At 32.5% G+C, this 144,179-nt stretch overlaps 12 protein-coding genes and 4 long non-coding RNA genes across 33 annotated transcripts; 11 read left to right on the plus strand and 5 right to left on the minus strand.

Moving 5' to 3' along the window:
* Nucleotides 1-1,486: 1,486 nt before the first annotated feature.
* LOC100867364 (uncharacterized) lies at nucleotides 1,487-7,337 on the plus strand. The gene is made up of 3 exons (XM_003694461.4): nucleotides 1,487-2,035; nucleotides 3,137-3,315; nucleotides 4,706-7,337. The coding sequence occupies exons 1-3, from the start codon at nucleotides 1,955-1,957 to the stop codon at nucleotides 4,848-4,850; spliced, it is 405 nt and encodes a 134-aa protein (XP_003694509.1). The 5' UTR covers nucleotides 1,487-1,954; the 3' UTR covers nucleotides 4,851-7,337.
* A 1,474-nt stretch (nucleotides 7,338-8,811) lies between these two features.
* On the minus strand, nucleotides 8,812-24,724 carry Sin3A (SIN3 transcription regulator family member A). Of its 7 annotated transcripts, none has more exons than XM_086914447.1 (18): nucleotides 23,725-24,724; nucleotides 21,519-21,811; nucleotides 20,765-20,938; nucleotides 20,382-20,534; nucleotides 19,961-20,292; nucleotides 19,634-19,871; nucleotides 19,315-19,569; nucleotides 18,837-19,238; nucleotides 18,301-18,752; nucleotides 17,732-18,206; nucleotides 17,398-17,644; nucleotides 16,925-17,296; nucleotides 16,681-16,850; nucleotides 16,397-16,591; nucleotides 15,904-16,113; nucleotides 10,352-10,503; nucleotides 10,006-10,216; nucleotides 8,812-9,916 (listed from the first exon to the last, which is right to left on the minus strand). In XM_086914447.1, the coding sequence occupies exons 2-18, from the start codon at nucleotides 21,789-21,791 to the stop codon at nucleotides 9,665-9,667; spliced, it is 4,563 nt and encodes a 1,520-aa protein (XP_086770573.1). In that variant the 5' UTR covers nucleotides 21,792-21,811; nucleotides 23,725-24,724; the 3' UTR covers nucleotides 8,812-9,664. The 7 variants fall into 7 exon arrangements, 3 of the variants coding, with proteins under 3 accessions (XP_086770573.1, XP_086770572.1, XP_086770574.1); XM_086914446.1 differs by having other exon boundaries at nucleotides 15,835-16,113; XR_015294193.1 differs by lacking the exons at nucleotides 8,812-9,916; nucleotides 10,006-10,216; nucleotides 10,352-10,503 and adding exons at nucleotides 13,188-13,419; nucleotides 13,610-13,808; nucleotides 13,874-14,022 and having other exon boundaries at nucleotides 15,835-16,113.
* Nucleotides 21,403-22,369, plus strand: LOC147656559 (uncharacterized). The gene is made up of 2 exons (XR_015294198.1): nucleotides 21,403-21,869; nucleotides 22,157-22,369. It is a non-coding gene; the product is annotated as an uncharacterized LOC147656559 (long non-coding RNA).
* Nucleotides 24,725-25,925: 1,201 nt separating the features above from the next.
* Nucleotides 25,926-28,663, plus strand: LOC100872771 (mitochondrial tRNA-specific 2-thiouridylase 1). 5 transcript variants are annotated; one of them, XM_086914453.1, is made up of 8 exons: nucleotides 25,926-26,289; nucleotides 26,750-26,947; nucleotides 27,025-27,190; nucleotides 27,256-27,440; nucleotides 27,533-27,759; nucleotides 27,832-27,999; nucleotides 28,143-28,370; nucleotides 28,446-28,663. In XM_086914453.1, the coding sequence occupies exons 2-8, from the start codon at nucleotides 26,872-26,874 to the stop codon at nucleotides 28,584-28,586; spliced, it is 1,191 nt and encodes a 396-aa protein (XP_086770579.1). In that variant the 5' UTR covers nucleotides 25,926-26,289; nucleotides 26,750-26,871; the 3' UTR covers nucleotides 28,587-28,663. The 5 variants fall into 5 exon arrangements, with proteins under 5 accessions (XP_086770579.1, XP_086770580.1, XP_086770583.1 ...); XM_086914454.1 differs by having other exon boundaries at nucleotides 25,978-26,289; nucleotides 26,856-26,947; XM_086914457.1 differs by having other exon boundaries at nucleotides 26,229-26,365; nucleotides 26,856-26,947.
* A 193-nt stretch (nucleotides 28,664-28,856) lies between these two features.
* LOC100867052 (neprilysin-4) lies at nucleotides 28,857-36,197 on the plus strand. 3 transcript variants are annotated; one of them, XM_031917053.2, is made up of 16 exons: nucleotides 28,857-29,138; nucleotides 30,062-30,173; nucleotides 30,271-30,467; nucleotides 30,954-31,099; nucleotides 32,043-32,194; nucleotides 32,336-32,589; nucleotides 32,671-32,928; nucleotides 33,011-33,213; nucleotides 33,392-33,571; nucleotides 33,647-33,858; nucleotides 33,955-34,177; nucleotides 34,245-34,421; nucleotides 34,513-34,675; nucleotides 34,825-35,034; nucleotides 35,104-35,210; nucleotides 35,365-36,197. In XM_031917053.2, the coding sequence occupies exons 1-16, from the start codon at nucleotides 29,033-29,035 to the stop codon at nucleotides 35,638-35,640; spliced, it is 2,976 nt and encodes a 991-aa protein (XP_031772913.2). In that variant the 5' UTR covers nucleotides 28,857-29,032; the 3' UTR covers nucleotides 35,641-36,197. The 3 variants fall into 3 exon arrangements, with proteins under 3 accessions (XP_031772913.2, XP_086770576.1, XP_086770575.1); XM_086914450.1 differs by having other exon boundaries at nucleotides 30,957-31,112; nucleotides 32,062-32,194; XM_086914449.1 differs by lacking the exons at nucleotides 28,857-29,138; nucleotides 30,062-30,173; nucleotides 30,271-30,467; nucleotides 30,954-31,099 and adding an exon at nucleotides 31,297-31,437 and having other exon boundaries at nucleotides 32,652-32,928; nucleotides 32,999-33,213.
* On the minus strand, nucleotides 36,179-45,991 carry dsh (Segment polarity protein dishevelled). Of its 3 annotated transcripts, XM_086914451.1 has the most exons (11): nucleotides 45,464-45,991; nucleotides 44,953-45,022; nucleotides 44,371-44,623; nucleotides 44,051-44,233; nucleotides 43,763-43,973; nucleotides 43,491-43,619; nucleotides 43,195-43,409; nucleotides 42,534-43,025; nucleotides 42,216-42,464; nucleotides 39,224-39,424; nucleotides 36,179-38,592 (listed from the first exon to the last, which is right to left on the minus strand). In XM_086914451.1, exons 1-11 carry the CDS (start codon nucleotides 45,622-45,624, stop codon nucleotides 38,552-38,554), a joined length of 2,205 nt encoding a protein of 734 aa, XP_086770577.1. In that variant the 5' UTR covers nucleotides 45,625-45,991; the 3' UTR covers nucleotides 36,179-38,551. The 3 variants fall into 3 exon arrangements, with proteins under 3 accessions (XP_086770577.1, XP_012343107.1, XP_086770578.1); XM_012487653.3 differs by lacking the exon at nucleotides 39,224-39,424 and having other exon boundaries at nucleotides 37,891-38,592; XM_086914452.1 differs by lacking the exons at nucleotides 36,179-38,592; nucleotides 39,224-39,424 and adding an exon at nucleotides 39,627-40,952.
* On the plus strand, nucleotides 39,247-40,168 carry LOC147656560 (uncharacterized). Its single transcript, XR_015294197.1, has 2 exons — nucleotides 39,247-39,374; nucleotides 39,895-40,168. It is a non-coding gene; the product is annotated as an uncharacterized LOC147656560 (long non-coding RNA).
* On the plus strand, nucleotides 45,711-47,009 carry LOC116414515 (uncharacterized). Its single transcript, XR_004225060.2, has 2 exons — nucleotides 45,711-46,704; nucleotides 46,778-47,009. It is a non-coding gene; the product is annotated as an uncharacterized LOC116414515 (long non-coding RNA).
* On the minus strand, nucleotides 46,475-51,000 carry LOC105735729 (adenosine deaminase). The gene is made up of 4 exons (XM_012487744.3): nucleotides 50,690-51,000; nucleotides 49,031-49,622; nucleotides 47,994-48,317; nucleotides 46,475-47,581 (listed from the first exon to the last, which is right to left on the minus strand). The coding sequence occupies exons 1-4, from the start codon at nucleotides 50,895-50,897 to the stop codon at nucleotides 47,182-47,184; spliced, it is 1,524 nt and encodes a 507-aa protein (XP_012343198.2). The 5' UTR covers nucleotides 50,898-51,000; the 3' UTR covers nucleotides 46,475-47,181.
* On the plus strand, nucleotides 49,522-51,495 carry LOC147656561 (uncharacterized). The gene is made up of 3 exons (XR_015294196.1): nucleotides 49,522-49,653; nucleotides 50,763-50,826; nucleotides 50,937-51,495. It is a non-coding gene; the product is annotated as an uncharacterized LOC147656561 (long non-coding RNA).
* Nucleotides 51,496-53,367: 1,872 nt separating this feature from the next.
* Hydr2 (abhydrolase domain-containing protein 2) lies at nucleotides 53,368-62,104 on the minus strand. Its single transcript, XM_012487718.3, has 7 exons — nucleotides 61,514-62,104; nucleotides 57,322-57,494; nucleotides 56,309-56,476; nucleotides 55,518-55,704; nucleotides 55,216-55,414; nucleotides 54,975-55,125; nucleotides 53,368-54,899 (listed from the first exon to the last, which is right to left on the minus strand). The coding sequence occupies exons 1-7, from the start codon at nucleotides 61,666-61,668 to the stop codon at nucleotides 54,730-54,732; spliced, it is 1,203 nt and encodes a 400-aa protein (XP_012343172.1). The 5' UTR covers nucleotides 61,669-62,104; the 3' UTR covers nucleotides 53,368-54,729.
* Nucleotides 62,105-63,378: 1,274 nt separating this feature from the next.
* Nucleotides 63,379-70,866, plus strand: LOC147656562 (small lysine-rich protein 1). 2 transcript variants are annotated; one of them, XM_086914460.1, is made up of 2 exons: nucleotides 63,379-63,763; nucleotides 70,810-70,866. In XM_086914460.1, the coding sequence occupies exon 1, from the start codon at nucleotides 63,464-63,466 to the stop codon at nucleotides 63,740-63,742; it is 279 nt and encodes a 92-aa protein (XP_086770586.1). In that variant the 5' UTR covers nucleotides 63,379-63,463; the 3' UTR covers nucleotides 63,743-63,763; nucleotides 70,810-70,866. The 2 variants fall into 2 exon arrangements, with proteins under 2 accessions (XP_086770586.1, XP_086770585.1); XM_086914459.1 differs by lacking the exon at nucleotides 70,810-70,866 and adding an exon at nucleotides 68,303-68,404.
* Nucleotides 63,765-68,381, minus strand: SMC5 (structural maintenance of chromosomes 5). Of its 2 annotated transcripts, none has more exons than XM_086914458.1 (14): nucleotides 68,083-68,381; nucleotides 67,677-68,004; nucleotides 67,273-67,611; nucleotides 67,051-67,179; nucleotides 66,769-66,976; nucleotides 66,562-66,690; nucleotides 65,966-66,490; nucleotides 65,720-65,849; nucleotides 65,403-65,649; nucleotides 64,922-65,329; nucleotides 64,608-64,835; nucleotides 64,339-64,518; nucleotides 64,185-64,280; nucleotides 63,765-64,113 (listed from the first exon to the last, which is right to left on the minus strand). In XM_086914458.1, the coding sequence occupies exons 1-14, from the start codon at nucleotides 68,133-68,135 to the stop codon at nucleotides 63,964-63,966; spliced, it is 3,150 nt and encodes a 1,049-aa protein (XP_086770584.1). In that variant the 5' UTR covers nucleotides 68,136-68,381; the 3' UTR covers nucleotides 63,765-63,963. The 2 variants fall into 2 exon arrangements, with proteins under 2 accessions (XP_086770584.1, XP_003694551.1); XM_003694503.3 differs by having other exon boundaries at nucleotides 66,562-66,693.
* On the plus strand, nucleotides 69,581-71,160 carry LOC105735708 (uncharacterized). Its single transcript, XM_031917088.2, has 3 exons — nucleotides 69,581-70,744; nucleotides 70,810-70,896; nucleotides 70,986-71,160. The coding sequence occupies exons 1-3, from the start codon at nucleotides 69,707-69,709 to the stop codon at nucleotides 71,049-71,051; spliced, it is 1,191 nt and encodes a 396-aa protein (XP_031772948.2). The 5' UTR covers nucleotides 69,581-69,706; the 3' UTR covers nucleotides 71,052-71,160.
* A 108-nt stretch (nucleotides 71,161-71,268) lies between these two features.
* LOC105735707 (uncharacterized) lies at nucleotides 71,269-94,091 on the plus strand. Of its 2 annotated transcripts, XR_015294200.1 has the most exons (4): nucleotides 71,269-72,416; nucleotides 72,602-72,688; nucleotides 72,778-72,923; nucleotides 93,986-94,091. XR_015294200.1 is itself a non-coding variant. In XM_012487640.3 (3 exons), the coding sequence occupies exons 1-3, from the start codon at nucleotides 71,400-71,402 to the stop codon at nucleotides 72,847-72,849; spliced, it is 1,176 nt and encodes a 391-aa protein (XP_012343094.2). In that variant the 5' UTR covers nucleotides 71,269-71,399; the 3' UTR covers nucleotides 72,850-73,077. The 2 variants fall into 2 exon arrangements, 1 of the variants encoding a protein (XP_012343094.2); XM_012487640.3 differs by lacking the exon at nucleotides 93,986-94,091 and having other exon boundaries at nucleotides 72,778-73,077.
* On the plus strand, nucleotides 87,501-101,995 carry LOC100867610 (uncharacterized). Its single transcript, XM_031917123.2, has 12 exons — nucleotides 87,501-87,602; nucleotides 93,986-94,091; nucleotides 94,227-94,452; nucleotides 94,657-95,148; nucleotides 95,707-96,616; nucleotides 97,472-97,585; nucleotides 98,154-98,549; nucleotides 98,887-99,233; nucleotides 99,355-99,870; nucleotides 99,946-100,058; nucleotides 100,157-100,364; nucleotides 100,437-101,995. Exons 1-12 carry the CDS (start codon nucleotides 87,516-87,518, stop codon nucleotides 101,005-101,007), a joined length of 4,086 nt encoding a protein of 1,361 aa, XP_031772983.1. The 5' UTR covers nucleotides 87,501-87,515; the 3' UTR covers nucleotides 101,008-101,995.
* The last annotated feature ends 42,184 nt before the right edge of the window (nucleotides 101,996-144,179 follow it).

The following is a 144,179-nucleotide window of genomic DNA, read 5'->3' on the forward strand; positions in this document are numbered from 1 at the left end:
CTTCGATCATCGTGAAGCCACGTCCGACATGCTGATCAATAGGACTATCGTGCTCTCGAAGCCGATCGAAAGCGGTTCGAAGCGGTTTCATCGCGGGGATTTTCAATCGTGGAATTATTAAAAATGACCGTGACTCATATTCGAGAGATGGAATCAATGGGAAATAAGAGGAAACTTTTTTAAATCGGAGATCAATGATTCGAGAAATTCGATTTCGTACAGGAAATTTATCTTGAGAGTTGTCTCGTAATTATAAGCAAAGGAATATGCTTAATCTGGGGGTTTTTTTTTTCTTCTTCCCTTTTTTGGAAATTTGTAATCGAAGAAAATATGATAAAACGTGATAAATTTGTTTCGATGATGGATTTAATTTTTTTCCCGATCGATGGAAAAGATCAAGGTTACATAATCGAGATTAGCCTCGAATCGTACGACTTTTCGTTTCACTAAATTCAATCCGACAGCGCGATGCGTTTGATCTTTTCTTTACGAGTACACAAATGATCTATCGACGTCATCATTTTTCTGGCTTGCAATCAGTGTTTGACTAATGCTTTGCAGTTTAAATGATTAATAGAAACGTACGTTGGAAAATATCTATATTGGAATGAACTAGATATAACTTAAATTCGACTTAACAAAATATTTCAAGTTTTTAAATAAAATATAAATCTAATCTAAATGATATTAAAATTGAAAAAAGAAAAACGAAAACTTAAAAATACTTAAAATAACGGAATACCATGATATATTTTATGATATAATTTCGTATAGTCAGTGAGTAATAAGTTGGTTCAGGTAACAATAAACTCTAAACGATAACCGAAAGCTAAGAACAAGCAAAATATTTTTGCAACGTGACATTCGACTACATGATCGAATCGTTACAACCATTCAGTGAATATGATCCAATAATTCCACAGACATAACAATAAAACGATTTATAATAAAAATTGGCACAACAAGTGTTGACGTAGAAAATTTGTTTACTCAATAGAAAAATAGACCGAGAAATATCGGAAAACAAGTGAAATCGCGAAACCGATCAGAAAAAGTGTCTCACAAATCTCTTCCTAATTCCAGATCCATTAAATCCGACCGACTAGCAAGGATTTAAACTTCACTTTCCACTTAATCCAACTGAAAATAATTTCCGAAACAGAAGAGAGAGTAACATCCCTTCGATTTATCAAATTTTTCAAAATAAAAATCACAAGGAATTTTCTTTCCCAACAATCTCGCACATATGGAAAATCTCCAACTTACGAACTTTCATCGATCGGCATAATCATGAATATCCATCTTTCCACCATTGTCATGTATGCAACGCAAGCACAGCGTGTTTCTTTTTTTCCTCGAAATTGATCAACTGGTAGCTCGAAATTAACCCCATGAAACGATCTTCGAATCGACCGACGAAACAGAAGAAACGCGAACCCCCACTCCGCCAACTCAGCCTATATAAACCCGCGGCATCTCGCAAGTCTCTTCATTCTATACGAGGCGACAGTCTATGTGTACGGTCAGTAGTATCGCGGGTTTGGTACACAACTATCACTGAACGAACAACCAGAGATAGCACGCGTGTATTTTATTAGAATTACGGGAAAATCGGCAAACTCTAGGAAACGCGAATAAAATCGCTTCACGAGAACGACCAGCGTTCCTCGAGCCAACCACAGCCGCGAACCATAACCGCATCCTTTGCTATCTAGTAGTTTGAATCAAGAATCAGTGCGCGGGTCTATCCCGCGTCGAAGTTCGTTTCTCAGAAGATTTATTGCCTAATTCTCGAGAATAGCAGACGTTTCTATTGGGAATTGAAATTGGGAAGGAAAAACGAAAAGGATCTATCAACAGGAAGAAATTTGACACCATCTTCGTTCGTCTTATCAGCGATAGCCTTCACGTGCTTCGTTTTTTGGAAAGAAGAATTGATTATCTACACGACAGGATGAAGCTAGTATTCTTAGTGACTTTGCTGGCGGTTCTGTACACCGTCCAATATTCCAATAGTGCGGCAGTCAGATCGGAGGTAAGATATATATATATATATCAACTGTTTATCATAATCGACACACTTGTTGAAATAAAAATTGATGATCGAGTTGACTTTTTTTTTGATCGAATTTGCATGAATAACTTGGTTTTTTTTTTTTTTTTTTGTATTTCTGATCTGAGCACGAAGAATTCGTATTATATTGAAGAAATTTTACTAATACGTGATATTTGAATCCCGTTTGGGATTTGAAATAATTTCACGTGTACAAGATTTGAATTTATAATAAAATTATAAGAGAAAAATAGGAAATATAATAACAAGAAGGAATTTTATTTAATAAATTCTTTCTAAAAATTAAAGAATACTAAGTCAACTTAAATTGCATGGTTTCTAAAATGATACAAAGTAACAGATATATTATCAAAATTTTGTAACTTATGTCATCAACGATATTTCAAATCGAATATATTATATCAGCCTTTAAAAAAATATATTCATATTTTATATATAAACTATGTAATATTATTGAAAATTTGTAAATCACGAATTTAGCGATACTATATCTTTACATTCATTAAATGGAACTTGAACATTATCGTATGCGATATGATTGCAATTCGTCCGATTCATGATTTCACACTTCAAATACATAACATAACGCGTACAAGACTCGACATTTTTTTTTTTTTTTTTTCAAAATGCGAAATCGATAGCATTGATGATCTTATTGCGTCGATGATTTTATGCGTAATATGTAAAAGATAATCTTTAAAAAAATTTCAATATCTTTCAAAATATTTCTAATGTGTACCAATTATTTTATCAAGTCTGATCTATCACAATATTCTATTCCCTAATCTTTGCGTGCAAAGCAAATATAAATTATTTTCTACTTTTTTTTTTTTTTGGAATTTTTTGAAATTCAAAATTATGTCAATTATATTTCACTTATTCTTACAAATATAAATTATTTTTCTATTATGTGAAATATTTGTGAAATTTCTAACATTTAATACTATATTTCTCTAAATATATTTTTAACTGAATTTTATGCAAAAAAAAAAAATATATATATATATATATATATATATATAAAATTTTTAACATTTGTTGTGTCATTTTTTTTCTTTTCAGGAATTTGCCGAACAATTACGCAGGATTGTTCATGAAATGCATCCCGATAACCTGAGAACGCAAAGAGCAACCGAAAGCGGAAATGACGACCGTCCGAAACGGAATTGTTATGATACACCCTGCGGATGGAATACATACAATCCTGTCACTCGGCGAAGCACGATTTTCATGCCGAATACGTAAGTTAGAATTATGCATGCATAATGATCAAAATAATTATGAGCACCACAGCATAAAGCAAATATTTTTATGAAAATTATATCTGAAATAATTATATATTTCTCTTTTAAATATTATTTTAATTTATCTTTGGATTAAATTTTTATATTTATATTTAAATATTATTATTATATATAAATATGTATTGTATGTAATACAATATGTATATATATTTTTATTATTATGTAATTTAAATAGAATTACGTAATAATTTTACTTCTATTGCATTAATATATGATACATATGTATAATATTGTATAATTATATATAATTTTCATTAATATATTTGCTTATGTTATTTATATTTATAATTGTTTATTTAATATATTAATATATTTACCATTAAATATTTACAAAATATTACGATAAATTAATTATCGAATTAATTAATCGTAAATAATTAGCATTTTTTGTCTATTATTTCTCGTAAATCAGCAAAAACTAACATATTGTAGATGTTAATTGACATCTTTCAATTTTCAAATATAGTTGAGTAAAAATATCAATTAGCATTTTTTACTTCCCAAATATTAATGATTGGAAATATCAAACAGCATCTTTCATTTTTCACATATTGATAGAAATCGATAAGCATATATTTCAAATAATAACAAATAATCATAAATGATAATCATAAATTATATTAATGACAAATCAAATTCATCATCACTGTTATTAAAATCATTATTTGACTAATAATTTTGAATTCCAATGATAAACGATTGATTCCTTGCATTTTACCTGCTTATTTATAATTTTGATAAAAACACATAAGCCTTCTGTTATGACATTCGATACTCGCTGAAATCTGATATTCGGAATGGACTTGGAAGTTCCATACTTATTGCCATTTTTCATTCGTTACTCGAGTTTCATGTAAAATCAAATATGTGACGATTTATTGTGAAAGTCGCTGTTTGAATATAAAAAGTTCATACAACTAATCAAGACATTTTATAAGATCTTAATAATTAATCATGAATAATTATTCGAAAATGAATCATTGTGTTTTGCATAATTTCTAAAAATATCCAGGAACTCAATCTATTTTATATACCAATATATATTATCACGTCAACAATTATAATATAAAGATTATATACTTATGAATGAACTAATATGTAATTTCTTCAAGATAAAAAGGAATGATAAATATTCTTTATCATTTGCCATAATGAATATTTAATCTATTTTGTTATTTTCTTGTATAAATAATAAATGATATACTTGTACAAATTATTATTCAAATTAATATCAAAATAAAATTTGGTAAATTAAAAACTTGACTTTTCTATATCTATATAATATAGATATTTTACAATAAATTGTTTTTTTTTTTTTATGTATTAGATGCAAGTGTCCTGATGAAACGTATAAGTGTGTGCGCACTGGAGAAAATGTATCTATGAGTGCATACGTATATCACTGCCGTCAAAATACGACAGCGGATGACATCGAAGGCGAGACAGCCGAAGATATGGATTATCTTAGTTAAGAAACATGATAAACAAACATACCTGAATGACAAATGCCTTCTCAAACAACCGTGGTCATGGTGGTTATCACCGTCCTTGCTGTCTCATCATTGAACGAAGTGAATTTTCCGTTTTTCAAAAAAACACTTTGACACTCTGTTTAAATATTATGTCAACTATTACACTCGCGTACATAAATCTATAACAAAAAACATGTCACAATATCACAAATTATATATATTAAATAATTTTATGCGGCCTGTCTAAGTGCTATTAATATTTGAACGAACACTGCGGAAACGAAATCAAATATCGGTTCGATATTTAAAATCAAATATGGCCGCGATATAATTCGATATATTTCGATAATCGAAATTAGAGACAAGACAGAATATCGAAAATTTTTTATTCGAAATTTATTAAATTTAGAGCATAAATCAAGAATTAATTGATTGTATTTAAAGATTTTTAACGAATTATTAATATTTATAAATGAATAAGATGAAAATCGAAACAAATTATTTGAACGTATAATATGGGAATATTGGTCTACCAGCGTAAGAATATTAGAATAGATTTTGACTATAAAAAGTATTTATTTATATATATTCTTATATAAAAAGATTCCTGAGATTATTATTTACAATTTTTTCATAGCTTTAGCAAAAAAAGTGTTTTAAAATTATTAATTTTACCTTTAACTACACGAGACGAATGGGTCTTCGAATGATGCACCACCTATGACTGGTAACGAAAGACTGCGTACAAATTTCGCGCTGCTATTAAACAAGTCTCGTGTAGTGGCGCTATTTTCAAATTCGTTTAGTTTGTAAATTATTTCAATTTTCAATTTCGTTAAAAATCGATAAAAAAAAATTATGAATATCGCAGTGTCACGTTAATTTTAATGTAAATCGAGAGTAGAAACGGAAATTAAGTTACTATCGTTCGGAATATACAAGACGCACGGAATATGAAGCCGTAAGTTAATTGCAGTTTTTCTTCAAATTATTCACATAGAAAATTCATCATAAGGTAATTAAGCAATAACTAACATGCATCAATATTTTATGAATTTTAATCATAAGTTTCATTTTACTTTCTCTTGTTATGAAATAGAAGGAAGTATAAAATGAAATCTTTTCAGACCTGATTGATTTTATCAAACTAAATTATCACAAATAAATTCTACTTGTCTCATCAAAAGTATCTAAGTTGTTACTTAAATATGTCAAGAATGAATAAGAATCAGGTCTAAAAAGATTCGAGTTTGTATCAAACTTTAATAAGATTTGAAAATTTGTAATTTTATTCTTAAACTATAGCTCGTTTATTACACTTGAAGTAAGCGAACTATCATTTAAAATTCGAATATTTATCTCAATCATTTTTTTTTTCGATTTTTCATAAAAATATTTTATTGCTAATATAAAATTTATTATTGAAATTTAGAACGAGAAATGTATCTTTCGTTTGAAAAAAAGACAAATGTAAAATTTTTTAATATTTCATTAATAATAATGATGCAATTGAAATATCATTCGACCTTCAAATACGAGTTAGCAATCGATTCTTACAATCGATGACAAACTTCGACGAATGATTCAATACATCGATTTATATTTGAATTTAAAAATATCAATTACATATAAAAATGAATTTATATTTTATCGAAGTTTATCAGCGATTAACATTTAATTATTCTTAAGTTAACATGCACCTTAAGAGTACTCAAGGTGGTGTAAAATTAGCAAGTATAGGTTACAGTATTTTGATAAGGCACGATTCACAATTTTGTACTTAACAGGGAAAATTGTTTTGAATCTTTTTTATATATCATTATCGATTATTTATAGCGTGCAATAGTAATATATAATTGATGGATGAAATACAGTAATTTAATTTACAATCTAATTATATTTCTTTCATCAATTATAATTATCATTCATTCATTATAAATGCCATGTTCGAATTTTTATTCAAAGACCAAAGAGGTTCTTGCCCCAACAATTATTTTTCAACATATTTCACATTTTCATAGATATTACACCGTCTTGCAGTTGCTTTGCAACTATATTGATAGCACAAAACAGAGATGATAAATCATCTTATTCTTTGTTTCCAATTGCATTGCAGTAGATATACATGAAAAGATAAAACAGAAAAATAATTATATAGAACCACTTTTCTACACGTTTATAATATCAAAAATATTATAAAATTTGTTTCAAAATTTAAGAATTTAATAATATGTTAAATTTAATGTGTGCGTTTAATTATTTAGAAAATTTTTATTAGAAAAAATACTTAAACATTACTTAAATGAATTAATAGTTTAGAATATTTTTACTATTTCAAGAAAGCGTGTAGAAAATAGTACAGGCAATGTATTTGTATGCAGTATTTCACTTAATATTTAATACACAGGAAGATTATAAATTATCTATAATTGTACAATGATTATCAATGTTATCATTTTTAATAAAAATAAGTAATGTTGCTGGAAATATTATATTGTATCATTTTATATCCTCCTTTCACCTCATTTCTATCACTTACCTCAATTTTTAATTGTTAATAAATATAGGTGAATTAATTGCGAATTGTCCTGAAAATAATTTAATAAATCAAATAAAACAGCTATAATATTAATGATTTATTAATATTAATAATGATTTGTGCAAAATATATCAACATTAAATTATTATCTCGAGTAATAAAATTGCCTGTACATTCACTTTTGATACATGGACATACACTTTTAAAATTAGCAATTTCTCGATAAAATACACTATCATCATTCATCATCAATAGTCACAAGTAGTCGAGCATCGGAAGACCGCGTCTCTCTTTTCTTTGTTCATCTTTGATAAGATATACAGTTTAATGTACAATAGGGATGAGAGGGTGGGGGGCAGTATTATTGCATAACTGAGTAGTAGCACGGTGTATCTGTATATATATATATATATATATATCTAAATGAATGTAAAGTGGCATTTTTTTGAAAATTAATCAGAAAAATAGAGACGTCAAGACTTCAATTAAATTTATATAATAAGGATAAAAATGTATTCAATTTATATATACATTATTATCCAATACTGATATCCATCAGTATTTTTTAAGTGTTATTTTTTACTTGAATGTCTTGAAAATCACAGAAAATCCATATAATGAAAGCCATTCATTTCTTTTTTTTTTTTGTATTGTTATAAAGATTCATATAGAAATTATGTGCTAATTTTTTTTTTCACCACGCACGAATTTCTAATTCCATCTAATTATTTATTTTTCCTTTTTTGTGAATGTTTCAAATAATGCAAATCTTAAACACTGTAATCGATATTAACAGTATAAAAAATAATTTATAAATGTTTAATGAGTTATAGTTTATATATCATGCGTAGACTTACAAAGTAAAAGAACTAATAAAAAGATATATATTTAATAATAACATAAAATAATATCAATAGCCATATATCTCGTGCGTGATGAGATAATGCCTTTCCCAATGAACACCGCACTCTAATGTTGTCAACAGCTTTGCACTGTACAGGAACACCGCCACATTTAAATATTTTACAGTTTTTATCGAATAGCCTAAAGATCAGGTAAAAAATAAGGCCTAGTTTTTTTTCATTTCATATGTGTATATACGTATATATGTCTTCAATCCACATATATACACATACATATATATATATACAAGCATGTATTTATTTATACATATAATTATATGTATTTAAGAGAATTTAAGAGAACAAAAATTCTAATCAATAAATTCTAATTATATTCGTAAGAAAAATAAGAGAAGTAAGTTATTAAAAACTTCGAATGAAAGATATTTTACATACATGTATATACAATTTATATCATTAAAAAAAAAAGTATACAATTTTGGCCAATTTATTATAACCCAATATTCTGTCACGTTTTAGTTATATATAAATAGAAAGTGTTTAAATAATAGAACATATGTAAATCGAAGTTTTAATAGATTTTTAATTACTAACAATATTTAATGTTTCAATTACAATCGTGTAAGTCTCTCTCTCTATAAAAATAAAATACTTAATAAAATAAAATTGACTGAATCTGCAATACGCTTATAAACGACAATTACATGACGATAGAATATTCTTTCTAAATCTTTTAAGATATTACATAAAGTATCAAAAGTTTTACCGTAACTTTACTCTCTTATGTAAAACCTTACCTGGAAAATCTATATCTAATAATTATATCGGAAAGTATTCGATTTTCGGAAATCGAAATAAACATTACGTTTAGATATCTTATATTACCTGATCACAAGCTTGATCTTTAATACAACTGGAAATATCGCTTGTTACAACTGTTTCTCTTTCTTCTAATATATTCGATTCGATAGTTTATTTAATATTTTAAATTGAAGAGACTCTTTACATTAAACTTTTAGATAAACAACAACAAATCAGCGATATTTCCATTTGCATCAGATTATTTATAACCTGTACAGTTAAAGAATCAAATTTAGTAAAAATTGAATGAATAAGTGTAGTACACAATGTAAAGATGATTCGTTATAGTCTTCGATACTTTCTTTTCTAATGACCATTTTTGCACCTTCTTCGTTCCCGATGAACTTCGTTGGCAAAATAAAACATGCGCCTTGTTGTACGTGCACGCAAAATAGTTCAAGAATCATCTTTAATTTTGCTTTGATAATTTTCTCTTAACTATTAATTTGTTTTAAACAGAAAATATGAATGTGAGATTACCGAAACGAGTTCTCAATAAAGAAATGATAAGAGAGATCTCTCGTGGTAAAGAAATGATAAAAGACATATGATTATACACAGGATTCTGTCAGAAGATCAGGTTGCAAACGTTCCACTCTATAACGATTGTATTGTCTGTAAGGTGATCTTGTTTGGTCATTGTCTGTGATCACTCGTGTCTTATGAGGAATTAAGTTTTCGTAACGTCCCATCAACCAATCTTGACATAATCGATGCTGAACGTCCGCGACGTTTTTAGATGCCCAAGATGCCAACCATTGATGGAATTTTGAATTCAAGTGTTTTGTCACAGCTGGATGACACTGTTGAAAAAGCAAATAAGTAATATCGCAAATATTGAAGATCGTTAATAAATAAAATATATATTTGAGCTTTAATTATATAAACATACCTCTCTGGCACGACTGAATGAATTTTGTTTATATAGGAATGCTTCCTTACTAGCAATATAGAGCATTTGGTAACTATTAGGATTAAATCTGCATTGTGTTTCATCAGAATTGATGATATCAGATGTATCCCCAGAATCTGCTAATCTTAAACTAGGAGGCCGTTTTAAAAGTGCATCTACAGAGTCCAATGATTTTTCCTTATCTGTTGTCCTAAAAAGAGAGAAAAAAAAAAAAAAAAAAAAAGAAAGAAAAAAAGAAAAAAAAATTAAAATATATCTTATAAAAAAATTATTATATAGATTGAATTAGAAAAATTACTATATTATGAATTGAAAAAATACTTACTCTGCACTTTTCTCGGTATGAGGCATGGTATTAGGCATAGATGCCGACATCATTCTCGCAGTTCTTTTCCTCCACTGCCTAACATTACGGTAAAGAAATACAGGCTTACGTCCTGCCAAGATCCTGCCTAAACTCCAACCATTCCCATCCATCTACAACAATCGATTTATGTTAACTTTTTTAACAAGTACACCATGATATGTGAATATAGATTTCTTATGATAATGTTCATTACACTATCGTGGGAAATTACTACTAAGTTCAATATACTTCAGAGCTCTTATTACAGTACAATTACAAAATAATTTATTACAATATTTTACACATTGTACCAAGTTACAAACATTCCTTTTATATATTTTACGCTTTTTTTCAAATAATAATAATAAAAGAATTTAAGTAAAAAAAAAGAAAAAAAAAAATTATAAAACAAACTACGATCAAATATAAAAATAAATAAAAAGTATATTCAAAAATAATGTTCAACTTTTCTACATAAAAACAGAATTTTCATAAGAGTTTTTCACTTATTTAAAAGGAACTTATTTTTTTTGTCCTATCTTTCTTCTTTTCTTTTTCGAAGAAATTATTTGTCATTATGTGATTGTCATTATACACTGACACATTTAATCGCTTACATATATCTGTAAATAATTGTATTCTAGAAATAAAAGTTATTGATTTGAAAAAACATGGATAGGTAAAAGGATATTTTTTAAAGAATATAATAAAAAAAAAAAATTAATATTTTAATAAGGAGAGGCTTTATGTACGAAAATAATAAACGAAATTCAAACACATTAAAAAATGATATGTTGCAACTTGTTGTTTTACTATTTTTTAACATATTATCGGTACTTCATAAATAATTAATAAGTAAATAACAATTTCTTAATTTAAACAATAATATATTAATTATAAATCATAAATTTTCATTCATAAATTGAATAATTATATATTAGCATATATATTAGCATTTAGTACCAATAATATCTGAAAATAATAAAACAAATTTTTTTTAATAATTTTGCGTGGACAAAATAAGTGAACATAAGATGAAATGAAAAATGAATATTTAAAACAATATTTTTAGTTCAATTTTCGATCTATGTAAGTACATTCATAGACGACGAGTGAACTATTTAAATCGAAAGCACAACAAAAAAGGCGACGTAATTAACATGATTTGGATGAAACTGTTTAACAATTTCAATTTATGACAGTTTTACTATTTTTAAATACAAATGTGTTAGAAAAGAGATATATTACTCTTAATATACATATATTTATCAACGTTTAATATTCAAAACACACATGACATAATATTGAAATGATAAAGCAGAATAAATCGAAGCTAAGCGAGAGAAAATATCTAAAATAAAAATTAGATGAGGATAAAAACATAAAAATTTCAACATCTGAATTAAATGTTTGTATGATTACGAAGTATTTAAATATAGTGTTAAAAAATATTTGGTTTACATTGTTTTTTCTCTTGTTTCATTCGTAAAAGCAGAGGCAAAGAATTCTTCTTCTTTTCTTTTCTTTCTTGTTACAAAAAATTAATATTATATCGGAGAATCAAAGTAATAAATTTAGTGGTACAAAATGATGTTAGACAATAATGTTTAAAAGCATTGTTCATGTATTTCAATATCTCTCTTCTATACAATATTATTGTTTATCTATTATTATATGTATATTCATTTCATATACAGATTACAGTTACAAAATATATATATATGTCTTATATATATATAGAGTTTAAAATTCACTGCATAAAGTGAAAACGGAGATATGAGCTTATAACAATCACATAAAATCTGTCTGCACGTACGATCTCATAGTCTCAATGAAACTATATTACAAATGTCACAGTAACGTTTAAATCAGATTATTTGTGGCAATAATTACATATATATAAATATATATATTTAGGTATATACATATATATGTATATATATATATATATGTATATAGTTTAAATTAATTTAAATTTGTGCCACGTTATCTAATAAAAACGTATTGAACCGTTAAATAAACGAAAAATATATATATATATATATACACGTACATAATACGTGTAGTTTTTCTCTCTCTCTCTATATATATAATAGCGCTTAAAATTCCATGATGCAGAGCCTTGTCAGGAAATGCATGTTTTACATTTTGTACAAAATACGAAGATATTATTCAATGAGGAAACAACGTTGCGAACACTGCATCTGAAAATCCACTTGCGTCATAAACGTGTTTCTATAGCTGTACAGAATACTATGGCAAAGAAAACTAAGAAGTAGTACCTGTTATCCATAAAATATACAAAACGTAGATTTTTCTTTATCTCGACGTCAAACAATAAAACTAGCAATCGTCAACAGTGTTTCTTAATGTTGTTTAATTTAAAAAAAGAAGTCCTAAACGACACAAATTAAAAAGCACATTTTCAATTATAAAGTTGGTTAACTCGTTCGTCAAACCTGCGGAGGATACGACATTAAAACCGATACTCTTGGGCTAAAGTTTAATAAGCAACAATTTATATAATTTGTACCGTAAAAAATTATTAACACCTTTGACAGAATTGTGTCATTTGAAAGAGAAGAATGTAGTTACGAGTGAAATTACAAAAAATTTAAAATTGAAGTATCAAACAAAAAAAAAAAAAAAAAGAAAGAAAAGAAAAAAAAAAGAAACAAAAGGAAAAAAAAGAAAAAAATGAAAAAAAAATTAATGGACCTTATCTCAATGCAAAAACCAACAACAACAATCGAGAGAGCTAAAACTGTGAAACCTTTGGCAGATTATTCCAAGTCAATTGAAGGGATATCAACACTTCGTACTGTTACGTTTTAATTAGAGCTATGAATTAATTAAAAGATACAAGTGATTTTCTATTTACATGCTACACCATATAATCTTTGCTTTACTACTTATATATTAATATATATATACACAGCAAAGAATTATCATACACGTGTATTTCACAGTGGCGCAACAGTTAAGCCAGGAACACACTTGGTCCACGCCATTGATAACGCTACTTCCAGTTTTCATTTAAGTTCAAGCTAGAACCAATGCATACTATAATTTTACATATCACACTACTTCTAAGTCGAACAAATTTGATTCGAAGAATGTAATATATAACACGTCGAATCGACAAGTGTTCGTCGTAATTAAAAATCTTTTTAAATAAGGCTGGTATCCTAGCCTAATGTCTAAAAAATATACAATTTCAATGTATCGTTAACATACCCTAATTTAATAGTACGGACGAGAAATTTCCCAAGTTTCTTTCGTTAATTTCCGTAAGGAACCATAACACACAACCTTTGGAAGTGTTTGAAAAATCTTCAAAATGGTATTTTATCGTATTCTGCACCTTTTTTTCCAGCACTGGTTTTCTTTTTTCTTTTCTATTTTCTTTTCTGGACTCAATAGTTACTGCGGCATACTAGAAGTTTCATAGTGACAAATTTAAAGTTGGAACGATCAGAAGATAGAAAAAGCCACGATTACCCTGCACGGCGTGATGTGGCGTGGAAGTAATGTGTTCACGAGTCAATATCCATAATTCCTTCCCAAAGGCTTCACTAATGTTCGAATGTATGATAGCGAAATGATGAAATTTCAGATTTAGATTCAGTAGATGCACACTACCAGTCAACCTATGTTGCGTATCAAAACATATATACAAATTTATATCAAATATTTACATTTCTTTTTTTTAAATTCTATGTCGTTAATAAATTCTAGAAATTATTATCTTATCTAATTTATAATAATAGTACGATGAAAATGAACTAAATATTAAGAATTGACCAATATCAAATGTTATGTTCTTTTTCTCTTTTATGCTAACATTTTACATTCATTTATGGCACTGCTCGGATGATTTTATTTTGTGTATGCCGTGTCCCCTTTTTTTTGCACATTTGTAAAATGCGATCAAATGCCGATTAATATCCTTCATTTCATAACTATAGTTTTGCTCTAATTAGTTAACTTTCTTTTCTCTCTTCTAAGAAACGCGAAGTAGGCAATGGAGACAACACGATGAAACAGCATGTTATTATATGTACGAAAATTTTCCTTGTTTGTTTCGTTGAACCGATTCTTTTTTTTGTGTCAAGTGACAAGTGACAGATTTACAGGAAAACTACGTTTTCAATATAAAAATAAAATAATAAATTTAAAAATACTCTTATCTTTTATAAGCTTTTAAAGCTTTTGTAAATGTATACAATCATCGCTTTTAACATATTTTTATTTCAAATAAAAACAAAAAAAAAAACAAAACAAAAAGAAGTTATTAGATAATCGATTGCAAAATATAAAATATAATTTAAAAAAAATAACAATAACTTGGAATTTTTTGTACGGGATTCTTAATATCGCGCATTTCCTTCCCTTCCCTTATTAAACTATTTTTAATACGAACTATCTTTCAATCCTAAATAAAAATCGCGAATAAAAAAGATACCACCGGATGAAAGAATAAATCGTCTCGTAAATGATTGCATAGACAGACAAGAATTATTCACGGCATAAAAAACGAGGAAGCAAAGCAGTGAATCGTATTCTTTTGAACAGTATTCTTCTGAATGCCTTTGATAAATATTTGCATTTGAAAATTTAAAAAAAATTGCTATTGAGATATCGTTGTTTTATTATGAATCGATATTTAAAATATAGAAATATAATTTATAGTTATGTAATATTTAATGGTGTTGCAACACACCAATAGTAGAATATATAGAATAAAGAATGGGGATTCGCGTTATGCACTATATTCTTTTTTCTATTCTTTCTTTCTTTTTTCTTTACTTAATTTACAGCACCACAATGGACGCACTGAGATGAAAATCATATCTCTCTTATCTCTTTAAACATTATGAAAATAAATATATGACTTTCCATTCTTTTTCTTTCTTTTTTTTTTCTTTTTTCTTTTTTTTTCTTTTTTTTTTTTTTTTTTTTTTTTAAGCATTTAAAAGAATATTAGTTCATTCTGGTTATGTATACAAAGTTCTGCGACTTCTATATAATGACAAGCATGAACCAGTGCTCTGACCCCATTCGCATGATAAAGCATTGGTGATAGCAGATCGTTTATGGCTACATAGCTTCCTCGTATTAGCAAACCGATATTATATGCAGCAATATTCGTTCCTAAAATATTTTCTACTTCTTTTTTTGATATTTTTCTTTAAGGAAGTCAACAAAGATTTTCTTGAAGACCGAATTTGTTTTGGAAAGGCGCCTGATTACGAGATCAAACGTTTCACACACGAATATCTCTGGCATATTTTCATAGTACGATCACACGAAATAATTAGAAGAAAGTAAACTTTCGTTCTTTGGGACACTAGTTGTACACTGAATGGCAACGGTACAACTTCCAATCACAGACATCAAATACGAATGAATGTAAACTTCAACGTTGGCAATGATTATGAAAAGGGATGTGGATCCTATACCTTCTTGCTAGTGTCAGTGTTCTTGCGCTTTCTGCCCCTCCCCCCCCTTGCTGCCTGGTCGTTACTCACAGGATGATTGGTTGTTGGCTCATTGTCTGTTAAGGTAGGGGTGTCTTTCGGGCTAGTCTGACCAGCTGGAGCAGAAAACCTCTCAACATATGTAGACCATTTTTCAGATACAGTAACTCCTTCCCTTTCTCTTTCCCTACAATTGTTGTCCATCGCCTCATCACCTTCCGTATCCAACAATTCCATTGTCATTTTACAGTCTTTTTTATACTGTAACAATAAAAAATTTTACATATGAAATATTCTTCTTTTAATTCATTAAAAAATAACATTTTTTTAATATTTATTTTTTTACATCTATAAATTATATAAATATTAATAATATTGCCAGCTGGAATTAAAAATAAAATATTATTTAAGAATTAAAACTTATTATTATTATAAATTGAATAAAATATTTAATACTCAATAAAAAAATTTATTTTTTAACAATGAATTATAAGAAAATAATATATTATGTGTGAAAAATTAAATTGTTACATTAAATACTTACAATGTATATCTTAAAACAATTCTCGTCCGCCATAGCTTTTTCAGCTTTACGTTGATACGACATTTCTGCACCAAGTCTCATGTACGCTGTAGCACATAAACCACCTGCACCACTACTTTCTTTTGGTTGACGTTGTTCTCGCTGGAATAATTCCATGCATTGCTGACATATAGGATCTGAGACCAAATGCTGCAACTGAGAATTTTATATTTTTATTTTAAAGTTCATTTGGAGTATAAAATTATAATGTAAATGTTTTAAAATACTGATATATATATGCTTACTTGTCTCACGGCATATGTCACAACCTTATCTAACGTAAAAGCGATATATGCGTGAATACCAAACATTTCTCGCAAAGTATCCTCATACGCAGTACTTTCCATATTACCGTCTAAGACATTCTTAACCATATCCAAAAATGCAGGATAATAGTCCTCGATTTCAATTTCATCTGGAAATATATTAAAAATATTAAATTAAAACAAAAATATCTTTTATGTAAATAACATTACGATTTATACTCACTTTTGGGTTTTAATCGTAATGCGACCGCTGTACTCTCCTTGCGTTGTTGTTTGTATCGCGATTCCTCTTCAGCAAGAGCGACAGCTCGATCGTACATTTTTGTTAATCTTTCGCATAAAATATGATGTAACCTTAAAAAAAGGTACCAATTGTTGCTGCCCATGAAAAGCGTGTACGCTTCTTCTGGATCATTCGACATGGCATGAATTGGTACTTTAATATCAGGTTCAGTTTTAATCGATGTGGAAGACGGAATCGGAGATACAGGCGCCTTATTTCTATTCGCTTGAAGACCACCACTCAATGGAGAGATATTCATCGTTGCCGATTGAGAATTACTACATGCTGCTACATTGAGATCTTCTTTCTCATCTGTAATTGCGAATGTGTAAAATAAATTGTTTTGACTATATAAATTCAGCTATAATATTCAGCTATATAATAATATATTTATCAAATTATCAAAATATTACCATCTTCGTCTCGTTCATCATCGCTCAATTCCTGACGTGGATGGAAAAAAAGATCAGGTATAAAATGCTTTAATAAAAGCTTTATTCGTTGCTTGTCTTCCTTGTGGATGGCTGTTTGACGTTTCACATGATGAATAAGAAGATTAGCTGCGTCATCTAGGACAGATTTATCTTTATAAGGTAATACAAGATGTGGACCACTATTATTTTGACCATCCCCGCTGCCATCGTCTACTTGTTCGTGTCTCTACAAAATCAATTATTAAAAAAATTAATTAAATAACAAGAAATATATAAATATTAAAGGAAAAACACAAAAGGAAAAATTACGAACCTCATCATATAATGTTTCAATTTCATTAAATAGACTTTTAGATCTTAAAGCTTTCACATCATTTTGCTTGAAATTGATACCTTGATGATCTAGAGATTTCAAATAGTATTTTTCATTCTGTTCTCTCCAAATTTTATTGAAACCCTTTTGCGCTTCCCGCCATTCTTCTTCTTTACTCTTTAATCGACGAAGAACTACTGGTACTGCTACGACAGGATTTTTCTTAAGACCATCTATAATATCAGCAGCCTTATCACCATATATCCTTTTCAAGGCTCTTTGATGAATTGTAGGAGAACAACCACCCAGACAATCATCTAATTTAAATTTTTGAAGTTCTTCTTGGCTCATTCTACTCATTTTTTTGTGAACACCTTCTAGAACTCTAATCGTTGACGCATTAGTTTCTATCACACCATCTAACTCGAATCGTTCATCCTCGCAACGATAAATGAATTCCTCATACTGAGTTTTCCTAAACATTCCAAACCAACAAAAAATTTTCTATTGTTCGATATTTTATGTAATAAATATTATATATAAAAAATGATTTAAAAAAAAATATATACCTGGATGTTACAAATGTACTATCTTCTGACCAAGTTGGAAATGAAACCCATGTATCGTTAAGAACTTCTTTACACAACTGCGTTCTTCCTGTACACTTTGGTTGAACGTAAGACTTTGGTAATGCGCAATATGATGCCCCTAAGCGCTTGCATGCCGTATAGTCAATTTCCATCGCCAAATCACCTTGCGGTCTCTCCTGATGACTTCGTACAACATTATTTGGTAGCGCCTCAACATTTAAATTGCTACTCGCATTTGTTGTATTGGTATTAGAAGATTCAGGCAAATGGCCTAGGAAATCTTTAAACCAACGCAAAAGTTCAGGAAAACGACCAAGAAATGGCGTTACTAACTGCACCAGCTCAGATTTGGAAACTATTTCTTGATTAAACAAAACCAAACATCTGAGGAAATTTTCATACACTTCTTGAGATCTTAATGCTTTACGAACCTAAAAATATAATAAGAAATATTTTCTTTATGACGTATTTATTTTCTTTTCGTTATTGTTATAAAAATTAAAAATTAAAAATACCTTATCGAAGAAAGCATAATCGTTCAGACTACCATATTTTCCAGCTTCTGCTATGGTAACACATTCACGCATAGATGATACTTTATGCTTTTTTAAAGGAGGTGGACCATGCTGTATATGATGAGAGTTTCCAGCTGTTACCGAAGGTGAAAATGACGGACTTCTTTTTAATTGTCCTGTATTGTGGCCAAGTTTTTGTACACTGTTAATATCTCGTATACCAGATCTATCTCTTTCCCGTTCACGATCTCTATGATCACGAGTTTCTCGTTCTATTGTATTAATACCGCTCGATTCTCGAAGATCTCTCGAAATATTTCCTGAATTATTATAAGGTGCTTTAGGTCCCAATGGTTTTTTAACGATTGTTGTATGATCATTAACTGTAGCAGTCTTGTTACTCTAAAATGTTTTAAAAAAATATATTAATTATTTTCAATCTTTTTTCAATATTCATTTTAACAATATGTCAACTTACCAATGCACTTTGTTGATTAGTGGCATCTGGTAAAAATTGTCCAAATTCAGCGAGTAAATCTTCTTGGTTTTCGAATAATTTAGCAACTTGACTGTAAACTTCTGCTTCTGTTAAATGTTTTGCTCCGCCAGATGCACCAGATCCACTTGTGCCACCCATATGTCCAGATTCTTTTAAATTTCGTTGTTCTTTCTGATAAGTGTGTAGAATTTCTAAAAATCTTTTATATTTATCTGGTTGACCTTGGAATCGATTCTAAAATTAAACAAAATTAGATATCTTCAATATTGTATTTTATATTTTTTAATAGAATACAAACCTTAATTTTGTTAACATAATTAATTGCATGATTAAATTCAACTGGTTGGCTCTGTTGAGTTTGCCCACTGGTCGGAATACCATCTTGTGCTTGACTTAATGCTTGACTCACAGCCTGTGCTTGAGCTGCACTAACATGTGAATTATTGTATGCCTGTACTGGTGGTGGTGAGGGTGCATGTACAGTTAAACTGTTATTCGAAATATTATTTGCCAGCGAATGATGTATATTTCCGGACCTGATTTTAAATAACATATAAAATATTATTTATTAATTTATTCTATAAAAATAATGACGAAAATATATATAGTACTAATAGTATCCTACCCTTGCATTATTTGTAAAACTGGTGGAGCTTTTGCTGGTTGTGTTGGTGGACTTGCAACAGGAGGCGAACCAACATTTACAGTGCAATGATGTTGTGACAAGGTAGCAGTATGTGTTGCTGTTGGACTTGGCATACTAACTGATACTTGAAATGCATATCCTTGTTCATTTGCTTGTACTTCTATTTTATATCCAGGTGGAAGAAAGGTATTAAAACCAACAATAAGTTCAGGATGTCCTTTAAATAAATGGCTCACTCTTGTTATTACTCCTGGTGTATCTATGCTTTGTGACTTAAATTCTTTCATAATATCCAAAAAATCATTATACACCTGAAATTAAACATAAATTTAAACAAAAATTGAAAGTATAATTATCATAAATTTTTTTTCAAAATCAATAATCATCATATTTTATTTACCTGAGGCTGATCACTAAATTTGTACTTTACTTGATCTAAATAAGACAATGCATCTTCTACTTTTAATCTCTGGAATTGTTGAGATCCACTGCCGCTACCTAGGCTACTGCCTGGCGGAGTAGAAGCTAATGGTGCTACATTACTAGAATGAACCTATATAAAATATAATAAAATTTGTAAAGTAATCATTTGTTAGTTAAAAAAATCTATCTTATTAATAATCAAAATTATTATTTTTAATGTTTTCTTTATTAAATTCTATCTTTATATAATTATTATATATTATAATTATAATTATATTGTGAATATAATTATAATTATGAAGATATAATTTATAAGTCTCAATATTTGTAATTTATTATGATTTATTATACAATATGAACCTTATGCCTTATTGTTGGTTGTTGTTGGCTATGAACTTGATTTTGGGTGCCTGGTGCAGGCTGCTGGGAACCCATACTATGATTACTTCCACCACCTATTCCACCATGTAACCCTCCACTAGTGTTTACATTGCTACTACTACATGTAGAAGTAAGTCCTCCAGATCCACTTCCCTGAAAAAATAATTGATAATAATTACACAATTTGCATATCTATTTCTTAAAAACTTGATTATATATATGAACTTAAAATATAGAAAATTTTTTTTGTGTAAAAAAAAAGATTGTATATAATTGATTATTCTTTCATTAATAATAAGAAGCATAAAAATTAATTTCACAAATTTTATTTTATTAAAATTATTAAAATTAATTAATTTTTTTAATTAATTTTGTAACTTTATCAAAAATAAAAATAAAAACAATAATATAATATATTCATGTGAAAAAAATATTTCATCATATAAATTTATTAACGCAATAATTTAAAAAAACATAATAAATTAATATTTAATTTAATTTAGATCACTCTTAAGCAGATTAATCTCATTTTGCATCATTTTACATATTTTTAATACATGAAGAACGATTATGAATGATAAATTTTATACAAGAAAAAATTAAAATACGAAAAAAAAAATCAATTTAAAACAATGGAACAACTAAAAAGATAGTAAAAATTTTTAAAAATGGCAAAATACGTAGTTATTTTTTTACTCACTAATATTATTATTATAATATAGATAACACATACCTTAATAGGGGACGGAGCCGCAGTCGGTACTACAATTGCTCCAGTATATTGCTGTTGAGCTTGGGCAGTTCCAAATTGTATGCTTCCCGGCATTTCTTTCGAAGCAACTGATCGAACTGCTTGGCCAGGTACAACAACGCCTATTCCACTGCTTGAATGGTACTCCAAACCACCTCCTCCGCCACCTAAGCCACTTCCTGCACTCACTGATGAGTGCTTTAATGTTGCTGCTGCTGGTGATGCTACCTCGTCCAGCCCGCGAACACGTTTCATCGCAGATCACATTGGAAATACTACGGATCGAAGAACGATTATTGTTTAGTGACGTTGTAATTCACCAGAAAACTAATCGTATGTTATTTAATGTCGGATTTAATAGAAATAATTATCGTATTCCCATTAAAACTGTCATAAAACGCGACGCACCAACTCTTTCGCGCGTATCGTATGTTTAGCGCGCCACGAACAGACGGAAAAGATGTAGTAGACTTTGAAAGTATTCGGTGGTAGTATTGTTTCGTTTAAGGTGATAAATGACGTGATCGACGATGCATCCGTACTACGCTAGCTAACATCGTGCGTGAATACATTGATACAGTAGAAAAAGCATTCGCTAAATTTCGATGTTTTTCTTCTAGATCGATTTCAATTTACATCGTAGTGTTCGTAATTTTGAAAGCACCGCGCGCTCGAGCACCGTGTGACAGAACTTCCGAAGAATCTAAAACAGCGGGAGTATTTTCCTGTAACTTCGAACAACACAAAACTTTTTCATTATAGAATATAATAAAACATGAAATTCAATAAAGATTTTAATAAATAAAACATTTTATAATAATAACTTAAGAAAATTTTTGGTATTTATGTTAAATTTAACACACGTTGCCTATGTGACCATGTTTAAAATTATTTTTGTACGTTAATATATACAATGACTCGTATATATTAATAAATAGTATATTATTTATAATATATTATTTAATTTTATAATTCAATTTTGAGTAATTCGAAACGATTGTGACTTCAGTTTCTTAGTCAATTTAAAGTTAAAAATAATTGAATTACTCATACTCGCAACTGTTATATATATTGCATAATATTAAATAATTAAAATGCACGTGGTTACATTTTCATGATATTATTTATGATAATATTAGAAAATAAATCATGTGAAAATATAATTGTATCTTCTAAAAAATTAAATCTAAAAGACATATTTAGGTAATATAACCTCACACAAAAAGTGCTATATAAATCATTTAGAATTAAATCTCTAATTTGGAACAAAAGAAATTTTTCTTTCAATAAATATTAACATTTATTATTAATAATAATTATATTTATAAATTATTTCATTTATTAGTTTTGTAATCATTTGTTATTATTGTATATACTATCATATATATTTCTTTTTATTTCATGCTTTTCAATTAATTATCTATTAGATACGTAAAAATTTAATGAATACAATGAGTATAATGAGCGAAAGATAGAATACGTTAGTAATATATTTAATAAAAAGTGAAGATTAATGTTTGATATATTATCTATGTAAAATTTAAATTTCACTATATACACAATAAAAGAAATGTCCCTATAAGATCATTCAATATTACACAAAAATATTTTCTATTGCTATTATATTATTATTATATTCTATACATTGCTTAAATTTATGAACACATTGATTGATTTTTTATAGATAAGCAAAAAACTATAAAACATATATTCTCTTTATAATTACTTTTATACATGAAGTTTTATAAGCGCAACTGCAATTCTTTCAATATTATTTATAATAAGTTTATCAATAATAAAAAAATATCTTTTCATAATTCTCATTTTTTTAGAATGAAAGTAAGAAAAGAATTGTAATAACAAACAAGTAAATAAACAAATTTTAATATGCATTGATCAATATAATATATTGAAAAACATATTAATGTAAATTTCTTGCATGTAATTAAGAACAAAACTATAATATTATTTTAATCCAAATGATTTATAAACCAAGACTTAAATGTATAACACAAAGAAAGTTATACTAAAACTTAAATGTGTGTTATAAAAATAATTATAACCTAATACTTCTATAAGACACAGTCTACATTCACATAGTAGTTTATAATGACCTTGCATGGATATAGAAATGTCAGTGACTTAGAAGAAAGTAAAAATCTTATGAAAATATCAAAGATGTACATACCAATTTCCATTTGAAAAGAAGTTAAACGTCCTTGCACCAGGGAATTTCGAGAGAAGTTATCCAGAAGCAAGTGGTCGAGGTTGAAATCAAGTTGATCGCGAGGAAAGTTTGTGCTGTTCCACGAGAAGATACGAGCGTCGGTGGAGTTTCTTCCTTTGGAAAATTTCGATCGCGGTATCGCGAGGGGAATTTCGCTGGGATAGAAGAGACGAAATAGAGCCGGTAAAGCCAGCTGCACGGACGCGTAGAGCTCGTGCTGCCCGTGCTGCAAAGTCGTCGAAGCGAGGTTTGTCAGTGTTGCACGTTTCCAAACACTTCCCGGCCCTCGACGTTACGCAATATTCCACGTAAATACATAACACATTTTCTCGAGAACTCCAGTGAAAATATTCGTCCTGCGGTGCTCCTTTTACACAGGAGTCACCTCGAGTATTCGTACGCGCACTTAGATACACTGGTTTTCGTCGTATCGGTCTTTTTCAATCGTCCAACTGACTTTCTGCACAAAAGCTTCGGCTCCGTTGTTTTTTCACGACCAAAAAATCGACGAAGCCTTAACGGGCCGGTCGGTCTGGTCTCAGACAGGAATTCACTATGCTTTCTGGGATCTCCCTCTCAAAACCATCGAAATCTTGTTGTGTGAGTGAATAAACTTAGTAAAATGCACATTTTCGCGAGTACTTTGATGAATTACCGCACTTTTTAAAAAAAAAGGCAAATGGAAAAGACATACTCGCACTCTCTCGAGGTACAAGGCAAACTATTGGATTTTGTATGGCAAACAAGGAACTGACTGGTCGTATAGCGGGATGAGGAAAGTGGAGGGGATCGCGCAGGACCGTATTCATCTACTAAGCGTCTCTGTTACCAACCACTCGGGTACCTCCTGCAAAGCGTACGTGCCGCAGACCTCACAAGACTTCTCTTCGAACTTTCATTAATTGTACATCGATTATTCTTCGGTACTTTTTCCACTACTTCCATAAAGATATTCCACTCACTTTAATTAATTTAATATGTCCGGAATCACATGGAATGTAATTGCTACGAAAAATCATTTTTGAATATAATTAACAATGACAATTACAATTGTAAATTTCTTGAAATTTTATTTTTCTACAGTTATCGTTCAATTACGCTTTCTAGTCGTTCAATAACAATTTAAATTTCATAAAATTTTAGAATTGAAATATAAATTTCAATTTGTGTTTTTATATCTGTTATATATTGATACATTTTCAAAAAAATATTGTCGTAATATATACTAGATTGTATATATTATGCGTAGTACGTTAATACTTCAGATATAAAGTGTTTGTTACAAAACAGCTAATATCTATAGATATAAATACATTGAAAAAAAGAGTATACGAATACTCTCGAACAACATACCGCCAAAGTTTCATTCGAGCACTTCTTCACAATATGAACTTTTCATAAGTCACATTAGAAAAAATAGTTAACAACAATAAAACTTCACACTTTGAAACTTCTGTTTGATCAAATACTATTGTGATCTTTAAAGCATATGGAATTTTAATTACGCTATGTAAGAATGGTAATTTAACACAATTAATGGGATATGTATAACTTTTTATAAATTAGGATAATAGCGCGAGACATTTTATGCGAATGCCATACTACGTAAAAAAAAAACATAGCAACCAAATAGCATGATACGTACAAAATCGCGTACACTATTTTTAACAAGATGTTTTCATAATAATTTCATTCCTTTGGTTTCCGGTTAATATACTTTCATCATGTAAATTCAGCTATTGTGATAAATTACACAAGAAAGTTTAAATGAGATATCTTCAGAAAAAGTTGCATCGCGTCCCGATGAAATTGAAGAATTGTAAGGTGCCTAATGTGTTGTAAGTAGATACAGCCCTGAAAATTGTAGCGGCGAAGCCGCCAAGAGGCGCGCGCAATCCACGAAATATCCAAGCGTTTCCCCGCGGCCGACATCTTCGCGCGGCCAACAGCTGTTCCGAAAGGCGAGCGAACTCCCCATCATAATCTGGGTCATGGAAACTGCGCAAAATGGGTTGCACTTGCACCAAAATCGCGCATTTCTTCGAAAACCGGTGTATCGTTTCGAGAATTTCGTCTAATCCAATAGACTGAACTAGCACGCGATACGTTGTTATCCACACTATAAAATGCCATTCGAAATATGCAAGCTCCTACGACCAGCCGTTGCATATCTGTCAACGTGCTTGACTGGTTCTCGACGAGAGAGCCGTGCGTCGATTGGCCAACGATTTTCGGACATCGACCTACGCGCGAGCCTCGAAACGTGCTAATCACAGGAAGTGTACAAACGATATTTCATCAAATATACACTACATGCACGTGAAAAATCACGTTCTATCCTTTATTCAGATTCAATCCCGCAAAATATTTTTCTATCAAACCATTCGATATCGTTTAACACGTCAGGAGCTAAACACAGTCGCTCATTCGTTGCGCACGTAAAACGTAATCAGAAACTATTGAACACGTATATGTAAACCACGTGATAGATTCAGTACTTCTTTAACCTTTATTATTTGTAAATTTGTAAGTTCTTTTCAAAATAATAATATATATTTGTGCACATGTAATCAATATATACACAGTTAAAATTATATGAATGGTTGAGTGGAAATGAAATACAATATATATTATCTTAATTTTATTATACAATCTTCATGTATATTTTTCATCTCATTCTAATATCATTTAACATATCGTATCGATTAAGAAAAGATCTTTGTTTAAAAATTCTCTTTTGTAAAATTTTTTTTATTATATATTATGTAAAAAACCTGTTTTCAATCATTTTTTGATATATTGATTTTTGACATATTATTGTTTCAAAAAATTTTTAATATTAATATAATTATATTATATTTGAAGAAATTAACACATAAATTTATGTTTGATATTATCAATCGTATATTTAAACAAATGTAAACAAAAGTATTTTATTCTGTAAAGAATTATTTTTTATATAATATTTTATGCATCACTTTAATAGATTCCTTAATAATCGAGATAAATTAAGATGATGTAAAATAAAATTGAGAGAAATAAAAAATTAAATAAATTAAAATATTTGAATTATTTAAATATTTATACTATAGTAAAATAAAATTTAAAATGTTTAAAAAAATAATTGTGGGTATATCTGGTGGAGTTGATAGTGCTGTGACAGCTTTTCTCTTAAAAAATAAAGGTAATATAAAAAAATAAAGATTCGAGATTATATATTAATTTACAAAAATAAAATTATTGATATTAATATTTTTAAAGGATATGATGTCACGGGAGTATTTATAAAAAGTTGGGACATTAAAGATGAAACTGGAAAATGTGAAATTGAAGAGGCTAATGAAGATGCAAAATGGATATGCAAGAAATTAGAAATCCCTTTTATTGAAGTCAATTTTGTAAAAGAATATTGGAATAATATTTTTTGGTATGTATACTTTTAAATATTGGTTATATTTTTAAAAATTGATACTTTGTTTATTTAACTTTTAGCTATTTAACAGAGCAATATGAAAATGGATATACACCAAATCCTGATATTTTATGTAATAAGTTTATTAAATTTGACCAATTTTTCAATTTTGCTCGTACGAAACTTCAAGCAGATGCTATTGCAACTGGACATTATGTTAGGACTAGTTTTGGTCCTTATCTTGAATATTTTAAATTAAATACTAGTAAGTATAATTTTCTTCTTATTAATTTTAAATAGTTATTTTAATATATCCAATAATTATTTTAAATCTAATTATTCTAAACATTTTATTAGATGTCAAATTACTTCAAGCACGAGATGTAAGAAAAGACCAAACATTTTTCTTATGTCAAGTACCTCAACAAGCATTAAGATATTTCATGTTTCCTCTTGGAAAATATTTAAAAAGTGATGTTAAAAAGATTGCTCTAGAAATTGGTTTGGATAAAATCGTACAGAAAAAGGAAAGCACAGGAATATGTTTTGTAGGAAAACGAAATTTTCAAAATTTTATATCTGAAGTATGATATAATAAATATAGAAAATTTTACATCAATTAATTTTATATTAACAACAAAATAATATATGTATAGTACATATCTGACAAACCTGGAGATTTTATAGACTTGGATAGTGGTCAGATAGTGGGAAAACATAAAGGCTTTCATCATTGGACTACAGGTCAAAATGTGAAACTTGGAGGCTCCCCAATTGCATACTATATATATAAGAAAGATATTCAATCAAATAATATTATTGTAGTATGTATGAAACAAATTTTATATATATATATATATTTATATATATATAAATAATAATAAATATAATAATAATATATATAAATAATAATAAAATTATTTTTTTTCTAAATTATATGTTCATATGTATTAATATGTATCAATAGGTGGGAGGTACAAATCATCCAGCACTATATTCAGATTTTATAATAACAGAAACTCCTTACTGGATATCATCAGAACCCAGTGAACTTAATAGTTATTATAGAATGTTACATTGCAATTTTTGCTTTCAACATAGAGATGCATTAATATCTTGCATAGTTCACAAAAATTTAAAGAATCAATTAATGATTCATATTAATCGACCTTTAAGATCACTTACAGAAGGACAGGTATGACTTCTTTATGTTTAATTTTTTTTTTATATATAATATTATTTATTTTATAATAATATTCGTTTATTTCAGTTTATAGTTTTATATAAAGGAGAAGAATGTTTAGGTAGCGCTGTAATTTCATTCTGTGGTCCATCGTATTTCTTTCTAGAGCAAGAAATAATGGATTATAATAAATTAAATGAGAAGAAAATCACGAATGTGAGTGTATAATATTTGTTCGTATTTTCTAATGATACAATGTATATTGTAATTTATTGAAAAAAATAAACTATGTTTTAATATTTTAACATAGTTTTTTTAATTGAATATTCCTAATTTAATTTTCTAATTTTTAATTTATACATCTAAATTAAAATCTTTTTTTCTTTTCTCTTTTACAGTAATTTATCATTGATCAATTTTGATCCTTGACTTTTCAAATATAATAACAAATTTATTTTTTGTGCAATTATTAAACAAAAGAAAATCATTTATAGAAGTAATCTGAAATGAGAAGTAAAAGAAATTTTTTCACACATCCATACAGAATCTTTGGTTAATCCATCTCGTTATCGAAAAAATGACGAAATAATATCATTCTAGTGATCAAACCACAGACGTTAGTAATCTCTCTTTAATTCTCTTTTTAAAATATTACACATCAAAACTCGTGAGAAATGATGACCGCTGAAGAAAATGAAATTTATGGCTGTAACATAGTATATTGGAATTTCTTATCAAATCATGAAGATTGTATTAATAGAAAGAAACCACAAATTTACAGTAAGTTAATTCGAAGTTAATATATACTGTAAAAAAAAAAATATATATTCCATAATATTGTTAACATTTTTCATTAAAATATTTTCCATTTCACAAAGTTGTGCAAATTGCAAACAGAGATTCTCCACTCGCAAGTAACGATATCTCGAGTGTCCTTGCGGAAGAAAACTTGAAAACGCGTTTGCATATGGCAATGGTAATTGGCGCGCTACATAACGGATGAAAAATCGGAACTACCTCCTGCTCCGTTAGCCTTTTGAAGTTCCATCTTAAAACGGCAATCAGTATTGGCGATGAGAAAAGACTTAATAACGTTCAGGTCACGTGTAGAATGTAAAACAGCGCGACGCGTTATTGAACGATAACTGCAAGTTATTAGGGTCGATTGACGAGTAACTGGACGTAAGGAGTGCGTAAAATGCCTCTCGCGGTGTGCGTGCACGTATAGAGGACCGTCTCGATTGTTGTTGCCATCGCCATTGGCGTTGACCGCCGACGTTACATATGGAAATTACTCTCGTACGAATGTTGCTAGGACTAATTTGGCTATACGTGCAATGTTACATTAACATTCGTGCCGAGATCAGAGCTGCACAATAGCTTCAGTCTGTTCTCTTCATCACGGGCGCACGGTGTCAATATTCCGAAAACTTCGTTCACTCGATCCTATCGAAATTTTGAAAATTTCTTCTTTTCCATCTCGGTTCGAATGTCTTTTCCTCGAATCGACTAAATGGAAATGTAAAGTATCGTAAAAGAATCAAGAGCACGGTCATTGTGAGTGACTTAAGGATAAATAGATTCGATTTCGTTTGTGATACGCGAGTGATTCGCAAGTGTGATTCATGACTGCGCGATGTGTTACGATGAAATAGAATAGGTAGAATAATCAGATTGAGAAGAAGGGGTCGACTTGCTTTCAGACAAGATGAGAAGCGCGAACAGTTTGGACCAATATAACGACGATGACTTCTTCAGCGGTGGTCCCTGCCCTTCTTGTCGCTTAGCCATTAACAAGGAAACTGGTCGACTCAAGTTCGTAAGATGTTCAAAATTAATTACCGATCGTTAATATAACGAAAAGATCGGAAATAAAATCGGAATATTGGAAATTTTTGTTTTGATATCGCAGGTGGTGCATGGGCGGAAACGATACTTGGCGCTTCCGAGTGAAATTAATGCTCCTGATTCCCGCCGTGTTATTGCCGATCACTATAATTTTCATCGCCCTCTCGAGGTCACAGGTGATTGGCAAAACTCCTTATCATCGTACGCATTTGATCCACGCGACTAAAAGACAGGACGAGAGAACCGAGGAGACTTTTCCGCGTAAGTCTATTGCCAGATATACATAACGATGTGGTCATAAAATGAACTTGATATTAACGACGTCCGGTTCGTTGGTTGCTCGTAGAGATTTGAATAGCAGAATAAAGTGCGAGATACGTGGCGTGATTTATCGATTATTGTCAGAGAAAAATAATTCAAATAACACTCGGAAGATGGTATAGCTAAAATTGTTCTTGAGACTTCTTAGTGTAAGTTGTTTCAAGTTTGCCATTGCAGGTGTTTTCAAATTTAATCGTTTTCCTGCCCTACTATTTTAAATATTTTAAACAGCTTGTTTTAAAATTTCAAAAATATATCGATAATTCTATAAAAGGTATTAAATGTAAGTCAAGAACAGGAAAATGAATATATATATATATAAATCGTAAAATTATGTACGAAATTATGAAGAAATAAATTTTTTGTCAAAATTTTATAAAAATTAATGGAACAAAGAGGAAGTATATTATTCTTAGAAATTGTTAGCAGCGACCAGCCGCAGCGAGATAGAGCGGGTAGAAGAAGAGGAAGAAGATAGAATCCTTATACCTGAAATGAAAACTTACTACGCGCCGATGGAATCTCTACTTTCGCCACGACAGCTTCAACGACGCAAGAGAGACCTGGATGGGGTACATTATCCAAAACAAGCAAATTCAAAGCGATTCTACAATGCGATTCTACAGAACGCTCTAGCTAACTGATACCATTTTTTCTTCCTCCGCTTCTTATTCCTTCTTCGCCCTTTTTCCATTTTTTCCAAAAGAAAAAAAAAAAAAAAAAAAAGAAAAAAAAAGAAAAGAAAAATTACACACATACACATAAAAAAATTAAAAATCATCCTTCCTTCTTGAATCTACGATCGTTAGCTTCGAACAAAACATAGCAACGAACACACACCACAGTGGCCCGTCAATTGGCGAAAAACAATCCCGAAGAATAATTAATTTAGAGTACTTATTACGAAAGGGTAATTATATAATATTAGATTAATTATAAGTAATTATTTTATGGTTGAATATTTTTTCTATAGAGATGTAGGTATATACAAAATATTAATATGTCAAGTAGAAGACTGCAAGGACTTGGCGTCTTTTTACCATGGAGCGCCATTGTGGTCATATTAGAATATACCGAATGAGAATTAGTGGTCAGACGATCGTGTATCGCTGTATTTTTATCAATACATTAAATTTTCTATCTTTTAGATATTTTTGAAGAATATTAATAGAGATGTCTTCGATGGTAAAAACTTTTCAAAAGGAAATGAGCCACTTCGGATAACAAGTGTCGTGCGCAACGACGTTAATTAGAGTTAATCAACATTAAATTAGTGTTACTGGTGTACTGTATAAATATCGATCGCCTCACTACCAATCGTCTCTTTTCGTGCAAGGTCAATTAAATTTGACATATCTTTTATCCCTTGCCAAAATAACTTCGAAATAAAAAAACGCATTATTTATAAAAATACACAATCTATTCATCTTTCAATTTCTATGTTCTCATTTAACTTTTTATTTTAAAAAATAATATCGCAAAAATATTATTTCTGTATCGAATAATCTGATATAGGATCAAGCAATAGAAGTAGACTACAACACTGAAAAATCAAATGATCAAAATTCCGATGAAAATTTGAACAATTTCTTGGATGATTACTACTCTGAGATGGATGCCGATGAGATTAAAGGAAAATCTGATATACAAACTAACGATTATCGAGAGTAATTATCAATTCTCATAAAATATTATAATTGTATTTCATTTTCGTGGTTTCTTTTTAAATTTAAAAACAAAAAACAAAAGAAAACAAATTTCTACCAATGCGATTATTCGAACTTTCTTCAAAAAATTTTCTTTCGCAGATATGGCGAGTACACCCATGACTCTCATAAAAATGAAGAACTACGCTCCAAGTTCTTCAAATACGACAATATTGAAGAACGTTCCCAAGACGAGTCGGACGAGGGCGAACAAGGTGGAAGACATCAAATTTCCATCGATGACTCGGATTCCAGTTTGCCAATTGATGATTATCAACAGGAAGACGATACTCATACGGATTTCCACGCGTTTTGGAAAGGCGAAGGAAACGAGTGGGCCATCAGAGAGGCTCAAGGTACATTTTCGATGTTGTCCTATTAATTACTCTGCGTAATTGCTGCTCATACGCTTTTTAAGAAACAGATATTCGCCGCAGCAAAAATCATGCTCAAGTATATGGACAAGAGTACTGATCCTTGCGAAGATTTCTACCAGTTTGCTTGTGGCAATTGGGCGAGACACAATCCTATCCCTAAAGACAAAGCTGCCTATGATACGTTCGAAATGATTAGAGAATCATTAGATTCTGTGTTGAAAGAACTTCTTGAAGAACCTATATTGAAAGAAGTTATGTTGAATACGGATGATGCTATAGTCAAGGCTAAACATTTGTTTCAAAGTTGTATGAATTACGGTAAATTTTTTTTCAATCGGATATCTTTGTTTATTAATTTTTATTAAATGAATGTCAATTTTAACACGAGACATGTGGCTAGAGATCTTGGAGCAACGCATGGAACGGCCGCTTATACAACTTTTAGATGAACTTGGTGGCTGGCCTATATTGAGACCCAACTGGGATCCAGAAAAATTCGATTGGCTTCTTTTGGTTGCACAATTGAGGCTTTATAATAATGATATCCTTATTTCGGAATGGGTTGCACCAGATATTAAGAACAGCGATCAATATGTTATACAGGTAGAAACTTTGAATCCTTCAAATTTTTTAGATAAGAAATTACTTAATTTTTATAAAGTAGTGACAATCGATATTTTATACAATATTCGAATGTTATATATTTTCTATTATATTTTTTATTGTTATACTTCTATCTTTACTTATTAAAGTATTAAATTTAAGAAAAGTTAAATTACAGTTCGATCAGACATCACTGGGTTTACCTACAAGAGATTATTTTCTTCAGCCATCGAATATGATTTATCTGAAAGCTTACAAAAATTATTTAATAAAAATTTCTACTCTTCTGGGTGCATCTTTGCAGAATGCTACTATGGACGCTGACGAATTAATAGAATTTGAGACGAAACTTGCCAAAGTATGTATAAATTTCAATTCTTCTAATTTTTTTTATCTAGTTTGATTGTTTAGCAATTAACTTTGTATTTCGTAGATCACATCATCTCCTGATGAAAGAAGAAATCTTTCTGAATTATATCAAAGAATGAGTATTGGAGAACTAAGGACTCTGATACCTCAAATTAATTGGCATCGATATTTAACCATCGTTTTAGCTCGACCAACTAATATTTCTGAACCTGTTGTTGTTTATGCGATGCAATATATCCAAGACTTGGTAAATCTTCTTTCAAAAACTAGTCCGCGGTAAGATTTTTTAAATGTGAAATATGATTTAATATGAACTAAACATTGTTTGAAAAATTTAATTTTAAATAATTTTTGTGTATATTTTATTTGCAGAACTATCGCAAATTATCTTCTATGGCGATTCGTTAGACATAGGGTAAATAATCTAGATGATCGATTTCAAGAGGCTAAGCAAAAATTTTATTATATTCTCTTTGGAAGAGAACAAGCACCCCCCAGATGGAAAAATTGTGTAGCACAAGTGAATTCCAATATGGGCATGGCTGTAGGGTCAATGTTCGTGAAGAAATATTTCGACGAAAAGAGCAAAAACGATGTAAGAAAATTTTTTTTTCTCTTTAATTAATTAAATATTTATCAATTTGAAAAATTTTTCTATATAGACATTGTCTATGACTCGAGAGATACAACAGTCATTTAAAGAGCTCTTGAATCAAACTACCTGGATCGATGACGAAACGAAAGAATTGGCCACCGAGAAAGTGAACGCGATGCTGTTAAGAATCGGCTATCCTGATTTCATTTTACAACCTGAATTGTTGAATGAACGTTATAAGGATGTAAGAATAACAAAGTTGATTTTTTTTTTTAGATTAGATAATTGATAGACTCGTTGTTACAAATATATTTAAATATCTGGTCAACTTTTAGATCGTGATCCGTCCAGATAAGTATTTCGAGAATACATTAAATATTTTACAACATTTGACCAGGGTGGAACAGGATCGGCTTGGCAGCCCTGTTAACAAGACCCTCTGGAATACCGCACCAGCAGTGGTCAATGCTTATTACAGTCGTAGCAAGAATAGGATAAGTCAGTATAATTTCTTTAATAAAAACAAAATAAAAAAGAATCTATATATACAATTTTATATTATCATTTTTCTTTTCTTTCAAATATTAAATAAATCAAAAAAAATTACCAATTAATTGATTAATTACTAAATCACTTTCCATCCTCAGTGTTTCCAGCTGGCATACTACAGCCGCCCTTTTATCACAGATATTTTCCACGGTGTTTAAATTACGGTGGAATAGGAGTTGTAATTGGCCACGAAATTACGCATGGCTTCGATGATAAAGGTCGATTATTCGATAAGGATGGTAATCTACACAGATGGTGGAAAGATGAAGCTATTTATGGATTTCATCAACGTGCCCAATGTCTTATCGGTAATCAATGAGATATTGATCTTTTTAGCTTTCTTTTGAACATTGTTCGAATATTATTCAATCTTTTAGACCAATATAGTCATTATATTGTGCCCGAAGTTGGAATGAAGATTGATGGAATGAATACGCAGGGGGAGAATATCGCGGACAATGGTGGCATTAAACAAGCTTTTCGAGTAAGCAATTCCTTTCTAATTCAATCTTTTTTTTTTTTTTTTTTTCTTTTATAATTATATTTAACAAAGAAATTTATGAAAATTCTTCAAGATACTGTTAATAATTATTTTTTATGTTAAAATATTAATATTTCTTATAATAACATCTTTTAAGGCTTACGAAAAATGGTTACGGTTAAACGAAGATGCTGACGAAACTCTGCCCGGTTTGAACGCGACCGGAAAGCAATTGTTCTTTCTCAACTTCGCTCAAGTATGGTGTGGCTCGATGAGACCGGAAGCTACTAGGAATAAATTAAAAACCGCGGTGCATTCACCTGGCAAATTTCGCGTAATCGGTACCTTGTCAAATTCGAAGGATTTCGCGGAAGTATTTCATTGTCCTCTAGGCGCACCTATGAACCCAATTAAGAAATGTTCCGTTTGGTGATGAACAATGTGCTTGTTATTCTGCTAGTTTCATCGTCATATCGATCGTTAGTCGATTTAAATTAATCCGAGCAACATGATTGAAGAAAAAAAGAAGAGTAAAGGAATGGATTGTTCGTTGCTCGATTAAGCGAAGGAATTTACATCACGATGAAAATTTCATCGTTGAAAGAATATTATAAAACGAAACTGTAGTATCGTGCTTTCAATTGTTGTTGATACTATATACGGTTAGCATTAAAATTAATAAAATAAAAATATAGAATGAAGGAAATGAAGAACCGGAGGAAATAATGAAGATAACCATTGTTGAATAATTATAAGTTATCATTTAACGAATAAGGAGCATGCAACGTAATCGAGAAATACGATTCGTATTGCCAAAATATGTTGTGCAGTAATAAAATAATTCTTTTGCGCTACTTAGGTTTGATCTGAAGTATCGCGTAATGGAAAAGCTTCGTAGATGTTGAAAACAGCTGCGCTGTTCAGTTGTGTTAAGAATGAAATTGTAAGACAAATACCAAAGACAATAATAATTTCAGACAATCATAAAAATCTTTACAATCTATTTCCCTGTATATCCACACACTACTACATGTATTGAATTCTTTCGTCGTTCTATTTTAGCTTACACTTCCTGCAGATCTTTACCTGACCTTGCGGAATAATCTGAGCTTCGTGATTATTCGTTATCATCCACGTAATCGTACATACTATGGATACAAACTCGTTTCACGTTATATTATTTTTTCCCCCCCTTTTTCGCAGAAGAAAAAAAGGGGTAGAGAAATTTTTCTCAATATTCATAATCTGGCATACCAATGTCTCGCAATGTTTCCACGAAACACACACACGAAGAAATCGTTTATTCAATTTAGCGAATACGTCGCTCTCTTTCTTTTTTTTTTTAGTATTTCACTTTTTTCTTCTTCCTTTCTTTTTTTCTTTTTTTTTTTTTTTTTTTTTACAAATTTCTTAATCTCACATAATTATAATAAATAGTGTAAAAATCGTTGAACATCGCAAATAGGGTATCGACGACATCGTGTACGTGGTCATAGCTTTAATAAAAAAAGTCCGCAAACATTTGTTTCGCAAAGGGATAAAAAATACAAGGAATGAACTATCTGTCTGTAAATGCGATATCGATTGACTATCTTGTCGCCTTGTACTATGGTACTCTAAGTGACATTAAAATATTTCAGTCAGAATAGCATTCAAATGCATCTCAATGAGTAAACTTTCGATTCATTCGATTCATATTGACTCGTCGAGGTTTACTTCTTTTTTTCTTCCTTTTTTAAAATTCTTATAGTGAGGGAGAAGACTCGTGGTTGCACACGATAATGCAATATTTATCACACTTATTCGTATAAACTTGCACACAAAAAAGGAGAAAAAGGTGTTTCACCAATTATACAATCCTATCTTTACAATTTATTTACGTATTGCCTTCCCTTAACGAGTAATTGATTAAAGTAGTATGGAAAAATAAAATCGTACATACATAATGTTCTCAATTACTTAGTATAAAGCAAATTCAACGAAGCATAGTGGTGTTCATTTAAATTAGAAGAATAATCGTAAAAATATTGTTAATTATATTTTGTATATTCTGTAGTTATTTATTTGAGAATTAACGCGAAAACTCGAATATAATATTTTCATATAAAGTGTTCTGTATTATTTATAATTACAAAAGTTTAAAATTTTATTTTTTCCTTCATTTAAGCGTAAAATTCAAGTGAAACAATAATACTTGCAACATTTGTATAATATGCTTCATACTAATTAATTTTCATAGCATGAATTAACACTTGATTACATACTTGCAGTCATAAGTTGTACTAATAAATCAGGAATTTTGCGAATATCATCTTTTATTACTGACACTTTTTGCTCCTTTACCTCATTTCCTTTCTCTTTTTTCATTTTAATCAATATATGCAAAATCTTCATTCCGATTTTGCATTTCATAAATTTGATGTTTATATACCCGTATAATTAAAAGTACAGCCATATTATGACATGAGAATGAATATTCAAGAAAGAAAAATCTAAAATATGTAAAAAACAAAATTTCAATATTGTAAGTAAAAATTATCAATTCAAAAATTCAAAAATTATTTTTTACATTGATAAAAATAAAATAAAAAAATACATGTCAAATATAATAGAGAATATAGTCATGATTATTTTAAGTTAAGGAAGAAAAAGTAGGACAAGAATATTATCGATAAAACACATATATGGAGTTAAGAAGGATCCTTTTTTTCAATCTACATGCACCCTGCGTTAAAAAAGCACGCTTTTTCGCCATCGTATTTTCTTTTTCTTATACAGGATATCAATATATTTATGAGATACTTTTGATTGGTCGATTCTAGAAACTAAAACAAAAATATTAGTTGAGATTTATTTATTAAGAAGTTTAAGTTTTTATTGGATGAAGCGAAATGTAGATAGATTTCATTCTATCTAATGCAAACTTATAACTTAATAAATGAACTTCAACCGATATTTTTGTATTATCAATTATAATGTCTTTTTTCTTTAGAATTGACTTTCTGAAATCTCATGAATATATTAATATTCTACATAGATTGCATTATACATATTCTCGAATGATATTAAATACCAATGGAAATTCGATGGTCTTAAATCTATTTTCTTCTTTTATGTATAGCCATTACAAATTATATGATAGTTTAGATTCTTTATTTTCTATGACGCTTTATCAAAATTCGTCTATTAAATATATATATAAAATATATATATATATATATGTCTCGCGTTTGCTACTTCCATCCACTTAATTCAAGGTCAAGTGGAAATATACCTTAATTTCCTTTTTTTTTTTTAACTCCTATTACCATTGTTACGTATACATATTGCATTAACAAGTATCTTCACTTGTGCAGAAACTGGTACTCCAAAATGTCTTCTTCATCTGTAAAAGAGAAACGTGAATCTTATGTTTTAAGTCTCAAGAATGTTCATTTTCTAGCTGCACTAAAAGGACATACTATATTTTGGAGGAATATATAGACAATGATATATAACGAAAAAACGATTAAAATAAAGGAATACGATATGTATACAAGATATAAAAAAAATAGTATTTGCCTTGTAAATTTATGCAAGAGTAATTGCAAACTATCGGCAATACAGATACGAGACAATATGTTCTACTATTGCAAATAAACGCATTCGTAGATTTTAATCACAAATACTCGTACGATGCTGTATTTATTTGAACAAGCAGTGGAGTGCAAAAATCTCAAGACAAGTTTAAAGATGCATTGTGTTAATTTTATTGTTAAAATAATCGATAAATATTTTATTCATTAACAGAAACTTAAACTTAAATAAAGAGAAAAATTTAACCGAACGTAACATGAAGCAAGAGAATAGAAATTTAAAGATTAATTAAAATAAAAAGATAAGAAGATTACTTGTAAAACTGTCAGATACAGATAGTTTTCTAATGTTTTAAAGATAATGTTTTGAAAGATAAAGATATACGGAAAGAAAGGAATCAACGATGAGTCACTCGATGTGACAAAATAAAATACACTCACAGATATTGTCTCTGCTATTGTTGTCCAAATCGCTAGTCTGTGTACGAGTTTCCTCGTGCATACGCCGTTCTGCATCAATCGCCAGCGCAGCACAAGGCACAAAAATGACTCGATTACGTCTTTGACATGGTGTAATCCACATGCGCACAACGTAAGTTGCAAAGGAAATTGAGTCATTTGTTAGACAGAAAGCAGCACGTCCTTTTAGAGCGGCACAATAAATAGAAAATAAAATAAACCAAGTTAAAAGTATGTCTGTGAATCACAAAATTTATATTTTCAATTTTTTTTTATAATTTTTTAGAATTTGCATTTCTTATCATTTTTGAAATTCAGATGATGATGAAATTGCGTCATCTTGTAAATATTAATTTTGCATTTCTCAAACATACTGTACAACCTGTCTGCAACATAAAATATGTATATATTTTACAGAATAATATATAATAATTGATACCATAATGATATCGGTAAACCAGTTTTGTAAACTACCTTCTTAAATATCGAATTACATAATTATTTGCAGCAAAATGAAAACGTTCATTGAAATTAATGATTAAATGCCAGTGCGCAATTTTCCAATGAAATCTTTGCTATACAATATATTATGTGCTTTATCAAACTGGTAAGAAATTTTTTGCGATATATAATACCGTTATATTATTCTCTAGAGACAATACATATGTAAAAAGTGGATCTATTTATGGATAATTATAAGATGCCGAAGAAAAAGAAAAGTAAAAAAATTTTAATTGTTATTTTTGGAAAATTGCACGAATGATTAATCAACGAAATTTTCAAACATGGTTCATGTTATATAAAAAACATCAATAATATTCTATAACATATGCTTTATAAATATTAAGAAAGCAATGTAAATAGTTCATGTAAATATAAAAAGTAATAAAATCGATACAAAAAAATAAATCGATAAAAATTTTTAAATTGTTCTTTTTTTTTCTCTCAATATGAAATATTAAAAAAAAACATTGCACCATATTTGAAATTACTCTTATAATGTTATAACGCCAATGCATTTATGTGCATCGAATGCAAATATTTTCTAGCGGCATTTTATAAAAAGAATATTATTTCGATACAACGTGATATACTAAATAAAAATTTATATAATAATAACGCAACGGCAAGACGCAATTAAATGTAACAAATGTTTGTTGAAATTAAATAAGCTTGTGTGTGTGAGATGCAGAAGATAATTCATAATAATTTGTAATAATTCATAAGATAAAATGACATCAATGAACATAAACAAAGAAATGCATACACCTGGGAAGCTTGTATATATAAATTATAAGTCGCAGTTTCTTCAGTATTTTCTAACACTGATAAGATGGCACATTTAATATGAGCATAATTCGATCTATTTACATATTGTCGAACCTGTGATGCAATACCACATAACATAATTGTGAACAATTTTTTTATCATCATCAAATAACTTGAATTAGTAGGAATACAATAAAAATTTGTCCTTTACGCATGGACAATGTTTTTTAAATGATTCACTAACAATTACTCAATATACAATAGTCTTTGTAGTGTATATACTCTTTGTACATATATACGTGTATTTCTTTTTTCCTTTCTTTTAAAGCAAATTATTATTAAAAAATGAATTTGAAAAGCAATAATTAGTGAATCTTTTAATATTTCGAAACAATATCCTCTCGATTTTAAAGAAATAGCTGCCCCATTGTCGTAGACAATCCTAGAACGCAAGCAATGGAAAAATATTAATAAAAATACGTACCTTTTTTTTTTATAAAATAAGTATAATTTACATGCATTACATAGCAAATTGCAATGTTCATTACATAAATTCATCGACATAAATCGTGTTATTTACATGACCATGCTTGTGCTCTACTTCATGTGCGATCGTGCTTTACATCAACAAGTATACCATAATATATTTATAGTAAAGCGTGCAGTATAGTGTATGTATAATAATAATAATGAATTATCGATATTAAATACTGAGTTTCTCGTACATAATAGTTGTACTAGTCTCGTTATTGCTATATATATATATGCTAAACTTCAACACAACAGTTGCATATCTCATGCATAAAATCGGAAATGTACTTGTTCATTCTTTTTTATCTTTTTTCTTTTCTTTAGCTAAGCTTAATAATACGATTTTATATTTACTTTGTATAAGTTGTCTTACATAAAAATTTAATTGTATTTTATGATAATTTTATGATGTACATTACTATGTGTAGATTTTCAAATTTTACTTAAATAAAATCGATTAAATAATAAAGATAGAAGGAATTATAACCAACGGCTACAAAAACTAATAAAAATAAAATTCTAAAAATGATTCATAAAATTTATTATTGGTATGGCATAAAAAATACCTGTTTTACTCTTGTTGAATTTAAATTTTACATTTTGATGCAACTTCTTTGAACCACATTAGTATATACATTTACATGTTACATGCAAATATTTTAATAATTATTTAATAAATTTATATTTATAGAGACGAACTTTGAGGAATAACTGTCAAATACATAATATAAAGTGGAATGCAAAATTGAGACGACACATATAGATAAATTATTAAAAAAATCTCAAATATGAATTATATAAACCTGAAAAATAATAAATTGAATAGGGCAGCGAATAAATACTTTGAAATACAAAATTGGTGTTAAATATATATTATCATCAATATACAATTTTTATTAAGAGATTTTTATTGGAAGATATATTGTGAAAATAGCATTAAAAAAAAGAAAAAGAAAGATAAAGAACATTTTTTATATTAAAAACATTTCTAATATAAATTTTTATTTAATTTGATAAATAAAATGTTTCAAAGTATTCATTCGAAAATATTCAATTATATGCTGCTTTCTTTTCTAAATTTATAACTCATCTATTTACAACACCGGCATCTACATAACATCAACAAAGAATTCACAAGGATTTCCCATCGCAATGCGAAATGACTGTCTACTACCAGATAAGTCTTGTTGGTTCTGTTGATTCCCTGAACCAGTTCCTGTCTGCACAGATTGTTCAGAACCACTGGAACGACTGCGACTACCATTAGATCTCTTTCCATTTGAACCATTTCCATTGCCAGAATTCTTACTTGGCATAGTTGGCACTGATGGAATATGTAATTCAGATTCAGATGCTGAAGAACAGGATTTCAAATCGTGAATAGGTTCTTTGCAAATGTGTTCACTACCTGCACTACTGCCACCTATATAAAATATATTAGTTTAAAATATTGAATTTTTAATTATATTAGTTATATTATTACGCTCCTCACCTGATCCACTATGAACACTTTCTTCTCGGTGATAACCATATACAGTTGGTTCATTAGTGAAATTAAATGGCATTGGACTATAACCAGTTGCAGAATGAGGTGCATATGTTCCTGAATAAGGCATGTCCCAGGCATTCGGCGGAGGTAATGGTCCGACTGTATCGCAATCTAGTTTCATGCTACTCATAGCTGAACACAAATCACCAAATATATAGTAACATTGCTCGGAAAATGTTATCTTATTTACTGTATGCCTAATAAAACCAGCTTTTAGCATAAGAGATGCGTATTTTCTTGCATCGCGTCGATCAATAAATCCTTCTACGTGAGTATTAAGCCAATCCACAACATCTGCTCCAATAAATGCATTTGGTATTATTATTTTAAGCCACATACGATCACGAATTTCCAATCCTGAATCTGGTCGAGCCATCGCTCGCACTATTGTTGGCATATCCGTATTTACCGTAAGATGAAGTTCTTCTAATGGTCCTAATAAAAATAAATTTTTTATGTAATATTTGTTTATTTAATATATCTAAAATTTATTTTAGATATATTATTTATCAAATTATTATATAATATTTGTTTATTTAATATATCTAAAATTTATTTTAGATATATTATTTATCAAATTAATAATGGTTTTTTTTTGACTCACGTTCTGTATCTGGCAGTGTACTTGCAAGACTGCTTGATGTTGATGTTAATGTTGTAGCACTTGGCGGACGTGGAGGAAAACCTTCCCCCCTTATAGCAGCTGTATGTGCTACCCAAGCACCAGGATCTATAGGTCGTACAGGTTCTGTACGTGGTATTGTAAAATAGCCTTTAGGATTAGGATCCCAGCACTTTGCAACAACTAATTTGATTGGTCTGTAATATATATGTAATTCTATTATAATTCATTTTTAATTCATTTAGTAAAATTTCAATATATTATTTTTATAAACATACCCTGGTTTCTGAACTACTTCACGTAGTACTTTAACTGCTTCATCATTAGACATATTTTCAAAATTAATGTCATTTACTTGAAGGATCATGTCACCAGGTTCTATTCTCCCATCTAAAGCAACTGCACCCCTATACATTTGAAATTAATTAAATGAAAAATTTGTTATTATAAATATATTAAAAATATTTTATTGAATACTCTGTTCTAACAATTTATTATACAGAGCTTTATATAAAATATAATCAAAATTTCACTAGAATTTAACACATACCCTTTCATTATTGAACCTACATAAATGCCACCATCTCCACCTTTGTTACTTTGTCCAACAATACTAATTCCAAGGAAATTAACAGTATCCATATTCAATGAAACTGTTATGATGTTTAAGGACATTGTACTGTCTGTGATACTGCTAAAAGATGATGTTCTAGACATAGGTGGCAATCTATGACGCCTTCTTCTCTGTGGTCTACGCCGCTCTAACATTCAAATACATAAAATTCATTTTCCAATTTAAATCTCAGATTTATTTTTTTCTTTTTTAAAATATGTTTACCTAAAGTTGCTCTGTCAACTGTACTACTCATATTGGTATGTCTGCCTGTAGTTGATGTTATACGGCTACTGGCATCATCATCTGATTCTAAAAATGTTGTTGTCTCTAAATCTGAACTTAAAATAGATGCAGTCTCATAACCATGGCCTGATCTGTGCTTTGAATGGCCATTTATACGAAGTCCTAAATAGATAAATAAATAAGAATAACACGAACAAATTTTTAATCTTTATTATTTTTACTATTTTTATCAAAGAATATTTTAAAAGTTATCTTTGAAAAATTAGACATTATGGATTAATTCATAATTAATAACATACCATTATATTTATTATATTTCTCATATTTATCTGAATGATGTCTTGAACTTTTATGTAAATGATGCCCTTGTCGACTACTTGTAATACTTTCAGTTTCAGTTAAAGTGTCATCATGTGACAAAGGAGGTGGACCACGATTTGTATGACCAGGTGTCACATGATCAACACGATCATGTTTTGCTTCACTATGTGCTACTGAATCTGTGCATTGTGAAGCACCATCTGACACATTACTGCCTTCAGCAGAAACCAACTATTTGTAAATAAATTAATTTTTTTTATTAAAAATTTGTATTTCAATAATTCATATTTTATTAAACATTTTTAATAGAAAAAAAAATTTGTCAAAAAATATATGAATCTTTAAAATAATTTTTTTACTTTGATAATATATTAAATTAATTAGATTTCATATGTTTATATTAATAGATTTTTAGAATTAGCTATTGATAATTCTAAAAGTTAACATTATATTTCCATTATACTATTTTTTTGTCAAATTATATATCTATGACTGATATGAATCTTTAAAAAAAATTAAAATATAAAATTTATCAATTAGAATTTATTTAAAAATCTTACCCAAGAAACAACTCGTCCATTAAAACACGGAAGATGGGCATCATCATCTACAATCTCTTCTTTCACCACACTAATGAGCAACAAAATTTTTTAATATATCAATTATTTGACTTAATAAAACTACTCATGTATCTAATTCAATCCACTCATAAAGATTTACAAAAAACTATAATAAATATAATATAGATATAAAAAATAAAATAAAAATATAAAATTAAATACGGTTTATAACAAATTATTTAATATAAAAATATAATATTTTAATTGCATTCACATTGATACTTCAAAAAAAAATAAAAAAAATAAAAAATAATCGTCACAATCAAACTCAAAACAAGAACATTGTCAAAATGTAACTCTATCCCCAAAGCGGATACTGTTTAAATCGCAGGGCATTGACTCGAGTTGAAGATGAAAGATAATGTCTTGCCACGGTAACAATCATTAATCCGAACTATATAAGAATAAAAATGAAACATTCAAGAGACATGTGTATCGGTATGACACTCACCCAAAATCATCGTCCATAGATTTGAAGAAATACTTATAATTCGGTCGATTCAAGACATTTTTGAAGTCGGCGAGAGTGACCCTTTCCGGTGAGATGGTAAGCTTCACTAAGTAAGGAGTTTCTTCGTCGTCAATGTGATATATGATTTTAGTCTCTTCCATTGTTGGAACTTTATTATACTATGTGCATTTGCAATAAAACTGATTCACCCAAAGCTCACTAATATGAACAATTCTCTTAAACCAATATGGCGCGTCACAGTTCGAGCCAAAGCCCTCGCGCGTACAATGATTGTTCGTTCATGAAGTCTACGAGTTTATGTGAACTCCACAGTGCGTAACATTATTACGACTGCGTGCAATAAGTTACGAGGAATCCATTGACATTATTCACGAGGCTACCGCAGCGCGTATTCGTTGCTTCCGACGAGCTGAATTAAACGTCAACATTCTTGTCGACATTACACACACTCGCGACAGTCGGCTCGACACTCGACAGTACGCTCGAAGATTGGAAACGAACGAAGATAGAAAGACAATCTTAGGTCTTATTTTTACACCCTTTCAGCTATTCACTACCTCTATCGTCAGATGGCATTGCTGCACCATTGTCAAAGATGGCGAAGAATTCCGAATCCAATATACACGATATTTCTATTTTGAAGTTTATATGAATTTTGTGCAATTATAATTTTTAAATTATTTTATTAAATTCATTATTATTTTTTATACTTTTTTGGAAAAAATATGTGGAAAATTTTTTCATTATTTCAATTATTAAATCATCGAAGAAGAATTAAATCAAATTTTAACCATTAAAATTTTAATTAATTTTTGCAAGTAAAAAATTATTAAAATAAAATTTAGATAACGAACAGATCAGTTATATCAAAATCAAAACGCATAATAAAAATTTAAACAAAAAAGAAAGAAAAAAAATGTCAATATTTGCAGTATTTTTGTTATTTGATTAAGTTAAAATAAACTGATTTTTTAATTATAAGATTTTACATACTTTATATTTTTTTTATTTACAGATAATATAATATAACGATAATATATTCCGATATATGTTTTCACATAAGTTATTGATTATATTTTATCTTAAATCTAAGAATTTTATTTAGTAATTTTATTAATTATATTATAGAAAAAAAACTATTGTTCATACATTGATATATTTTTCTTAACAGGATGCATCTTTTGATCCCATTCAACTTCCGATTATTTCAGAAGCGACAGGTAATGTTTGCATTCGATAGTCGTGTATACAATACGATCACACCTTTTTAACTGTTGGGTAATTTCTACGCAGGCTCACATCGCGTCATTAAGCGTAATTCTATTCATTTTTTCCCGGACAACAAAAAAAAAGACACTATGCCGCATGGCTTTCAATGTAGCAGCCGACTTAATTATACAGTTGCACGAGCAGAAGAAAAGAGATTTTAAATGAAATTAAATCATGTATCCGTGCAAAAGATCCACAGAAACAGTCATATAGAGTAAATCAGGTTGTGTCTTTGAATAAAAAGAATTATAATGAATTGTTTCATAAAATTATCATTGATTGATATTATAAGTATCTTCGTGATAATTTTATTCTTTTAATGCGACCAAGCATAATGATACGTCTAATGATAATAATCAGAATATATATATGAATATATATTTTCTAGTATACACACATATATATATTAATCGAATAGTCATTTTTATTCATTTATAGTTCTGAAAATTATTATACGCTATATTTTTAGTAAAGATATGCCATTTTTTTTCCCAAATATCCAGGGCTTCTTTCTTTTCACGATTATTTAAACTGCTATAATAAAGAGAATTACGGGCTAATTGTTTGAGACTTCTAAGATCGGCATGTGTTGACATAAGTGCCATAAAAGCTTCGTAAAAATCATAGCTAAGAGCTCTTGAACCCCATAAACCGGGATCGTCATTAGATATTATTACTGGATATCCTTTAGAAAATAATGTTTTTGCCTGATGATTTCTAAGATCATCAACAAGTTTTAAAACTTGATTTGAGATTGGATTTATTTCGATAGCGATGTCCATTTTTCTGGCAAGTTCCAAAAGAAAGGGATGAGATGCCAGCGCATATCTAGATAGAAATTATATAAAACAGAAATGATGAAAAAAATTTCATACAGTATTAACTATATATTAATTGATCATTAATATTTGAGAGCTATTATAATTTTTAATTTTAATTATTATGATTTTCTATCTCTATCTCTATTCTTTATAATCTATATCAAACGATAAGACAAACGATAAGATAATCTTTTAGAGGTAAATAGTTTCATCAATACTTAAATAATCTTCAGTATAATTCCAAGAGATTTTTATAACTTACAATATTATATAAAACAATTTATTTTATAAAGGAATTATATCATATATTTAACATATGTATTAATACTTATTTAAGATATTTAATATTTATTAATTCAACAAATTTCATTAAATTATTAAATTATAAGAAAATTTTTTTTTATTTAGGCATCACTCACCCGTGACCAATACGTCGAGTATTTAGTAAAATAGCATCAACAAGATTTTCGTCAGTAGAAGCACCCAACCAATTTGTTTCACCAGCGTGAAAGAAGAAACTAATATTATATTGTCCAGTATTCTTCAACAAATCTGCGAAATACTCGAGCGTATGTCCTAAATCTTCCTGGCCGACCAAATCGAATCCAGCTACGAAATTGGGGTACATTTTTTTCAATTTTTTTAAAGTTTTTATATAATATTCCACCTCTTTGCGATCGACAGATCGTGCAGGAGCGTAAATTAATTTGGCTCCTACAAAGTCTGGATGATCTTCTTTAAACCTATAGAAAATTAATTTATTGCATATACTATTAATATTCTCCATATTCTCCAATAGTGGAATAGATTACAAATAAATGATAAGAAATTTAATAAGAGAACATTATTGCCAAACAATATTGAACAATTAAGTTCCTTATATAGTAATTTAAAATAAACATATTAAATATAAAAAGCATATCCATATATATTTATATATTTATATTCTAATTATTACCAACTTCAAAATATTATATTAATTCTTCTACTACGAATAATTAGTATGTAATATTAATATTATAATATATAATATTATAATTTATTGCAATATTAAAAAAAGGTAATTTATTAATATAATAATCTATCAATATCAATTAAAAAAAATTAATCTATCAATATAATATATTTTTAAATTCTATATAATAAACTAAAAATTTTAAATTATTAATAAACTAAAAAATTTTAAATATAAAATAAAAATTATATCGAGGGAAGTTTAATTTTAATAAATAAACGTATTAGAAATATCTCATTTTGAAAACTATAAAAATTTTATATACATGAGTGCAAAAATGACTATCTATTACTAATGAATGTTTAAGTATCGATAGAGGATCAATCTAATCTTATTTATTCAGACTAAAAAATTTAACAGATTTCACCAAGTATTAAAAATATATAATCTCCAACAATTAACATGCAAAAAAAAAAAAAAAAAGAAATTAAAAAAAAATACCTTCGAGTAAGTGTCTCATAGATACCAACTACATCTTCCGGTTTGTATTTGACTCCATTTAAGTCGTATAAAGTTGGTAAGGTCGATCTTATTTCAAGATACATAACATTATCCTCGTACAACTCTTTTAGAGCTTGGAAATAATAATCCTCGTAAACGGGTTTATACGTAAGCAAAGAATTTATGAATGCGAAGATATCTGTGAATTTATTCCAGGCTTTATTAATATCTGAATAGGCAATTATAGGATCATTACATTCCATCGTCATTCTTGCTTTGATCATGTTGTTCATCATCTCACCACGTACCGGGTCCTCACGTACTTTTTTTAAAAGTTCCCAGTTACATGATTTGTCAGGTAGTTGAAAGAAACGCAAATGAACAACATCTTTATCGATACAGACATATAAATTGTCACGAAACGTGATGTTGTGATATGTATAATTGCTGCTAACAATAGATGTATCATGAACATGAAGTATCGCTCCTTTTGGCATACTACGGAGTAATTGAAAGACCTTCGATCTCTCGATATTCGTTTTTACTTCGAGGAAATTTCGTGAAGGGGCAAACTGATGAGGATCTTTAAAACCTGAAAAATTTATAGAATCTGCTAAATAAAAGTAAGTCTTTTAAATAAAAGTAAAAACAAGAGGATTTTGAATTCTTGTTATTTTGCTCTAATGACAATAGAAATGGAAATAGAAACAAAAAAAATTGATAAAGAAACGATTTCCATTGTTCATGATGAAAAACAATTCTCTGTTGATCAGATATAAAGTCAATATAAGTAATAGAATGCATAGTTAAGTAAAATAATAAGAACAAGATATTACAGTCAGATATAAAATGATAGTATAGCCATCATATAATTTTCATATAATTGTTTCTTGAATCTAATATATAAATCTAAATTATGCACATATATTCATATAAATTTTTTATTTATTTAACAAAGATTATTTAACATAGAAGAAGATCAGTCGCAGTTAATAACATTTCTTTCTACAAATTTGAATCGTTTTTGAAAAATTAGTAATTATTAAGATAATTAATGTAATTTATATTTTACTTCGTATTTACGCTCTAGTTCATTCCTTCTATTGAATATAAAATTATGGAAAAAAAAAAAAAATCAAAGATTTTATCATTTTATTGAAATACATGAAATACATGTCTCTTTCATATTGATAGGGAAATTGCAAAATATTCACCGATAATTATCATAATTGAAGTACTAGCGATAAGAGTTTTCTTTAAGAGATTGATTATCAACTTTAATTTTATTTAAAAGCATTTTTATTATATTTGTATGATTGTATCTTTTAGATATGTTTGAATAATCTTAAAAAAATTATAGGATATTTTATCATTTTATTTCTTATTGTATGTATTAAACAGATTTTTGGCTTTTTACATTATTACAAATATATAGGATTACATTTATTCGAATTCTATATAATTGATTGAATTTACTCATCCGAGCTTGAATTATTTGAATTATAAGTAATAAGGAAATCGTAAATTCTTATTATATGAACTTCAGTTATTTGAAAGTGTTTATTCCTTTGTTTAAATAAGTCAAGTTTTATTGTACTCTATCGACCGAACGCGCAATTTTTCAAGATATTATTAAAATTTTAAAGAATAAAAACAAACCAATGTATAATTCTTCTTTCTTCGCTTTCATTAAAACTTCGTTGGCAACTTTTTCAACGTCGTTCAAAATCAGATTAGCACCTATCATCAACTGCAGATCGTGCTCCAATATTTTGTCTCGAAGGGATGTATAATTAGTAAGTGGAATAGCAATATTCACAGTTGCATGACCGAGCAATATCATAAATGAAAGAATAAATTTCTTCATGATTAGTGATTTCTATTTAACGAATACTCTATGTTCAAGGTAGCCGTACGAGAATAGCAATATTAGAGATCCGAACGCTTTGACTGTTTATACTCTACTGACTAATCATTTCTACCAAGATGGTTCTAACAGCACTAACAACTTTGAACAGATGGGTTGAACGCATAAAGCTGATGCTTGTTTAAGTATCAACGTTCATCAATCAAATGTCTCGATTTTTTGTCTAAGGGAGAAGGAGACCTCAAGCTGAGCATAACTGATATAGTTTTTATCTCAATCAAGAATCAGTGCATATTATCAAAAATCTTGAGATTTCTCTTAGATTTGTAACATGAAAATATATTTTTTAAAAAAAATTTGTTTAATTATCAAAAAAATATGGTTATATTCTATAAGAATATAAAATTAGTTCAATATCATACGTTGAAAAATGAAAATTTATTTAGAATTTTGTTTTTATATTGGAATTAATGAAATGTATTTACTATTCTTTTATTATTTATTAATTGTAATATTCCATTATATTCCATAACATTGCAAAAATGTAATTACACAAAAATATATTCAAATCATTATTAATAAATATTTCATATATAAATCATTATAAAATAAATATTAAGACTGAAAAAAATTAAAATATTTATTGAAAATCAATAGTGATAGAAAATTGATTTCACGAAAAAAATTTGTATCAAATAATGCTTAATATAATTGTTTTGTGGTTTTAAAAAAATATTGTATAGCACTCCATATTGTTTTTATATCTTATATAAAAATATAAAAGAAATAATATTTTAACAGATACGTCGCATACGTCGACGGTAAACTTTCCGTTCAAGCTATTTGAAATTTTCATAAAACAGAAATCTTTAAAAAAATTTATTATAAAATCTTCTAATTTATTATAAAATAATATATATCTTTTTTTTTTTTGCATCTTAAACTGCATATCTTGATAATTATAATTTTTGATAATATTTTAAATATTATCTTCAGAAAAAAATTATTAATCATGATAAAGTGGGATAAGATAGAGATCCATTGGCTTGATCAAAAAGTTACCAAAAATTGATCCAATTAAATATTAAGTTAAAATTAAGTTAAAATTTTTGTTCATCATTGTACGTTTCTACTTTCATTGCAAATATCCCATAAAGAATATTTTTATGTGCAAATATTGTTCAATATACATGTACAATATATGTATATAAATACATATCTAAGAAGATAATTATTGCTTGTGTCTGTATTTACATTTTACTATATTTTATATAAATGACAAACAAAATTTTCCTTTCAATTCAATATTTTCAAAATTACAATAAAATAATAAAAGGTTCATAATTTCGTTATAAAGATATACAAATTATAAGATATACACTCATCCGTGGAAAAAATTTATTTTCACTGCAGACATCTTATTTTGTTACAAATTATAATCGATTGGTTGAAAATGTTTAAATTGCCGAGAAAAAAAAATATAGAATACTCGCAAAATTATTTTAATAAAGTTTAAAATTCCCTTTCTTGTTATTTTATTAATTTATAATACTAAATTTAAGCAAAAAAATATTCTTTCTTTCTATAGGGATCTATTAAAAATTATTGTAATGTGATGGCTGAAGAGAAAGCTTCACTATATTAGATTTCTAGTGAATGATAGCAGAACATAATTTAAGGCACTTTTTGCTGTAAGCACCTTAGATTTATATAAATATTTATTTATTAATTACATTTTAAAATATGTGTAATTTATCAGCCTTTCACTATAAGGATCGATTTGTTTCTTCAATAATATGACAATAATATGTATTACGTAAATAAGCATTTGTCAAAATAACGATGGTATTGCAAATAAAATATTATCAATAACATTGTCGAAATTTTGCAAAATGTACACGCATATTAATCAATTTTGCAATTATTTCCGACAATCTGTTTAATCCCATTAGCTTGTTATATCATATGTTATAAATATCCGTTTAACTACATATATAAATTTTCATTATTTTTATAATTTCATTGGTACTAATATGTACAATGATAATATATACTTCCAAAATATATCGATGATAATAAAATAATCATTATTAGAAATCTAATAACTATCTGTTGCACCCACGATGAATTTCTATCTAGAAATAAATAACTTAAGATTTAAAATTTTAATTAAACTATTTAAGTAATCGTACCTAATACTTCAATGCACAAACGTGTGTGCATCAGTAACATTATTGTCTTATTGTTTATTTTATAAAAATGTTTATAAATGATATTTGTAAAAAATTATTACGTCAAATTGTTCCAGCCCGATATTTCGATGATTATTTATAATATTTTTATTATTTTTAACATATACGTTTAGAATATGAAGAATATTATATTTGGACCAATATTTTTACGTCATAAATATTAAAAAATAAAATTAATATTTTTTGTTTTATGTTTCAAAAATGTTAGTAATTCTATATACGTTTCTATATATATAATATAATTATTTATAAATCATCATATAATTATGATATAACTTGACTTAATATAATATAAATCAGTTAACAAAAATAAAATAAAACACAAAAAAGATATTAATATTTAATAAAAATCGGTTTTAAATGCAATATATAATATAGAAGTTATATAAACTTCATTAACATGAAACTATATATTGCATAAATTCTGAAAAAAAAATCACGAACATTTTATTTTATAACTAAATAACTATTTTCTAAACAATATAATTATAGAAAAGATATTTTTTGAAATAAATATTCTTATTAATGAAGTTTATTAATAATCTATAAGTATATAAGTAATAAATTAATATTTGTCCCACATCATTGAAAGCGGATATGTATGTAAACATAAGTTTTCTTGACCAATCGAATATCTTTTGCAGTTTTATATTCTTACATTAAATCCTTCGTATGTCAATTCATTATTTAATTATTATATTCATTCTGTCCCACGCACTTATAATATTTTTAATTGTAATATATAGAACATTTCATTCAAATTACTTATCTTCCATATTTATGTTGCTATTAACGATATAAAAAAATGTTTCAAACAAGTTTTAATTCTTAAAAGTAAAGCATTTCTTTCTATCGTTAATATTAATGAAAATACTTCAGATGTATAAATTATATGAAACATTCTACATTTTATTAATTGAAAGTTCTATTAATAAGAAGTCAGAGTTATCTTTATTATGCATATTTTATAAATATCGCGCTCAGTATCTTTGATAAAATTTTTAGTTTTAAGCTCTACAAGAAAATAAAAAAAAAAAAGGGAAAAAAAAAATTCGTCAGTTTTTACAACTTTTAAGAATTTAAATTAAAGTATAAGGGAGATTTCTATTTTGCATTAATCGAACTTTTATCTTTCTAACGTGATTCTATAATCAACTATCATTAGCATACGATTTTTTGATAATATCTTTTCATCAAACCACCTTATCAAAGATCCCTGAGTATGAAGCGTCAATGACCAGGACATCGAAAAAATATAAATCCTCATCAAAATGTTGTGCTATCGTTTTAAAAATTTTGTTAATAATTCCTTCCAATCAAAAAGTATTTTTAAAACAGTCTTAAGAAATATAATATACCATTTAAACTCAATCGCTCGTTTGAATTTGCAATTGTAGCGATTCAAAAAATCTTGAAATACATCAGATTTTTTATATTTAATATTCAGTTATTATAATTCCTTAAGGCTCGAATCAAGTTCGAATATAAAATCTTTAAACAAGATTATAAATGATGCCGATTGACGGCCAAAAATGCATTATTCACAAGATAATGATGATAGCGATTATTATGAAATTACGTTAAGAAGCTTTCAGTGATTTATCTGCGTGTGCTAATGTGAGAGACCCTATGAGAGATACTAATGTACGGTCCAGCCATGTTATGGGGTTTGGATATAAAAGACCACCTTCATAAAATCCCAAATGTCCGCCATGAGCCAGTTCTACATATAATGTATTTGAATGATTTTCTAAAAAATTATAAAGAAATGTATATTAAATTCTAGTATATTATAAGTATATACATAATGACTATAATTACTTACTGGCATATTCCTTAATAGGTTCCAATAATTTATCAGGTACAATAGGATCATCTAACGCATTAATAAATACCATAGGTGTCGCAATATTATCCAAATAGAACAAAGAACTACTCCATTTATACATTTCTTTTACAGATCTAAAGTTATGGACCTGCAATAATAAATATTCAGAATTAACATTGTTATTATATATAATTTATAATATATTATAAAATTTATGATATATTAAGAAATATTTTACTTTTCTAGTATAAGCTTCATCAAGTTCTGGTAAAGTTGCAGCAGAAATAATATCCCATTCGTTTAAATTACATCTTTGTTTAATTTCTTCAGATAGTAATATATTTTTATGTTTAAGTATAATATTCTTTACCGATTCAGTCATTATATACAGATAGAAACGTCGAAAGTTTTGCCAATTAAGTAGGAACTTTGTACCTCTACACATAGAAAAGACATTTTATAATAATTATTACTTGTAAAAAATTTATATTTATTATATATAATACAATATACATATTATACATAAAAATTTACACTTACTCGATAGCATTATATCCTTGACAAATAGATATGCCGCCAATTATATTGGATAATTTATTTGATCCTCGTTCTCCTAAGTACTTAGTCACAAGATTACCACCCAAGCTAAAGCCAATACAAATTATTCTTGTATTTGGATGCTTCTCTATCAAACTCTGTAGCATCATATGATAATCATCAGTGTGTCCTGTAATATGTAAATCAAGCTAAAAATCAATTGCAAATTCAATTATAATATCATATTGATTATTTAAACTACATACAAGATCCTTAAAACTTTCATGACCCATATACTAGTTAATAACTAATAATACAATAATTAATAATGTTTAAGGCTTCTATTATGAATATTATGAATAAATGAATATATTTTCAAAATTTTTAAAAAAGTTAAACTCGAAATATACTTTCTAAAATATATAAAATAAAAATAAAAGAAAAATATACAAATTTGTTGTAAAATCGAAATAATATTATATAAAAATCTTGTAAATTATTTTCATTTTATAATATTTTCATTATTTGATTTATCAAACGTTTTAATTTATAATCTCAAAGAGGAAGAGATACAAAAAATAGAAATAAAAATAGAAATTAAACATATATTAGAGATTATTTATATTTCTTATGTAATAATATTATCTAACATTAAATAAAAATAATATGGAAGACTTAAGTTGTGGAAAAAGTTAACGATTAATCAACGAAGATATACTGATCATATAATAATCTGTAACAGTATAATTAATATTTTTATGTGATAATTGCATAATAATTTTCTTTTTACGTACCATAAGTAAAAATTCTTGGAGCGGTGACTTTTACACTAGAAAGAACTCCAACATGATTAAGTACTGCACATCGATATCCATGGCACTGTGCAAAATGCACGAAAGTTCTGATATAAACACTTTCGGAACTATTGCAGATCCCAGGGCAAATGGCAATTGTTATATCATCTATAATAAAATAAAATGTAAAAAATTATATCAAATTTATAGGTATATTAAAAATTATCACATAAAATTCATTCATTATTTATTATATTATTTTTAATTAATATTCATTTTACATTTAATTTACAAACATTTAAATTACCATAAATATTCATTACCATTGTTTTTATCGAATACGATATTTTATCTACATTTTTATATATACGATATATTTTATCTATTTTTTTTATTTTTTGCCTTTTTATTTTACAATTTTATTACTTCATTACAATTATTTTATTATTTTTATAATTACTATTAATCTTAAAATTATATAACAAATAAAGCAATAACTTCAATTAAATTGCGAATCTATTAGTTATGATATTCTTTCAGAATATCTAATCCTATCTAAATTTAGAACAATATGTCAGAACAATTTTATTTATATTATAATATTGCATATACTGTACTTTTCAATTTTCTTAATCTTAGTTTGATAGAGTCACAAAATGATTTATACTGTTACTTCAAAGCATTGTATTGATTCGTGAACTATGTTATTCGCTTTAAACTTAGAATGTTCAATCTTTAATCTTTATTGAATTTTAAGCGACATGTGTAATAGTTGAATTCGAATTCGAAACCATTATAATTTTTATATTCGTTTAATTTAATTTATACTCATATCATTTAAGAATTAACATAAGTGAGAGATTCTTGCTTTACTATTCTAGTATGTTAGCTTATTTTTCAAAATCTATTTTTAATATGATCAGATAAATAAGAAATTACTTAATAATACTTTTTTAGACATTATTTATATATTATTTTCAAAAAAATCTCATAAACTAAACTATGAAACAAACCTTCATAATCATTGCTCAATGGTTGATAAAGATCGTAGGTGAGTGTAGTTTCATCCGCAAGTCCAATATATACTCGTTCTCCAATCGGCCAAGGGCAACGTACGCGCCCAATAATACTATGAACAATGGTTTGTACATGGCCGCTGAAACCCCATAATCTTGTTGGTTTATATCTGAAATACAAAAATATAATTATAAATAAATGAATAATTTGCATTTCAAAGATCTTAGCAAAATCATAAAAGAAAAATGTGTTATTTTTTTAAACATTGTTTAACATTGTTGAATAATTTTATGATTACGTTTTTTAATGATATCATGAATTAGCATATTTTAGAATGTATAAAGAATTATGCTTGTAGTTATAAAAAAAAAAAAGAAAAAAAAGAAAATAAAAATGAAGAAAATTATAACTCCATATAAAAAATGAAAAAACAGGTCAGGTTTGAAAACGATCATTATTTTAAGAATGGCCATACACACAGCTAACAACCATAAATTTCTTTTCAACACTTACATTTCTTCCTTAACCTGCAATTTCTTTTTGGATTCGTTGATCTAGTTCTAAACATTATACAATACATATTATGCTTAATTTATTTTAAAATATGGGAACAACCGTTCAACGTTGTGAAAGTTTCTTCTTTCTTGTTAGTTCTATGCAATTTTTGCCCAGAAGAAAAGTGAAGTTAAATGTAGTAGCGAATTATTAAACCTTCTTTCTTCTTGCAATGTATAAAGAATAGTAGATCAGTGGAGCATATACGAAGCCGTAAAAATCATTGGTACTTTAAACAGTACTTGTGGAAAATGTAATTTGCCCCCTAAGTGGGACGACAAATAAAATCGTTGAATTATTTCTATAGAAAATACTTCTTTGTATGGCTTGAACCAAAAATGTTTATATATCTTTTATAGTTTTCAACATTTAACATATTATTAGTTATTAAATAAACTGTACAAGATTATACAAACGAAGTCGGTAACAGAAAGATTACCAGTTTCTTTTTCAGTCAAAGTAGGCCGAGAAGTAAAATTTTATTATAATTTCTAGCTATGTCAATATGCTATAAAATCTTCGAAGAACGACACCTTTTTACTCATCATGGTCTGATCACAAAAAAATATTCAATAAGTTATACATTCCTATTGGATTACGTATATAGAATCTCTTAGTAATTAAAATTTATATGAAAAAATTTTTCGATGTAAGTTATAAAATTTTATCATATTGTATTTTTTCTATTTCTATATGATTATATAGTATAAATTTAAGTATAGCATTCAATTAATAACACGTATCATTTAATATCATGTGAGATACTTAAAAATAATTCTTACAAGCGAGATAATCTTGAAACATTGATAATTGAAAATAAAATAAAAAATTATTCTCTGTGATTAAATTAATGAAATTTTGTATGTTAAAAAAAATTCATAATATCACGCAGCAAGTGAAATTTATTGTGTAACGATTGATCGACGAACGAGGTACAATTCTTTTCGCTTCGATCGTGAAGTATCAATTTGCATTCGTTTAATAGAGAAATATTTCTCACGATTAAATAAAGAGAATTACATACGATTTAATGAGTTGCTCCCAAAATAATTTCTTTCCTAGAAATTTCTTTACATGTAATATCAAATAAACTTTGATAATAATAAGAAAAATCTTAATAACATGCATAAATATAATTAATAATATTGGATTATTAATTTTTAATTAAATACATAATTTTTAATGAAAAGAAAGTGCATATTTCTTATCATTCTTTCTATATCCGCGAATTTACATATGTTTCTTGTGCGCTTACTCGAAGTCATGGTCAGTAATCGATCTAAGGTCAACAAATTAGTTTTTCCATGTTCAATGTATTACGTTAAGAAACTTTAAAACTTTTCTTTTATAAAAGAAAACTTTAACATAATAACGATCGATAAGGAGAAATAAATTGTGAGTCAGTATGTATGATTCAATTTGCAGTAAAATTAAGTATTTCCTTTCAACCGGAAAATAATCCATTTAATTAAAGTTCTATCATATCAGTAGGACTTTCGATTATCGCGATGTGAATATTGCTTTCGAAGATGATTCTATGGTATGCCATTACGAAAAAGGATTTCATATTACGGAAGTAAAAGCGAAAGCAAAAATTACTAGGAAACGCGATCACTCGATAAAATACAGAAAATCTTCCTATGGAAATGCTTTGATGAATAGTTGTTATGTATGAGTTAATATTGATTTATCTGGCATTTAAAGTACAAAAAATATTTATATTTAATCAACAAAATAAACTGTATTTTAAAATGAAGATTTTAAAATACATGAAATCTTTAGTAGAAAATTAGAAATTAGAATTAATATTAGAATTATCAAATTATATGAACTATTTATTTTCACATTATATATTATTTTAATTCTAATTAATTATGTATTTAAACGTTACAAATTAAATCGTTAAATCTAATAAATATTTATAAATGCATATTGATATACAAAATACTTTTTTTTAAAACTTTCTAAGAATTAATGAAGTCATGATTAATTTCATGACATTTTAAGTTGCATGCTCATAATCATTTATTTAAATTTTTCATAGGATGTGAAAAAATAAATCTTTTAATATAGAATTACGATTTCAATAAAAACAAAATATATGAATGTAATTTTTATTTTTCAATCCTTTGAAGTAAATTTTTTAAATTATTTATCCTTATTTATTTTTTTATTTTATTATAAATAATTTTTTTAAGAAAAATTTATGAAATGTTTTTTCAATAAATATTTTTACCCATTCTTTTATAGAAATAACTTAAAATAAAATACGAAAAAAAAAAATATAATTTAATCATACTTGTAAAAAAATTTATAATAATAATTTATCAAATTTTATTTCATTTATTCTTGTCCGTTTTGTTAATTTATCTATTAAAAAAAAAGAAAAAAAAATTATTTTTATAATGAATTTATATTTAAACATTATACAAATAATCAGTTCTTCATTTCATATTTATATTAATATAAAACATATTTATATTAATATAAAAAATGAACATGAATCATCTTGTGATAAGTTTATAATATAGTCATAATCTTTTGATAAATGTGATGAATGCATATTGAAGTTTCTAAAGTTGCTTAGTGAGGTCATAGCCAAGATCAGAACAAATCATTATGCAATATTCAAAATGGAAGAACAATGCTAACAGTTATGTATTCTATATTGTTATATAGACTATATTATTTCCATTCTGTCAGTTTCATTTCTTTTATACTCCTTATTACTTTTAATAATTTGCATTTAAAAATGCAATTATATTCATTGAAGATAAAATCATATAAATACGAAATTGTAGATAATTGTAGATATAGTATGAGATATATGGTCTAATGAATAATATTAATAATATTATTCATTTTATTTTGAAAAACTGATTAATTAAAGTAGGCTTTTAAAGAATAATTAACATAAAGTATTTTTTTTTGTATTTGCATATAATTATTTAAATACCTTTTGCTAATTGTTTAGAAATTTAAAAGTAATATTATTATAATTAATTATGATTTTTTAAAAACATATATTATTATTTATAATTTAATATACTATTTTTATTGATTAATCATTTAATCATTTGATTTTTTAATGAGTAAAAATTATTATCAATATGTACTAGAGCAATTATATTTATTATTTAGGTACATTATATAAATATATACATATAATATATAAATAGTAATAATAAAGTTTATTGACAGTTACTTTCAATAATTATTACGAGATAATATTATATTTTTTATAACGCATATTTTATAATTAAAAAGATTGATAAATTCATTGTCTATTAGTGAAAACTAGATCACACCCTTGCTATAATAACCAAAATAAAATTTTATCTCCCAATTGTGTCTGGTAATCTTCGCGAATTTTCGATCTTATCGAACGTTAAATCATTTTCAAGATATTTCATTATCGATTTATGAGATATAAATCTAAATTAAAAATAAATTTATCATCTTAGAAAATTTTCCACATGTGGTTCTTAAGGACGTTAAGAAAAATGTCCGGCATATTTAGAACTGATCTAACCTCACTTTCTCTCTATGGACACCATAGAGCGAAAGATTTGGAATTTTGCATGCAAAATACGTGATATAATTTATCAAATGAAAAATTGTTAGAAAACTTACGGTTCTGTGATAACAGGTGCAATTTTAAGGATTGTCGTAAGGAATGATTGATCTTGACAGATGACCAATGGTTTTTGCGGTGCACTGTTTACGTTTAATATCCTAAACAGGATACATAGAATTACGGCAAACACGGCCAACAATGCCGTGGACATGTTATTCTTTTGCTTTGTTACGCCACAAAAATTATTCTTCCTGTTATCGTACAGGTATTGACGTATGAAAAGGAACGTTTGAACTGATTGTTCCACACTCAGCAATATATGCTGGAGGGTTATGAAGGAACGACTGCTGTTGCGTTGACGATACTCAACAACGTGATACTCGCATTAAGGATTGTATCCGACTATTTCGCGTTTGTTTTACCGGCACTTCTTGACGGTCGATTTGCGCGTGCCTATCAATAGTTAAGTTTGCGAACCTCCATCTGTCCGTATCAATTGAAACTTCAATTCATATATAGACAGGCTATGTTAAACCAAATCAGGCAGATAACAGAGCTAAAATTTTCAGATGATGCTGTCTTAAATATAAATAGTTAGAAAGCTGTATTTCTAATGCCATGAATTTTAGTTCATGAGACTATTTTGCTATTCCGCTAGCATTATCGGACTACTTTTCTTTCCTCCATTTCTTCTGTTATTTCTACAGTATGAGTTAACCATAAATGCATAGTAATTTCTTTAGCTATATTAAAAATACAATTCCAAGATTAACTTTAAAGTTCTCCCTGAAATTAATACTTGAATAAATTTCCATAAGAATTTATTATATATATAATGGAACATTATATTAGTTTTACAAAAATACTTCAAAATTAAGATTAATATATTTAATGACATTTAACATGATATATTTAATGATGAAAAAATTTATTCATTAATCATCAATTTATATTCATTATTATAATTTTTCTATAAATTGATTATTTTTGTTTTATTCATTAATAAAATTTATACTATATATATCTAAATTAGATATATTAATTAACATAATAAATCTTATAATGATTAAATATTATCATTGAAGTTACCTTATTTTGTAATTTCTACTTTAAAATATTTCACAGCACAAAATGAAATAATATTGAACGAATGTTTTCATAATTGTAACAATTAAATTTTAATATTTTTTACATTGTTATAATAAATGCAATTTATATGTATAAAAATTTCATATATATGTAAAAATATTCATATATCTCTTTCTCTTAAAATAATTTTATCCTCATTTAAAAATCAAATATATTTTTTAAGATTACGAATACTTTAGGAAAGAAATTAAGAAATATGCCACTAACTGTGTTACTAACTCATTATTTTATTTGAAATCTTTAAAAATTTAAAAATATAAAACATTACTGAGATAAGGTCAAGGTCGTTCACTTCGATCTATTTATTGTATCGATACTTCGATAATTAATCGATGTGGAAACGATATCTATTTCATGACTCGATATTTAAAAATACGATTATCGTGCAGTTTTAAAAATCGCATCATATATGTTGTTCATATAGTTATTTTTTTCGTTTTCGTGCATCACAATAAAAAATAATTAAATTCAAGAGTGTTATATAGATAAGAATATTGTTATAATATATATATAAATATATATAAAATATTCTTTCTGAGGAAATTGAATTAACGAATGTGATAAAATATGTGATACTTTGAAATGAATGTTCTATAAGTGAAAAAAGAATATTCAAACATTAATTAGATTTGAATGAAATTATATTATTAAACATGCTCTTTTTTCTTGATATTTTAAGATACATAATTGCAAGAAAGTTAAAATCATTAATATAACCAGTGTACATATACGTTCCTTGGAAACCATTATTGAAATAACTATGTACTTAGTAACGATTTCCATATAGACGTGATGATATAAAAGTTTAATATTTTTTTTTCTATTATTGAATTCTTTATTTTGGGAACATATAAAAAATGCGAGGAAAGAATAAAAAGAAAATGGCCAAAAATTACAACAAAAATTTAAAAAAAATGAAAAATAATAAAAATGACAAAAATAACAATGGAAAAAATAAAGAAGCAAAGAGATCAAGAAAGAGTGGAGGAAGAACAAAATTCACCATGGATATTTTCAATGAAGAAGTCATGGAAAATGCTTATTATACTTGTCATAATATTATGGATGTAATAAAGTGTAGAGGTTTCCCTTGGCCTGAAGCTCAAAAGAAGAAAAAAAAGAAGGGGAAGAAATGAATACTGTGAATCTGCAATAAGGTATTGAGAAAAAAAAATATATTTTTTCATTTAAGATTACTTGCATTTCAAATATAGAAGTAGAAAAATACATAAAAATAAAAATAACAATAATATAAACTATACTTCTTATATAAATATATCTATATCATATCATAAGTATATTATAAGTATTCTGATATTGTATAATACAATATCAGTATAACAAAATATCTTAATAGTTAATCATTATTCTCAATTTCCTTTTCCATTGTCTTAGTAATGAAACTGCAATATTGTTTTGTATCAAATTCTGTATGATTAATCATAAATGGCCCATTAAATACACAATGTACTGTAACTGTCTCTGAATATTGTAAATCAGGTAACAACTAAGTAGAAATAGAACAGAATTATTAATCAGATATTCTTATATTTAGATAATAAATAATTAATAGAATACCTTTGGCGTAAGTAAAAAATATTGAGAACTATTTGGTCTTCCAGTCATTTTTACAAGCAAATTAAATACTCTTCTTTCATTTACTGCATCCATACCCTATAATAAAATTAAATATAAAAAAAAAATGATAATTATATAAATTTCATTATAATACCTGATTAATTTCATCCACACAACGGAAAGGCACTCTTGATAATTCCTGAAGTGAAATCATATAAATAGCAGTAGTCACAGCTCTTTCTCCACCACTTTGATGATGTCGCGTTAATTCTTGCAATTGATCAGTATCTCTAAATTTTACTTTAATTTTTAGACCATATTGGTCAAACTCCATCTAAGTATTAAATTTTTTAAAATTTTTATAAGTTTTTAAATAATAAATATAATATTTTCCATATTTAATTTTATTTCAAGATAACTCACATTGTTCTCTGGTTGCGCCAAAATAACTTCACCAGCACAACCCATTGCTGAGAAATACATACTAAAATTAGAATTAATTTTTTCAATGGTTTGTGACAAAGGTGTTAACCATTCTTTTCGTAATGTTTCTATGCTTTGTGTAATTGTTTCTAATTCATGTGTTTTTCTTTGAATAATATCTTTTAATTGATGTATATCTTGCTCTACTTGTTCATATTCATGTAATACCTGAATTTAAAATAGTTAATAATGATATTAATTATTAATTATTTTTTTCGCAAATTTATATTTATATGAAATTTTTCGAAACTCACATTTTCACCATCTATATTATTTCCCATACAGAATACTTTTGCTTGCGCAATGTTCAATTCATTATTAATCTCTTCTATAGTTGGCGGTAATTTATTAAATACTTTATTTATAGCTGCAAATGCATCATCTTGAGGGCTAATACCATCGGTAGTTTCTAATGCTTCATTATATATTCTCTCAACTTCTTTTCTCAGTGGATGCAGTTCAGAGATAAATTGTTTTACTTTATCTTCAGCTGCTTTAAGTTTTTCTCTCAAATCTTGAGAATCGTTTATTTTTACTCTTAAGGATTTATTATGTAATTTTAATGCTAATTCAGTTTCTTCACTGGCTGTAATGCATTTAAAACAATCTTCTAATTCAGTATTATATGCCTTATAAATTTTTAATTGTTTATCCATAGTTATCTACAAAATTTATATAAATTTATATGTTTTTTTAACATAACATAAAAATTAATTATTTAATATTTAATAGAACCTTTATTTCATTAGCAGAAGATTCTTGTATTTTCTCAATACTGGTTCGCTCATTTTGCAGATCTACAATCTTTTTCTGTATCATAGATATTCTAGATTTTAGAGTTTGTATTTGTTGGAGATCCTGTTGATATTTGTTTCTGCTAATTCTATATTCATCTAACTCCTTATTTTGTTCATGTACTTGCTCGTCAATTTGTTTAATTTTATTAAATACATTACTTTTCCTTTCTTTTAATATTTTCAATCTAAAAAAAAAAATTTCAATAACAATACATTTAATTTACATTCTATCTATATGTAAAATTATTAACAAACTTTTCTTCAACGTTTAATAGTCTTGATTTATCTAATACAATAGATAACATTCCTGTACTTGATACTGGTTGCATTCCAATAGATTTTTCTCCCGTATATTTAGATCTATTTACCATGTACACATTGTTTACTAAAAAATAAAATATCAAATATTATTAATTTTATTTATGCAAGATATCTGCTAACGTTTATCATTATTTATGCAAAATATCTGCTCAATGCTTATTTTTATCTTATATTACTTACCACTAAAATAGTAACGTATATTATTAGGTATATGATCAATGTTATTATCAACTTGATTTGTTCCTACAGGTATGTTGTTTAGATTATACATAGCTACTAAATATTTCATTATAATACTCGGAGCTTCAATTAATGATACTAGATAATGGGTAAAACCAAATTGTTCAATATGGTGTAACGGAACTGCCGGATTCATAGAAACATTTCTCATAGGATCAGAATGTACAACATTTACTTGTAATTTTTGCTCGTCTCTTAAATAATGCAATAACATATTCATATCTCGTTTATTTTCACAGACAAATGCTATCAAATCCCTAAATGGAATAACATTTTCCAAATATTTTGCATATGAAGCATCTTTTACATTTATATTAAGCAATATCGGTTCGTGTATTGTACTAGAAAATTTATTTTGATTTTCTCTCAACCATTGTACTGCTTTATATGTATCAATACTTCTTTCCCTTAATAATTCTAAACGTTTTGTTTCAATGTTAAGAAGTTGTAACTCTGTTTCTTGAGCTGAAAATTTTATTTTATTATTGAAATAATAATAAAATACACATGAAAACAAAGTAGTACAAATAAATCACCTCTAATTTCAAGACTTAAACGTTCTTCTTCTTGTTTTAATCCTGAATTTTTATTTGTTAACATGTTAATTATATTTCTCTTGTTTTCTACATTGGATAATATTTCTTGTCGTTTTTTCATTAAATTTTCTTCTGTAAAACATAACATATTCTAAAAGTGTCATAATATATTGATTTAGATACAAATACAATTAAAATAAAACAAACCAGATCCAATATCTTTTAACATTAGTAATAAATCGTTATCAAGTTTGTTTTTCTGTTGTTGTGCAATATCAATATCGTGATCTCGAGCTTCTTCCATTTGAATTTTATGCTTGCATGTATTTTCATAATCTTTAATATTATTTTCACAATCTAGAATATCATCCATCATTTTTTTTAATTTTGTATTTTTGATCTTAATTTTATTACTCTAAAATTGTAAAAACAAATTATCATTAGATTATATAATTAATTATTATCTTACAACTCAAAATATGATTTTACATGATCTGAAACAGAATTTTGTAATTGTCCAATTTCTGATTTTATTTTTTCTATTGCATCATTAATAGGTTTTATGTCTTCTTCTAATGATGTTACTACAGATACTGCAGTTTCCTTTTTTTTTCTCAACTGTAATAATTAACAAAATATATAGTAATTAATTAAGAAAATTATAAGAAGATTATAATCATAACTATTCCTTTTATAATTTTTTATTTTTACCTTGAGCAATTCTCTACGTTTTTGATCATATAATATCCATGCTTTTTTCTGTTTTAAGCTAATAATTTTCTTCTTTATTAATTTCTTTTCTTTTATACTACTAACATTTTCTTTTAAACCTTCATATATTTGAGATTTTGTTTCTAATATTTTCTTTTTGCTTTCAATCTCTTTTTCTAAATCTTTATGATCTATCCTATATTGTATCAAGTTTTTGTGATGTTCTAATATTATGGGATCACCAACTGATCTTTCTGTATTTTCTAATAATTCTTGTGCATTCATTTTTGAAAAGTCTTGTACTTTATCTTGTGGAAGAAATTGGCAGAGATTATCCACCTGAAATTCAAAATAAATTAGAAATAATGATAAGATTAATTTAAATAAAAATTTTCTTTAAGTACTTGAATGTTAAAAGTTTTTATTAATTCTTGTATTTCTTTAATATTTGATGGTCTTTCATCAAGGAACCATAAAGATTTCCCATTTATATTAAATATTCTTTGAATGACAACATCACTCTTTTTGCCATTTTTGAGGTGAATTTCAATTTTTGCTTCTTCACACCCTCTTTTTACATAATCAGCTACATGAATGGCACGACCAATGGTACTAGGTTTACCTCCTAACCCAAGTACAATGGCACAAACAATTGTTGATTTACCAGTACCATTAGGACCAATAATAACATTCAAATTTCTCCCAGGTTTTATACAAACTTTATTATAAGTTCTGTAAAAATATAAGAAGTTTTTTATATTTATCTTTCTTATTAGAATTAAAAGCTAAAAAAAATTAATTGATACTTACACAAAATTTTCTAAATAAATATAGGTAATTATACCTTTATTCATACTATCCATAATGCCACTTTAAATAAGTTAAATTAATTCATTGATGAGAAACAATTATTTAAGTAATCATCATCAAATGTTTTTTTAATAATATCATAATATTGAAATAATATAATTACTAAATATAAATAAAATTAAAATGAAAAATTTTACTAATTTATTTATTTGTACTTTAGATTATATGATCCATTTTACATGGATGAATAACATTCACATAACCTATTCAAAACAAATGCACTCTGTTTCAAGAAATATAGTATATGTTTATATAGTGTGGCTACTTTAAAGACTATGTTAATTATTTAAAACTATTCTAATTATTTAAAAATAAGTAAATTATATATAAAAATTTATTTATTTAAAATATTAAAAAAATATGTATATTTTTTGTTTAAATTTATAATGATTAATATATTATGTAAAAATCTTATACGATTATAATGAATATAAGAATTATAAAATTTATTATCATGTTGTAATTATATTATAATCATTGTGTATATATATATATATATATATATATATATATATATATATATATATATATATATATATATATATATATATATATATATATATATAAAATTAGTTATAACATAGTTAAAATAATTATATATATATATATATATATATATATATATATATATATATATATACACAAATATATATATAATTATTTTAACTATGTTATAACTAATTTTATTAAATTTATTATTTAATAATTAAAATATATAGTTCTTTTTTTATTATTAATTTATATCAATAATATTTAATTAATATTCGAATTTTTTGAATAAATCATATTATTTTTTCTGGAATAAAAAAAAACTTTTATAACAAACTATGATATGTTGATAAAAAACATTATATCTAGTAACAGCAGTAAGCACAGGAAGTTGATAAAATAAACGACGTACATATAGAGCAATGACGTCAAGAGATACGTTCTTAATTGAGAAAATAACGATAACGTGCAATTTAAACGAATTTTTTTACTCTTATTATATTTTTCACAAATGATAAAAATATTATTATAAATCAATTTATCAGTAATTGTATATATTTAATAATTGAAATTTTATAATGAATATAAAGACTGGAATAACAATAGAGATAGTAATTTTAATAAATTTATAAAATTAAAAAATTATAAAAATAAAAAATATTGCAATAGATAAAATTTGAGAAGTTTTTAAATTTGTTATTCAAATGTAAATTTCTAGAGAAGAGAAATGGGTAAATTTCATCGATTTAATTAAGATAATGTTGTTATTATTGCATTTTCTACATTTTTTTTTATGTTACGAAACTCTTTTTGCTAATGGATTTTACTTTCTTTCGATTTTAGATGTTCGAATTAGATTCGCATAAAAATGATTAAGTTTTCTTATTGCATATAATAAACTACGACATTCATAACTTTCTCACAATGCGAAATATCTTTTAGTGTACAATACGATCTCGAAAGAGAATGTAATTTTCGTTCAATAAAAAGTAAAGTTTTGTTTTTTTTAAAGTGAAATTTCGTGGAAAATTATTTAAAATTTGTGATATTGTTTTAATTTAATAAAGCTCTTCAAATGATTCATCGATTAACAAAATGTAATAGAAAACGAGTTAAAAATTGTAAAAAACAATCATCGCCTCTACGCTTTGGAAATTATGCATCATTAATCTACTATATTGCATTCATTAATCGTTTCATGGGTTTTTTACCTTACAAACTCGAATCGTCGAAATTTATGTACTCGAAATTATACTCCGTTTTCTCTACAATCATAATTATTATTTATTTATTTTTCGCAATTATCTCCTTATATGAAATTAATTTTTATATCATAACAGATGACGGGATATCTAAAAGGTTGCATCGTAATTCTATTGCGTTATTTGGTCCTGCAATATTCATTTGTAGTTATGTCTCAAATCGATCAACGATTCAGGCGATTCAACGTGTTCAGGATGTTTCTCACGCATTCTCTGCAGAAACTTTTAACAAATTGATCAAAACACTCCTTATAAAAGATATAATATTCCTTGCCCCATTAGGATTTTTTATACCGTATATGATAATCAAACATGATTTTCAAGTTTTTCTTTGTATTTGTTGGTATTCATTTTTTGGACTTCTTATAATAAGCATTTTATACGTGAACAATGTGTACATATTAAATGCCTGTTTCAAATTTATAAATAATTCTTTAATAAAGATTAAAAACATTCTAATCAACGATGAGCCTCATCTTCTCAGAAGAGAGTATCATATGAAAAAAAATCCCATTTTGCTTATGGAATTGAGGATTCTTAAGAAACAATATACGGAATTGATAGAAGCGGTTCAGTTATTAAATCATTCATACAGTTTGAAAAATGAAATGATATTATTGATGTTATTCTTCGATATTACGTTCAACTTATACTTTTATCTAATATTATACAATACAGAAGTAGGCAAGTTCACAAAGATAGACACTGCTCTTGGATTTGCGATTTTCTATACCGTATATATTGTTACTTCTTTTTTAATCATTGAAATTATTAGAGTCCAAATGAAAAAAATTGGCTCAAATATTCATAAAATTCTCGTGCATACCTTTGACGATCAAATTATGGCGGAGGTAAGATCATTTGATTTGCATTATATAGATTTTAATGGGTGGATTCATCGATTTGATAATTTTAGTTGGAGTTATTTTCCTTAGAAGTGCTGCAAAAAGACAATACATTTATAATGTTGGGACTTGAAATAGACTTGACTCTTGTGACGAAGGTAAGTAAAATGAAAAGGTAAGTAAAATGAAAAATTTATCGACGATGATCAATTTTTTTTTTTTTTATCAATTCTATTTTATTTTACAGATGACATGCAAAATTACTACCTTTTTATTAATGTTGATACAATTTTTGTTTGTACCACCTTGTTAAAGAAAAATTTCGATCAATTAAGTTAATACGTATTCAAGAAATAATTGATTTGGATAAAAAACTTATTCATTTAGCTCTTTTTGTAATAAAATTATATTATTTCCAATTATGTTAAGAGCATTTCCATTTTACGAAAAATCAATTTTCCATTATATATTTATCATTTTTCATTATTGAATTACATTTTTTCTTACTTTCTTGGTCGAATATCATTATCCTAAGTGCTTCGCCTTAAAAACGATAGTTGTCCGTAGAGGAATACTATTCAGTTCATTTATATAAATAGATAACTTTTACACGTAACATTTTCGAAATCCAATTCACGATTCAATAATATTTGGATAAATAATGTGGTTCGAAAAATTGAAAAAATATAAAATATGGAAAATGTTTAACGCGACAGATTTTAATTCATTGATGTTTCCTTGTTTCTTCATGTGTAGAATAATTGGATATTTTCCTTACAAATGGAAACGTCCAGTATATTTATTTTCAAAAACTCGTTTCGTTATTAGTATATTTATACTGTTATTTTCCATTTTTTTATGGTTCAACTTGTTTTACCAACTCAATTTTACTAATATATTACAAAAAAACACAGTAGAAGTAATTCATGAAAACATGTACGCTCTTTTGATTGGAATTGGTATTATAACGATGCATGTTTTATCCGGTACACGATTGCGCATGATTCAAAACTTATTAAAGATTTCTTCCATATTATCTGAAAATGATTTCAACAATTTAGCGAAATGGATTCACAAAAAGGACATTCTTGGTTTCTTATACATCCTTATTCATGTACCACATTGTTTCAAGAACAGCATCTATATAACTGTGCGAAATTTTGCGCATGTGTATATATTATTGATGAATTTTTCATTAGATATGCTTTATATAAACTGTGTCTGGGTATTAAAAATTTGTTTTAAAAAATTGAATAAATGTATTCATGAATTGAAAAAATTTCAATTCAACAATGACCTACGAGTAGAGACAATTGTGCAGAATGGACAGAAAAATTCTTTGTTGTTACTAAGATTAAAGCATTTAGAGGAAAAACATTTAGAGATCAGCGATGTCGTTCAATTGGTGAACAATACATTTATGATACATATTATAATTCTGGTTATCACGACGTTTACTACAATCACTTTCAATCTGTATTTCTTCCTTCTTGGCATACATTCGCCTCAAAACTTTAAGTTCTGGTATACACCGTATATTAGTCCAGCGTTTTATTTTTTCATTAAATTTGCGATGATAATTTGGATCTGCGAGTCAACAACGAATGAAGCGAAGAAGATTAAATGGACCCTTTATGATGCTTTCAGCGATACGACTGATCCATTAGTGAGACGCGAGGTAAGAATTTAATACCAGCGATATCGTGGATCTATTATTAAGATCAATTATTATCGATATTGGTAAAGATCTAAGACTATTTCTTAGAAAAATTTTAAGAAACAATATTTATTTTTCTTAAATAATGCTTTTATTATTAAATTGTATTAATTATAATTATATAATTATATAATATATAATTACAGATACACCTTTTTTCTTTGCAAATAATGCACAGGAATAATAAATTCACAGCAAAAACATTCGACATGAACAGTGTGCTGTTTGGGCAGGTAAAAAATAAACATCAGTCATAAAAGATTAATTTATTAAACGCAATATCAAAATCATATGTATTTTGTATCGTATTATATTTTTATAGGTTACGAAGGGAATTCTAATATACATTTTGATTTTGTTTCAATTTTTATTGAACTATCGTCTGTGTTCTTAATCGAAAGAACAAGACAAGATTCAAAAGATGTTATTCTGGGTGATACGTGTGCTCTCTACTCTCTCGATTCTTTGGCAATTTTCTGAGATACAAAATACTATTATCTGTAATAATTTTTAAGTGCACTGAATTATTTATAAGCAATAACATGCATATATATAAATAAATTTATCAATATACGAATTAGAAATATTTTTCTGAATAAACTGGTTGAGAATTTTTTTTTAAGTATTTTATAAATTTTTCATATTTATCGAAAATTATAATTAAAACCTAATCTTTTTATTCGTTATACCCTTTTAAATTCATTATTATAAATATAATAGAAGACACATTCGAGATTTGATTTGAACTCAGACTCTCAAAAATGGAAATACAGTGGATATTAAAGTATCAACGATATGAGCATATTTAACGATACGCTCTCAATCTAAATTTATTTTTGACGTTTGCTTCCGGCAATGGATCATTTTTACGAATGTAAATTTCACTCATTCATTCGTCCAGTTTTGAACAAATTATCTGTTATCATTGACACGCAAGAAAATGATCGGTGCAGTTGCACTCGTGATAAAGAATTACAATTCATGGAAATTAGAATTATTTTTCTTTCGTTTCTTTCAATAATTGCATATTTCATTTCGTTGTTTTTCATTTTGCAACCGCGCGTGCAAATATCTTGTTTTCGTGGTCGAGGTTCATGGCGCGGATGATTTCAATTTTAATCATAACGAGAACAAGGAACGCGGTGATTTCTCGAAGGAGAAATCAGAAATGTTATTCTTATTTGTTACATGGGGTGGAGTCGAGTCAATCTATTCTTCTCAAGGTTAATGTCGAGATCGAAGATAATACATAGTAGGAGATATTTTCTGTTAAATACTATCACGTATCGGCGACATTAATACCGCGAAATATATTTGCGATGATAATTCAATGTTGTTATTCTACGTTAAGAATTCTCGCGTCGAGTTAAACCCAAGCGTACCTCTTCTTATAAAATGCATAACAAAATATTGGATCTGTCAAGAAATAAAGTTTTCATATTTTCTTTACCTAGATATTATCATTAAATTCACGATATAACAGAAAGTTTCGTAAAAAATACGAATACTTAAAAATCTACTTTTTTCTTATTAAATTTATATTATAAACGCTTTGTATATCGCAAGATTTTGATGTCGAAGGTCTGATTATAAAATCAGATCATTTGAATAAATTTCAGTACTTATTTCGTGGTGCAAAAATTGAAAAAAATATATTAAAAGAATATCGAACGATCTTTGAAAAAAAAAAAAAAATGAAAATGAAAAGTGATTCAAAAAAATTTATATTTTCAAAGTCATTTAATTTACGTCTTTATCATTAGAAGTAAAGGGAATACAAAAGTATTCGAGACTTATTGTTTCCTTAATAATGAACGAGATATATCTATGTATACCGGTATAACGCGGATTCATTCTGTTTATTTTCCAATCGTAGCTCCACCCTTTCACCCGGATCGAACAACATAAGTTGCACAAACAACACGTGATGACTCTTCAAATTTACCATTCCATTCTTTACCACTCGTTATGAAAACAATCGATGTAACGCGAAAAACGCGTCTTTTCTCGATTCATCATCATCAACTTTCATAAATCACGGCTAAAGATAAACGCATTAACTTAGCCAAACACTTTCACCCATCAACAATAACTACGCAAAAAAGTTTGCCAATATTCCCAAGTAAACTGTCAACGCAATTCCTCCGATATATCAATATCAAACTTGTTTCCGGAAACCACGTGTCGTCACCGCTCAGCGAAACATCTCGAAAACGAGGAGACACGGGGTAAACGTGCCACGACCCTTAAATGAATTGAACCCCTGATTAACCCGATCGGCCTTTTAAACGATCAAGCTTCGTTCTTTTGTCTAATTCTGGCGGTAAACAAGCGGCCGATTTGTCGTGTAGGCGATCACGCGACTGCGCGAGTCATCGCGCGCTCTGAGGCGCCGTCATTTATGACCGACACGCAGTTGTTCAGTATTGCGCCAACAGTCGCGCTGTGAACGTGCGTGTGGGATGTTGTTCCTCCTGTCGATGCGCCGAGCGATGCTTTTTATCAGTTAATCGAACACGACGACGAGCAAATCGACGTTGTTCGATTAAACTCTTGTCACACGTGTCAAGAAATGTCTGCGTTGCAATATCCAAGTTATACCATAAACTCGGGACTAAATTTGGAAAAGGGGGAAATTTAAGGGGAATCGATAAATTTTCCATCCCCCGTTCTTACCGTTCTTCGAATTCGAATCGAATGCAAAGACACGGTCGTAGACGAGTGTGTAGTTTTATGTAATGTGTGACCTAGAGAAAGCACTACTGACCGGTTCTGGAGCGATTAGATAAGGAGGGAATACAGAAAAGCTGGAATTCTACGGTGGTGTACGAAATACGGTGAAACGGCCAATGGGAAATCTGACGTTTCATTCATACGTATATACAGGCCTCTATTATGCGATGTACATTTCATTTGCACGAGGTCAATAAAGCGAGAAGTGTATACACATATATACAATATATATGTATATATATATATAACCGTTATATATATATATATGTATATATGTATGTAACGGTTCCAACGCGCGTTAACGCGGTACAATGTGTTTTTAACCGTTTGATGGGTTTCCTCCTTCCGAGATTAAATCGTGGACAAACGATCTTCGTTTCTACGTGATGAAGTAAGTATGATCGCAAGACGATTTAATTCGTTCAAATATAGTTTTAAAGCGGGAAGTGTTGACCACGTTGCGAGTCGTTTATATCGGAAACTATATCTTACAATATAGCGATTTAAGCGAATGAAAGATAATTCTGTATTTATAGAACGACACTTTGGACTCATTGTTCGAGCATGAAAAGTTAACGAGAATTTATGGCTCGCGAATTAGTCTATTAGACCACGATTCTTAATCATCGAACGACACTCTCGTCCCTCTTCGGTTCTCGTGATTTCATCCACGTTCATTTTGGTTGCGCAAAGTATGCGCAAAGCGGTATGCGATTGTGTTATTCCCTCTAACCGTTTAGCCGTAAACAGAACAAGTTCAGCCGGATTGCAAAACAAAGCGTTATCGTAACGCTGAATTCCATCCGTTTCGCAGATGATCGATGAGATTTCGCGTTAACAACAAGTCGATGAACAATGCACCACGTTTGTTTGTTATGTATCGTTCAAGACAAAGATATTTTGAAAGTTAGCATGAACCGTCTGTATCTCCCGCGCGAGCAAATATTTTCGTCCATTATCCATGACGTAGTAGTAGAATCCACGAAGATAGATCGTTTCCAACCTGTTTCCATCTTTTTTTTCGCGGAATACTTTTTATAACTATGTATCTCTAAATCTCGGTTCAAAGCTCATCCTTCTATTATGAAAATACAATTAACTCTCCGGTTCTCAAGAAATCGTTCGTGGAAGAATAAGAAAGGAAAAAAAAAAAAAAGAATAAGAAAAAGAAGAAGAAGAAAAACGTGAGAACATTGGATGGAATAAATAGCAATTAAAGATGGAAAGAAAAGGATCGTTTCACGGTTACGCTTTCACATTGGATTCGGCAGCAGCTCGTTTCGTAATCGTAAAAATAAGCCATATTTTTCGGTTGACGACTTCCTACCGGGACTCGTCGTGTCGCGAATAAAATTCGATTCCCCGCCTGGGAATCGGTCATTACTTTTTCTTGCCTTCTATCAATCTCGCGACCTTGCCACGACTCTCCCCCCTCTCTTCTTTCACGAGGTTTCTCGGCCGGCTCTCCGACTACTTGGGAAACAGCCGACCTTGCCTATGATAATCATTGTCACGGTGCACCGCTACGATCAAGTTGCAATAGTGCATTGAATGATTTGCAAAAAACTTGTTTGCTCGCGAGCCAATTGCACGCTACGCCGTGTGCGTCGTTTTGTTTGCAATTATCATAAAGAAATCTTGGGACTTGTCGTTGATATCGAGTCTTGTCGCTCTAATGGTCGCCACGCTTCTTCTTTCTTTTCTTTTCTTTTTTTTTTTTTCAATTAAACATCGGTTATCATCGAGGCTCTCGTTCCTTTATTCGCGATATTCTTCGTTATTGGCCGATTATTAATTGTTTCATTGATCCGCTCGATATCGTAAAGACTGGTTAGATAAGATTCTTATTCTAACGATACTTATTAACTCGATAGTTACGTAAGTTCCTTCCCAATATTTACAAAACAACTCACGAATATATATATAAAAGTCACGAATGCTTTTTACATCTGTACCGGTCGGTGTTCTCCAGTTTGTTTTGACCAGGTTATTACATCTCTTCGCGAAGATTCGTACGATAAGCAGTTTCCCGACGATCTTTCCTCCGAAAAATTTTCGTCTTGATTCGTCTTTGGTCGGAATTTTGTTGGAAAATAATCTTGATGCTAGTTTTGCCAGGCGTAATATCAGCGTGTTTTCAAGTCGCTAAGGCCGAAGAATGTTGCAATACAGGGGATTTATTGATTACGATATCAATGTATTCTCGGAATTCTGATGAATCATTTTTCGAAAGAAAACGATTTATAGCTGGAACTGAGTTTCTGTCCGCAATGATTGCGATCTTTCCTATTTCTCGTGAAAAATAGATTTTTATCTCAATTTATAAGGAAAAGAAAAATTTTCCGTTTAAAATTAGTTTCCCAATTTACATCGATCGACGAGCTCCGGCGAATTATCCTATATTTCCTGACCATTATATTTTCTCATTGAATAACAAACGCAATTGGATCGTCATGCAGCTTTTCAAGTCCAAGAAGTCAGGGTCTCCGTCACACCATTGCATCGCTAAGATAAAATCGAATCTGGGTCGCAAGACTGTGCGGTGCCTCTATCGGAAACGACAAATAGCAAAAGTCTTGTTCGTTCTAGCGGACCTGTTATATCCTGCATACCGAAATTTCGTTTGAATAAAAAACTGATTGCTTAATCTGATTCTATACTATTGGAAACTATTATTACATCTTCGATGCGTGACATTAATTAACTTTTAATCGAGAAAGAATTAATTAAAGGTATCGTGTAAAAAATTGTGAATTATCTTGCAATAATCATTTGCTGATATTCCTTTCGTATTTGCATGAAAAATCTTCGCGATAGAAGACATTTCGTAAAAATAATTTCAATTAAAAATAATGGCAGATCTTCTTTGGAAAATCTTACATTATTACGAATACAGATACACTTAATAAATAGGATTAGAATCAGTTTACTTGTATCAAAAAAAAAAAAAAAAAAAAAAAAAAACAATATCTACAGATCGAAATTCATATTATTAAATCTTTCTTATGACATGTTAAGAGGATCGACACGTAAACAGGTTCTTATTATTCCAATCGAGTAAAGAAATAAGTTAGTAAAACTGGTAAACAGAATGGACTCGGATAGTTATTATGACCGGATACAAGTTTATCACAATGTTCCATCGGTCGTATGGCCAGTTACGTCACAACTGGATTTTCCAAACAGCTTCTCCAAACAGTTTATAGCGCGTTGCATTTACATATAAATCCCTTGATCCAGATGAAACTTTGTCATCTCGTTCGCGATCCCTTTCCATCACGTGTCATCCTCGCGTTGATCCTTCGCGTTTCGAATCTCGCGCCTCGAGCTCGCGTATCGCGACGCAATCGAAGCTCTATATCGAAAGCGACCGGTCGTACGTTCCTTGATCTCACCCAGCGCACAAGGTTCGTTGCTATTCTCGTGAACAACTCGAGATGACGACTCGCTCGGCCGAGTTACCCACCGTGTCCTCCTTCTGTGGCGTTCTCACTGTGACTCACCAGTCGATGACGGTGACGCTAACTATGACGGAGCTATTTTTCGACAACGGATCTTCTCCCTCTTAGGAAGAGGGAGAAAGAAGCGGCCGGATATGAATCGAGACGCGCTTGCGAGAATTTACTCGTAGGCGCCAAGGCAATGCACGTCTAAATTCGATGTGCATACATCTTCTCTGAAATTGCAGAATTACGCGATGAATTAACCTCGCGTGCGAGAGGATATTCTCGATATTCTTTCGTGCGTCGTATTATAAGAATATTTATCGGCCCGAATTGCGAGAAGTCGGTGAAAAATAGACGCGTTCTTTTGTGAACCGATTGCGTAATCGGCCAATTTATTCCGCGCTTTCACCGCTCTGAAAACATTTTCGAAGTCATTCAAGTATCGAGGCTACGAGTCGTTGAGTAAAACTTCGTTGATTCTCCGTAACGGTTGAGCAACGATAATAGGAAAATTTATGAAGTGGCTGTTATGCCTTGTCGTTGGCTTGCGTTCACCATAGATAAATAGAACATCGTCTATCTAGTATTTATCCGGATTGGCAAATAGGGTTCGTTAAATTATGCGTGTCGTTTTTTCCTGAACGGGGAGTTTCCGGGGAAGCCAGTTTCTAGAATCGAAGTATATCTAAGTGAAAAGTGTCGATCGGGAAGTGTAGACAATTCGATAAAGAGCGATAAAGGAAACGAATAGTATTTCGCTTTCGATGGAAAGTGGCTGACGAAACTAGTGGAAATGGATGCGTCACGATCAGACGCTGTACTCCTACTATCTGTGGGCGAACGACCCCTCCTTTCAACTCTCATCTATTTTTACAGCTTACCTTTACTACGAAATTTAGAAGACGGGGTTTAAAATTGCCAAACGAAGGAGATATTTAAACTTTTCTCTTTCGACAATTTCAATTGTAATTTGCATAGTTTGTACGAAAGTCATTTGTTATATATATATATAGCATTCGTAAGATAGTTGCCAAGATACGTTAAAAGTGATGAAATATTCCATCAAATTTTTATTCTCTATAAATTTATTTTTTCAAGCGTTTGTTTTGAGATGAACTGACGTTATTCGATTTATTATCGATAAAGATTATTTTAATTTAATAAGGTATATATTGCGATCGATTCAAATTTAATCGATACATATATATATATAGTATACCCTTTAAATACACAAAGATATTCGAAAGACATATGTATAGCCTGTTATAGTTAAAAGATTAATCAATTCGAGATTAATGACCCCTAACAACCGTCCAACGCTACCAACAACTAATGACGCAGCACATTCGTATTAAAAAAGAATACCGCTGATACAATGAAAATCCAAAAGTTTGAAAACTCGATCGTTATCTAAATTATATAAAATAATTATAAACCAATCTTATACAATTGGATTCAAGGATTTTGCAATCTAACGATAATTGGTCGCATTCGTGCACGTTCATGAAACGAACGTTTCTGATCAATCGTTCCTCCGATTAGATTAGAACACGAATCTTGCAGTCACCGCTTTGCATCACGTTAACGATTAATAAACGATTTCTTTTAACCCCTAAACTCGGAGAAAAGCAACGTGACCAACGATGACGTAGCGGAGATCAGCTGCTGCCCACGTCGTATTTCGTTTAGTCGACGAAAGCGCAAGCTGCGTCTCGATGGTGCAACCAACTGCCCGAGTTACAGGTCATAGATCCGTTTTATTATATATACGTACATATACATACGTATGTATATACGTATACGTATAAACACGCAGTTTTCGCGTTGAACAGCGTGTAGTATGCGAGAGAGACTCGCGTGTCAGGGACACAGTGCTCACGTTTTCTCTGGCTGATTACGACGGCGAAGAAACGTACTTTTTATAGGTTCGTTACTATAGTTGGCGCGGGCTATGGTTAGAATCGTTCATTAATGTGACGGCGGCCAGGCGCGAAACGATGATCGTTAAATTGGTACCGACAACCGCAATTATATTGTTCCGTTTGACGCCGCAGTTTTGCGGCTGATTACCAGACAATCTTGTAAAACCAACACCATTCTTCGCTTCGGGACCGAATGAGGAGGATTACGACGTAAATCGTCGCCGATTCTGATATAGCTTGCGAGTGGAGGTAACAAGAGACAGATCTTTTTTTATTTTTTTGTTTTCCTTCTTTTCGACGATAAAAACAATTTTATATTAGCTATTAGTATACAATTCGCGCATCTTTAGTAAGTTTTGTTTAGAGAAAAGTAACCTCTTGATCCTTTTCGAACGATGATTTATCAAGGTTGCTCGTGATAACAATTATCAAGATCGAGGTTTGCAGATGTAAGAGGTGTTCCCCCTTGGAGAACATATTTCATCAACTGTTCGCTGATATCATACGATTTCTCTTCTTCCTCTTAGCAACCAAGAAATTTCTTTAGGAGAGTGCCTGGATTCTCGATCCCGAGAAGTGGCCTTCATCGAAATTAAATACCAAGGACATAGACCTACTTACATCGGCGAGAACCTTAAATATTAAACGAAACAAATTGACCATTTGATTCCATTGATATTATATCTTGTGCAACTATCTTTCAAAAGGATATTACAATTTAGAAATCTCGACTCTTTCTAACGAAAAAAAAAAAAAAAAAAAAAAAGAAGAAGAAAGAAAACCTCAAATTTTTCGACCGAATAATTCGACCACGGTGCGCAAATATTCCTTTTCATGTCGGACGAGTTACGAATCATCCGCGTCCTTCGTCGCGATTTCGACGCAAATAATGCTCGTCTGCACGTGCGTTGCCGTTGCAGGGCGTCGTCGTGGTGCGCTATTCATTTATTTATCTCGTACCTCCGCATCGGTGCCACGCGCCGAGATTTCCGCGTCGCGTGCCAAATATTTTCGTGGATTGCGTCACACGCAAGAGAATGCATATACAGGCCATAAACGAGCACGTTAGGCCCGAGCAACGGACGTTTACCTTTACGTTGGTTGTCGTTCGTCGATCGAAAGTGTTCCGCCTTTCCTCGCACGCGTGCCGATATACAGAGCGCGCGAGCCGAGACGCCATTGCAGACGTTTGCACAAAGCGGGTCGATGACTTCCACCCACCTGCCCATCGGCTACACTGTACAGTCCGTGCCTGGCCTTGGCACCTCGCGATCGGTCAGCTCGCCTGGCACGCGTGTCCACGTGGTTACCAATCCTGAAACATGCTCGTGCTTCTCTTTATTGGCTTTGCGGCACTTTGACCGCGTTCGAGAGGAATTCGAGTAGATGGGATGGCGGGTATATTAGGTTTGAACGGACGGTTCGAACGTTTGCTCGGGGAATTTTTCTTTTTTTTGAGTTGCAGAGTTTTTCTTTTTCTTTTTTTTTTTTTTCTTTCTTTTTCTTTCTCTTTCTCTTCTTTGATACGGATGTCACACGGAGTTTTGATCGTTGAATCGTTTCAATACCCGAGCCGCTATTTCTGTCATTTCGGTGTGAAATTATTTTCAGCCGTTGCTTTGGCGAAGCAAATTCTTATTATTATTATAACTTGTAAACAAGACTCGCATACAACTGTAAAAGAAAGCACTTCAGAATTCGCGTTTGAAACTTCCTGTACCCCTCTCATCTTCTTTCGAGAGATTTAACAATTTAACTTTCACTAAATCGTTGAAAGAGAATCTCTGCGAGGAAGCAACGGTATGATTGACCGGTTTCGAGCCACGATTCTCAAACGCTTTCGACGAATTTTTACTTGGGAAAGAGGCCTCGAAGGAGAAATTCACAATGGAGTCTTCTTCCATCATCCGCATACCAACCTCGTCATTAGCATAAACGTAAAAGAATAGACGCGGTCCGAAGCGTGCCGCGATTTCGCACCAATGCTTCTAATTATACGTTTACGCGGTTGAAATTAGGGGCGAGCCGAATTCAAGGATACTTTTCGTAAACGGACTGGAAATATCTCTACAACTGCGCATCATCGATATCGAGTAATCGTGCGATTCTCTCTCCTTTCAACGCTCGAAAATCCACGGTTTCCACGATGGTTCGGAGATGGTCGCTTTCGCGCGAGAATGAATTGCGCCTTGTTCGCGTGCAACGATCCAACAACCATCGATCGTTTTTCTCCGTTTCCCGGTAACTGTGCAGAAAATCAAACGTTGCACATTAGATGGATACGTACGATACGTTGGATTGGATACCACGTGATAGCCAGTATGAATATAAAACTTGTTTACGAGCTCGTCGATGCAATTCCGTGGAACAAGTTGTTGTTGTACCAAAGAACCTTGATTTCATTGCCGTAGACGAGCGTGTAATGCGTGCACGCCAATGCTTTGCTCTTGGCATTCCGTGTTCGAGGGTCGTGATCGTGCTCGACAAACACGAGGAGGACTAATTAACAGGAATTTATATGAAAAAAAAATGCTCGTTTGCCGTCCTCTCTCTCTCTCTCTCTCTCTCTCTCTCCCGAGTCTCTTTCGATTCTCTTCGTTTGAAACGAAGGCGGGAAATTTCTTCGAAGCGCAAACCTCACGTGAATCGCGAATGATTTTCGTAGATTTCAGCTAATTCTTGTTTAACTTCGGATCAAGCAATTCCCGGAAAATCATCTATTCGTGGAACGATGATGAAGTTGTGACCTTTTTCTACTCATTCTTTGAGACTCGATAATCGCAATTTATTATTCTCAACTCCTGATACTTTCCCTTTTTGTCGATATCTTGGCAAAAAAAAAAAGTCTTCTATTCTGAGTGGAATGCTTTAAGGCAATCGTTAATCGTTGTTTTAATTGCTCGTGTTTTCTTTTCCTCTTTTAAATGTTTCTTCATCGTTGACACGTACATCTTGCATGTTCCACGATATAAGTCTCAATGGAAACTAATCTGTCCTCGCTTGACTCGAAGCCAACTTAGCTTATCTATAAACTCAAATACAATACGGTTGACTATTTCACGAATGTTTACTATTTCATAAATTCTTTCCTTCTTTTAACCGAGTACAGGTTATAACTTTCGAATCGAAAGTTTTCTCAATTTAAAAAAAAAAAAATATAACGATTGGTAAAAAGGAAAAAAAAAAAAAAAAAAAGGAAGAAACGTTTGATAAAACTGCTCCGTCGGCTCGCAGGTTAAAATAAATTTCAGAGGCTGTAGACTAAATATCGATCGTGACAAGATCCACGCCAATACGATTTAATCCTTCTCGAACGATGATATTCTGAATTTTCAACGTTAAAACGTTGTTTATTACGATCTGGCATTCCGTAACGTCTGCCTACGTCATAAGTAGCCATTGACATAAGTAGCCACTATCTGGTGCGTCAGTGAGAAAGAACGAAAGGGTTAATCATAATGTCACAACGACACGTTACCAGAATATAAAACGATTTGGAGGAAGCGAGATAGAGGCAGTGATAACCCGAGTGAAAAATATCGATTCCATCTTCTCAACTTTGTTTTGGTTTTATCTGGTGGCGTGGGTGGCTCGAATCAATAAATCGAAACGCAACGTGCGTTCCCCCGCGAACAGTTATCTGTGGATACAGGAGGTGTGTGCACATTTCATTTCAGACTGTCTGAAAATACTTGGAACAAAGAGACATGTGTGGAACAACATCGTGGATATTGATCGTTTAATATTACTGATAATTTGGAAATTTGGAATTCTATTCGTTTCTTTCGCGCGAAATCGTAGAACATCGATGTTGCATCGGGATTCAGGAATTCAGATTATAGGCTTTTTATAGGTGTTACAAGTTTGGTTGGAAAAAGATATAGTTAGATACGTAGAAACTTTATTTACTCGAGAATTGAAGGAGCAATTTTATGATCCAAGTAACATTGGACATTTTATGCCAACTAGTTCAGAGTCAAATAAATTAAATGTATTTTTATATTTTCGTAACCAGTGAGGTTTATATATTTTTATCAAAGTATAACTAATACTAATAGTAGAACTAATGTACTTTATACAGGGTGATTTTTCAAATTTCAGCTTATATTTATGTTATGTAACATTTTTTTCTCTTATTTTTATTCCTATAAAATATCCTTGCATTCAGGACATTGATAAAATTGAAAAAGAAAAAAAAAAAATGAAACGAAATAGAATAATCTAATTCGACACAGCATCTCCAAAAGTTAAAATTAACTTTAACGAAAAAAAAAAAAAAAGAATTGCAGACGCATTCTTCGAATTCTTAAAATCACAACAACACATCGCATCTTTAAATATGTATTTTCTTACAATCCACAAAAAACTATCTGAATATTTATGCGCAAGCAGTAGATTTCTTTTTATACATATTTTTTGTGGAACAAATTCTGAATCGAACATCTAAACAATCACGGGGAATTCTGCGTCGTTTGTAAAAAAAAAAAAAAAGAAACCAATTTATCGCAAAAACTATAGGTTTCTGTTAAAATGTGTTAATACGTATTTTAAACATCGTACGATTTCGATTGGGGGAGCAGAAACTTGTTTATCGCGTAAAAACAGTTCGGAAACGATTACGTCGATCCTCGATGTAAGAAGATGTTCATTACTATTCGGGAGACGAGCGACAAGATGTATCTGAGACAAAATACTGACTGGTTTTCACGACCACCGGCCAAGATTTTCGAAACGACCCCGTTACTTGCGCGATTTCACGGTTTTCTCGCGGGCAAGGTTAACCGGTCACTGAGCTTATGAGCGAATTCCTTGAATAAAAATTCAAAAGATTGTAATTTTTCTTTCTTTTCTTTTCTCTTCTTTCGAAGAATTCAATCTTTCCAAGTTTTCAAAGATAGGATATCGTGAAATCAGAATGATAAATCGATGTAAGATACAATTTCTTTTTCCAAAGAATAAAATGAGATTTTTGGTTCTTCTGTACAAAGTTCTTGAAAATTTCTTGAAAAACTTTAGAGATTTACGCGTAATAGTATTTGAAAATAATCAGATATTGTAAATATTAGATATTATACTGATATTATATTCTTTAAATTTAAAAAAAAAAAAAATTCCTTTAAATTTTACTTGCCGGATATTATATGTAAAATAAGTACAATTTTTTCGATTAATGATTCTTTTTCCTTTTTCAATAAATGATATTTAACTATGATGTCGTAAGAATGTTGATTGCAAACAAGTTTTTGCTTATTAAACAAAAAAAAAAAAATAATATCTATGAGATGAAATATCGATAATTACAATAACTGTCACTAAGAAAACGATTCTTATTTCTTTCGAAAAGTTTCTTTTTCAATCAAATCTGATACTCGATCGATTCTAGCCTAAATCAATGACTTTTTCCATTAAGTTTTCAACGATTTTTTTAAAAATTCTGATTGCATTTTTCATACTACAACATATACATACAATATATTGAATGCGCGATATTTTTCAACTTTTTTTATAAATGCCAAATAACGAGTCATTATCATATATTTACATAAAAATCAGTATTAGAATCGATTGTAAAATTTTGAAATGTAACTACATTAAAGTGAACAAACGTTAAAGAAAGTGTCTGAATTTAAGTGTCTATAAAATTAATTTCAATATTAAAACGAATCGTACTTTGGGATTTTGCAATTTATAAGTTGACTTAACTATCTTCGATCATTTGTCAATTACGGAAATTTTATCACAATGTTAATAATTTTACTTGTTTATTTCATAATTCGTCAACCTGTCATTACACTTGTTATTTTCCTTATTTTTTTTTTTATGCCACTCTCTTAAATTGCTTGAATTTTACGTAAGCAAGATGTGTTAATGAAATATTTGCATATTTTGTAATCGCTCGATTCTTGTAAATTTCAATATCGTCAATATCCATAACATTTCCACGATTGACGTTAAACTTTGTGCACTTTCATTTTCTTGGTACTACTCCTTCTATGATTATTATTATCCAAACGCGGGCTCCACCTTCCACTAGCAGACCTCTGTCATTATCATCGAATGCAAATAAAAAACTGCCCGTTTGCTCGGCTCTGTGACGTCTCTCGAATCGATTTATCGCTCACAACCTTGGCTATTCGATATCGCGTTCTCGCGCAGAGGATAGATAATAGAAATAGGGGAATATTGACAATGTCTCGTCCCGTTGAAAATTGTAAAAGTAAATTTACGCATGCGTCTTCAAATTCTAGAATCGATCCTCGATCGATCCTCGAAACGATGAACGTAAATCGGATGAGATCGGATGGAGCAAAAATCTGTATAGATAGAATCGCGAAAAAGAAGAAAAAAAAAAGGGAAAAAAAAGATAAATTTGAGAAAAATTTCAGATCTCGATATGAAAAATAAATTGGAAAAGGAAATTGTTGTCATAATTTGTTGTTTATTGTACGAAAAATATGATCGGAAACTAATCTTCTTTACTAACAAGCAAAGTAGAACGTAACATCATATTGTACGATCGTCTATATGTCTTGACTCAATTCTCTAATATTATTAATAGATAAATTATTGCCAAGATGGTCTCAATGATTGTCTCTTCCTGTATCTCAATTTCTCTGTATCAAGTGCGTGTGATCGATCATTGATCAAACACGTGCCCATCATCTTTTTCCATTGAGAAATCGCCGCCACTATTTTCAGGCCGCCTTCGTTCACTATTTATCGTTATCGATTAGCATGCACACACATACACGTATATATATTATATACTTCAGTCGCCCAGACAAACAAGTGTCATCATGACGTCAATCTTGTCACAACGACAACGGCGTAGCTGCGTACTAGTTTTATCAAGATGATTAAATATCTATATCTATGTATATGATATACAAATAAGCTCACGCGCGAGAGTATATGCATTTTGGAGTAATTATATTACGCCATGTATTTTAACAGCGTGCATGAGTGTGCTGTTATCTAGTCGAACCATTGTTACTCGATCGTGGCGAACTGCATCCGGTTCGTTGACTTCCTCTCGTTCATTGATCGTAAGTAGTAGATAAAGAACGCTTGTCTCCTTCGATCCAATCGATCATCCCACGATTTTAGATGTCGATCGCGTTAATAATTGTTAGCAAAAAAAAAAAAAAAAAATGTATTTGACAGTGAGAAACTAATACAATTAGTAGTTTATAATAGATGTATTAATACATTGTGAAAATTGCATTTCTAAAATATTGTGTTTTTCAATAACGAGAATATTATGTTAATTTTTAATTGTTCTATGTGTTAATTTTATTATCACAAGCTACTTGTTATATTGCTTAATATATTATATTATATGTTTTTAATGATATATTAAATAGCAAGAAATTATATTTTTATATTGTTGTACGGTCTTATTAATTTATAACTTAATACGATATATGCGATTAATTTTAGATTTTGTTTTATTAATTTTTTTAATTAGATTTTATCCTATTAATTTTTTATTAATTATTGTAACCTAAGTAATATCATTTCTCTTCCAATGCCTTTTTCTCTTTCTCTCTGTTTTATTTGTTACGTTTGTATCTGTATTTGAGTTTTACGAGTTTTTCTCGAGACGTTTAATGAATTTATCTATGAATCAGATTTTCCATTCAGAATATCTCTATTATTACTACGTAATAACAGTTTACTTTTTCATTGCCAGCGAAATTCAATCTCATCCTTTCTTTAATTCGCATTAAGGAAAAACTATTATCTCCATTCGTTGATGCAAAGCATCAAATTAAGAAAGCAAACGCGCGTGGCATTAAATGAAAAATTGGCTTAACTTTTCGACAAGTGGAACATTCAAAATATTGAACGTGAAAATCTTATAAATTTACAATAAAAAAAAAACGTCAAATTTACAATATTTAATAGATCCTTGAAAAAAGGAACACGATCCCATTGAAAATACTTGATTAATTAGACGACTAATTTCATTTAAATGCAACCCTTAAGCGTGATGTAACCTTGCACACTTGGATGACTCGTAATTGGATTAGCGATTGAATCGAAACGCGCTCATTCCCATGGAAGAGATTGCCATTATCGTGTCATTGTGTCCATGTCGATATCAGTGAACGTCAACAACGACTCTTTTAACATTGTCCGCGATAGAAACGGTAGCGAACCGTGTTAGACGAGGATCGGCACGAAAATAATTTCGTCATCGTGTACTAATCGATTTGTTTATCACTTGTAACAAACATACAAGCGAGGCGTTGCATTTCCGTTAGGAAAAACAATTGATAAGAAGGTTGTCTCGTATTAACTTACCTCCTATTAGCCTCTCGCCTCCCTTATCACGCCTCGTTCTACTGATTTCGCACGGTATTTGAAGAATGACGTCGAACGATTAGCCTCGATGCTTTCGAAACTGCTGTTTTTCATCCAACAACTCGCAATTGATAGGTTTGATAAAATGATCGTTTCAGAGAAAACAATGCCACGATTAAATATATATAAGTGTGCAAGTGTGAACGTATTATTCTTGCAATAACAAAATTTTGTTTCTTGGTAATTATACGATAGAATTAGTAATCGTAATTTTTTAAGTTTTTCGTTCGAATCTTTCTGAATAGAGTTTTTCTTCGTTCGAATAATTTATTTTGTTAAAAAAGTTGTTTAAGAACTGTCTATCAAAGTATTCCTGAATTAATTGGATCTGGAAAGATTAAATAATGCGAGGTGTTTGCATAAAAAAAGAGGCAATGAATCGTATCATTATTTTGCTTTCTTTACCAGTTTTCTTTAGTAAATGTATAATTGGTCAATTTGAATAGTTCGATCAATAAGTCAAATTATTATTTATTGATATTATTACATTTAATCTTGTCTATTTAAAATCTCATTTAAAAAGCTAAATAGAAATAATGTGTCTAACTAAATATGTATCTTACGTCAATGCTACAGGGATTCTATTTAATTTTCAAGCTGCAAAATATACGTAAAAAATTGCCAATAAATATAGCATTCTTGAGAAATTTCAACGAGAATCGTACGAAAAAGATTCTACCATATATATTCCAAAAATTAATATTAGACATTAATTTACGTTATATTTCACTTTAACATACAAATTGCCAATATTTCATTAATACGATCGTATTTACGACTTATTATTATACAAAAGAAAATACTATAAAAAAAAAAAACTGGTTCTATATCATTAAATGGAATAACAACATGATTCATTTGAATCACACCCAAGATTTAAATTAAATTGTTGATTTCAAAGAATTCTTTGTAATTTATCGAGAAACATGTATTTCGCAATTTGTCTATCTGTCCACCTGGCAAGAAAATTTTTAAAATAATAGAATAATATTTCGATACGTACATTAGTCACGAGTTGATTCATTGGCGCTTTTTTTTTTCTTTTTTTTTTCTAAAGTAGTAACGTTTTTCCACGTTATCAACGATGTAGTAAGGTTGCCACAAGTGCTCTAGTCTAGTCGTTTCGACGTCGTCAGAATCTATAGAAAGCCGATGACACGTATTCCTTCGCTCATTCCGTTTCCGTGAATTTTCGTAATGAATTTTAAAAATGATTTATTGCAGAAAATTTGTCGAGTCGATCTTCTTGATAACATCGCGAGTAATAAGGATATGACGTTTCTGAGAACAAGCATTTTATGCGTAAAAGTCGCTGATGACGCGAGCATATCGAAAGTTCCGCTATTTTCTTACAATTCTTTCCGAATTGGAAAATCCATGCTCGTCGGAAACGAAGAATTTTTTTTTTTTAACATTTCCTTTTCTCTCTCTCTCTCTCTTTCGTTTTTGTCTCTTTTACATTTTTTATGAGTAGATAGGAGGAACACGTGGAGAAACGAATGAATGTTCCCGCCTCTTTTCTTTGTTCGTCTTCTCTTTCGCTTGTTCAATTAACTCGGCATATCGCACAGTTGTATACTAATCTTAATGAACGCGTTTATCTATTCGTTTGCATATGTGCGTACATTATTCGATAAGTACCGTATCAATGTATTTTCACATTTTTCTCGAGACCTGTTTTTGCTCTAGAAATAAATGAAATTCAACTTAAATATTCGAGAATCAACTTTGTTCCTCCGCGATATCGTAGCCGTGTTACGAATTTTTCGAAATGTTTACGAATGTTTCGTTTGATAAAATTTGATGACACATTTTGAAAAAAAAAAACTCCTAATTTCAGAACACAAATATACAAATAAAATATTATCTGTGACAATGCATTTAAAAAAAGTATTAAATTTTAAAAGGGGAAGAGAAAATCGTGACATTTAAAAAAAAAAAAAATAATACATTTCACGAAATTTATTTACGTGTTAAAAGTTTGAAAAAAATAAAAAAAAAATAAATAAATATCTGAAATTACGTTACTTCGTATTTTTATCGCGCAATATTATCACTCTATTATTTTTCTTTTAATTCGCTATCTATTCTCTCACTCGACTATTAAACTTCTCGGCCAATCGGACTTTTTTTTTTTTTTTTTTTTTTTTTTATTTCTTTACGATTCGTCTTAATTCGAAACATCCAAAGTAAATATGTTTACGTTTAATGATGTTACATCGTTCAAGATAAGCAATATACTTCATATCGAGTGACTACTCGATCCAAAACTTCTTTTTCATATTATAGATGAGAGAGAGAGAGAGAGAGAGAGAGAGAGAGAGAGAGAGAGAGAGAGAGAGAGAGAGAGAGAGAGAGAGAGAGAAAAGACGAAGAATCGGTATCTCACGATGAAAAAGTTAATCGAATTATTTCTACCGGTCTTCCATAATATTTTATTCATTGACGATAAAAACTGGGCCATAGGTCAGGCTTGGTTTAATTTTTTATCCAGTAAATTGCAAACGAGTATCGCCACGTGCGTGCATCATCCTGCGTCATGCATCATCGCCTACCACGAAATGCCGTCGATACATTGATATTTTCCTCCTTCATTTCTTCATAGATGTCTGACGTAACGTCGATGAAAATATCTGCGCTAGTTCCGATAAATTGCGGTATCGTTGTCAAGTACGCGTTGTCAGCCTGATTATCGAAGGTGTTCAAGGTGTACTCGACTAGGATGGTGTCATTCGATCGACTTGGAATGATTAATCGGTTGCCTACCCTGAATCATAATTTCCAATGAATTTCGAATTTCAATGAACCGCGTTATTTCTATTTTCAATGGAAACAACGTGGAAATATAAAAGATTCGATGACGCAAGATAGAGTGGGATAGAGTTGGACATTTTGAATCATAATCATTGAGAGTTTAGACGAGATTTTTATTATTTTCAATTTCGAAATTTGCGAAAGTACAAAAATAGTTATGGTTCGTTTTGTTTATTGCGCAATGAATATTTAGTTTTGTTGCGAGCCATAAATTTTCATAGAATTTAGGCTAGAAAAAGTAGACTATTCTCATTTTAATAAGTGCAAATTATTGGCAATATAAATTATACGTAGAGTTTCTCGTTTATCTTATATACCGAATCTTTGGACGTGTTTGGATATAAATAATAATTTTCAAAAAAGATTTGTACGAACAAGAGCGCTTTTCGCAGCAAATTATCAAATAACGATTATTATAAGGAAGTCGTTCGATAGATGATAATCAATAAATGCACGCAGTTAGAACTAGGATAGGTAAGACAGAAATATCTCGAGTAGTTGAGCATGATTTATTGTCACAGATGTATATAATTAGTATTTGTGTACGTGACACAAATGTCTCGATGATTTCTTTGAAGAATTCGAAATGTCATCGCCTAATAGTAAAACAGAATTACAAATTATTCATCAAATTGCCAATAACATCATTCCGATTGATTTATTGACTTCGAGACTCGTAAGAACCGACTTATTGACTTCTACGACGTTTTACGAGCGCAAAAATTCTCCTCGTATAATCACATCGTATATGTAATTTAATCTCGAATAATTTTTATTCATTAATTCGAAGAATATTCTCGATTTTCGATCATTCGTAATTTCAACGATCGAATTTCGATCGAATATTTTCTTTTCTCGCGTATTAAAACGCAATATTTAATCATTTTTTATTAAGAATATCTTAAGTGTTCGGATGAACACGCATCCAATTATTCGTAACACGTAAATGATTCGATTATCTAAACGATATCGCAATTTGATGACGCACAAAGTGGAAGAAACTAGCGTCATCTTTGTTTTCGAGTTTGACCGTGCAAAGACAGGTGAATATCTAAAACAGTTGGTAATTGTAAGTAATCGTTCAGTTGCGAGTGACCTCAACATTCGACCAAATATCCTGACGTGTTTTCTCAACTTGGAAATCGATCATTGGCATCAATGAACAAGGTCCAAAAACATCGATATTATATCAACTCGTTCCAAGAAAAATTACGTTCTTGAAATTACGTTTCAAAGAATTTGTTTTTAACCATGTTTTATATATATATATATACATACATATGTTCTTCGAACAAACTTAGTCAGAGTTTCACGTGGTTTCTCACGTGGAAGAATGCAATCGACCTAATTCTCGTGGTGGAGGATTCGATTAAGGAGAAGAAGAAAACGGCGCAGTTCATTCGCCCACGGGTTGAAAAGTCAAAGCGCCCGCGCTGCCCGTGGCTAAGAATAGCAGCGTGGTGATTATTGCTTCTCTTGTCACCTTCGTCCAAGCCGACGACGTGTGCTCGTGCTTTACTTCGTCGTTGTAAACAAACGACACACCTACGACAAGAGGCAGAGAAAGAAAGAGATCGTGCCGTTCGTCGATGCCGATTTCTCTCCTCGATCTCTCCTATTTTGATTGGTGCCCCACCTGTCCAAACTTACCTGAGACAACCCGTCTCTCTCTCTCTCTCTCTCTCTCTCTCTCTCTCTGTTTCACGTGAGAAAGAAGCGCGTTCCTAAGTTCGTTTAAATTTACTGTTGGTCGTTTAAAGTCGAATCACTCTCTATGTCGTGGCTATTTATACACGGGCTGGTGCATTGTTAGCTGGACTGTAACCTAAGTCTTACTTCGTGAATCTTAATATATCCTATAGAGAACGTCCATTGAAATGCGGAACGTGCTAGTATTCTTCGCTGGCTATTTTTTTTTCTCTTTCTTCACTGGCTACCGTCTTTGATGTTTTAGATGGATTCGTTGACAGAGTCTCTGAAATGCGACTGAAATCGCTAATAATAATTTAGAATCGATAGTTTAGATTGATCTTATACCTGTAATGTTTTAGGAATTTTAACACGTTTGGGAAGATGTCGAATAAAATTCGTTCAAATATTCGAACACGATATTCGAACGAAACCTGGATTAAAATCTTCTTTATATTTCTAATAATATCGTTTCGTCCATTTGCGATAATTTTTCAACATCCCTTATAGAATAATTTATAAAATTGTAAATAACAACGGAATATTCGTTTTCTTACAGGAGGAGAAAATCAAGATGTTGAGGTTTGGATCTATACTGGGCGTGTTGGTCTTTCTGACCATCGCGAAAATCGTGATCTCAAATCGATGTCTGACCATGCTCGAAGGTAAATTACTGCTCCAACGCAACGTCTACGATCTTATACCAACTTTTTCTCCTTGCTTAATTATCTTGTTAATTATCTAATTTGTAATCGTTCAAAAAAAAAAAAAAATTAATCGAAGAATTAATGCTTTGACAGAGGTGAATCCAAAGAGGGTAATCCACTTGGACGGGCAACCATTGAACATAAATTTCGAGGTGTCTCGTAGAGTGACTCAGAGGCTGGCTACTATAATCATGAAAATATTCTTGACAGAGGTGCTCGGTTATTCGAAAGTGTCTATCTATGAAGTGGAGGATGAGTTCAGGGCGGAGGAAACTTTCAGCAGATTGTCCGACGACTTAATGTTTGGTAGTAAGGAAAAGTAAGACGCAAACTATATTTTTATCTCGATTATTCTCGATATAACTCTCCATCGAGTTCTTGTGAATTTTAAAATTTATTTATAACTAAGCTTCGTAAAAGAGAGCTCGATTAAATTTTTAAAATATTTTTTACTCTTTCATTAGATTGTTTTATAACAGAAGAAGGTGTATTTATTTACATATCGAAATAATCTTTCGAACAGACTCCCAATGGTGAACATGGAGGTCTGGATCCCGCCACAGCTAGACACGATGCCACTGCTAAATTCGCATGACGTGAAAGAATGCGGATCCATCGCTCCTCCCGGCCATTTCGGTTGGTTCGTTCCGATTGCGTTATCCAGGCGTAGCGACAGTTGGATAATCTTCACGGAACTCGAAAAAGCTTCCCGCTTCGAAATGGACGAATCCACGTTGGAGAGCATTCGGAATTTTACCATAGACCCGAAGACCAAGACCTATTACTGCCAGGAATCGTATTGCCAACAGGGAATGTACATTCCGGAATGGTGCCAAGGGAAACCGTGCGCTTTATTGTTGACCAGTTACATCGATGTTACCAATTTTGTCAAGGATCACATAGATCAAATGAAACTGTACGTGAAAGTGATCTGGTTCGGGTCGAATTTGAAACACGTGATCAAACTCGCCGAGAAGCTGCTGTTCGATCGAAATTCGTCTACTTCGACCGACAGGTATTGCACGTTTCTTCATTCTTATAAACTGTTATAACTCGCTTCGATTTCAATATTTTTACGCGTTTACGATATACGATATTTACATTATCGAAGTAGTTCATTTGAGAAACGATTCTTGTCAAGAAACGATTTTCGCCTTTTTCCAGAGAAGCAAAAACATTTAAACATTTTTGTCCATCGATTATATCTTTAATTATATTTAATTACATTTCAGAAGAATTACATTTAATCGAACAAGAATCGGCTTTTTTCATGAATTATACTTCAATTCTTCCTCGATGCGGGATAATCGATTTATCGAACGCGTAGGAACAAAAGAATATGAAAAATTCGGATTGTCCGTGTTATTACCTCGTTGATCGCAATAAACGTCTCCTCGAAATAGAATTCACGGCAAAAACAAATCTCGTACGAACGAAGCAACGTTTCTTTTTCTTTTTATTACTCACCATCCATTCCAGACCGGCCTGTTTTTCTCGCGCCGTCTCGAAAAACATTCGTCGCCTTTTTATATCTTATTATTGCGCGCGAAAACAAATTTCTCGTTCTCCTCAGATCGTTGGTATTTCTGCATTGGACTCCCAGCACCGTGATACCGAACGAGAGGGAATTCGTCAGCATCGATTTCCCCCGATGCAGCGCCACCAACTCGGAGATCGGTTGCAAATACGAATCCAACAGATTGACCAAACTGGTCTGGGCTAAGCTCGAATACGCCGCCAAATTAGCCTACGAAGCGATCAATCACGCGAAATTCACCCGCGAGATGTACGAGGATCTGATCAACCGGCGCAACGACGATTTATCAAGAAACGAGGAAGAGATCGCGTGCGACTGGTTGAGAGACAATCTCAACTACACTCTCAATTTATGGATGCCGAATACTGCCGACAAGAACATTCTCTACGTGGGCGGGATATTCCCTATGAGCGAGACGTTTTATTCGGGGAAAGCGATATTGGTCGCGGCCATGTTGGCAAAGGAGGCGATCAACGTGAACAATACAATCCTGAGGGATTACAATTTCACCCTGTTGGTGAACGATGGCCAGTGTAAATCGGATATGGTGATGAGATCGTTCATCGATTATATAGTGCACAATCAATATGAGAAGCTTGTCGGTGTTTTGGGGCCAGCTTGTTCCGAGACCGTGGAACCGTTGGTCGGTGTTTCGAAGCATTACAAGACAGTGGTAATCAGTTACAGCGCCGAAGGATCCAGCTTTAACGATCGCACTAAATATCCGTACTTCTTTCGGACTATCGGTGAAAACAAGCAGTACAAGCACGTTTACTTGCAATTGTTGAAGAAACTGGGATGGAAGAGGGTGGCTTCGTTGACGGAGGATGGACAGAAATACACCGAGTACATATCTTACATGCAAGATTTGTTCAGAGACAATGGAATCGTGTTCGTGGCGAATGCAAAGTTTCCAAGGGAACGGGAACCCATTGTGATGACTAAGGTAATGATCTTTGTTGGATGTTAAATGTTTTCTTTGCTTGTAAATACAGTTCCAAGAGACTTCAAATTAACCAGTTATTCTCAACGCGATGACGCAAAATAATTTTCAGTGAATAACTCTGGAAAATTTGAGTAAAATTTTTCTTCTTTATATAAATATATATGTTTGTTCTTGTAATCTATTGAAAAATGATTACTTAATTTTATTATGTTTATTTTCATAAATTTTGAAGAAAGTAGCGATTGAATAATTTAAACAATATTGTTTATAAACGAATTCTTTATGGATTGATAAATTTTTTTTATCAATTTTAAGAATCGTTGCACAAGGCTCGATTATTCGAGTGTGACGTTATGCCTCTTCTAACAGAGAATTATATACACGTCGATGAATAAATCGAACAAATGAAGTACTGGAGAGATTAGATACGTAAAAATTATGAAAAATGAGTGCATATGCATTTAACGTATTTTATTTAACGTATTTATTACGATAATGCTAACTAATATTATTTACAATAAGAATAAGAAATTTAGAAATTTAATTTTGAACGATGTTGGATAACACTCAATTTATTAATTATTACCGATGTAATTGAACAAAATTATGAAAACTTTTTAACTGAATATTAATCAGTTTATAAATTCTTGAGTAATAAAACCACGCATAGATCTGGTTTTATTTTTGTTCTAAAATTTCTAAAAATCTTTTTTCAAAAAAAAAAAGAAAAGATATTACATGTATTAAGTATTAATATGCAGGTTTTTGAAAAAAACATCATTAACTTGATAGATGTTTATATAATGTGCAATGAGTCGCGTGCGATAAATTTAATAAAAATATTTTAATTTATAGTATTTGCAAGATTTCAAGCAGAAGAAGGCAAAGATCATCATCGCTGATGTATACGATCAAGCAGCCCGGCAAGTGATGTGCAATGCGTACAAATTAGAAATGACAGCGGTTCAGGTAATTTTTACGAATGCATAGGTAAAGTCGAGAAAAATTCAACTTCGATGGTTTAAAAATTCTAGTTCATTTATTTATTTATTTATTTTTTATATATATATAAAATGTATATTACTCGTACTAATAATCTTTGGAATTAGAGATAAGTGTCTAACAGTATTAGTTATTCTTGAGATAGAAGAAGTTTGAAGTTTGTAGTCTAATAGACTATCTCTTCTTTTTTTTATCCATTTTATCCAAGACTTAATAAGCACGTGATTGTGCAATAAAAAGATGGTAATGAATAGCGATAAAATTTCATTAAAATCATTCGATGTGAAAAAAATTAATATAGAAAGTGTCGTAATCAATACGATGGTCGGCACTTATTCTTTGAACGTTTCCTATTCAATTTACAAACTATATTATGACATCGATTTTTCCAACCGATCATTCCACTATACTTGTTTATTATTCGTCGAACACGCGTTACTCTACAAAGTTTTTCCACCTCTTTTTTTTTCTCGAATAATTACGAAAACGATCGAGTCAATAAAAATAATTCCATTCGAATTTTTCGCGATTGAAGGGTTACGTTTGGTTCCTTCCTCTTTGGCTTCGACCAGAATGGTACGATACGGATCGATACAATCAGAAAGGAGAACAGGTTCCGTGTACCACGGCAGAAATGAGTAAAGCGATAAACGGATATCTCGGTTTATCTCACGCGTACTTTGCACCGGATAACGACATCATGCAAGAAGGGATAACGGTGCGTCAATGGCGCGATCGTTACGAGCTTTATTGCCAGAAGAAGAATCAACCACCGTCTAATTACGCTGGTTACGCGTACGACGCTATGTGGACTTACGCGTATGCGATGGACAGGCTGCTTCGTGAAAATCAGAGTTACGTTTTCGATCTGCACAGCAATCATACTATTAATCGATTAACGGACATCATCGGCGAAACGGATTTTTACGGGGTACGTGACGAATAAAATTTTAATCGATCGTTCGTCGATTCTGCAATGGTATTTTTTTCGACTCATCGAATGATGCGTTTATCACGTTTCATTTTTCGCACGTTTACATTGTACGAAAAATTATTGAAAAATTCATCGCGCCTATTTTGAATTGCGTAAGATTATTATTTTCGGGGAAAAAATTTTTATATTTGCAGTAATTTTACGATGACGAAAACAACGATGAAACGGAAATTAATATTATTTCGCCATTGCAGAATTAACGTAATATTCAATTTTTGTATAGAAAAATTATAAATACGAAAATAAAATGAAAAAAATTAATAAACTCGTTTAGGTATCTGGGAGAATAAAATTCTTTGGTGGCCCTTCGAGATATTCTGTTATCAATATCGTTCAGCATATTAATAACGAAACTCGATTGGTCGGTAATTTTTACCCTAACGTGTCAGAAAAGCAGCACGAAGTGTCGGGTGGTAAATTGGATTTGAATGTCTCTTCTTTAGTCTGGCTATCGAGAACTATGCCAGACGATGGCTCCGAACCACCCCAACGATGCGTCATCGGTGGATTTGCAGATTTCATGAACGTGTCCTGCGAAGTAGCTTTCGTGATCGTCAATATCTTTGGTTTTAGTTTACTGGGGATATTTTTGATCATTGGTTTCATCATCATCAAACGAAGGTGAACGAAATTATTATTTATTTCAATCAAATATTCAAATATCCCTAATAACGCGACGTTCCATCATCGAACTTTTCCCTTTAAATGTTTTAAAACGTTTTATAATATCTCTTTTTATCAGATACGAAAGAAAAGTACGCGAGCAGAGAGAGTATTTGAAGTCTATGGGTATATCCTATGCTTGTGACGACTCGTCCGATCTGGATAAATGGGAGATACCTCGACACAGGGTGGTTATTAACCGAAAATTAGGGGAGGGCGCTTTTGGAACGGTTTACGGTGGTGAGGCGTTCTTCCCTGAAAAGGGTTGGCTAGCCGTGGCCGTGAAAACTCTGAAAATCGGGAGTACCACCGAGGAAAAATTAGACTTTCTGAGCGAGGTGGAAGTGATGAAACAATTCGATCACAAGAATATAATCAAACTGTTGGGAGTGTGCATCAAGAGCGAACCTGTCTTAACCGTGATGGAATTCATGCTTTACGGCGATCTGAAGACGTACCTTCTCGCCAGAAGACATCTCGTGAATGACAATAGTTACGAAGATTCGGATGAGATTTCTAATAGAAAGTTGACTGCAATGGCCTTAGATGTAGCTAGGGCGCTCAGCTATTTGGCTCAGTCAAAATATGTTCATAGGTAAGTTGAAAAGAATTCGATTCGTTTGTTTCAATTTGCCTCAGCAAGTTCGAATTTACTTTTCCTTTCCCTCAGGGATATTGCCTCGCGTAATTGTCTGGTGAACGCGCAACGTGTAGTGAAGCTTGGAGATTTTGGTATGACCAGGTTGATGTACGAGAACGATTACTACAAGTTCAATCGAAGAGGTGTGACGATACGACTTCGACAAAATTTATATATTTGTTTTTTTTTTTTTTTCGTTTGATAAATATCGAATAAAACAATTTTCTCTTTCTTTCTTCAGGTATGCTACCGGTTAGATGGATGGCACCAGAGTCCTTGGGACTGGGAATCTTCACTCCAGCTTCGGATGTCTGGTCCTACGGCGTTCTTTTGTACGAGATTATCACGTTCGGTAGCTTCCCTTTCCAGGGTATGAGCAACACCGAAGTACTGAATCACGTTAAGAACGGAAATTCGTTGATGGTTCCCAAAGGAGTGAAGATACAATTGTGAGAATCGATCGTCTTGTCGCATTATATCGTGTGATAATCATTCTAACAATTATCTTTCGTCGTTCGCAGAGAAAACTTGATGTACTCTTGTTGGAGATTGGATCACGTAAAGAGGCCAACTGCACCGGAGATCGTCGAGTTTCTGGCGACGAATCCTCGAATTTTATCTCCGTGTTTAGACGTTCCTTTGGCCAGTGTGCAAATCGAGCATACTGGACAATTAGACATAGAGTTGCCAGAGAATTTGAGGAAGTTTTCATTGTCGTGGCCACCTCAGAATTCCACGACTCTAACCACGTCTACGTCCAGCCCTTTCGGTATACCGTATCCCCCTTTGTTGGACATCAATGATCACGACGACAAGCCGACTCAAAACTCGATCATAGGCAATGGAATCGCCGATATAGAGAGTTCCAGGCCACTTTTGATGAACGCTAACGAATCTTCGTCAGATTTGCCTATGATTCTTCAAAGTTTCAAGCAGAAAGAGGAGTCAGCGCATAAATACGTGAACATTCAGCCGGGAATATCGACTAATTGCGATTATTCGAGCGATCAGAACGGTGGTAACATTCAGATGGAGGAAAGAAGGGCCATATTGCCGGAGAATAGAAAGTCGGAGGACGTGTCGATTCTTTGACAGCAAAACAAACATGCGATTCCGCGGCAAAAATCAATGGTGCATTTCTGTAGCCACGCCGAAGGCATATTTGGAAAATATGCGAACAGGTCTTGCAGAAAGGCCAGCGTTTAGATCACTTTCTGATCATTTTGCTGGTCGAATGTTTCCGGTTGAAACGGACGTTTTCACAAGCGTGGTTTCTTCGCTATATGTTTGCGAAATGAGGAGATATGCAACGCGTTTAATTGATACATTGGGAATTAAAATCCTGTCGATTTAACTACGATGAAGAGAAATTTACAATAGATATCAGCAATGAAAACGGAAAACAATATCAGCTGCAACGAGCGGAAATGATTTTTCGAATGCAGATAGGCGAACTGGTTCCCTAGATTTTCGCTCAATCCATTTTTGAGACTGATAAATGTAAAAAACAAAAAAAAAAAAAAAAAATTAATTTACCGATTCATCGACGCGACAGTGCTGGATATTTCACGTAATAAAAAGAAAAATAAACTCGTAGAATATTTCTATTTTCTCTTGAGAAAAATTTGATATTTTAATAAGTTATATCGAACGGAGTATTTTATCGTCGCAAGTAGAAATTTCCATTGTTTTCGCGTCGAGAAAGAAGTAAACAGAAAAGAAAAGGCTGCTTCGGTTAGATACGCAGTAGATAATCGAAAGGAGAATGACTGATAAAATTTCACGGCATTTCTCTGTCCAAATAGACAATCTCGAGATTGAGATATGTGGAACTTCATAAAATTTCCAGGCAATTATATCGACACGAAACTTTGCGAAGAAGTTTGCAGCATTTTTTAAAGATAAAACTGAATACAAAATTGAAGCAATATTTTATACAAAAGAACTGGTCAAGTATCGACGTTCATGTGTAACCATGACATTTATATAAAAGATTTATATTTTATGCGTACACGTTTAACATCACGGATCGAGGGAAAATAAAAATATAGAAACAAAAAAAAAAAAAAAAAAAAAAGAATACCTTCAGTTCCAAGTATATATAGTATATTTTTTGACTCGTTTTTTGCGAAATATATTTATCGATTTGAAGAGAAAAAAGCGACTGTGGCATAGTTACTAGCTATTATGGAAAATGCTCCATCCTCGCTAAAAATTATAATGAAGCGTAAATCGAATAGTTACTATTATCATATACTAGGTATCTACTGATTGTCCATCAATTTAATCAAAGAAATTTTGATCGAGATTTCTTTTCGTAAAATATATATTTAATACATATTAAATTCCTCTGGTTGCGTGCTTCATCATGAAAGCAAACATATTTTTATCCTTAGATAGAAATATCATGATTCGTGACAGGATTTGTTACTTATTATTAATTACTTAGGTGCAATAACATTCTCTATGTCTTGTAGAAACAAGCTGTTAAAAATACACATTGAACCACATACATTGAGGAGATTATTGTTGAATTCAAAAGAAGAGGAATATGAGATTAATATTAATGATTTAAAAGCAAGTAAAACTTTGCAAAATTTCAGTGTAATTTCTCCTTCAAGAATTACAAATCACCTCAATGTATATTACACACGTATACAGGTTGCTTGAATTTTAATACAACAGCAACCAAAAATGATATTACTCTTTGTTTCATTTAACGAGACACATTATTTATTTTCATATTCATTATGCAACAAAATATCTTTATTATTTCGTTTTGTTCATTTTACGAACACCTCCATTAATCCAAGCATCATATTATATATAGTTTATTTTTGATACAAACTTTCTTTGACGAAGCATTTTCTTTTTCTTACATTATCCAAAGAATATGTTCCTAATCGATTAAAATCCAGACATCCTGTGGTACGTACATAAACTATTATTATCGTCGAATAATTCTGTTAGAGGAGACGGTTGATAAAAATAAAGTATTTCTAATTTCCACACTGATTCCAATTCATAGTTACTTTATTCGTTCGAATCTTGAATAGAGATTATACACGAGAAATCTTTCATCATTAATCCATTTCTTATGTACATTCTTTCTTAGAAAGAATAAAAAGAAATTGATTATATTTTACGTTATATCATGTCGATCACGTTTATCGTAGTATCTATTTAGCGATAGTAAATTTCTTCTTTTTTCAATCTTCAATTTTTTTTCTCTTTTTTTTTTTTTTTTATACCGGGTTTAGATTAGATGATGTAATTGAACGTTCATTTACGTTTATTTAGTGGACGTTACGGGTCTCTTGTTCTACGTCACATGTAGAGAATAAAGTAAGAAAACTTTTAGTCTGTTACACGATGCAAGTATATCGGGTTTGGACGATCCAATCCTTCCTTAAATAGCTTTACACGAGAGAAATCGTTAATGTAATATTTATTCTCGAATTGTAATTTTATATTCGTTGTAGATAATGAGAAATTGATGAAATGTTGAATACTGTTCCATACAGATACTATTGTTATTCCTTGAAAAAATATTTATTATACATTCTCGAATTAAATTATATAAAAAACGAACTTTTGAGTTACGATTTTTTACCTGTATATGCCTGAATAAATCTTATTTAATATATGTTATATTAATATATATATACTATATATATAGAATGGATTACGTAATATTGAATCGTAGGCGGATTCAGTTATTTTCATTATTAATACATGAATTAAAATTTTTTTATACCGATAATAATATTATCTCAATTTTCATATTTTTAAAATTTAAATTAGATTAAATTTTTAAAAAGAAAGTTTCAAATTAAATGTGCACTTCTCTAAAGATTACTTTTTTCTGAAAAATAATATCAATTTTTCTAAAATTATACAAAACAGCGTTCAAAAGATGGCACTGATGGTTATTTTTTATTTTATCTTTATTTTTTCCAATTCTTGCTTCTATATAGTTTCATCTGCTATTCCTAGAGATGGCATTAAATGCAAGATTTTTAATCATCATTTCTTATCAGCATCACCTAAATTTTTATTATCATTGAAAATTAAAAAAAAATTAAAAACTTATATAAAAAATCGAACATAATGAGAAAAGTATAAAAAATTACAAGAAAAACGAAAAATAGTAAGAAAAAAATCAAATCAAAAGAAATTAAAAAAATTCATTAAAAATTTAATTATCAGATCTTAGAAAAGAATGTAATTATGCGTCGAAGCCTATACACAATAAAAATATAAAAATAATAATTATTAAAAATAACTAAATGAATAAATAAGAAATAAATAAAATAAATAAAGAAATAAATAAAATGTGTAAATAATTAAAAGAATAAAATATATTTATCAATAAATTATAAATTAATAAAGAAATAAATAAAAAATAAATAAATGAAAATATAAATTAATAAATAAAAGAATAAGTAAATGATAAATAATAAATAAATGAGAATAAAAATTAATAAATAAATAAGTATAAATAATTAAAAGAATAAATAAATTAAAAAATAAATGTTTAAATAAATTATATAAAATTAATAAATTATATAAAATTATATAAAAATTAATCAAATAAATATGAGAGTAAATAAATATTAAAAAATAAAATTAAAAAATAATATATAGTATATATATTAGCAATATTTAATATTAATTCATAAATTTTATAAAAATGAATGATAGAATGCTTTTTATGTTATAAAAATTTGATTAAAATATTATAATATTAATGTTTTCAACAGAAAAGTTCATTGAATAATGAAAGTATTCGAGTGACTCGTCCCATATTTATAAGCGCTCGCGATAACCGAAGTACGCCGAAGGTTTACGCTGTTTTCCGATCGTATTAAAATTGATTTTTCGAATATAATGATCAATAATTTAACAATTTTTAGATTTTTATTATTAATTTATGAATATTATAATTCATTACAATATTATATGTAATAATTAATACATATTTTTACGAATTAAAGCTAGATTTATTGTTTTATGATTTTAATTTTCAATTCAAATTTGTATTAAAATATTTTTACTGTTATTTTACGAAAAAAATATACATCTGAAAATTCATTGCAATATAAAATATAATAATTAATATATATTTTTATAAATTATAGATAAATTTACTATATAATTTTCTATTTATAGTTGTATTAAAATTGTATTTACTACAATTTCACTTAGAATTATTTTGATATTTATACTAAATATATTATACTATGTATTATACAGTACTTCAATTTTCGCGCCGATTCGTACTGAAATAGGAATTTATAATTTTAACCAATTAGAAAACTGCTAAGATTTTGCCGCGAATTGAATCAGTGCGCATCATAGTACGCATCATAGTGCGCATCATAGTGCGCATGACGTCAGTGTACAGTTGAAAATCATAGTGTGAGGCTGCGTTTCACCGGCTGAAGAATTAATTACATAAAATTTTGTGGATAAACTATTGTGCTATGGTCATTAAGTTTAATTATTAGTTACTAAATCTTGTTTAATAAATATGTGTTTGTTTAATTATTATCATATTCAAGAATTAAACAGTGAAATTGTATCATATTTGTGCAGGTTATTGTTTGATTCAAGCATCGAAGGCGGGATGGATTCGGAAATTTAATCATTTTTACATATTATGATTAAATAATAATCTAATGGACAACTTCATACAAATTGGTAAGATTTTCTGATATAATAATATTTCTAAATATTTCTATTTGTATCAACTCTTGTATTATTTCTTCGACACGTTTCGACTTGAATTATCGAGTATATATACCCCCCCCCCCCACCCCTCTTTTTTGGCTTCTCAATTTCAAAATAATTCGATACATCGAAATCGCTATGCAAGATATCATTCGTTGTCGATACTTTGGACAATTGGACGTTTCGTTTCAGGTACGTGTTCTATCTATTCTGTAATATTTATTTGATAATTATTCTTTTACTTTTTATATTTTACTATTTCTTCAATACACATTTGTTCAATTATTTATTGAATATTATTATAATTGATAATTTGTTGTGAAATAATTTTTTATTCGTCTATTTAATCATTAGAATTATCACTAGAATTATCACAGCTCAAATTATGCTTCTAAAATAGTATTTAAATTGTTTTTTGTTTCATTTTAATACAATTAATTTAATTTTATATATTTATTTTAATGATTTTTTTCTTCGCAGATAAGCAATTGATTGTTGAGATTGCTTTAGATGGAAAAAGGAATATAAATGCCATGATGACATTTTGGATAAGAAAAATGCTTCTGTAAAAGAAGAATGTATGTAAGTACGTTTGTATTTTATTTTTATTGAATTATTAATACATATATTTAATTTTTATATAATTCATATTATTCTATAAATTATTGAAAATATCAAGATGATAATATAGTAATAATCATTAAGCAATATCTTTTTCTGTTTTTTAAACGAATGCTTTAAAAAGAAAAAATATAAAAAACTTCTTTTCCTTACTAATATTATTTATGATATTTCCAGATTATTGTGACCGCGTGCAATGCGGTTAGTAGAATCAGTGTTTGCTTCGTAATAGTATTTTTAATGTTTTTTAGAGCTCCAAGTGTAATCATACGTGAAATTAGAGTCAGTGAAATTAGAGTTTGTACAGATTATATAAGTGAACGTGTTAACGATTTTTCCTATTTTTATTTTTTTATATAAATTTTCGGTATAAAATAGAATCAGTGCTTCTCTCAAGACAATAAAGCAAGCAATCATCCACCACGCGAAGAGGTAATTATTTTAAATTTTTATTCTTCTATTGAAAAATAGAATTATTAGACAATTCCAATTTTTAAATTTTTAATTTTTCTTTGAAGATTTCAGTTTTTAATATTATTAGAATCTTTATTATTATATTATATTATTTTTTATTATAGATATTTCCCAGACGATGACTTCTTATGAACTACAACATTGCTTATGGCAGATTCTTCGCATCTAATGGTGAGTTGCATGCATTTATGTTCCTCTGGTCACTCAATCATGTCGTAGGATGGAAGATCCGAATCGACACGGGTGACTAGTTGTATACGTAGAATTTTGTACGAGCACAGTGACCACGAATACTTATATTTAATATTTTTCTTTTTCTGTGTTTTTATTAGATCAGGATAGGTCTTTTTGCACAAAGAATTTTTAATAAAATGATATTGATAATTGAATTTGTATTAATAAAATTTTAATATTAGTAATTAATATAAATAATAAAATTTAAATATAACTTGAAATATAAATGTTATTAATTCTATTTCTTAAATTTTACGTGCAAGAAGACATTTCGCGACAGATAAATTTTTGAATCAAAGCAAAAGTTGTAAATATTCTTTTTGCATTTTAGAAAATATGCTTTGATGAAAAAATTGTCTGAGGTTATTTATATTGAATATTCATTTAAAATTATTACATCGATATTTTTCTATATTTGATATTAATATTAGTATCTAGTAATTCATTGATTTTTAAAATAAATTTATTAAAATATTTCAAATAAAATTAACAAATTTTAAATAAAGAAATATTAGCCCGTTAGTTAAAAAATAAATTAATACTATTTTTTAGCTCAGGATTTTCAGATTTAATCCTTTCCATATTCATTGCCAGGATCTCATTCACGTGCTCAGGTGCTACTTGGATGAGAGAGAGGCGACGAGTATGATGACTATAGTTTATAAATTTATAACAATTTTTTAGCGACTGACGATGCGTTAGTGTATCGTGCACGACGTATTTTCTGCATTATGTATGTGTATGTGTTGTTAGGCTGTAGAATTGCGTCGTTTTGTTTATTATTCCATGCAGTATAACTTGAAATAGTAAAAATATTCGCAATTATTAATCTAATTATAATATCTCACAACAAAATTACATGCAGTATTATTAATTTTATTTTTAAATTACAATGGTATTAAATTTTGTACCATTGTTTAATAAAATATAATTAAAAAGTATATTATATATTTTTATAAATATTTGTAACTAAGATTATATCATGTTTTTATTTTACACGCAATGATCGCTAACTGTCGTCAGTCGATTTCAGGAAAATGGTACGTAAAGTTAGAGTGTGAAAGTAGCATGCCAAGCTCGGGTGTCGGAGGCGTCCCGGGACGTTTTCCCTAGTGTAGGCTTTTGCGCCCGGGTATTATGAGTGAGAAACGTGGAATGAATGTGTTGGTATGCCTGTCTTGTCATTTTTTTAAATATAGGGTTAGGTAGGATAGGTAGTATACTTCTGGTGTGCTTGTTAATTATAAGTAGGTAGGGCCGGGCAAATTGTCACAGTCTCTGATCGGGTAGGCGCGTCTTCGCGTGACAATCTGTTTCAGGAAATATAATTTGGAAAATCGAGGGTGAAGTTGGAACGAATGGAGCATATCATTATTGTCCATCGATTTTTCGAATTTCCGCGGTCGCGGTCGCGAATAACCTCGAAACGAACGTTGAGCTCGAGATTCTGTACATATACGATCTTTATGATCATTGGTCGTACATATGTACCTAACTTTCGCGCTTTTTTCTTCTCTTTTTTGTTTTATTTTACAATTAGTGAATCTCGAGCCTAGCTTTAAGTTTCAGCGGGCATTGCGCCCGAAGGAAGAAGACCGAAGAGGCCCGACAAACTGTCACGAAGAGGGCTGCAACGAATGGTTTCTCATTTTTTGGATCTTCTTTGGGTCCAAAGAATGGGAAGTCATTGTCACTGTGCTCATTCAATATGTAGTATTATTATTATTATATTATTTGGCCAATTTTGCATGCTGGCCTATCATTCAGATCCAATCATGAGTATCGCGATTTTTTTATTAGTGTTGCGATTGATTAATAACGGGTTGAATTAGAGTTGCGATAAATTATTGCGAAAAACTAATTACGGTTTGAATTAGTGTTGCGTTAAAACGAAACTCGCGTTTGTATTAATGTTGTGAATCACAAGTATCACGTTTTTTTTTTATTATAAATTATTATATTTTTTTTATTCAATTTTTTCACATTTTTACTCATTATTGCATGTATAATATATTTTCTTTTTAATTACCAATTTTTTAAATTATTAATCAATTAAATTATATGAATATGTTTGTTTCAAATTAATTTGGGAAAAGCATAAATTATCAATTGGGAAGTAATTACATTATGTAAAATTTTACTAATTTTTTATAGTTTGATTTATTTCAGAGATTATGATGGAATTAAGCAGAGAAAATTCATATTTCAAACATCTATTTCTTTTTTTTTTAATTAGATTTTTGGGATACTTGGGAATCTAAAACAAATTTTATATTAAATTTTATATAGGCTATATTTTATTTTATGTAGTATTTTTATATATACTTTTAAATTAAATAAAGAAAACAAATTTCTTTTTATTTAGATAAATTTTCCATAAATTTTTAAAATTTTCTATATGTAGGTAGTACTTTTAAACTTCTTTAAGATACAGCTTAAAAAAATTTAGCTTGGTTTATATAGGTAAAGATTATATTTGAGATCAATTGAGAGGTTATCATAAGTTACAGAATTTTACAAATATTTTATAGTTTTATTCATTTCAAAAACTTTTATTGTGGAATGAATGTAAAATTAACCATTAAATGAAAAAACTTACATCTTATGTATTAGCTTTTTCCTTTTTCTTGATTGTATTCAGATTATTTTGTAGGTAGATTTCCTAAACAAATATTAAACATAACAAATTGTTAGACAGATATATAAATATATATATATGTATTATCTTTAGATTTTTATTAGATGAGCATTTAAAATATTTAGTTTGTACATAGACATATAGATAGAAAATATAAAGATTATAAGTTTAGATTTTAGAAATTATTGAAGTTTATTTATTTCAAATTTATAAAATCTATAAAGACTAATAGTAAAAAACATATAATATTTCTAAGGATATACAATGAATACAAGATTTTCAAAAATTATATCTTTTTTCTAAATAGACCTATTAAAATTAATTATTAATTTAAAAACTGATAAGTTATTTTTAAATAAAAGAATTAAGAATTTTGAGATATAAGTAGATTTGTAGAAAAACATTAATTACTTTAAAATCTATTTACTTTAAGTAAAATATATTTGTAAATAAATGCATGTACATTTAATGATAATAGTGATGATTGTGATAGAGTTTAAATCATCAAAAAAATAATATAACTTTCTTTAAGATATACTTCATTTATTTATTTTTATTTTTATTATTATCAATATTTTATATTTTTATTACAATGTAAAATATTGATGTGTACTAACATGTGTGTATCTTATATAGTTATATAATTATTATATAACTTAGGAAATATAGGTTAGGAAATAATGTAATTATTTTATTTTCAAGTTTAACTTATTGTATCGGTTTTTCTTTGAAAATCTTTTGTGTTTATTTTGCACAACGATCAAATATTTGAATTGTTTTGCAAATGCACTAAAAGAATAATTTATATGAAAATAAATAAATTTTTGCATGAAAGATGAATAGGATGTGAATAAAGTAGATCTTCAATTCGTAGTAACATCCAAGTAGTAAGAGATAGAAAGAATTTTTATTTACAATTACATATATTACAATTTATAATCATATCATGTATAATATCTAATATCATGATTATAATTATAAATTGTATAACAAATAGAATGAATTAATTAGCTGTACACACAAAAGATTTATTTTTATCATTTAATCCTAAAGCTGTAAATTTCTAATACAGATGCATGTATATATAAATTTTTAGCATGATTATAAGTACTTATATCACAGTATGGTAGATGGCGTAAGGAACATTGGTTGAGGTCTGTAACAAGTTCCGTAAGATGTCGTATCTATTCTATTTCTCATAATTATAATCTTATTTTTTACTTAATCGATAGTGATGGAAATGATATTAACATAGAATTTTTGAAATTCTCAGAGAAAAGATTAGATGATAAATTCATTTCATTGTACATTTATCTCTACTTTTTTATGATTTCCAAAATGAAATTTAATCGAATTATAGTTTATTGAATTCAAAAACAGTCGCTCTACAAGAAACGGGGATATTAGTTTAGACAATTATCAATAGCTAGCGCCACTGTGATGTTACATCGAATTATTCATTAAAATAATAATAAACATTTCAGAACAATATGATGATATATCATAAATTTAAAAATAATGATCTTCGAAATTGAAACGAAATTATTTCCCTCCTTTATATAATTGTTCTCAAATATAATATCTTTAAAATCATCTTTCTCTTTTTTCTTATCAATTAAAATTGAGAAATTCTCACTTGATTCTCATTGGATTTTTTAGCGTATTTATTAACGTATTTTTAATTAATTCTCAAAAATTTCGTCAATGGTATATCGTATAGAAATCAGCAATTTCTACCGATCTAAGATCACGAAATTAAACGCAGTTAGCGCTTAGATCTAAGAATCTCGGTTCGATAACGAACGATTAAATTCACGTATCATCTTAATCCGCCACACATATATTCCACCAAAGAGTCGAAAGTAAATCGAAAAAGGCGGCGAGGAGAAAAAAAAAGAGTCTCAAAAGTACCGTAAATTGCGAAGGGTACAAGAATTCCAGAATGTCCGTGTAAGAGAGGCAAAAAAAAAAAAAAAAAAAGAGAGAAAATGTCCACCACCAGCGAGGCCATTAATTCCTCCAAAAAACACAGGATACAACGCACATGCGGGCTCCTCTTGTGGCCACGACGCTTCCAAGATCGGCGCGATAAGAGCGGCGGAGCCGGCTCGCGATATTTTCGCGTAGATCACGAACGAGAGAAGATGAAAATATCGATCTAACGGCTTGCTTCTCTAGGCCCTCGATAGATGAAGATAAAATCTGACGTTGGTGAACGCAGGCTGCGGGGGGTCGGTTCTCTCTCGCAACAGGTCTCGCAACGTGGTATGTTCCTACCTGTTACGAGTGTTCTCGGAGGCCACGTCATTATAATGTTAAACGATTCGGGAGAGGATCGAGAGATCGACGCTTGCATCAGCTCCCAGATACAATTCTATCTCGAAGTAGAGCGGAATTTCTTTCTTTCTTTCTTTCTCCCTTCTTTATCTTTCTCTCTCTCTACTCCCACTTTTCGCTCGTGGAGATTCGTGGTCTCGTTGTCCGGCGTGGACACGGATATGTGTTTCTTGCACAATGATCCTTTTCGTTCGATTATCGATTCGTTTCGTAAGATCGTTGACGCGTTCGTTTAAAAAATTGCTTCGTTTTCTTATTATTTTTTTGTATTATTTAATTTTAATTTTCCGAAGTAGATGATTTTAAATATCAATCAATACGAATTTTTAATATTCAATAAGAAATCTGATATAATTCTATTAGAATTTATAGTAAAAATTAATTTTTTAATTAATCTCTTAATATAGACGTGCATCGTTAGAGTATTTATCCAAATATCGGATAAACAAAATTTTAAACCAGTATATATATATATATATATATACATTTTAATAATCAGTCCGTCTAATAAATTGATAAACGCGATAAACTTACAAATGCTTCATCCACGGCGAATTGTTTTCATTGTTCTCACTGTTTTACCCCATCGTGACAATATCACGATAGCACGAGAGTCGCGCTTTCCCCTATCGCGGATGATTCGCATCGCTCGAATAATTACGTTTCAAGGGGCGTGTTTCACGATCGATTAAGCAGGTTCTCCACCGCGGCGACACGCCGAAATTAATTCCACCGCGCGTGTTTACCCGATTTCGCGAGGGCAGACATTTATTTCTTTTTCACCGCCGGTGGATATCATTAATTATTCAGCGTGCGTGCGTGACGCAAGTCGATCGCGGCACAACGTTGTCGTCCAGTGTCTAGCAAGTCTTAGCATGCCATTATCGAGCATGATCATTGTGTCACGAGCAAGCGGCAATTACCCCCGCGTACCCGATTGTCACGCCGTGATAATCTCTTAATCCGATGACATTTTGTCACTACGAAATTCAATGGATTTTACAGGCTGATAATTATTCCTTTGAAACCACTACCATTTTTTTTTTTTTTTTACATTTTTCAACCCGATCTCTGTACTTTTCCGATATTAAAATATACGCGCGATATTAGCAGATACGTTTTCAACGTCCAATTTGCATTTATTTTAATTGGTATTTGCCGATAGAACGAGAATTACGATGAATTAATCTTAATTTTTGCCTTCGATACATATTTTATCCAGATATTTCGAATCGTTTGCGTTCGTATTTTCTTTAAAAATTGTTGAAATATCTTGCATATTATACATACAAGTTTTACGCATGTAGAAACCTGCACCGGTTATCAACGATTATTCATTTTCCATTCTTTCTTTTCGATATTAAAAAAAAAAAAAAAAAAAAAAATGTTCTTCTCACTTTGAATTCACTTATTATTATTTTCCAAACACATCGATATATTCTTATTTATATCCGTTTTATCGTCGTTTTTTCATCGGGAACGCGTTGTTTATTGAACAGAAGCGAGTTACACATCGTCTTCCTATCACGATCCCCAAACTCGCCAAGGAGAAACGAGCAAGAACAAACTCGGCAACGGGATCAAAAAGAGTATAATACCCACACGATCACAATTCGTGGCGAGTCACACGCACGTTGTAACGCGTGCACGGTTACATAAGATCGCGCGGGTGTTCGCCGTTATCTGATTGTCTCCGTGGACCTGGCCAGAAGTCGTTTCACGAGAGTTATGCGAGCGTCATTACGACGTGGCATGGAAGGGAATGAAACGAGAAAAAAAAAAAATAAAGAAAAAAGAAAGGAAAAAGAAAGAAAGAAGGAAAGAATAAAAGAAAGAGAAACGAAACGAGACAAACAAGCGAAAGAATCGGTGTAATTGCGTAAAAGGGGGCGCCTCGAGAGACCGTCCTCTTCCTTTTTCTCATTTTCTCTTTCGTGTTTAAAACAAAATGAAGAGCGAAACATTCCACCTTAATTACCGTCCCTGTTCAAAATCAAGCTATTTAATATTGTCACGCGAATGCGACGCCTCCGTGGTCGGACATACGCTTCGTATTGCGCAACCTATAAAATTAATAACAGAAAGTCGCGGCTGTTCGCATTTGCGTCACGTTATAAATCCTCACGAGCTGTTTCGAATGCGCTGTCGAGGATCTGCACGCTGGTGTTCGCCTTGTTCAGTCGAAACGCCAGATTTGCCATGAATTTTTGACGAACGACCAATGTTTAAACTTTGAATAAATAAATTCTTGGCGAATCAGAATTTCATCTTATTCGCACCTTTGAAGCCAGCTTTGTTAAGATTAGACATTTTATTTCTGAAAATGTAAATATTATTTATTTACATTCGTTGATCATTCGATTGAAGATCATTTGGAATTTAATTGTTGCATCAATGAACTAACAATGTTTATTTGTACGAAAAAACGATTAAATAATTCGTCACAAAATGTATAATACTTGGTACACGAGAAAAACATTTTGAAATATTACAAATTTTATTTCGATCGGAAATAAATTTTTTCGATTCTTCAATCGGAGACGTATTGGAAGAGAACAGGTAACGAGCTCGTAGATCCGTCAACTTTATGAATAGCAAATATTCTTGAAGCACTTATCTAATCAGGACTATGTCTATTAGCCGAAAATGCGTCTGCAAATTGTTAATAACGCAGCTGCGTGTTTCGTGGCTGATAAAAATCTCGAGATCTGGCAACGAGAGCCTCGTAATTTCAGCTTAATGAAATTCATTCCTCGAGCTGTTTAAGATAAATAAATTTCGTTTATGCAGCAATTAGGGGAGGGAAAATGGCGCGATTGTGCTGCTCGTTGAACGTGTCGTTCAACATAGTAGATTTCTTAACCTGGCTTCCCTAGAATTTGTAAATCAAGTGGACAATATCTGTGTGTGTGTGTGTGTGTGTGTGTGTGTGTGTGTGTGTGTGTGTGTGTGTGTGTGTGTGTGTGTGTGTGTGTGTGTGTGTGTGTGTGTGTGTGTGTGTGCGCGCGCGCGATGCAAACGTATTCACGCCCACATTCACGACCATAGCTGCCAACTATAATTGACTTCGTATTGAGATTTATTCGGTTCGCGGTGATCCCTTAACAAAGATTTCTTCAGGGTTTATTGGCTCGTGTTGCGACATAAACGCTCGTGGTGATCACCGTGGTGTGTAATTAAACTAATGTCGTACTTTATTACAATCTTTTTTCATTTGAATCGTATCAATGATTTGTTGATTTTGATATGATAGCTTTTGCTGAACGAATTATGAATCGTTGTAACCTGCTTTCCTATAATTGAATATCGGAATGTTCCTTTGATCGTTTATGATATTTTCTTTTTATCGATATATCTGTTCGTTGTTTTTTTCGAAAGGATTTCTTAACTCTTGTAATTCAAATTTAATTTATGGAAAAGTCGAAGGAAATAATAATAGAATTGAATTGCAATGTATAATTTCCAATTTGAAGTGTGTGAAATCCTTTTCCGGATAGAGTATGACAAATTTTTCACAAATCTTGTTTTGTGAAGAAACTCGATGCAACTCGATGTTCCGCTATCTCTTTGTCAATGCTGATATATAAAAAAAGAAAAATCGAGGAAAGAAGATAAAGGAGGGGCAAGACACGTTTTATCCAAGAATGAAATTAGTTCTGCACGTAAGACAAGGAGACGAGGTGAACGAAAAGCGAATCGAGCAAAGCGAATAAAGTCGGCATCTACCGACCGGAGGCCGGTGGATTTATGGTCGGTTTTATGCCCTGTTTGTACAAGAAACACAGAAGACCCCTTGATTATTTCCTAGCTCTTACGCTTTTACGTTTCAATCTAGCTTCTTCGAATAAGCGTTTTCGCTCGGGTTTCTCCGTGTAATCGGTTTACCAAACATGTTAGAAAATTGAACGGCTCATCGAATCTGTAACTATAATTATCTTTCTCCATTTCTTCTTCTTCTCGTGACGATATCATCGAATATTTAATCCTTCCACGAATATAATCTTCCCACGAAAATATCCTTTCTCAAATTAATCTAGCCTCGTAACAGATATATCTCTCAAACTATCCTCGAAAACAATTCGCAATTCGTTTCTCAAAAACCAGTTCACTTCAGACATTTCTCGATGACAACGCTAGTTTTTAATTATATAATTCGTCACGCGTGCCAGCCACGCTTTCGATCGTCGTCACCGAATCGAAAGAAGAGCGGATGTGTACGAGCGCGGCTGTCCCATTTGCTTTCATCTCGCGGGGGGGATTTTTCCAAATTTTTCAACGCCCTCCCCGTGTCGACGCGTGGGCGTCGATGCTTTCTCTTCCGTTTGTAGAACGATCGGGCAGAAGAGGCGAGAGAGCGCACGGGTGTGCTCGGCACGGCCGATATAAACGGGAGACAAAACTAATTAGCCAGGATTATTAGAGACAATATGGCAAATTGCGCTTACTCACGGCCCCGCAGCACGATCGTGCGCAGCGATAGACAACACTCGGAGCGTCAGCACGATTCAGTTCATTAATTATACCCGGCTTACGATTACAAGATCGCTTTAATTGCAATTACGCAATCGGCCTCTCGATCGATATATATTGCTCCACGTCGAGACTTGTATCGCTGCAGGCACCTTTTGTGCCGCGTTGCCAACACGTAAATATAACCGCACGAACGCGCAAATCCTTTTCTTTCCCCTTTCTTCAAATCCTTCCCCCCCCTCCTCTCTTTTCTTTCTTCCTTTTTTCTCTCTTTTTTCATCAAATACGCGGTCGCGATTCTTATTAAAACAACGGGTGAAAGGTTGCGGTTGGATTAACTCGACGAATTCTGCTAAATAATTCATTAAATAATACAGGGAACGTGTTCGGTTTCGGAGTTTACCGTGTTTTGAATTAATCACGTTGGACCTTTTGGTTTTAATGGTTTCGCTCGTAAATCACACACGTCACGGTGTTTCTTTTGTTGGCCGACATGGGATTGATTTCGCGTGAAATGTCGTAAAATGCGTAATGAATATTGACAACGGTAGTGAGTATTGTTTAATAATCAATGGGAATTCGTGTGAATTTGTTGAATCAGGAACTACTCGCCAATCTTCAATCGCAATTCCATTTCTAAAGTGTTGATCTTTCAATGTATTAATTTAACTTCCTAATATTATAACGACATGGAATCATTACGATTCAAATAATCATATTTACAGACTTTTATCCCCAAAATGTGGATGAAGATCCACACTTACGTAAATATGATCGAAAGTTCGACAATTCAGTGTCTCAAATGAGTCGGAATGACCTCTCACTGGTCTCGAGAGATCGAGTGGCGTGGATCGAATGTCCGCCACCCACGGCCGTCGATCGCCGATAGATCACACCTGATCGTAAATAGATCACTCGCGTCTGTTCCAAGCCCGTAGGTGTATACCTTCCGACCCATGCACATTTCGTCAAAGTGATTTTCAACTTTGTTTCTGAACCGATGCCACCGATCTCATTATAGATATCCCGCGAAAACGTTGACTCCTTTCTCTCGTTTTCCTTTATTTTTTCGACTCGTGTCCCGGGTCGAAACGATCGATGCCAGGCTGAGTTTATTAGTCGATGCTCAATGATTTGTCAATAAAGACGATTAATTAACTTATTTCGTCGTTCGACTAACTTTCGAAGGTAGAAGCCTTCACGTTATCCTTGACGTATCGAAACACCGAACAAACTGCTCCAATTAAATCGCAACGAATACGATTCGATCGATATTATTCGAACGAAACGAAACGAATCGGTTATTACGAGTGCGATTATGAGTTATCATTTCAGCATAGATAACTCATTGGGACATTGCAGAAATTTCTATCTATCGTCTTATAGATTTATCAACGAATCGAACCGAGATTGAGAATGTAAGAAATTAGTTCAATTCTTTTTTTTTTACGCAATTAATTTTAATCAAAAATTTCACGTTTCACGAAACTTCAAATTTTCTTATCCGATGACATAAAAATTATTCGGTGATATTTTACGATTCTGCTACGATTCTCACGGAAGAAATTTTTAGAGGCAACCACCATCGAAGATTAGATTGTAAACGATCGTTGATCACGGATACCGATCGCTGCTCCCGATCGATCCCTCGGGAAATAACGTGCAGCGACACGGTGGGAGTTGGTGAAAATTATTATGCAGCGTTAACGACCTGCGGATAAGGGGATTGTTTACGATCGTCGTAAGTTAGCCATTGTTTGCACAGGAGAGAATATTGTCTCTCTATCGTTTGCTTTATGGCCTTACTCCTGGTTACCCCGTGTGTGCATTGTGGCACGCCACAAGAGGCGGCCAAGGGGGAAAAGAGTCGAAGGGAATAGGGAAGGAGGGAAGGACAGGAGGTGGAATCGTGGAGGCAACGATCGAACTCCGTGCTTCTTCGGGATATCAGAGAGATCTCTGTATTCTCAGGAATAATTCTCTCTCTCTCTCTCTCTCTCTCTCTCTCTCTCTCTCTCTCTCTTCTTTCTTTTTCCATCTTTCTCCTTCCCTCTCCACCTGCCTTCCATCGCTCGAGTCAATCGAAAGACTTACGCGCTAATTTTTATGCAACATTGCCTTTGAGCAGGATTTTCTTCCTCGTATTTTTCTATCACGTCGTGGAAGGGTGGAATTCAATGGTTGTTCAGATTATTTTGTTGGATTCGTTATTCGGGATTAAGGAGAAAAGGGGGAATGGTTTATGCGATAACGATCGAAGGATGTTGAAAATTTGGAAAAGGTTTTTGAATTCTCGTGAGTTTTTTAGGTGATGGATTCGTATATGAATTTCTTTAGATCGATATTTCGAAAGAATTTTAAACCGAATTTTAAACCTTTTTAAGAGAAAGTTATAGTTATCGAAATTGTATCTTTGACACACGATTTCGTTTCACGAAATTGAGCAATTAGTACACGTTTGCGTGATAATTCAAGATGTAAAAGAGTGAAGTAGAAATTCGAGACTTGTTGAGCACAGTTTATCTCGTTCGCATGTGCCTTTAAAACTGCTTTAAATTTCACAGACTGCTGATGTTGGACAACTCATGAGAATATTGTAATTCTCGCTCAAGATAAACATTTTCTGAAACACGAGACTGGTTATCAAGTTCGTAAATTTTATTAAATATTATACGATGATTCGAGTAAAAATTTCGATTAGATAAAAAAGAAAAAAAAAAAAATAACAAAAATTCCTTGCACTTTCTTTCCACCTTACCGATCCACTATCTCATTCTAACCGGTGTGTAAATGTCTATTAACCCCAGGACAAGTTCACGAGGAGGCAAGCAGCTCATTAAGCTTCCTAATTATAGGACACAATTACGGAAGTGCTCCTCCTGCTCGCAGAATCCGAATCTTTTTCCGGCTGGAGATGGATCGAAAACCTGTAACCGGTCTAGAAACTTGGACTACACCGTCGTCCTCGTTCGAATCCCGGTAGATTTCACAGGCGAAAAATCTTGTCACGAACACAGGGGAGGCACTAACGACGCATTGTCTTAACGCGCGGGCCATTGTTCGACGTTCGTTCAGTCAGTTTCAAGCGTGTGACGCATTGCCTGGACCAAGTGAGGCGCCAGGAAGCAGTAAAACCGGATTTTTCTATGTTTCGCTTTTTGATTTACGAATTCTTCGCGCGAACGTTTCAATCCCGCGCTATACCTCTCTCTTGTCTCCAAACCAAACATTAATCGTCGTTCAACAAATGCTTTCTGACGGATGCACGTCGCTCGTAAATATCCCTAATGAGATGTTACGTCTAATTACCTAGATCGTATTTCATGTCTTCTTACAACTTAGAGACAATTTGTGTCACGATAAGTCTGTTTTTTTTTTTCTTTTTTTCGTCCATCCTCACGAGTATTTTCAATTTTCAACATTTCATAGAGGAATAATCGGTCGAATATCGAAATTAATTTCAATTCGATTCAATCACAAATTATTCTCATTATTATATTTTTATTAAAATCAAGATAGAAGATCAAGATCTTGGACAGACCGATCTCAAGCGATACTTTCATTTTTCCTTCTCCTTAAGCGAAATTAAAGAGAGAGATCGATGCGAATCATCGAAGATTTATCTTATATCAGACGGAACAAATTTTCAGCGTTGTTCGAGCGACGTTCAATCAACGGTATCGTTTCGAATGCCGGTGCAACAGGAGAAGTGGGAATGTCGACGGTGCGGCGTATGCCTAGCATCGCGGAGGTGGTTTCAAACGTGAAATAATCACGCGTGGTCGAGCAAGAGACGTCGAATGAGTCACGCGTTGCGATATCGTAAGCGAGAGCTCGCGCGCGTTTTGTCATCGCGAGGACTGTTTAACTGGGAAAAGAACGATCGCGGGGGAAAAACAAGATTAATCGATCAAACCTGATACGACGGCGTAGTGAATTTCGTGGTATGCCATTATCGTGACGTTTCAATCGTTGATTAACATTTTTCGCGTCACGACTCGCCAATGTATGCATAATTTAATAATGTAAAAGAACTTTGAGATATTGCCCTCGACATGGCTTCCTCGCGTAATCCTTGCTTTACTTTAAATTACATTTTACGACACGCCTTTGAATCTACCTTTGAATTTTCATTTTCACACGGACGAATATCGAGTATATAAGAATTTTTTCGACAAAGTATTCGTCGATACGATATTTTTCAAAAATACATTGTGCTTTTATTTACCACGATAAAAACTTTGCTCGACTACTAATTCATTTTCGAGATTGAAATACGAAGAGGCAGCGGATCCCCGCTCCCCCCCCCCCCCCCCAAGCACATTAAACAACCGTATCAACGTCGAATAAAATCCAGCTTACCTGAAATAACGTGTCACTTCCGTCACCGGATTTCTTCGGAAATCAGTCATAAATTTGCAATTAGCGAATCCGACGGTGGCGCGTCGAATCGATTATACGCGGACTCTGCACTTCTCTCGGTCCACCGATAATACGTGGGTGTTCCCATTAAGATTACCGATCTTCGTGGCCATCGATCGCGACAAGTGTCTCGCGGAACGATCCATGAACGCGAAACGATTGTCCCCCGGACTCGGTTGGAGGAGATTAGATTGCGAGCTCTGTGATCCAGGTTCACGATCGTGAAATACCTTTATTTCCACGGGGATCCACGACTTTTGCCTCGATCGGATCGCATAAGCCGATCCTGTCCCGGGAGTCGCTCATAAACGAGATCGTTATCGTATCCCGAGTTATCGTAATCGTCTATTCGCGATACACGTATAGCTACCGATCGTGATACCTTAGATAGACCCCGATGACATCCTCCACGGGGGATAACAATGGTGATAAGTATATGTCTAGTATCGAATCACGATCCGCAATTGTGACTCCACGTCCTGCCCATAACTCCCTATTAATATATACAATCCGGCCAACGAGACTTAATGTTGATGAGTAAACATTGACGTCTGACATTTCCCACGTATATACTTTGACCGCGATCGTAATTCCATGATCTTTACGACCATATGTTTCCAAATGCCACTCTCATTAACCATTCTATGGATCCTCCAATTTCCTTTTCTTTTCTTTGAATTCTGAACCAGTAAATAGTTATATTTTTCCAAGATTTGATAAATTCGTTCGATTTTCACTCAATTCGAATTCCAATTTTTCTTCGATCATTTCTCCACGATGATTAGTATGGAATATCAATTGCGCGTACACGTAATAAAAGAATTAAGATGGATTTAATAAGAGATTGGCAGGGGACGTTTTTTATTGCGAGCGAATCGTTTTAATTGCATAGGATGAACTATGTGACGTTCGTGGATCGTTGTTGTGTTGAAGAAGAAAATTCGTGTAAAACCATTGGCACGTTTGCAGTTATGCTGCACGATGAAGTATGCCTGGTAAGGTGTACGCGCGGGACTACCACTTCGGACCACGCCATGTCATTTTCATAATGACAATGGGCCGACAGCCTACACGGGGTAACCATGATGAGTAGTTTACGGTGTACGGTTTACAGTGCGACTCCTGCCACCTTCGCAAATCTCGTGCCGGTCGAGTCATGGATCCCTACCGATCCACGTCGACCGACTTACGTGTACCACCATCTACCTTAACGATTGTATTAACTATATTCCACCATTGATTTATACCGATTTATCGCTTCGGATTTATTGTCACTACGTACGTATTTTTCTCAAAACCGAACCTCGAAATAATTTATCATCGTTCGATGATAGTCCACGAAAAAAAAGAAAAGTTTCAAACGACAAAAAGTTCGAAATCTAATTTCCACTTATAGAAAAAATTCTCAATATGAAAAAATTCCACGCTTGTAAAATCAATTCATCGATCCATAAAATCCAAATAAAGGAAGAAAAGCATTTGTCCCACATGGGGACACGATTTATTCGCAAACTCGATTTCGAGGTCGAATCGAGGTGGAGGAGAAAGAGAAAGAGGAGGCCCCTCTCTCTCTCTCGGCTTTCACGATTTGCATTCTGCGTTCGAGGTGGCACGTGGGCCCCGGTGAGGCCGCAATAATGAGTCGCGCTTATGCATACAACCAAGTGACACCTTCCCCTGGTTGGAGAAGTGTGAATCATCGGTCGGCTCGGTGAGTTTCTCTCCACGCTGTTCCTTCTGTCTTTCACCTACCTTGCCCCTCTCTGTCGCGGCGCACAATGCACGTGCATCACGCGGCGCCCCGGCAACTAGTTATTATAACGTTAAATTATAGGTATCCCCACGTAGGTGACACGCAACGGCATCGATGCGTGAGCCGGCCGCGATTTATTCGACGCGTTTTGTCTCGCGGCGCCGGATGCAACAAGTGGGCTGCGAGGATTCACGCGAGGTGAACGTTGTTCCGCTAATTAATTCGACGAACGCGTTGTCCAATCAAGTGTATTTAACATTTTATAAATTGGTTTCCTTCTTTTTTTCGAAGCGTTTTTTGAAGCGACTTGTTCGAAATTTTTATTCGATTTGGTTGGCGTTACAACTGTGCTACTCGAAAGATTCTTCCCGTTACTCGCTCTGCTCCCGACTCGACGAAACCGTTATTATTAATTTTCTTACAAACTTTCCTTAGATAAAACTTTCCTTCCTTAAAATCCCAAATCAATTTAATAACGAGGGCAATATCGTATCGTTGAAAAAAGAAAAAGTCCCACCCACTGCTTACTCGAATACAAAACAGTATTCGAACCGCGATCAATTATCCAAAGCCTACCTTCCAATCTCGAGCCAAATCTCGGTTAACGAGAGTCGTAGCAATTTGCTGAAAAACCTGGATTCCACGGTCTCTCGAGTCGAACGAGGCCTCGAGAGATCCTCTTTTTTTTTGTGTTGGAGATTCGTTAGGTTGGGCTCATTGTGGAATATTCCTATCACGGGGGTACCATCCGGCGAGCAACAAAGCACCTGCGTTCAAATAATAAGGATCTCGAAAGTAAAGGTCGGCGATAGCCGTTAGTGTCCGGGTGCGCGAGGTTATCCGTGGCATGGATCGGGGCGCACTGGCGTTCTGAATTCCCCGCCGATCGGTGTATGCAGGAACGGACAACAACGGTGGAAAGGGGGAGGAAAAAGGCACGGTTGACACCCACGGTCGCGTTTCAAAGCGACCGTGGCCCGGGTAAATAACGCGTGCAATAATAATGCGGATCGCAACCGGATCGTCGCCGGTGCGCAAGGATGCATAATAAATCGAGGTGACATAATTTGCTTAATTCGCCCGGGGAAAGGGAAGAGAAACGTTCAGTGGGCTCCGCGTCAACCTCCGCGTGATAAGGAATTAGACTGGTCATACGCGAGGCATTTCAACCATTATGCGAGCTCCCTTCCTCGGTTAATTGATAATGCCAGCCGGATAAGGCTGTAGAAATAGGCCTCTAAGCTTGATGTACGAGTTCCGCGGGACAGAGGAGGAGTTTAATGGAATTATGCGGACGGTTTCGAGGTTGGTTATGGTGGGATGAGGTGACTCATAATGATCTTTTTTCCCGTATGTAAATATTCCTTTGGACGATGTTGGCCGAGCCTAACTCGGAAAAACTTATCGGTGACGGTTACGATTATACATCGGTGTGGAATTTTGATGCAATTATTTGAAAGCTTATTATTTTTGTCGCCATCCTTAATTCGATTAATAATCGAAAAGAATTAGAGGTTAGCCTCGTTGTACGCAGATCGTATTACGATGCTTATTTTTCCTCAAATATTTAGCAAAGAAAGAATCGAAAGGAACGATTACGATTTATACAATTTTACAAACTTCTCGTCGCGTGTGATCCTCTCAACGATAAATTGCGTAGAGTAACATTATTTCTCGTAAAATCAAGTTTACTTCTCCACCTGCGCAACGATATATCTCACATCACCAATTACTTTTACTCAACACCTTGTTATCGCGCGTTTTAACGCCGCAAATTTCTATAAAGTGCGGCTCCATATAATTAAATAGTTGCCAGTAGCATGATTAAGTGCCCCTATTCCGGGCATTAAGTGTCGGGGCACGTTGCATTAGCCAGTGGCTGAATCGCGCCAAGCCTGCAACGCGATCACCCATCGGAGACAAGAATAAAGGCCCGCAATTCCGGTAGCGATCGTGACGCATACACGCAAACGGACATTGTCAATCGACGATCATTACGTCGACGACGTAATGTCGACGCGGCCAGTTCGTCCAACGATATCCGTGCTCCAGCTATGAATGAATGTGGCGCCAAGTGAATGGAGAGTGCGTCTGTTCCAGCTTGCCTACGCACTCGCAACGAGGTTCTGAACCCTCGATCGAGCACTCCTATTAAATCTCCTTTAGATTAGTTCGAGTTGTTTCGATTCGAGTTATTCGAGTGCATTTTCGAATCCTTTACCTCGCTTCGCATTCGATCATGCATCTTTTATGACATACGTCATCTCTTCGCCTCACTTCGTATTCACACGAATATTTTTAAGAATTAAAACTTCTCTTTCGATTTATTTGTTCAACGAGGAATCATCTTATACCAGAAGAAAACGCTCTTATTCCAGGGATGAAAATGTAACGCGAAGCAACTGGTGGATCGAGTTAAATTTTCGATCGTTTGCATTTTATTAAAGATTCGATCGTTAATCTGTTTCTATCGATGGACTTGAGTCGAGGCTCGTCCATGATTCTTCCTATAAATTTCATCCGGCTCGAAGATCCGTTTTGTTCGGGACTCGATTTCAACCTATTTTTTCCCTTATATTCGAGCATAAATTCGGTGTTGGTTGTTCGGATCCTACGAGTTATCGACGCGATTATCGGTTATTAAATCCGCTCGATCCCCCGGCGAACGCGTTCGACGACTCTTTAATCGCGATAGTCGATCGCTGGCAGCGACAAGCCACGGTATCGTGGCAGCGAAATGCCAACCGGTTGATATCTACGGCCCGAAGCGGTCGAGCAACTTTGATGTGACGTGACCAAATTGATTCATGGCTCATTGTCACGCACGGGTACGATCGCCAGCTAATTATCTGCGACGAGGTTCTCTCTCTCTCTCTCTCTCTCGCGCGCGCGAGCACGCTCGAGCTTGTTACGTTTTAGAAGGGGGTTGTTTCTGAAACGTTTCGTGATTCCCTGTTTACCTAATCCAACCGGTGCCCCGCCTGTTTTTCCCAGATAACAGTTCCTTGTAAATCGCCACGATCAAACCCCGTTATCGGTATATTAGACCGTATATTAGTGGCGATAGTAACGACAACGTTGGGCCAACGTGTTACTTTGCCGCTATTAGCGAGAATACTAATGATAGAGTTAGCGTTGAGGGATTATCAGGTGTTTACCGATCGATTAGGGGTATCGACGCGATAGATTAATCCGGTGTATTGGAAAAAGGAACGATATCGAAATTCCCGGAACAAGGGGAGGGGGGATTGTACAATAGATTCGTTACTCTGCTCTTGGCCAGTGATTCTGCTGCTACGAACGCGATTCTATCCGTGTCCAATAATCTACGCGACTCATTATGCGAGCAAGGGATAGCTGTACGAGTCTTTCTCGATGTCGGGAATTATATCACGGTCATTAACGAATGTTGCTACAGATAAATACTGTACTGTACAACGTTGTCAAGGGGAACGGGGCGGGTTTATCGCGTGGACGAACCGTACGAACGAATCTTGGTTAATTAAATAAATTAAACCTCGATAATTTAATACCGATTTTTTTTATCTTAATCGAGCCTATACCGAGATAACGTTAAATTTTATTCGAGCAACGTCAATTCTCCTTTGCTCGTTCGACTTCGTTTCTCCAATCGCGAATTAATCCATAATCTCTCCTTGCTTGAATTCGAGTCGATCGATCGAAAAAAAAAGAAAAAAGAAAAGCTAGTAAACAAATTGCGAAACGAAAAAAAGAAAAAAATCTCGCAAATATTTCTCAAACGATGCAACGCTTTCTGATTCGTCGATCGATATATTAGGAAGATCGAGATCGCCAAGAATCACTTTGGTTGAAAGAGGAAGAAAAAGAAATACATAAATAAAACGGTTGGCAGCTACCTGCTGAACGGATAAAGGGGGGAAGGAGAAATCGACCGAGCAGATATATATGTACGTATACACATTTAACGATTGCCCCGGAGGAGGCTGGCCGGCGATCTTATCGAGGACGGGGCCCGTGGTCGGATGACGGGCAGGAATTAGGCAATTACGCGCCGCTTAATTGCTAATTACTCAAGGGCGCAACGAGCCGGGACACTAATTACTTCCGCTGACAATTTATATCGCAGCCTTTGAACGCGCGCGTGATAATCGTCACTGTTGCGCGCGTTGGAGAGAAAAAAGGAGGGGGGGGGAGGAGGGGGAGGAGGTCGTGCATCTACGTATCCTCGAGAACGGTTCTACATATCCTCTTTCTACGTTTCGGTGTAGAGAGAGAGAGAGAGAGAGAGAGAGGGAGGGAAGGAAGGAGAATCCCGGGTTGAAATATCGAGTAGGGATGATGGGAGAGCTCGCGCGGATTACCGGGAATCATCGAAAATCGTAATTCATCGATCACGATCACGGGTGGAACGAGAGCCCTCTATAATCTCTGTGATTACCGGTTTTTTGGAAGGCGAGCGCGCATCGGCGGGGGTCAACGAACCCCGACGAAACGGGCCCGCGAGCCAACGCGGAATGGAATCCAGCCAACGAGATTTTCTACTTCGCCGGCCACCAATTGCTCCTTTCGGACGCCGTTTATCCGGAAATTGTTTTAATACCGAGTGTATTCGATTCGAGGCTACATGTATTATTCCCAAACACGTTCGCTTCCAATCTTCGATTTTGGGGAAATTGAATTTGGGGATTCGTTGGGAATTGATGATCTTCTTCGCGTGGAGGAGGATATTTTCGAGTTTTCTTTACCTGAAATTTCTTTTTTTCCCCAAAGAGTATAGAGAAGGGTTATAGATAAACATTTGAGTAAACGTTTATTCTCGGTTTCTCCTTCCATTTCGTTTGCCAAGTTTTATTCGTTGCAACATTTCGATCGATTAAAATTTCAAAAATTACGATCACCGTTGAGAAATCTATCTGTACGACAGCTTTCCCACTTCCTCCACCGGATTACTTTCTCGCTTTGACGAAACGACGCGACCGATGACGACGAGTCGACACTGTCACGGGCAGCGTGATTGAAAAGCGGCCTGGTGGAAGGAAATGGAAACGCCCACGCGTTATTTATTAACACGCTCGCCCCTACGTGGCTCGTACCCCGTGCTACATCGCGAATCCGTGTACACACATGCATATATGCATGGGGCACGGGTACGCGTGTATTCCATTAACGTGATCCATCGCATCACGTGGAGGGATACGAGCGCATCTCGCCTCCCTCCTTCCGTTCCACCGCGTTATTTATGTGACGTGCCATTATAAACTCTTAATTGTTTGACTAATGCGCGCCTAAGTGTACCGTTTCGATACGACTACCGTATCGCTCTTTCCACCTTCTTCTTCCTCCTCCTCCTCCTCTTCTTCTTCTTCTTTTTCTTTTTCATTAATTTTTGACAACGCGATTTCTCTCTCTCAAGAGCCCCTTCCCCTCCCCTATTTCTCGACCAATTAAAACGGAAATCCTTTTTGAAACGAGTCGGACGAAATTGCATCGCCTTCCACCGAGTAGAACTCATACGTTCGTTTGTTCGATAAACGATTAACATATTTATGGGACGCGGAGAGGAAGATTGACGATACGGATGCCAATTTTAATCGAGGATTTATTTTTAAAAAAGAACGAAAGAAACAAGCGGCATAACGATCCTCCAAAATAATTTCCCTTCTCCAAAATTCCATTAACTTGGTATTATAGAAAGGAACCGGGGGGCGATCGAGGGTGGGAAAAATGGGAGGCGCCAAATTTCGAGAAGTCAACTCATTCGAGGATCCCCGCAAGATAGACGGCCAATCTTCTCCCCATTTCGAAACGATCGTTATCCTTCGATCGGCCTTGGACAAAAGAAATTTCTAAAAGATACCCCACGGCGGTGGATCGTTACATCCGTTACGTATCGGTTGAAACAATGCCCCCACGGTTTTAGCACCTGGCTGACAGCTACGAGCTAGCTGGAAGCCCGATTAAATATTGATTTTAGCTAGAACAGCGAGGAGTCCAGGGGAGGAGGAGGACGGTGAAGAGGAGGGGGAGAGGAGGAGAAGGGTAACAGCGGGATCCCGAGGAGAGAAGAGCGTTGGAAGGCACCTGCCAATTTCGGAAGATGACTTTGCGACCGGTTTCCAGGGCTATTGTTTTTTGCGATCTGACCGGGCGCCCCGTCGTCTCTGCGGGTTATGCGCTTATCGACGATACATCGATAATGGAGTGTGGGTGCTCCCTCCGCTCTTCTCTGCCCTCCATACTCGAACCGAGGTCACGGTTCGTCCGTCTCTCGAGCGTTGCGCAGCTAATAGACCATTGAATATGTTGATGGAACGCGTGCTCGTCGATAAACCGTGGCTCGATGTACGACGGGAGGCAAGGGGAGGGGGAGGCAAGGAGGAGAGAATTCGAATTAAATTGCAAAACGTTGCTTCGGTGGAAGTGGGCAGCGAAAATAATTGAAAGACTAATGGGCTTCCTCGAGTGGCGCAGCGAGTGGCAAAAATTCAAACGCCCATTAGAATTTCAAAAACTTGGCCTCTCTGTGTGCCTATGTGTGTGTATATTTAGGTGCGAAGGAGGAAGACAACGCGGTGGAGGTGTGAAACCGTTCCCTGACGGTGTATAATGGCGAGGTTAAAATGATTAACGGTGAATTTCAAATTGGCCATTAAAGATGACAGTTTCGGTCCCTTGGGTGTCGAATTGGTTCCCGTGGATCGTCTACCACGACCGAGAAAAATCTACCACGACTGTTTAGACAGAGATTTATCTCTCGTTATTGAATCCTTTCCACCGATCGATCGAGCTTTATAATATATAATGTATAATAATCGTATATAATAATGTATAATAATCGTAAAATATTCCCCGTCCCGGAAACGAGAGGGGAAATTAATTGCCGTGCCCTTTAGAAATCCGCACAAGCGCTAAAAGCACTGCGATAAAACAATCGAGTTAATAAATCAGCATCATAGGTTGAATTAGAATTACTCGGGCATCGAAGTAAATTAAATTAACGAGCTCGTTGACTTTTCACTCTCGGCTCTGTTGCCCGCGCGTTATGGCGGGAACGAAGGGGGAAAAAAGTTGCTTAGCGCGAGTGATTCAGGTGCAACGGTAGAAACCTTAGAAGGTGGTGGAAGGTTCGTGGAAGAAAGCCTTGCTCGCTCGCCTTTCGTTTTCAATTTTTCAGCCAGGCTTCAGGGCCGGCTATTTTGCAATTGATCTTCGATCGCCCTCGGCACTGGGTCTCCTCGACAGGTGGGGACGTGTAGGACGATCGTGGTTTATGGCAATAGCGCGCGAGCCTCGCCCATTATGCGCCATCATGCATTCATTCGTTGAATACAACAACGATTTTACATACAAGGAGGCCAGAGACTGTCTACCCGTTCTTTGACTACCGGAAAGAGCTGTACTCGACGACGATGACGACGATGACGAGGGCCAAAGTGATGATGATGTCATCGAATAAATCTATTTCTGCGAGTATGAGAGAAAAATTTGCACCAGAGATAATCTTACGAATGAATTTTTTTACGTTTTCTTCTTTTCTCAAGAATCACGTGGATAGAATTGATGATTTTTCAGAGGAAATTTAAAAAGAATTGAAACGGTAGAAAAAAAGGCAGCACTAATAAAAAATCTTGTGGTCTTCTACCGCAACAACAAATTGTTTTTTTGCTCTCGACTAATTTTTTATTCAATCTAGAAAGACTGAAAATTGATAATTTCGTCGACTCACGCGTAAATTGCATTTCACTTCCTTCCTGTCTTAAAATCTCGAGCATGCGATAAATAATCGTGGAGGATCGTTTAACAGGACCCGACGAGACATCCGTGAAATCCATCTGTCGAGGATCGATCTTCCCCCATCCTGTTGTGAAGGATAACCGATTTCAAGCTTGGTTTTTACGTGAAATCCAAGTTCCTTCTTGAGATGACAGAGCAACCTTATGCGTCGACTTGGAAACTTGTTTCACGATCGCTTTTGATCGGACGCGGCAATTGCGTGATAATAATAATAATAATAATAATAACAACGTTGCGTTCAAGGCTTCCAAGTGCAAATCCTTGATGGAAAAACGGGACAATCCTTCTTCGTAAGCTCAACAAAATCTCCTATAACGTACATAATTTATGAAATCTCTACTAAGTTTAACGAATTATCGTTAAAAAGGAAAAGAAGGATTTTTTTTTCAAATTTTGGGATTTGGTTTAGTATAAATTGTATATTAATATTATTTTAGAAATATTATTCGATCATTCATATTAATCTCTAATATCGTCTCCCCAACGTTCTCGAGAAAAATCGAGACGAGCGCGATGATTCCTGCGATGCAAAGAGCACTTGCGCTTCTTTATTCTTCATCAACAAATATCGCGACTTTTTATTTATTTTTCCAAATAATAAAAAATCTACCAAAAATTTCATAAAATTTGGACGAAATTTTGGATCGGCAGAGAGAGACGGCTATTTTTGGCGCGCGCTTTCGGTCTTGTCGTGCAGTCAATGCCCGTCGCGCCGAATAATACGAGGCCTCCGATATCTTGTCGATCGTGTGCGGTTCAGGTTCGGGTTTCCGGGTAGCGTGTCAGCCTTGACTCCGCTCCGATAAGCCACGAAAACAGGAAGGGATCGAGGCACCGTTGACCCAGACCCGATTCCACCTCGGTGAAACGGAGCAGCGCAGCGTTTTAAATGTCTCGCCCCGAATCGAACGCCATTGTTTTTCAACCGATATATATATACATATATACCTATATATGTACATGTATATCGAACGATAATACGGGTGATGGTGGAGATCGATCATAATTTTCCACTTGGCACACAGATATAAGCGCGGCCGCTTACGCGGTGAAAAGAATGCGAAGGATACGGTCGAACGGTCCCGACAATATGGCTGTTATTACATCGTTTTGTTATCTATCGATCGTTGCATAGAAATCAGACGGTTGGAGCGCGGTTCCAGAAGCTATATAAACGCGGTTGATACGCGTGTGTCGACCGATCGTTTTACACGATCGGCCAATTCAACCTGGATGGAATTGAATTTCTAATAAACTAAGCGCAATGAAGATTGCGATTTATGCTTCGCGGCAAGGTTTTATCCTTAACGCCGATTGAAACCCGGCCATTCGAGCCCGGCTCGAAACTTTCGAAATTCTTCTTTTTACCGGGTGTCGTAAATTCGTCCGTAAAAAGAGCCGGTAACGAGTAGCGATCGGCTTGTTCCCGATATTCGATTTCCATTACGATATTGTCGTTACTCGCTGAGCGGAATCGTTATCGGCCGCGATTTCGCAAGACCATCTTGTTTGCTCGGTTTTCTGCCTGTGCAGTTGAGATAGCGAGATGTTTATTGTCTTCTTCCCATTTCTTATGGAGAAGATTTCTTTGTTCTCCGGAACATAAGAATTCGTCTATCTACATTTCGTTCCCTTTTTACGTAATAATAAATCGTAGTTTCTCGTAGTGCAGTTAGAAGGATCATCTAACTTTTATTCTCGAATTTTTTGTAATATTTCTATTTCTATTTCTTCGATTCTAAGCCTTGGATTAGAGTGAGTAGATAGGCAAATTTCGTCCCTCGAGTGAAGCGTCGGTGTAATTTTCTTCTTAGATCGTGAAAAATTCTTGAAATCTCGCGATTGATCGGAGAGTGGGTACAGGTGAACGATAATGAACGAATCGTTTGCAAATGTTTATCACGATATTATCGAGCGACGGAGAACGTCATTGCTGGAACGATGTCCAGCAACGTTGAAGATTCCTAAGCAATTTAATCTGCGTGATATGCGTACGTGCTCGGCCTATCCCTTCTCGATTTCACGTTGTCCCCGACGTCATCGTCGCCACGTCGTCGTGCAAACGTGCAAAATTGCGCGCAGCATTGCCGTTGCATACTTTCGTCGCGCAACGTCGCGTTTCGTTACGGTAAAATGCAAAAGGAAATGACGAGGGGGGGAAACGAAATTAATAAGATATAGAACGTATCATAAAAAAAAAAAAAAAACTCGACTCTCTAATTCGAAGACATCTCCGATCCTTCCTCCAATCCTATCCTTCGATCAAGAGATGATCGTCATTTAACACGCGAGCGAGGCCGTATTTTGTCTCGAATATTTAACGATCCAATTTCAAAATCTGGAAATAGAGGCACGCGAATATCCCGTTGTCCCTTTTTACATTAATCTCGCGCCCATTACCGTTCTCCCTTCCCGTATAGATATAATTGAACAAAACTCGGTCCGGAACACGGTACACGAATCGAACGAATCGCGATCCGTGTTCTCGAACCGTGTACATTGTAATTGATCCGATATAACGATCTAGACCTGTCAGAGTGGCGGTGGATCGGGCGGTGCATGCGCGCATAAATGCATCTGAAATGCTCCAACAGAGTGGTCACACACACACACACGCGCGCGTACACAGGCAGAGAGAGAGAGAGAGAGAGAGAGAGAGAGAGAGAGAGAGAGAGAGAGAGAGAGAGAGAGTTGCAGATAAGAGGAGCGGGAATCGGGCGCGTACCGAGAATGCCTCGTCGAGGACATTCGATCCAATCTTCAATGCCTGGACGGATACGTTCCTGGCGGAGGGAAAACGGTGCCAGGAAGGTGGTGATAATCTGCACGTGTCGCGAATAATTCGCGGGTTGGAGCACGCGCGGACGTAACCCGAGACGATGCACCAAGGCGGAGGTGTCGTCGCCGTTGTAAACACATTGTGGAGAGAAGAGGGGGCGGAGGGAAGGAAGGGTGGCGGAGAGGAAGAGGAAGGATGGTCCTGCAGGACACCGACGACGAATACCGGCTCGAATGACACCTGGACCCGCGCGTTTAACGCGTATGCGCGCCGGGGCTCTTATCTGCCCCGTGTATCGGTGGAAGCGCGCATTATCATTCGGATTTATGCTGATCTATGCGTTGATCACCTTTCTTCCTTGTTTATTCGCCGTTGCGGATCGATCGTCGCCGCTTAAAATTCGGATAAATCGACTCGCGTGTCGTCCGCCGCGCTGATTTTTAGGGGCGATAGGTAAATCGATCGAATCGCGTTTCTTTCGCTTTATCGTTCCCAGTTTGCCAGTTTCTTTGCTCTTGGCCGAAGCAACGTGGCCGAGCAAAGCGTTTTTGTTACCTACCTGTTTGTATTTGTTGGTTTATTTTACCGGAGATAATCGTTATCTCGAAAGAAGATTGTAAGTTTATGTATATCATTTTTTTTTCCAAGAAGTTTGTGTAGAAGATATCGAGGTGGAAGGATTGGGTGACAAGTTGATAATTGACTCGGTGCCGAGAACCAAGTATATTAAACTCGAACGTGCTATCAGTTGTTGCGATTATTATTATTTTGTCTTTACGACGTATAAACAAATAAATAACAATCATCAGCGTAGCAGATGATGCACAACAGACGCAATGCAAGAAAACAATTGCATCACAGTTTATCCTTATCGTTTTATTATTGCGTTTCATAAACTTATAGATTCTTGTATTTGGAATTTCATTTGTACATCCGCCTTCGAAGCTAGATCTCTCCAAGATAGATTTCTTTTCTATTTATTTACATCGATATAAATAATTTTTTAATAATTATCATTATTAAAAAAAAAAAAAGAAAAGAAGAAAATACAGCGTTATAAATATCTCGAACGTTTCAACGTCGGAAAGTAAGCTTCGACGTGCTCCACTTTTGTCTTCTGTTCGATTCTTACGATTCGAAGACGGGCGATCATGGCCAATTCGTGGCGCATTGATTAGATTACCATCGTTGGAAACACCGCCCGTTGTGTTAGTCGCTCCTCGTGTCATCTCTTTTTCTCTGCCTACCAATACGCCTTCTAATGTATGCGCGCTTACTGCATTCAGATGCGTGCGGAATATCTCGCGTGGCTGGTTCCGACGCAGGCGAATCCTACACTCTCCGCTATGTAAACGTTGGATATCGTGGATTCCATGCTCATAAGTAAGCGTTGTTAACACCTGACCGTGCGACAATCGGCAATGCCTCCCGTTTTCCTCCTCCGTCGAAATCTCTTCCGAAACTTTCTTCGAACTTTTCGCAAAAACTTTTCGGAAACCAATTTTCAGAGACACTCTCGATTACTCGCTCGAATTATTTTTTCTCGTAGTCAACATCGAATTTTATTAAAAACGGATAAAAGTATAATTTATCATTCCTAGTTAAGAATCTATTAATATCACGGGTGTACAGGATTATTACTTGATAATCTAAACCTCGAGGTGAACGCGTTAATATGCTAACGATTAATAATCGATTCCCAGCATGTGAATCCTCAACTCTCCCGAAGTGAGTTAACTCTCACGACAAACCATTAGTCGTTGCGTTTTTGCGAGGTAAAACACAACGTCTCTCGTAGCACGAGCACACGAGCGGTTACTTTACAACCCTCTGTACCCGGCCAATGAAGCAATTTCCTCGAACGGCGGAAGCTCGAACCCGCCGATAAATAACAAAATTATTGATCAATTAATTAAAACCGGGAGTCTTTCGCGCACATATATACACATAAAGAGAGAGACGCGAAGTAACGCGTATACAGGTTTTACGGCCCCGTAGAAAGCCCGTTTCGCCTTACGGTATTAATATTGTCCACCCTTGGCTCCCCATCGCAAATTACCTCCCGTATTATCCGGCTTTTTCTTGTACGCCGACAGCGCCGATGGACATTCTCCGTATCGTTTTCCAGCGGTGCTGGATTTACCGTTACGAAAGCACGTGTGACTGCATTAAATCTCGCGCGAGCGGTCCCGATCTTGCGGAGGTAGGAGAAGGAAGACGGATCGTAAGGTGCAGCCATGTAGCGCGCGCCGTGCTCGTAGCCCACGCCTCGTGATCCTTCACTGTTCTTCAACGTCGATATTCAAATCAGCGCCTCCTCCACCCTGTCCTTTCCTTCCCGTCCTCTTTTTACCACCTTTTCGCGCGGTAATTTACCGTTACAAAAGCCCTCGCCCACGCTTCTCTCTCTCTCTCTCTCCTTTCCTCCTCCTCCGTCTCGAGCCACGAATCGATCCGTCGATTCACCGTTCCCCCATTGTGCTCGACCTCGATCGCGCGCGATCCTCGTGGCAGGTGGCATAGGGATACTCATAGGCGAAAAATCCGATGGTCACGATTCGATGAATGCCAGGCAGGTATATATATATATATATGTATATCCCTTTGGACAGGGACAGTGATTAGCACCGAACCGATTGGCCTCACTTCGTGATCGTACTTTTCATTCTCTCGCGCTTCTCTCGCCGGCGAGACGAAAGCGTGAAAGCGTCGAGGGCTACCTGTTTCCTTGCCCGTATTTTGACCGCCGCTCGTCTCCTTAACGTCGGATTAATTCACGGTGATGAGCGCGATCTGGTAGAAAGGGCAGGTATCTCGATTTAATCGAGCGGTATATTAAGTCGGATTAGATCGTTGGATTTTAATAATCTCCGCGATAAGATCGGGGGGGAAATGTTCACGTAACGATATTCGAAAGAGGAGGGGGAAATTGAAAATCTGTGCTTACCTTGGAACAGATGTAGCTCGGTCGATTTCAGTGGGCAAACGTGAGGCAAGGTTTAATGAGAAACGGAGAGATCCGTCCTACCGGGTTCAGCATTTTCACACAACGATCGACAGCCACACCTGTACACGAGGAGAGACGGAAGACTTCCGGTAGTGGCGGCAAACGATACAAGCGAAACTCGTCGCGGTCGTTAAACGCCACGCAAATCCATTCACTCCGCGTGGCGCAAGGGTTCATTCAAGCTCGTACACCGACCGCCCACGTGTCGTTATTTGCATAGATCCGCGCCATATGAACGCTCTCGTATACAAGCGCAACCGAGTAGTCTGCGTGTAGTCTAACATTTACCATTCGATCGGACGACACGAGGCATAGGCGAAAAGCCGAGCCTCGCGGATATTTACATACTAGATTCGCTATCGGGAACGAGCGCTACGACCCCGGGGACAGGGACGGTCTAATCTCTTCCGTGGAATAAGAACTTTGGGATATCGTAAACGCGTGGCCACGTTTTAAATAATACGCGACTCGTGGAGGTTAGTTGATTTAGGAGAAGATAGGTAGGTGATGGAAAAGTTTGGAATCGTCGGGTTTGGAAAATTCGAATGTTTACGAGAGGAAAAGAAATTTTCGTGTCGACATCTGCGACGCAGATTGTTAATTACTGAATGAGAAAGGGAAGGGTATTAGAAGGGAGAAGGAATTATATTTTTAAAATGTATACATCATTTTGAAATCCATCAATAATTTGAACGGAAAGATACGAAATTGTAAGCTTTATCTTAACTAAATAAGGATAACTTTGCGCGTCCGAATATTGACGCAAGGGTTACACCCTTGAGAGATATTAAAGAGACGATAAAAAAATTTAGCGAGATAGGGAAGGGAGAGATCGAAAGAAGTGCGAAATACGATGAAGCCGGCCCTGAGCTACGGGAATTCTCCCCTCCCGTGATCTCGTCCCGTGCACAAAACCGTCGCTCGAGAAGTTCGCTCGTGTGAATAGCTCGTTTAGATGTTAATAGAAAAGTACTGGTTATGTCATAGTTCGCGACGTCTCGAAATTCCTATTGTGACATTAAACCACCGATGTTCCTTATCCTCCGCGAGATAGACCTCTCTGGTGCATTATAACGCTTTCCTGGTTACAACAGAAGAATCGAGTTAATTCCGCCACGGGGATACACTTTAACGTCGAAATTTTTTATCCACTCGATCGAGAAGAAGGATTTACGTCCCTCCACGCATGTATCCTCTGAATTACTCCTCTATTGAGATAACGCAACGTATAAAATCATCCGCGTGCTCAAACGTAATCCCTCTTATCGTGGTCACCTTATTCCTCTAATCAACTCTTTGCCTTAGAATTTACGTGACGAGGTAAAAAAAATCTATAAATCTCTCTCAAAAAAAAAAAAAAAAAAGAAAACAGAAAAGAAAAAATTGCTCGATCCTTAAGGAAAAATTCGTCCAAACGCTCTCTCGATCACGCCTATGAAACGATCGGCGACACGCGCCAACGACGCCGCAGCGCGATCCGCGGGGATCTCGATCGATTAATCGTCACGAATCGCTTAATCCCGGACAGCGATCGATACATCAAGCTGAGCAGCGGCGAGGCTTTACGGGGGCGATTCGATTTACGGGGTTTGGCGAGGTGTCGCAATCGCGGCGCGATGAGTGTTGGTCGTTGCACATTCTTGTCGGTCGGGGCTCTCTGGTGACCCGCGACAGTTGGGAGGAGCGAGCGTAGCCCGAGCCGGTTGCTGATTGGACGGGCAGGGTGCACCGGAGCCGGTAGACAGCGAGATAATTATCCAGGTGCGATAAATTAGCCCGGTGTGTCACCCATCGCGTGAAACCTGTCCCCGGACGGCTGTCCGGTCTGCGGGATTTCGCGCCGGCCAATCGAGGCGCTCCAATGGCTCGAACCGGTCGAGATACGTCGCGCCGATCTGAACTTTATCGATTTATAACGTAGCCAGGGCCCGGACCGGCCTCGAGTTGCCCGGCTACCGAGAAACCGAGAGGAATCTCGGAGGGAAAACGAAATGCCTTTGCGTTCGATAGATCCTTGCCTTAGGTTAGAATGCTGTCCGTGAGGGGAAATAAGGGGGGAGGGGAAGAGGAGAGAAGGAGGAGTAATTGGAGCGCTCCGCGTGTTTGAGAAGTCTAAGAAGGAAAGTGGAAAGTCGAGGAAGATTTTTGGAGGTGGTTTTTTTTTTTTTTTTTTTTTCGTTGGGAATTGATTGGAAATAGATTGGAGAGTCGAGGGATGATAAGAAGACGAGCAGGTGTTTCGAAGGTGTTTAAGATTGGAGGAGGAATTTTGAGAAAGTTAGGAAGGAGAAGAAGTTGGGCTTTCGCGTTGAGAAAATTTTATTAAATTCATTTTCACTTAACGACAAAGTTCCGAATATTTAAGAATCCCCTCGAAGAAATCAAGAAATTATACGTTTACGTGATAATGCAGTGATAAACGGACAATTTACACTTGAGTTGTAACTCAAGAGGACACGAATAATATAAAATGCAAAAAAAAAAAAAAAAAAACAGGAAATTCTTCGAGAGAAATCGTTTTTCTCGTTGATCGAGGGGACGATTTTAGAAACGTTACTTCTTGAACCGTTATCGTCGAGCGCCATTGCACAAAGTGCATTACCTACATCGCGCATAACAATCCATGATGTATTCAACGAGCTGCGCAGTAACAACGTTACCGCGTATCATACTTTTCCAATTCCCTTCAGCTTGAAATTTCCTCAGATATTGTGACAAATATTCTTGCTTGTTAATATTCAGATATCAAAAAAAAAAAACGGTGAAATTCCATGAAATAGAAATATCGATATTTATAAATATCTATATAAAATTGTAATAAATTGGACCGAAAAAAATTTTCCAACGAATCGTAAAATATTAAACCGGATACGAGATAAAAATCTCGCTCGAAGGAAATAAGGCCACCCTTTTGTGGCAGCCATATAATACCATAAAGGACGATCGAATCTTGGATGTCAATTATCGACATCGATGGTTAACGGTTCACTCCACCCATAACCATCGATATCTTGCATTCGAGCACCCAGGAAGTTCCTCCCATCTTTATTAATATTTCTTCCCCCTCGACTAGCATACCTCGACCGAGTTTCAAGGAGGCATCGCGCACTAAAAGTAGGATCTTTTTGCGGGCCGGATGTGTTCCTTAGCGGTACTTTGTACGGTACGAAGACGAGCTTCCGTTCACGAAGAAAAACGGTAAAAAAGAAAAAAAAAATAATAAAAATAGGTCAGGACGAACCCGCTATAAATTTCCATGGTGAAGGCTTCTTTCTTTATTTCGAAACGGTTAACGTCGAGCGAACGACTACTGAAATAAAATGGAATACGTTATTCGAGTTGCAAGTTGAACACTTAACACGCAGTATAGCGTATCGAGCAAAGTAGTCGGTTTAACCTTATTACCTCTTATTGCCAAGTATAACTCTGCGAACCGTGTTAAATCGAACGAGAGTCGTAATACGTCGCGCGAGCAGAAAATAGTCTTTCCACGATCCGAACCAGTCCGAATGCGGAAAAAGAAACGTCGTAACATAAAGGTGAAATGGTCGGTGTGGAGTCGTGCAACTTATACGCGGATAAAAACGCGCCACCACCGTGATCTGGGTCGAAAAAATTTACGTCGAATTGCAAATGAACCCATCAACGACGGCTCAGTTGAAACAGTACTCTGGTAAACTACAAACATCACACGCGCGAAACACGAGTCAACTCGTCTCTCCAGCCGGTTAAACGTGTCTTATTTATCTGGATACACGGCTCGTGTACAGCCGCGACAACACTGCGATATATCATACACATATTCGACTATCTTTTTCTCTATCCCTATCTATCGATTCGATAGAAGCTTACGCGAGTCGTTGTGAACCCACGAATCGACTCGTATTAAGAGAAAAAGACAAGATGGACAACATCGTTATGCTGTAATATTGTCATTTTTCTTTTCTTTTTTGAGAGACTGTGATAAATAGATAGCAGAGGAAAATTAATCTTGGCGAATTTGTTTTACTTTAAGATTAATGGGTTAGAATTATTTGACGAAATAGGAGGGAATTTTAAACGTGTAAGATACACGTTCATATTAATTCTCTATTTTCCTGATAAAAATTACGATCGAAAAATTTTTGAGAGAAATCTTGATCCTCGAAGAAGAATGAAAACTACGTCCAATGTTGTTCCTGTTCATGTTATAGAGAAAGAGTTGCTGTATATGATGAAAAACAAGAGAGAGAGAGAGAGAGAGAGAGGAAGGATATCAGATACGGTATGTTACAGTATAAATAGTGTTCGGCTAAAATCGACCGCTGTCACCGGGTCATTGTGTCGTGTCGTAGCGATAAGCCGGCTTTTCTTTGTGCGCCAGAAACAGGTACGGCGCCACGGAATTGATCGATCATTCGACATCTCGCGCACGAGTTCGCTTCGCCACCGAGTCGAATGAGGCAGCTCTATGAACGCTCCATTTAGCCGGATCTATCGGCAGCTAAGGGCGAGCACGCGTGCCAACTTTTCCTGAGATGTTACGAAGCTTTCTCGATATTCAACCGCATTAAAAATAAATCTAAAGATCCGTATTTCTTTTCCTTCTTTGGTGCATCGTTTAATTTCTCGATCGAATTTGGAGCAATGTAAGTAAATAAATTCCATCCTCCTGATTATCAACGCTAATGAAATTGATTGGAAACATTTTCTAACGCCAAAGATCCCGAGGTGGAAGGTTAATCGATTCGAGCAGAAACGTAGGTCGGGGTTGTGCACACGGTGTACACGATGTTTGAATTTTCAATCGTCGCACGATTGAGGTTGATCGATCGCTGAGTGGATCGACGAAACGAGCAACGATTGAAACGCAGAGGGAGCTCGCGCGTGTCTCGCGGCAATTGTTGCCACGCTGAACGGTCCACTTAACCCGAGCGTATTGGCATTGGAGATACCGGTGCCCGATACCGTCTCGCACATTGGTGTACGCGATTTAATTATCCGGCCTCGCTTGTCGACGTGCTACCACCAAAAAGGTCACCGTTGTTCTCCGCAGATTTTCTTTCTCCATCGTGTTTCATGAAAAGTCGCCAGTATGCAATATATATATATATATACACGATCGATCGTTAACACAACGTTTCGGTTGCGAAATTCGAGAGTAGAATAGTTGGATACACGGATTTGGAGATAGACCGGATTGGCGTCTTAATTATGGAACAATGTTGCGTTACCTTAAGGGAAAGAGGGGGAGTTTTCTGGTTTATAAGCCGGATCTTTCGCTACCATTGTCCTGTCAATTGAATCGTTTGATATTCTTTCTTCACGAGAGAGGGTAGATACCGATCTTTCAAATTTGCCTTGATTATATTTCTCCTAGATTAGATAGATTTTTCATTCACGATTTCTAGAAAATTATTCGTAAAGGATAAAGTATCGGTGCATAAAGGCGAGCATTCACCCCTCGAGGGTAAACGCGATAAAAAACGTCGAGGAGGCGGTAGCGGCGAATCGAATGGCGATTCGAGGTTCGTTTCGTTCACCCCTCCTAGCCACGGCTAGAGGTGTGTCCAAAGGGAGTTATGGTGCTGGCCTGGTGTTTCGCGGGAGGTGGAATTTTCAAGGGAAGTCGGCGGAGTGATTGACTGCTCGAAGGTGCAAGCGGGCTGAAACCACAAGGCGCACGAATCAATTTACGCGGTTATAAACAGCCCTCGACCGTCATTAGGATAATTTCTGTCCCAAGGCGTGTGGGTGGCAGATGTACGGGGCACCGTTACGAAAGCGGATTGCGTAAATCGTGAATCAAGAAGGCCAAGAGTTTCGCGCCGACCGATGACCCCGTAAGATCAAGGGGAGGTCGGTAACTGATCGATTCCACACTGAAATCGCCCACCCCGAATTTTTGAGTAAGAATAAAATTTTTTCTCTCCAATAAACATTCGCGATTTTAGGTAAAAGAGGAAAAATAAAATAAAATTATTCCCATCCCATAGTTAGTTCAAGAAGAAATGACGAGAAACATTAATATTTCAGCCTTAAGGAAAATTATTCCAAGCTATTCTTTTGTAAATTATATTTCAATGTTCGTAATCGAAGATAGAAAAAAATTATTTCTCGAAAATAAATTAAATTACAATAGGTATTTAAGATAATTGTATTAGGGAATCGAGATGGGCATAACTTACGAACGTAGGGAAGAAAATTTTTCTGCTTTCTTGACTCCCTGTTTTCCCATTCCGTTCGTGATGGCCGGCCACGTTAATTCGACGATAATTCGAAAGTTTAGCGGTTCCGTAGCGCTAGTGACGAGTTAATTACGAGCACGTGCACGCGTGCTATTTAATGGAAACGGCGTAGGGTCGGTGGTTCGCCGTAATGAGAGGCATTTCTTACGTGTCGGCCTCGCGAGGCCTCTTTGTTCGTGCCGCTCACGACATCATCGTGCCCCGACACAGCTTGTAATTATTATAAAGTCGAAGAAAACGCGAAGAATCGACGCGGAGAGAAAAAGAGGAAGGAACGTCGAAGGAGGCGACTGGTTCGAACGATTGAGACATTGGTCTCTCCTCAGTCTCAAGACCAAAATTTCTCAAGAATTTAATCGTTTTTCAAACTTATATTATAACTGTATATAGAAAAAAAAAAGAAAAAACGTAAAAATTGTAGAGTTGTGCAATTTTTTTAATCCCATGATTCTTCGACATTTCTAAGAAACGATTTTTAAAAATTTATCTCAATTTTAAACTTGATAAATTTAACGAATAATTAGACTTGCGAATAATTTATAGTTCGTAAAGCAAAGGCGATTCCACGACACCACCAGCCAAGTGATTTGTCCAATGAGTAAGCTACTATTAATTTCACGAAACAAGCCGTTCCTTTTAACTCGGCTCATCCAAGTCGACGGACAGATCTACATCCTCGGATCTATCTAAACCTTCCCCTCTCTCAAAAGAAAGATTACACGATGATCCGGTGGAAGGAACATCGATTACACTCGATTATTCGCATGCTCGAGTGGACTTCCGTGGCGAGCTGATTGTCGACCGATTAGCCGCCTCTATAAGTAAGTCGAGTGGAATCTCGCGTTTGATCCTCTTCAAGGTGTCCATTATGCGCGTGCTTACGCGACCGAATAGAAACAGGTCCACCTGTCTGGCGCCCTGATAATAAATCACGCGGTTTTTTAAACCGGACGACCGGGTAAAAGAAAAGAAAAGAAAAGAAAAAAAAGAAAAAAGAAGAAGAGGAGGAGGAGGAGGGAGAGAGAAAGAATGTGGAGAACCGTAGGAGGCCTGGACGGAGAACACGGACGAGGAAGGAACGCGATGATCACGGTACGTGGAACGAGGATGCGAAAGAGAGGGAAGAGTCGATGTGTAACGAGGAAAAAAGGAGCGAGAGACGATGATCACACGGCGATTCACGGCGTGTGTATTCAACGATGATCATTAACCGACTATTATACGGTGTTCAGAGACGGGCGACTACTTTTCCTTTTTTTTTTTTTTTTTCGAACAGTCACTGTACCGGCTGTGCCGGCCGGCAAGGCCAGAGGGGGGGGGGAAGGGGAGAAAGATGGACAGACGGGCCTTACGGGCCGTATTCAGAAGACGCGTTACACTTGTTGGCCTCGCTTTGTCCGGGATCGCACGCCGCGTTACGGCGGCCATTATTCATCCTAAGGGGTTGTCTATCCGGATAGATCCACCACCGATCTTCTCCTTCCTTCGTTGAATGGAGAAATAATAAAGCGGGCGGAGTGATGGAACATCTCAGAGAGTGTTAAACGGAAATTCGAGAAAATATCGAATCATCGAAGTATTTGGTATTTGGCTTGAAGGATATTTGGGGAAATGGAAACGAGGGACGATATATTATGATACAGTGTTGCAAAATTAATTTCCACGTTGCGGTAATAAACGATTGGTATTCATTGTTTCGGAGAGAACAATGAATAGTACGTCTTTCGCGGGGCATTATGATAGGGCATTACGCCGTTCCTTTATTCATTCGTTCGATCAATGACACACACCAT

The sequence above is a fragment of the Apis florea genome, unplaced genomic scaffold (genome assembly GCF_048593485.1).
Source record: "Apis florea isolate Af1SG1 unplaced genomic scaffold, ASM4859348v1 contig_3587_pilon, whole genome shotgun sequence".
Lineage (NCBI taxonomy): Eukaryota > Metazoa > Arthropoda > Insecta > Hymenoptera > Apidae > Apis > Apis florea.

Bases quoted from the DNA above. Each gene is read 5' to 3' on its own strand.
- LOC100867364 (XM_003694461.4), top strand. From the start codon at position 1,955: ATGAAGCTAGTATTCTTAGTGACTTTGCTGGCGGTTCTGTACACCGTC. The intron at 2,036-3,136 runs GTAAGATATATA...TTTTCTTTTCAG, and splicing joins GTGCGGCAGTCAGATCGGAG to GAATTTGCCGAACAATTACG. The intron at 3,316-4,705 runs GTAAGTTAGAAT...TTTATGTATTAG, and splicing joins ACGATTTTCATGCCGAATAC to ATGCAAGTGTCCTGATGAAA.
- Sin3A (XM_086914446.1), bottom strand. From the start codon at position 21,791: ATGAAACGTGTTCGCGGGCTGGACGAGGTAGCATCACCAGCAGCAGCA. The intron at 19,570-19,633 runs GTTTGTATTCTA...GTTTAATTTTAG, and splicing joins ATTATGTTAACAAAATTAAG to AATCGATTCCAAGGTCAACC. The intron at 9,917-10,005 runs GTATGTTTATAT...CTTTTTCAACAG, and splicing joins CATTCAGTCGTGCCAGAGAG to TGTCATCCAGCTGTGACAAA.
- LOC100872771 (XM_086914453.1), top strand. From the start codon at position 26,872: ATGTTTAAAAAAATAATTGTGGGTATATCTGGTGGAGTTGATAGTGCT. The intron at 27,191-27,255 runs GTATGTATACTT...TTTAACTTTTAG, and splicing joins TATTGGAATAATATTTTTTG to CTATTTAACAGAGCAATATG. The intron at 27,441-27,532 runs GTAAGTATAATT...ACATTTTATTAG, and splicing joins ATATTTTAAATTAAATACTA to ATGTCAAATTACTTCAAGCA.
- LOC100867052 (XM_031917053.2), top strand. From the start codon at position 29,033: ATGATGACCGCTGAAGAAAATGAAATTTATGGCTGTAACATAGTATAT. The intron at 32,590-32,670 runs GTACATTTTCGA...TATTCGCCGCAG, and splicing joins GGCCATCAGAGAGGCTCAAG to CAAAAATCATGCTCAAGTAT. The intron at 35,035-35,103 runs GTAATCAATGAG...TCAATCTTTTAG, and splicing joins ACGTGCCCAATGTCTTATCG to ACCAATATAGTCATTATATT.
- dsh (XM_086914451.1), bottom strand. From the start codon at position 45,624: ATGGAAGAGACTAAAATCATATATCACATTGACGACGAAGAAACTCCT. The intron at 44,624-44,952 runs GTAAGATTTTTA...ATTTACAAATAG, and splicing joins ATGGACGAGTTGTTTCTTGG to TTGGTTTCTGCTGAAGGCAG. The intron at 38,593-39,223 runs GTGAGTGTATTT...TCTCTTTTACAG, and splicing joins CAATAGCAGAGACAATATCT to ATGAAGAAGACATTTTGGAG.
- LOC105735729 (XM_012487744.3), bottom strand. From the start codon at position 50,897: ATGAAGAAATTTATTCTTTCATTTATGATATTGCTCGGTCATGCAACT. The intron at 49,623-50,689 runs GTTTGTTTTTAT...TAAATTTTTCAG, and splicing joins GAAAGAAGAATTATACATTG to GTTTTAAAGATCCTCATCAG. The intron at 47,582-47,993 runs GTGAGTGATGCC...ATTTCTATCTAG, and splicing joins ACTCGACGTATTGGTCACGG to ATATGCGCTGGCATCTCATC.
- Hydr2 (XM_012487718.3), bottom strand. From the start codon at position 61,668: ATGTCCACGGCATTGTTGGCCGTGTTTGCCGTAATTCTATGTATCCTG. The intron at 56,477-57,321 runs GTTTGTTTCATA...ATTTTATTATAG, and splicing joins ATTGAGCAATGATTATGAAG to ATGATATAACAATTGCCATT. The intron at 55,126-55,215 runs GTAAAATATTTC...TTATTATTGCAG, and splicing joins ATGAAGCTTATACTAGAAAA to GTCCATAACTTTAGATCTGT.
- LOC147656562 (XM_086914460.1), top strand. From the start codon at position 63,464: ATGCGAGGAAAGAATAAAAAGAAAATGGCCAAAAATTACAACAAAAAT.
- SMC5 (XM_003694503.3), bottom strand. From the start codon at position 68,135: ATGGATAGTATGAATAAAGGTATAATTACCTATATTTATTTAGAAAAT. The intron at 67,612-67,676 runs GTACTTAAAGAA...TTTGAATTTCAG, and splicing joins TAAAAACTTTTAACATTCAA to GTGGATAATCTCTGCCAATT. The intron at 64,836-64,921 runs GTGAGTTTCGAA...TTTTAAATTCAG, and splicing joins ATAATATAGATGGTGAAAAT to GTATTACATGAATATGAACA.
- LOC105735708 (XM_031917088.2), top strand. From the start codon at position 69,707: ATGATTCATCGATTAACAAAATGTAATAGAAAACGAGTTAAAAATTGT. The intron at 70,745-70,809 runs GTAAGATCATTT...TGATAATTTTAG, and splicing joins ACGATCAAATTATGGCGGAG to TTGGAGTTATTTTCCTTAGA. The intron at 70,897-70,985 runs GTAAGTAAAATG...TTTATTTTACAG, and splicing joins ACTTGACTCTTGTGACGAAG to ATGACATGCAAAATTACTAC.
- LOC105735707 (XM_012487640.3), top strand. From the start codon at position 71,400: ATGTGGTTCGAAAAATTGAAAAAATATAAAATATGGAAAATGTTTAAC. The intron at 72,417-72,601 runs GTAAGAATTTAA...ATATAATTACAG, and splicing joins ATCCATTAGTGAGACGCGAG to ATACACCTTTTTTCTTTGCA. The intron at 72,689-72,777 runs GTAAAAAATAAA...ATATTTTTATAG, and splicing joins ACAGTGTGCTGTTTGGGCAG to GTTACGAAGGGAATTCTAAT.
- LOC100867610 (XM_031917123.2), top strand. From the start codon at position 87,516: ATGAGTGTGCTGTTATCTAGTCGAACCATTGTTACTCGATCGTGGCGA. The intron at 96,617-97,471 runs GTAATGATCTTT...TTTAATTTATAG, and splicing joins AACCCATTGTGATGACTAAG to TATTTGCAAGATTTCAAGCA. The intron at 99,234-99,354 runs GTGAACGAAATT...TCTTTTTATCAG, and splicing joins TTCATCATCATCAAACGAAG to ATACGAAAGAAAAGTACGCG.